The following is a 114,838-nucleotide window of genomic DNA, read 5'->3' as shown; positions in this document are numbered from 1 at the left end:
GTGCAGTGACCTGGCATTAAACGTTTGACTGCAAATCACAGACTGAGGCAGGTGTCATGGTGTCAGCATTTGCTCGCTGTCAGGAATTTTTTACCTGCCACACCCACAGTGTGCCCGCATTCACAGCTCATGCGCAGATAAAAAATGGTAGTGTTTAATCCATATTTATATGCAGTATTTGTCATCAGTATCATAGGTGGATTAACCTGCAAGAGTCCTTGGAATGGAAGCAGTGTGTCCCTAACACGCTGCTCCTGTGGTTCCATCCTGACTCCAGATGTGCTGTGTACAACTATAATTAAACACAAAAATTTATACACATGCAACTTTTAAATGTAGTACAGACAAAAACGGTGCTTCAGGACCGAAGTGTACAATTCTGAGGATTTCTTACCCACTTTGACATACCTCAGCCTTTTCTCCCCGTTTCCCTTACTTAAGAATAACTTATTGACAGCCACCCTTCCACTGAGACCAGCAAATATTTTAAAGACACACTGCACAGCATGCACAGACTGCCAAGTGTTGGGCTGATAGCTCTTTGGGAATCACCTTGTTGGTGCAAAAATCCAATTTTGTGTCTGTCAAACTGTGAATTTTTTGGACTATTTCATAAAATCAACAAAATAAATGGGACAAAATGATGTGTTTTTAGGACAGACTGCTAGTAAATGTGGGACTCATTGAATGTTGGGACACAGAAGAATGTATTTTCATAGATACTGGGCATCATTTTATTTTATTGGGTTACTTATTGTTAACGTTTATTTACATCTTCATTATTCTGGACATATGTTTGAGTAGGTGAAGTATGATTCCCATGAGTGAAGCTCGCACAGGGAAGGGTTGGGGCAGCTTGGGCGTCCTTAGAGTTGGTCATAGAGGCCCTGATTCGTTTAGTGCACTGACAGCCTGCAGAGCGCAGCTCCGCTGACCTGAAGTGCCTGTGTTTCTGTGCAGACAAGTAAAAGCAACTTACAGACTCATATCTTGAAGTTTTTTTTGTCCACCCAAGTGTGCATCATAAAATATCCAACAATACTTTAAAATAGGTTCTTTGTCTGTAGACAGCACTGGTTCACCCCTGACACTGAGTGACTCTACCCATACAGAAAAGAAATAGTAAAAACTTATATGTGATTACTCATGAAAGTGGCCACTTTCATGAGTAAATCATATAAGGCTTACATGATTTACTCATGAAAGTGGCCACTTTCGCATTACTTTCATACATTGTTTTAGTAAGTATCCAAAACATACAAGTTTCATTATATAATTTTTCAAGGGATCTTATATCTGTTTTCACACTTATATGCTTTTCATACAAGTTTCACACAAGACAGATACAAACTTTATAAGATTTATATATATCTTTTCCATATGGGTATGCTTAAAGAAACAAACCTATCTCTTAGAATGGCCAGGTACAAGGACTGAACTGAAAATGAGTAAAAAAGCAGCCACTGCATAAAAAAAAGACCTCCAAGAACCCTGAAGAACTATTGTTCAAAGGCACTCCAAAAAATGTAAAAAAGCAAAATATAAAGAAATGAGGGGTGGCTCAAGACATCTGCACAGCACTGTTTATGATATGTATATTTCTCTAACTCTCATACAACATTTTTCAGGGCACATTTTTTAGTCCACAGAACTCCATTTACTGACCAGTAAAAGTCATTTCAAATTACAAACACACACCAACATATATAGGAATCAGACTCCATGACTGGATCATGTTTAATAATTCCTTGGTAATTTTCCCATGCTGATGTGGGGATATGTATGTTGTAGTCTGTCATGTGGTGTCAAAATCTGGTTGTAGGCATTTTGGATGTTTTACATTTGCAGGATTAACACTGAAAACTGATTTGCACTTTAACAGTCAACACATGTAATTGAAAGATACTTTGACCCTGTGTCTCGTCAGGTGAATACTAAACCAAAACTTAGCAGGAGGATGGCTCTCTGTTTTCAATTTCATTTCCTGCTGCTGCTTTTAATTATAAGCGACATTTACAGCAAGATATGTCTTGAAAGGAGAGAGATAAAACCAAATAATTTACTTGATGTGAAAAAGAACGCACAGTAAACGAGCTGGATACTGTGTATAAACATATTTTTTTTTTTTCTTTTTACAAACTGATACAAATACACAAGATACAGATACAAAAACATTAACTGCTGAACACTGACTGAGGACCAGCATTAAACTGCACCTCATTTGGCCGAAGAAACACCAATAAATACCCACATGCAACAAATATCTATCAGCTGGAATGCAAAAACACAGAAGAGCTGCTCTGTGGTAACGGACGATGAAGAACTACACTTTTATATGAAAAAAAAAAAAGGTACATGAAAAGGAAAAGGGGAAAAAAGAAAAGTGACTCAGTTAAAAAGGTTTCACAATTTTTTTTCTTCTTAACCGTGACGAGCTCCTGAGACCCTGGCGGGGGAAGCAAATCAGTTCAAGTGAAAAATATCGCCAAAGACTGCGATCCAAAGGGTAGTCACGGATATTTCAGTTGTGGTCTGGGAGAGTGGGATGAGGTGTCTCAATAGGAAAGAGGTTTGCTGAGAGCTCTCACACAGCTTTGCGGTGGTACTCTGGGGGTGCGACCTCATAGTCGCTGGCACTGAAAAGGGTCGATGAATTCTTTACCAGGTACCTGAAGGAAACAAACAACTGACTGTCAGTGAGGAGGGAAGCAGGAACGCCTGGTGCAGAGTGTGTTGTTCAGCAGTCGTCAGGCTCATGCATTTACAAAATGACTGTTACAGTAAGATTAGATTGTGGCAGATGCTTTGCTGCCAAATTACAACTCTGAATAAAAGTCGAGTTTAGTTTGATTCTATATGTATGTAAACAAACTGGCAGAAAAAAAAACTTTATGGGAAAGTCATATTGAGAACTCAATGAGAATGTTTATGTTTTCTTATTCTTATAAAGAAAAAAAAACCTTTCCAAGCATCAAGGAAATGACTACGCTTTGGATCGGTGATGAAGGCTCAAACCTAAATCACCAGTGTTTTACTTCAATAAGTCTACAAGTTATATAGGAAATGACAGCAGTGTCTGCATTTTTGTCTACCCTTCGTCTTCTCTATGCAAAACAGTCAGGATAAGAAACTGCAGTAAGATGGTGCATTTAAGAAATTAAAACCTCCATATGTACTTGTGTAGGGGGGAGATTTGTGGCTCAGCAGCAGGGGAGGGGTGGAGCAGTGTGTGGTGTCAGGGTGGGGTTTCGGCTGGTTCACCACTGCTCCCACTGCCCCCTGTGGTTCCCTCCATTGCACTGGGCAAGGGAAATGACCCCTCAGTCACTTTAATTTTAAAACTGTGTAATTTTAAAATATACAGTATATTCTGTGTATTTACTATCTCACTCTTATTGCCTGTTTATGCCCTGTCCTTATCTTCAACGTCATGCTGCTCTGTTGTATCTTAATTGCTCCTTGGGGATAAATAAAGTCTTTCTGATTCTGATTAATGGAGATCTTTCAGGCCAAAACAAAGGCATTTCGCTGGCCCGAGGAAGAGTGGGCACTTGTAATAACCTGTTGAGGTAGTGTGTGGGGATGCATTCACGACCTGTAGGAGCATGTAGTATCTGTGGGTTGTCCGATGCTGCCGTCTGGCAGGGCCCTCACAAGAAGGCCTTGTAATTCACTCTATGAGAGATTTCCCATCAGAGCAGTGTGTTGATGACACCCTAAGCTATCCATTGACCAAGTGATAAGAACTGATGGTCACATGGTGCGCCCTGACACAGTGCTGACCTACACACACTTTGTATTGACTAAGTATAAGCATTATCGAGTGAGTCGCACAGAGGAGGAACACAACCAGGTGCTGGTGCCAAAAAGCTGCCGAGAAACGATTTTCCAAGCGCCTCATTATAACCCCATGGCAGGGCATTTGGGATATGACAAAACTCTGGAGCGAATAATGGCCAGATTTTATTGGCTGGGTGGATTTGCACCCAATTTTCAGATAAGCTTTGGCTGGAGTTGCCAAATTTCATCATTCTTGCTTCCCTCCATTGTGATAACCATGACACACAGGCCCAGAGAGTGAATGTTGCTGCACTACAACAGCGGTTTGCAAATGTGTTCTTCCCCTGCCTGGCTGTACTTCACTCATAGAGCACCATTCTGAAACACGCCTTGGTATGAAGTCATGGCCCTACAGGTTAGGTGTGCATGGGTGCTTTATCCTGTCACACTCCTGTCCTTCAGCTGAAAAGACTTCTATATATAAAAAAGGAGTGTCTCCGCCCTGCAGGTCTTTTTTTGTTCAAGAGGGGAGAGGTCAGAATTACTTTCTCTCTCAATCATGTCTCTCACACAGCCCGAGGCCAACCATATAGACCGTACCATATCTGCAAGTCATGTTATGTCACCACTGTATCAGTTGGTGTAGATGTATCCGCAGTGCTGTTCACACATCAAAACAACTAAACATCACGCACAAATGATCTAAGAGACCAATTTCAATTTGGATTCAGTCCCAAAGAACGGCACGGTACCTCAGTCTGTCATAACGCGCTGCAACGTGTACGGTTAGTCTCAAGAAAAATACTTTCCAGAGCAGAAAATCGATTTCATGGCTTATGTTTTGAGGAACTGCAACAAGCCTGGCTGCACTAATGTGAATGTGAATACAACATGACATTTGAGAATCGGCCAAACATGACATGGAGTGACTGGTGTTGTGCTGGGAGTTAAAAGCTTACTTGAGGAAATCTTGGAGGTAACTGAGCAACAGAGCCAGACTCTTCTCATCCAGGGGAGTGTAGGCCAGCATGGCTCCAATACGAACTGTTGGTGGAGGACAACATACAGCGTATGAGCAGCATTGCATACGGTAAATTTGGAGATTGAGGTAAGATTTCTATAACATCACCACAATCGAAAAATGTGACATAAAGAGGGGAGAAGCCTACTTTTCAAATAAACTGACTGGTGCTACAAACATCTAAATAAATAATACTTTAAATAAACTGCTTAAAAGAAAATCAGGGAATAAGGACCAAGTTGTAATGAGAGTATAGCATAAAGTCAGTTAAATGTGGGATTTTAATCTGGTTAGTTCAGTAGCAGAGGGGGTTGTCTGGTGCTTTGGTGTGAATGAAATTATCAACATGTGAGCTAGAGGGGCAACAATGAGACACCCCCCAAAACAGGAATGGTTTTACAGGTGGAGGCCTCTGACATTTTTCCAGACTGTTAGGAAAAAATAATAATAAAATGAAATTTCAGCTAATTTCAGTCACGTCTAACAATCCAGATGAGTCGTCATAGTTGAAGTAGCCATAAAGCTATTTTGTGTACAATAACTAATACTTCAATCCTTTTACATTGGGACTTCTCTTCTAGCCTATTTAGCACTTTCATCCACGAATTTACAAAACTGCTTAAAAGGTGAACCAGAAATATTGAATTAACTGAACTGAAAGGAGCAGATATAAATTCTGCTGCGACATGTAAAAAGAAGCATGATGATTAGGAACACATACTTTTAATGGGCCTTGTGCCCGTGAAAAGCAAAAAAATGTTTCCAGCTTCAAATTTTGCCACTTTGTACTGCATTCCTACTATTTTTCTGTCTTTGGAAGTAGGGCTGGGCCATATTATACCGTTCACGGTAATACCGGTATAATGTTAGGCTACGATAGGAAAATGAAATATCGCGATAGAATATGAGTAAAACGCGCATGCGCAGTGCCTTTGTTTTCATACGCACATGGCCGATTGTTGAGTGAAACAGATGAACCAGAATTGGTTTGTAAAAATGGTGCAACTTCAGTGATGTGGAACTGGTTTGGTGTTTGTCCGTCAGATACATGACAAAGCACATTTTTTTGCAGAACATGCAAGCGGCCGTCGGACTAAGATGCCCTTAAATCTGGGAGTAATCTGGGTCCTAAACTCCGTAAACTTCAGGTCAAACGAACACTGCAGCATCACTAAGAGTTAAAAACTGTCTAAATTCTTTCATCTTTAATAAAACGATCAGCATTGCTGCTTTACCAGGTGTAACTATGAAGTTTAACTTCCAGGCATCCATGAAAACAAAAGTTATTACATTTAACGGAGTTAGAAGCTAGCAGGAAGCTAGCGGAAGTTAGCTCGCTAGTTTCGCTAGTTACCTAAGCATGATATTGCATGTTCTGACTGAGAGATTTCTGAAAAAAATCAAACGTACAGCTCTGCTATCACTTCCAACATAAATGAAGACAGGAAACTAAACAGCAGTGACGTTTGTAGGGTTACTGAAGTTGGGCTAGCTGGTATATAATTATGTGCTACGTGATCGCTAGCGACACAGCTATGTTAGCATAATATAAACAGTGAAGCTGGAGGACAAACACTAACACTTTTCCACTTATAAAAGTTAACGTTAAGGTTCCTCATGGTTAGAGACAAATGCAATCGCATGGCAGGATGCTGTAAAAGGACCAATCTTCAGTCAGGAGAACAACTGAGATAATCCATCCACAATACAAGGTTAGTCATTAATATACTGCAACAACATGGGAATAGAGCAGCTGCCAGAGAATTCAACATTAATGAATCAATGGTACAGAAGTGGAGGAAGCAAGAAGAATGAGTTTAATAAAGTTTGATTTATCTGACTGCTTTGTTTCGCTTAATGTGCCTTATAATCCCGTGCACCTTATGGTCCGAAAAATACGTACTGCACACTGCAGTTTAATGTTGCAAAGCACCTCTTTTTAACTTCAGTGGATATTATACATGGTTATGCTCAGGATATGTCAGCCCATTTCTACTGGAAATGCCTTTTGGTTAAACTTTCAGCAAGGAATTTGCATTTGCACTGTTACATTTTTATAAAGCTTTAATGTACATAAAAACCAGCTTCTTGTTTAAGTGAAAATAAATGATAGGTTGTCTTTTTGCGCTAGTAATGTTGTGGAGTTGTATTTTGTCTCGCATCAATTATATCGTCAGTTATATCGTTATCGCAAATTTTCAAATATATATCGTGATAAATATTTTTGGCCATATCGCCCTGCTCTATTTGGAAGTTCTGATCTGACTGGCAACTGCAATTTAAACTTGCACTGAGAGCAAAATCAACTTCTTTGAAGCAACGTTCATGCGGAGGAGCATCACTGCTAATGAGATCTGGGTCTTCAGGTAGGACACTGAGACCAAACAGAGGTCTTCAGTAGAGTGAGACCACTTTTTTCTCTCCCTTTAGCTCAGCATTTATGGAGTTGTGCACCGTGTCCCCAGGTTTTTGTCCTCCCAGGTTAAAAGCCAACGAGGAGTTTAACCGTATCATCCTGTGGTTTTCAGTGTAAATGAAATTAACAGTGGGACGTGCCTTGTTACAGCAACACAATCTTGCTCTCACTTACTCTACCTAGCACATTCATTAGGCTCTCTGTGACTTTGTCTCCTTTTTCTAAAATGAAAATGAAGAGTTGTAAGGAAGAGGACTCCCTTACTGCATTTATTTATATTATATTATATGTATAGCACTTTGGAGCACACCTTTCACTTTATTAAAAGCACCTTATCAAGCACTTTATGAGCATTGCACTTTAAGCATGGATTTGCACACAAGCAGTTTAAATATTTATTGACTATTTATTGGGAATTTTAAAATCAGTTGGTAGCCTTATTTCAGATCCTGCGCAGCTGCTCCTCGTCAAGGAATGTGGTGGTTGTCTGTCAGGAGAGAAGAATGGTGATTGAGATTGTGATTAAGGTTTACCAGTAAGGAAAACTAAGGCAAATGTGTGTGTGAAATCTAGGGATAAAAGTGGTGCAAATAAGTGTTTGTAAGATAATGATTACCAGAGGTGGGACCAAGTCATTGTTTTGCAAGTCTCAAGTAAGTCTCAAGTCTTTATCCTCAAGTCTCAAGTCAAGTCTCAAGTAATGTCAGGCAAGTCAGAGTCGAGTCTCAAGTCACTGGTGTAAAAGTCCGAGTCAAGTCACAAGTCTGAAACTTTGAATTTCAAGTCCTTTCGAGTCTTTAAAAAAAAAAAACAACGAAAAAATAATGTTGCAGTTATATGCTAAATGTAAATATTAGACCATGTAATTTTAAAATCTGTGTTTTTCTCAACACATGACAAAATAGTGAACTTAGAAAATATACACAAATTGTAAAATTGCACCTCTTTAAAATGCAGCTCAATTAAACCTAGCTCCAAGAATAATTTTCACCAACAGTTCTGAGATAAGCTGCATGTTATTCTTGGATGCGGTTGTAGGACCAGCTTTAAAATCGCATGACAAAAATATCATACACATTAAAAAAACTGTATCACCAACGTAGCCTGGACAACATTTGCTAGTTAGATGAAGTCAGCTATCTCATCTTAGCATATTTATATGCATATTTATAATCATACGGTTCTTGGAGTGAGTGCATACACTCATGAAGTTTAGTAACTTCAGGTCACTGCAACAAGCCCAGGTACAGTTTACCGACGGATGGGTACAGGACCTTGAAATGCACCGTGTAGAACGAAAGACCATCGTACGTATCATAAGTTTACCAGTCTCACAAATTGTCGTCATAAATACACATTCCTTAACCGTTTATTAATAGGACCTTTGAGCTCAACGGTAATTAATTAGTAGTGGAAATAATTTCTGGTAGCATCACAGAAATGTAGCAGTGACAATAATACTGTATGCTGTAATCGTACTGGGCAATTAGTGATACAAAAAACCTGTTTTATCCTGTGAATAAAAGTATATGTTTTTGTCAATGTACCATAATAACAGAAGCGAAACGCAATATTGTGTCAGGACAATTGACTATTTATGCACAATAAATAAAGGAGCATAGCGCGACCATTTCTGTTCAGCGCCAGACTTGCTTGTAACCTATATCACCAATTATGTTAAGAAAAATGACGTATTAACTACAACAGCAGACTGACCTTTGTGTAAATGCTTGGAGCAGACTAACCTGTGAGCTGGAGTGTTCTGGGACGTTATATTTGATCTTTGAATGGCTGCAATCCAGGCCATCCGTCGCGTCTTTGTTACTTCGGAAACATGGCTCGAACAATTTCTCTTCAACGACGTAATCCGATAACAACCGATCTCTTTACCCGTCGGCTTCCCGTGGCTGTCATGCGACCGGCTATTGCAGTTAATAATACAACAGCTTCTTGACATTTTTGTGTTTCTTTTTATCGCTGTGTGACTGATTTTAATTGAAAGCCTGCGTGCGCTAGTACCGCTTGCCATGAGTTCCCAGAATCCTTTGCGGTTCTACCCGTGAATGACGTCACATTTTCAATCTCTATATAATATGCATGTTAAATTTTATATTTGGGGTGAAATATCAAGTCTTTTCAAGTAAACCGGTTCAAGTCCAATTCAAGTCCCAAGTCATTGGTGTAAAAGTCCAAGTCAAGTCACAAGTCTTAGAACATTTTTTCAAGTCAAGTCTAAAGTCATAAAATTAATGACTCGAGTCTGACTCGAGTCCAAGTCATGTGACTCGAGTCCACACCTCTGATGATTACTCACCTTTCTTGCCTGTGTCCTCTTCAAGGTGTTTGGGCAAATGTTTCCCTGGGGGTCCAGACACCATTTAAAGGTTCCGGGAGAGACCATGGGTAAAGAGTGTGGTGAATCTTTTTGTGCTTGGGTTTCTGGGTTTTTATAATATTGGGTTTGGTGTAACATTAAAGTGTGAAATATTTATTAATATGTAAATGTGAAAATGTATTTATGTATTTATTTATTCTTATTGATATATTGTATACTGTGGGGGAAGGTTGGGATTTAAGAATTTACCTGAGAGTGGAATAATGGTTAAGTCTGTGACAGCTGAACATATTTAAGGCTGCCAGTTGTCATTAGAGCGTGGATTTTTTTGTGCTGTGAAGAAGCTTGACAAGTTAATTGTTGTAAGGAGAGCTGTATAGGAAATAAATGCATTCTTGTTCCACTACTCTTGCCTTGGTCCATCTCACTGTGTTTCCAGCCGCTAAGGTCCGCCCTGTTACAAGAGTTATCATTTCATCATGGAGCAGGACTTTCGAACACAAACAGTCTGAGATGCCCAAACAAGCATCTGTGAAGCAAACAGCGACCAAATTTATTTAAGATTTTTTTCTGTTTTTTTCTTGTTACCAAGTGCGAACTTGATTACGCTTCATATAGTTTACAGTGCATCCAGAAAGTATTCACAGTCCTTCACTTGTTCCACACATTGTCATTTTACAACCTTGTTCCAAAATGATTACATTTTTTTTTCAATACTGAATAATGACAAAGTTAAAAAAAAAAACAGTCTGCAAACTTGCATGACATTCAAAACTGAGCTCAGCCGCATCCTGTTTCCACTGATCATCTGTTCAAATGTTTCTACAGCTTGAATGTCCACCTGTGGTAAGCTCAGTTCACTGGACATGATTTGGAAAGAAACATAGCTGTCGATATAAGGTCTCATAGTTGCAGGTCATGTCAGAGCACAAACTAAGCCATGAAGTCCAAGTAAGTGTCTGTAGACCTTGGAGACAGGATTGTACTGAGGCACAGGTCTGGGGAAGGGTACAGAAAAACTGAAGCAGCTGAAACTGAAGCTTCCACTGAGCACATTGGCCTTCCTCATCTCTAGAACTGGCCTCATGACGAACCTGAGCAATTGGGAAAGAAGAGCCTTAGTCATGGAGGTGACTGAGAACATTCATCTCCCAACAGGACAATGACTATAACCACACAGCCAAGATATCAAAAGAGTGGCTTTATTCTTGGATTTCCTTGAGTGGCCCAGCCAGAGCCCAGACTTTCACACCGCTGAACACCCCTAGAGATCTAAAAATGGCTGTGGAGTGATCCTCTCCATCCAACCAGATGGAGAGGTTCAGCAAAGAAAAGTGGGAGAAGCTCCTGCCAAAGGTGCTTCAAAAAAGTATTGAACAAATACGTAAAAACGTGTGCAAATGTTATATTTTCAATAAATTTGCAAGAATTTTAAAGCAAACTGTTTTCACTTTGTCAATATGGGATACTGTGTGTAGAATTGTGAGGTGAAAATGAATTTAATCCATTTAGGAAAAAGGCTGTAACATCACAAAATGTGGAACAATTGATGTGCTGTGAACACTTTCCGGATACACTGTCTATGTTTCACGTGTTCCTACCAAACAGACGCAGCAGGTGCGGTGCTCCATACACCTGAGACATTGGCACATCCGCGTGTTCGGCCAGGATCTCGGCGTACTGCGGCCTCTCAAACTTGTAAAGCAGCTGAGTGCCCAGCATGACGTTGAAGTACTCCCGGATCCCTGCCACCACTTCACTCACAGCATATTCCCTAAGCGAACGGAGAAGAGAAAAGTCACGTATTTGGAGAGATAACTGGAGACAGCAGAGGTCAGCTCTCTATAGAACAGTCAATAGTACAGTTTTGAACAGTTACATGAGAGAAATCACTGGGCTTACTTCTTCTCAAAGTTGTTTTTGTTGCGCTGTGATGCAGCAAATGTGAGAAAGCACACAAGTACTATTATAAGAAGACTGGTAACAGCAACTGCCACCCCAATAACTGGCTACAGACTATTAAAAAAAAGAAAAAAAGACTACAAAAACTTACTTATTCTGGTGTATTTTTATTTTGATGCAAAAAGGCAGCATGCTGTGATATTTAAAGAAGTACTCAGATAAAGGATGCCTAAAAAAAAGCTTTAAAAAAGAGCCTAAAAAATGAGTTAGCGCCCAGTTTCCACAATTCTGAGAGAGGGAAAAAATTGAGTCGTGTATCCAAAATAATTAAAAGAATTCCTGTGGTTTAAAAGCACTGTTTGACTTACTGTGAAGGCTATAATGCACAAAATGCACAACTTACAGTTTTAGTGAGATCAGTGGTGTTGTGCCCTTAAAAATATAGTTCAGCTAATGGTATATGTGTTAGTAAGTGTTTACAAGTATCTCTATTAAAAGCAAATTTGTAAAGTGGAAGGAATTTAAGTCTTATGTGGTTGACAGATGCTGTGCCGCTGAACATTTTCATCACAGGATATCAGTGCTTCCTCACGCCTCCATTATTCTGAGAACGTCAGGATGTTTACTCTTACTTATTGTCCGAGTTTCCTTTTGATTTCTTGTAGTTTGCATAGTCCTCCAAGATGGTCTCTACATTCTTCTTAGCTGGCAGATGAAATAACTAAGCAACAGAAATGTTACACAAGCATTTCCATCAATAAAAACATCCAGACATCAACTCATTTCAAACTCAACTGTAACATTTACTCTCAGTCCTACATTGCAGAGCATCCTGTGCATGTTCTGACTTTGAAATGAGAAGAACAAATGAGCATGCTCCAGATAGTGATTCTGGCTGAAGCGCTCTCTTCAGACCTGTCCATTAGAAACTGCAGTTTAGGATGTGAGCGGTAGCCAGAGGTCCAGCTGTCATTAGCAGTGTTGCTTCACTATATCACGTATTGGGTGGGTCAGTTTGACCCAAGATTTTGGGATCCATTGTGCAATCAGAGACAAACGAGCACAAGTGGTCCAGAACCTGACATTTCTAGCCATCGCATTTCCATAAATATATGGATAAATATGAAGGAAACAAGTGAAACCTGCTGTGATTTTATTTTCACCTGTTTCTGTCGGGTAATGAGGTCCCAGTCATCCACCAGCCAGGGTTTCAACTCCTCTGGGATCTTCACCTTCACTTCCACACGGTTGGTGAACATCTCCTCCTGGATACACACACACACTATATGACCTTGCTGCTTTTAAAAGTTTTTGTGTATTTGTGATAGCAAGTGTGGGTTTTACACCCACGGGGTAGACTGGTTCACTCATGCAGGAATAACTGACTCTTTGAACAATTTCACAAGCTTATTGAAGAAATGATACAGGACCAGGATGTTTTGTACTGCCTTGAGTGTGGACCTTCCCCCCCCCCCCCCCAACATCTCAGTATTTTCCTCATTCTGCTCACACCTCAAGAAAGAAGCTCAGTTGTTATTCTTATAAAAAGTCCAGTTCCAATACATGATGATACATACACTCTCCACTGTGGGATCAACCCGAGCCCTCTTCTTTCGTGGCCCCTGGGGCATCTCGCCGCTGCTGGTACCTTCACCTGGCCCTGGGGCTAAAAGAAAAGGACAGCTTAAATAATACACAGAAATAAAAGGTGAATATGTTTATTAATAAGTCTCAGATCGCATCAGACTCCACAAATACAACAGTACTTGAACCTCATGAAGCCACAACACCAAAGATCTTTACTATAAGAACAAAAAATATTCTGGAAGAAAGCTACAAAATTCAATAAACATTTTGTACAAATATTTGACTTACTCTTCTGTTTTGCCTTTTTCACTTTCCTACAATGCAAAAAAAGACATCATGATTGTTCTTATGATTTGACACATATACCTCAAGTTGTCTTAATGTAATTCATTGCTTTGACTACATGCGAGCATATAGCACTCTAATAAATAATATCATCAAGGTTGCATCACAAGAACTGAGTTATTAAATGAATTATTACAGGAGGGAAAAGAAGCTGGACACTCACAGATCAACATTTTTCTGCTGCACAGCAGCAATCTTCTTGCTTGGTGCTAAGCCCCTCATCTTTCCCTCAACATAATGATCCCTGCAGAAAAAAATCAAGAGAGAGCACAATTATAGAAATGTATCTAAATTACTTTTACTGACCACCGTTGAGTTGTAGTGATGTATCACACCGTGGTGATGCAGACACGGCCTTGCTGTTTGATTGGGGGTGGGGGGGTATTTTAGAAATACACTGTCTGCAGCACTGACTTAACTGTTTCCAAAGTGGCCTCACAGTGTAGCGGTTTACAAATAAGTTAAAGATCCCTGGGTCGATTCTGGGAGGAGACACAAATCACCAAGGGCATCTGGCATTGAAAAAACTGCTAACATGCATAGCTACCTGCTGTGTAGCCTGTTTACAAAACACTCTGTTCCATTTGAAGACAGTGGTGTGTGATGTGGAGTCAGACAGTGTTCTCGTGGCACGTTGCTCAATAAGTTGTACAATCTCTTCTGGAAAAGTAAAAACCACCCCGCCGTTTTCCCCTATCAACATAACTTTATGTGTTAAATATGTCTAATATTACGTATCATGTATATCATATGGCAGAACTGACAGTAAAGTTCATGTTAATCACAAAAACACATATCTAATGATATCTGAGATTTCTGAAAATATCTGAAAAACAGAATAAAGAACGTTCAGCCTTTACTTAAAGGACTTTTCTGCTGCTCTTGTGTACAGAGAACAATACTGGTGCTACCTACACATTCAGTCTCACACTGACGTTTCCTCATTTGCACCATAACATACACAGACTAGAATAATCCATATAAGCTTCATAAGAATCCATGTACACACTATATTTATATACACTGACAGTAACAACTATACAACTGTATGTAAGCTTTAATATAGCTTGTGTAATTCATATTTATACTTTGATATTTCATACTTATTTTAACATATGCATCTCATATTCTTATAGCTCTCCATTTTATCTTATTTTTGATTCATTCTTGTTCACGGGAAAACAAAAATGACCTGTAAATACTACGGAACTCGCAATAAAGCTGATTTTAACATTAAGATATCACAAAAACAGTATAGTGAAAATCTGATTATATACGTATGTATCCACACAAAAATACTGATCAATATATTGATATAGCATTTACTTATTTACTTTACCTCCCAAGAATCTGTAATTGGATGCGATTGGGCAGACCATATTGTGTAATGTCAACTCTAAAAGCTGCAAATTCTAAATTTATCCAGTCATGCCCAAAACAGAGCACAAACGGCCCCCTACTTTTCTTCTCGCTGCTTTTCTTTGACAGAAACTCTAAAAAGCTGACTGGACATTAGGAAGAACCGAAAACTCACAAAAACACTTCTTGGTCATGTCTGTGTGGGAAGAGGTTAACTCACTGATTGGCCTTTTGAAGCTCTTTTTGTTTGGCAAGGTTGCTGTCCACATATTTGAGAACTCTGCTTTCAGGAACCCATTCATCCCAGCTGCAAAGGAAGAAAAAACCCATCACAGATTCTCAAACGTCATCACAGTGTTATAATTCCTATCCAAATAGACGCACAGAGAGAAATGTCAGCCTATATTCAACTCAAGCTGCTCACTTTTTGTTCCATCCGCTGTAATGAATGAAGTATTTAATCTGCTTATCCTTTACGTTGATCTTGACACACTGTAAAAGCGAGAAAACACACAGGCCTTGGATCAGTTTATTTTTAACTGGGAATAAATGAGTAATAAGACCCTCATAAAGTATCGGGACAAACCTTTGCTTCATAGAGCAATGGCCCGTGAAAGCACAGGACTCTTTCACCTACGAGGAGGGGAAAACTAATGTCAAAAGCACGTTATGATGTTCATTACACCCACAACTAATGTAATCAAACGAGCCGCTAACGCAGAGCATGAACAGCAAAGCTAGCTAACAGTTAGCCTTCCGTTAGCGTCTGTAAAGCTTGAGCTAGCTTTATTGTATGCGCTTCATTGCGATGTTACGTCAACGTAAGCTATGTTTTCATTGATATCTGAGCTTTATAAAGCCTCTTTCGCCTTCCCTAGGGATCACTATCGTCGAGCTGCAGCTGCAAGAACAACAACAACAAACCCGCCCCCTTCCAGCCGCTAACTGGGCATCATCGGTGCTTTTTTCCCCCCTACCGACCTTCTTGAAATTTCGGTTTAGGGTCCTGTTTTGGCGCCATTCACGGAGTCAACTGTTCGGACCTCTGAATGATTAAATTCTTGCATTGCCAGAGTCCATTTCTTCCAGGCACAAACACCTCCGACATTGGAGCCAAAGCCAGGGGAAGCCGAGAATGGCCTGCCTGCTGCGGGTCACCTGACCACCGTCAAGCCCCTGGGGGCGTGCTGCGTTCAAATGCTCCTCGTCAAACTCGTACAGACAATGATTTTCTCTGACTTTCAGGCAGACTAAAGATTGTATATTCATAAATATGCAAATATCTACTACGCGCGCACACACACACACACACACACACACCACTAACATCCAAGAGGTGATTTGTCTGCAGGAAAAACCCAGCCCCTTCAGTATTAGTAGCGTTTAAATTTCTCAAGGTGTCATTAGGGGAGACTGCTCATTTCTTTCTATGGTGCTGCAGTTGAATAATTTCTAATGCTTACCAGTGTGGTATCCAGACTGTATGCCATGTAAGGAGTGGTAAAAACAGAGGGAAAGATTACTGGCTGCCAGTTGCTATCCCTGGAGGGCATTGCCACCTACCTCAAATGAGCACAAAACATCATCAGGGGCAGTGCTCACCCAGTCACATGCTGGCTTCAACCAGCTGTAGGTTTTCAAGTTTTAATTTTTTTGGTCTTATATAGCCACAAACCAACAGATTCTAAACATCGTAAATGTAGTTATATTTCTGTCAAGCAACAGACAGAAGAAGGATGAAATTTTTGTGCCCTCAGCGTGCCAGGAGTTTTTAGCCTTTTCTGGCTGGCAAACAATTTTTGGGCCACATATTTCTCATGAACTCTGAGTTGTCACACTGCAATCACAACATCATATGAGATATATGTATTTTTAATTGCAAGGATAAAATGTGCCAAATTCTAAGTGTTTTCATTTGCAGGTCAGGGAAGTTCATGCAATACAATACTGCGCCAAAGTCCTGAGTCACTCTCATTTCAGTGTACTAGTAAATTATCAAATAGGTGCTATTATTTGTTGAAACATGGACAAAGATACATGTAAATATAGTAAAGTCAATATTTGATAAGACCACCTGTATTCTTTATCAAATCCTGAACTTTCTTAATCAAGCTACATTAAAGTTTCTTTAAATAGTTTCTTCTATCAATGCTGGCTGCCTTTTGTTCTGTTCTCTGATGATTTAAGATCAGCCCACACTGCTTCAATAATGTTGAGGTCCGAGCTCTGGGGAGGCCAATCCATGACTGAACTGGATTGGCATACCTATCCAGGTATGCTTTGACTGCACTGGCAGTGTTTTGGGGATCATTATAATGGTGAACAAGCTGTTGCCAATCACACCATCTCCAAGTAGTAGATGGAAATCTCATGGTGTTCATTATGCCATCATTTTGGCAAGCTTCCTAAACACTGCTGGTTGAAATGCAGGCCTAAACCACTACACAGCCTCCGCCGTCCTTTGCAGATGGCTGTAGACACTCACTGTTGTACTTCTCTCCAGAACTCATCCGTACATATTGATGATGAGAAAAGTTTCAAATCTGGATTCATCACTCCATAATACCTGTCACTTGCCCCTCCCTTCCTTCCCTCTCCAGCTGCCTCCCTCTTCCCGCTCCACCACAACCACCCACACATGCAGGGCCTTGGGGTAAAGGTGTGTCACCAGGGTGCAGGGGAGGCATCCCCCCCTCTGTCCCCTTCTGGCTTCTTGTGCCCCAATTTTATCCCACAACTTAGACATTCACATTACTCACACTCTCATAACACATACATATAGGATCTTGGGGGTGGGCACGCTACACGGACTCCAAAAGACCATCAGGGTGTACACCTCACCTCTGGCGTCGTTGCCCACCTCTCAATTTTAAATACACGTAGACACTGAGGGCTATCAGGAGGGGCTGTGCGCTTACCTGCTGCTCTCTGGCAGGTAGCTCCATGCCCTCCTGGGTTTTAAATGCACCTTAGAACACACAGCAGGCTGCCACCTACAACAACACCACTGACCTCCAGGAGTACGCAGAGACTGTTACAGCCTACATCAACAAGTGCATTGAGGATGTAACAGTCACGAAAACCATAACTGTCCGGGCCAATCAAAAACCATGGATGACAGGAGAGGTCTACAGGCTGCTGAAAGCTCGGAATGTTGCCTTCAGAGATGGAGACGAGGCAAGCCTGAGGACAGCTAGGGCCAACCTTTCCCGTGGCATCAGAGAGGCTAAGAGACAGTACTCCAAGAAAATATCCCATCACTTCAAAGACAGCAGAGACTCACGGAGCCTGTGGCGGGGCATTCAGACCATCACAGATTACAAGCCCCCACCACAGACTTGTGACAGTACTATCCCCCTGCTGAACGAGCTGAACACTTTCTTTGCTCGCTTTGAAGTCCGAAACAGCACCACTGCACAGAAGACCCCACCCCCTCCTGGTGACCAGGTGATGACTCTGTCCCCGGACAGCGTGAGGAGATCCCTCAGCAGGATCAATGCACGTAAAGCTCCGGGTCCTGACAACATTCCTGGTCGTGCACTGAGAGACTGTGCAGTGGAACTCACTGATGTCTTCACTGACATCTTCAACATATCACTCATCCTGGCTGTCGTCCCCACATGTTTTAAAGCCACCACAATCATTCCGGTTCCAAAAAAGTCATCTCCCTCCTGCTTTAATGACTACCGTCCTGTTGCACTTACTCCCATCCTGATGAAGTGCTTCGAACGACTAGTCATGCAGCACATCAAGACTGTCCTGCCCCCCTCCCTGGACCCCTTCCAGTTTGCGTATCGGCCCAATCGCTCAACCGATGATGCCATCTCCACTGCACTCCACTCAGCACTCACACACCTGGACAAAAAAGATTCATATGTTCGAATGCTGTTCATAGACTTCAGTTCAGCATTCAACACTATAATCCCCCAACAGCTCACTCAAAAACTGGTCCAGCTGGGGCTCAACACCTCACTGTGCAACTGGCTGTTGGATTTCCTCACCGGAAGACCTCAAGCAGTACGGGTCGGCAGTAATACATCCAGCACCATCATTTTAAACACGGGGGCCCCGCAGGGATGTGTGCTGAGCCCCCTCCTCTTCACTCTGCTGACCCATGACTGCACTCCATCACACAGCTCCAACCTCTTCATCAAGTTTGCGGACGACACAACGGTGGTGGGTCTCATTAGCAACAGGGATGAGACCGACTACAGAAGTGAGGTGAGACGCCTGGCCACGTGGTGTGCTGACAACAATCTCTCTCTGAATGTGGAGAAGACGAAGGAGATTGTTGTGGACTTCAGGAGAATGCACACCCAACATGCTCCTCTGACCATTGACGGAGCGTCTGTGGAGAGAGTGAGCAGCACCAAGTTCTTGGGTGTGCACATCACAGAGGATCTCTCCTGGACGTACAACACCACAGCACTGGCCAAGAAATCACAGCAGCGTCTCTTCTTTCTCCGCAAACTAAGAGCAGGAGCTCCAGCCCCCATCATGTACACTTTCTAAAGAGGCACCATCGAGAGCATCCTGTCGAGCTGCATCACTGTGTGGTTTGGAGCCTGCAATGCGTCCTGCCATAGAACCCTCCAACGCATAGTGAGAGCTGCAGAGAGGATCATTGGTGTCTCTCTCCCCTCCCTCCAGGACATTTACAGCACCCGTCTCACTAAAAAAGCCCTTTGCATAGCGGCTGATCCCACGCACCCAATGCAAAGCTTCTTCAAGCTGCTGCCGTCAGGGAGGAGACTGCGGAGTCTCCAGGCCAGGACCAGCAGACTGAAGGACAGCTTCATCCATCAGGCTGTCAGGAAGCTAAACTCCCTCCCGATTCTGCCCCCCTCTCCCCTCTTCTCCACCACGGTCTCACTGAACTCTGTCACACACACACACACACTCACTCTCTGACGCACTCACTGGCCTGCTCCAGTCACTTTGTGGAGCATTGGACTGCTTAAGCATTGGACCTCATAAGCCTTTGTTGTTACACTATCTCTTACCGTACACTACTAAATCCCCATTTGCACTATTTGCCTATTTTGCACCACTATGCCTTCTTACTTGAATATTGTATATTGTATATTGCATAGCTTTTTTTTGTTATACGTAAAATTGTATTGTATTTATTTAAATTTATTTAAATTTTTACTTTTTAATTATTTTATTTGCATTTTTCTAATCACTAGGGTTTGAGAGTAACGCAATTTCTATTCTGTGTATGTCCTGTACATGTGGCAGAATTGACAAATAAAGTTGACTTGAGTTGACTTGACTTGACTTGACATGCATCAACACTACATATGAGCAGGCGGAGGGAGGTTTTGGAGTCTTCTCTCACCCCCGTTCTCTGCGACCTGCTGGAGCGGGGGGCCAGGAGGAGGAGTTGGCTGTCCGACTGGGGTCTGGAGTGTGGGGCCTCCCTGCTGCTGCGGAGTCGGGGCAGTATGCTTCTCCCCACCGCAGGGAAAAGGGTAACACCACCTGGGTCTGGGTGCACTTTCCCCCTCCAGGGGCAAAGGTACCTAGACCCGGTTCGTAGAGTACGCTTGGGGAGTGTGATTGTGTGTACAGCGTCTCTTTATGTCTGTCTCCACGTTGGTTGAGTGTGGAGTAATTGCATATGAGAGCATGAGGGTGGGAATGGATGTTTGTATCTGTGTGTGCCTGTATGTCTGCGTCTATATGTCAGGTTGGGTATCAGACGCCACCTCTCTCGGGATATCTCAGGCCCTCTAAGGTATGGAGGCCTATCTCCCCCCACCACTTCCCCTGCCAGTGGCAGATGCCCTCAGACATCGAGACAGAGAGTTACAGGACTCATTACAGTATTTTTACCCTTCCGAGACCAATAAATATCTTTGCAAACCTTTAATGGTGTTTATCCATTTGTGTGGTGGTAAAGTGAGTTCATATTTAAATTTTTATACTTGAGAGAAACAACAGAAAATTATAACACAGTGTTAAAAAAGACTCAAAGAAGACAGGTTTTTTTTTAATGTTTAAACCTATAAGCTTTTTCTGATCACTTATATATATTTTTAAAGCAAAATCTTGGAGCTAAATCTTACTGCATTAATTACTCATTCTCTGCCTCTTAAAAGTATTTAAAAAGCAACCTAACAAATAAATAAAGAATAAAAAAGTAATAAATTTCATTCCATTGCATCAAATTCACCAAGAGCAGGCATAAATGCAGCAAAGCCCACATAAATTACCAAAGGACTGGCCTTCACCTTTATGTTAAAGTGCTTCCAGTGTGAAAAGCTATTATAAAGGTCTAATTTGACAGTAATGGCATTTCTGAGTCTAAGCTGCAGTTAAGTGAAATCTGTTAATAGCAGCATTAAAAATTCTAACAAAAAAAAAAAAAAAAAGAGCCTCAACTGGACTGCATTCAGACAGTTCCTTCTACCCCTCAGTTTGCTGTTTGATTGTACACATTGGTGAACTGGAAAGCACTGATGAACAGCAACAATCAATTCTTGTGGGGTCTTTTATTTGCAGTTTGCACCAAGTCAAACATGGCAGTGTTGTGTGATGGTCTGGGGCTGCTTGCTTTTGTTGATGAAACCATGAATTCTGCTGTCTGCACGACAATGATCCACAAACGGCAAGTCCAACTCCGAATGGCTTAAAAAAGCCCCAAAAGAGGCCATTCATGATCAAAAACACTCCAGTGTGGATGAATTAAAATAATTCTGCAAAGATGAGTGGGTCAAATTCCTCCAAAAGACTAATTGCCAGTTATCTAAAATACTTAACTGCAGTTCTCGCGACCAAGGGTGGCACGCCCAGTTATTAGGTTTAGTGGGCAGTTACTTTTTCAAACAGGATTGAATTCATCATTTAATAAAGGCTGCATTTTGTATTTACTCAGGTTATCTTTGTCTATATCAGAATCTATGTCTGAATATCTGAATTTGCTTGATGATCTGAAATGTGTGGGACAAAAATGCAAAAGCAAAAAATTAAAAAAACAAATCAGGAGGAGGGCAAATACTTTTTAGTGCACCATATTATATTAAAATACGGTGCATATCTCTTGCTACATCTCATGTCGTTATATTTTGTTTCCATTCGTGCTGTCCCTCATTCCCCACTGTGTGTTCTGTCTGCCTGTTTAGTTTAGTTACTTTCCCTGTTTTGCCCACTGTCCAGCAATAAAGCTGAGTTGTTTAAGTTCACTTTTGCCTCTGCGAGTCCTGCTCTTGTGTTCACCATTCCTGCCTGCCTGCTCACAGTCATGACAGAAACAATATGTAATTTGTTCCAATTTCTTTAAAGGAATCTATGAAAAATGTTAAAGATGACACAGTTTGACAAGCATAAAGTAGAATTATTTTACCAACACCATGATTCCAAAAGAGCAGTTAGCTGAATGCTTGGCACATCTTAGCATGGTGTGCAATTTGAAAAAAATGGACAAGTGGAAGATAGAAGAGAGGAGGTCAGGAGGGGACATCAGTGAGTACAGCCATCTGTAAAACACGGTGGAGGCTCTGTCATGGACTGAGGCTGAATGTCAGCCAGTGAAAATGGAGTAAAAGCATAAATGGATAGAAAATCACATAATGTAACACTGCCAGTCGTGGATTGGTCTCCCCAGAGCCTGGACCTCAACATTACTGAAACAATGTGGGATCATCCTGACATAAAACAGAACAAAAGGCAGCCAACATCCAAAGAAAAGCTTTGAATGTCCTTCAAGAAGACTGGAGAACTATTCCTGAAGACAACCTAAAGAAATTAGAAGAAAGCTGAACAAGAGAGTTCAGGCTGTGTTGAAGAATAAAGGTGGTCATATCAAATATTGACCTTTAAGTTCATTACAATCATACATACTCTGTTTTACGTTCAAATATTTATATATCCATATACTTAAATACTGTATTTCCATGTACGCTTGCACGTTTCAATAAGACACAGTACTGCATATTTCATCTCTAATTGTTATCAACCAACTAACAGCACTTTGAATGGAAGGAATTGTTATCTGTGTCCTTACAGCATGTCAAATAAAAGAGAAGAGAACAAGACGAGAGCAACATTAAGGTGACATGTTCACTGTCTAAAATTCACAAAGAAACCGGTGGAAGGAATTTTAATACCGTTGTTATGGCTACCTTTTTTCACTCTACCTTGGTCCTCATCTGTTTCCCTGATTAAGGCCCATTATGGCAGGGACATTATTATTCAGCAAGAAGACATAATGGCAAGAAACATTTGCACATCTCTTTATGTGAAATGGTTGGAATTTATTAGCAGCCCTGGAGATTTTTCTCACTTTCATTCTCTCAGGTACACAGAAGACTGTTTCTGCAACACTGATTAGCGCTATAAAAAACTGTGTTTTCCTCCCAAATGTCAGTGCTGTGAAAAGCCATCCAATGGTAGGAGATGACCTTTGCAAGACCTGCAGAACCTCTTTGTGATTAAAGTACCAACAAAGACTGATGGGACTTTAGTGACTTATGAAAAAAGTGAAAAGATTTCTTGTTCCAAGGCTTGATGGACGAATGTAAGAAAGAGCTTTCTTTTCAGTCTCAGCATAATTACCTTGAGGTGTTCAGCCTTTAAGACTACCCCTTGCAACCCTGATAAGGACACGCTAAAGAGAATGGATGGATGTTCAGACTTCATAAAGAAACACTGTTCATTATTCAGTTGGGTTATGCACTTTACCCTCTTCACTCATTTGACACAATCTTCTATTGGAGGAGTCATCAAGTATTGGCAAATCAAACTGGCTGGGTGATTCTGTGTAGAGGGAATGCTTGTTTTAATATAATAGTGATATTTGGTGACAGCGTATTGATCATCATCAATCATCTTATCATAAGCTAAACACAATGGTTAGAAACCTTACTCATTTGAACATCCAGTAAAAGTTCTTTTTTACAGTAATCTCTGGTTTTTCACAGCTCTGCTTGCCTCATGTTTCCATCCCTGCCTACGACTTCCTGATATAATTCGGAGTACAACAAAGACATTTTTTAGTCGCCCAGCAGTCATTCATTTGACTAACAATGCCGCTGCTCTCCATGCTGCCACACTTTGTAACAGGTGGTGGGAAACTCAGTGATTTATGGCCATTAAATTCCCACTGAGCATATGTTGTGGTGACTCCAAGTTCACCACCATGCAAACTACATGTGTACATGAGAAGTGCATCTGTATGCCAGCTCAGGTGTCAGCTCGTGAACGACATCGAAATTACATTCATTTTCTGCTGACTTTACTTACTAAAATTACTTACTAAAACTTAAAAGGGGCGATCGTGGCTCAAGAGTTGGGAGTTCACCTTGTAATCGGAAGGTTGCCGGTTCGAGCCCCGGCTTGGACAGTCTCGGTCGTTGTGTCCTTGGGCAAGACACTTCACCCGTTGCCTACTGGTGGTGGTCAGAGGGCCCGGTGGCGCCAGTGTCCGGCAGCCTCGCCTCTGTCAGTGGCTCTGCCAGGGTGGCTGTGGCTACAATGTAGCTTGCCATCACCAGTGTGTGAATGGGTGAATGACCGGATATGTAAAGCGCTTTGGGGTCCTTAGGCAGGGCCGGCCCGTGGCATAGGCCGTATAGGCAAATGCTAAGGGCGCTGTCCATCAGGGGGCGCCACGCCAGTGCCACAAATGTTGAAAAAAAAAAGTTGGTACTATTATTTCTAAATACAAAAAATAATCCCACGTTAATTAAAATGCAAAGTAAAGCTTATTTAATAGAAATATTATTTGTTACAACATTACACTACACTGCTGATGTAGGGGGGCGCCACCTAAAATCTTGCCTAGGGCGCCAGATTGATTAGGGCCGTTTCTGTCCTTAGGGACTAGTAAAGCGCTATATAAATACAGGCCATTTACCATTTAAAATATGGTGACATATTTATGATAGGTCCTCACAATATGAGTAATGCCAATTAAGACACATCTGTTACCCGTTTGTATGATATCAGTGTACCTGTAATGGTGGTGAAGTGGGGGGAGTAAGGAAAACATGTAGAACTTCCTGTTTAAACTTTAGGAAAAAGATGCTTTGATTGATACATTTAAACTTTTTGCCATTTACATCATTGTGATAAATCTAAACGAGTTATTTTGTCTTTTTAAAAATACTTTGTTGAAGTTTATTGGATTTATGCATAGTCAAAGATCTTTGCTCATAAAAGCAAACGTCACCAAATGCAGAAAAGGGGCTCTTTCCCAATTTTATCTTTGTACCTGTAGCTATTTTATACAAGCAGTAATGTAGATAACTGTTTCATATGCTGTTGAGATTTGGGTTGTTTATTAAAACAATTATTTATTTGATCCCGTCCTGATTTTGTTGAAGTTTTCTCACTTACAAAGAAATGAACAGTTTCTAATTGTTATCGAAGTTTCATTTGCATGTATATATGCATATATTACTTAAAAAAAAACAGCTCGCTTTCTTGAAAGCACAGTGAGTGACAAATATTTCTGTTTACAGGATCACGTGTCGCATTTCTGGCTTTTTAATAGAACAGAAATATCTAGGAAAGCTTAGCTACTTAGCGACCGTGGCTCAGGGGGTTGGGAAGCGTATCTGTAACCGGAAGGTCGCCGGTTCGATCCCCGGGCTCTCCGTCCTGGTCGTTGTGTCCTTGGGCAAGACACTTTACCCTACCGCCTACTGGTGATGGCCAGAGGCGCCGATGGCGCGATATGACAGCCTCGCTTCTGTCAGTCTTCCCCAGGGCAGCTGTGGCTACAACTGTAGCTGCCTCCACCAGTGTGTGAATGTGAGAGTGAATGAATAGTGGCATTGCAAAGCGCTTTGGGTGCCTTGAAAAGCGCTATATAAATCCAATCCATTATTATTATTAAAAAAAGTATACACGCATTAGTAAATTAAAGAAAAACTTGTCTCCCTCTTTTTAATTCGGCATTTTACATTTAGTTCAATTCAGTCAGCAGCTGTCCAGTGCTCATCCAAAAATAGACCATAATCTCTGATATGAATGTGTAACTTGTATTTACCTGACACCTGCTCATTGAGAGGCTCTTCTTTTCATCTGATGAGTAAGTGAGGACGCAAAGCCATTACAAAGTCGCTTCATTTGAGATCACCAGCTTCCATGTTCTGTTCACCGTCACATCAGCTGCTCATGAGTCAAACCGGTAAACACCTGCTAATCAGATCACCCGTTTCATTAGTTGTGAGGATAACTGACCCACGTGACAACTGAAGAACAGTTTTATTATCACACACACAAAGAGTACATACATTTTTCTCGGTATTTCCAACAATCATATTTCAGTTTGTCTTTTGTGTCTCTTTGCACCTGTAAATGATTGATGTCTAAAAAAAGAAAATGAAACACGTGACCTGCAACTTTCACCTCTTTGCTTCAAGCCGGTGAAGACTTTAAGTGCGGTTGTGTGTACGCTGTTAACAGTATTTGCCAAGACATTCACCGAAGGATGTAAAAGGCGTTTAGCCACTCAACACCACCAGCACACCTAAGCATATTGTCATGCGCAATTACGTGCGGACTTTGAACTAGAGACACTCACAAACATCATAGATCATTTTGGTGAACAGCTGTTGTGCCATAATGTTCATATTTGGACTAGTTTTTACACAAAATAGGTGATTCTATAGAGCCCAGCCCTACAAGCTAAACGATTCAGCCACATTACGCTTTAAAAAAGTAGATGGAGTAGTAGACTTTAAAATCAAGAAACACTCATCAAAATTAAAAGTTTCTGAGTCTTGACACGATGTTGCTCGGCCTGATTGCTTATTCTGGTTGTTTTGGCTCGTTTTCTGCGTGCGCATTAAGCGCGTCATTGTCTGCCAACACCTTTCGCCCTGCGTAAAATCATCGGCAGGACTCGACAAAACACCCACTATCCTCTGTGTATCAGACCTCTCAGTTTGGTCCTAAACTCCTTTCTCATTAGGCAGTAAATGATTGGGTTGAGGCAGCTGTTGGTATGCGCCAGACACACTGTCAGTGGGAACACATACGTATGAACCGTGTAGTACGCATTATCCCAGTTTGCAGCGTTCAGTTTGACCAGTACGCTCCACAAGGTCATGGCATGATTTGGCATCCAGCAAAAAAAGAAGCACAGCACGACGATGGTGATAGATTTTGTAACTTGGGATCTGCGTTTGGGGTTGCTGGTTTTCATACTCCGTTTGCGGATGAAGCGCAGCAGCATGATGTAGCTGATGGACACGATTGACATGGGCAAAACAAAGCCTACGACGATTTTCTGTATGTGGTAGAGTGCTAACCAGTACTGTCCACCTGGAAACCTCAGCAGACACAGTTTTTCTCCAGTTACGCTGGTGACTGTTGAGAAAATCGACGTGGGCGCAGTCGCCAGAGTCGCCAGTGTCCAAATAATTGCGCAGACCCATTTGGCGGAGCACGATCTCCGCGCGGTTCTGTTCTTCAGGGCAGAAGCGACCGACCAGTAGCGGGTCACGCTCATGGCGGTGAGGAAAAACACGCTGGCGTACATGTTCATCACGGTGACGGACAGGATGATTTTGCACATTGCATATCCAAACGGCCAGCTGAAGTCCAGCGCGGTGTCCACGGCCCAGAAAGGCAGGGTGAGAACAAACTGCAGGTCCGTAACGGCCAAATTGAACACGAAAAAGTTCACTCTGGACTTCTTCCTTTCTTGTTTGACCCTGATAAAGAAGAGGACCAGCAGGTTGCCGACCAGACCCGCAGCGCAAACGACCGAATACACCAGACAAATGAAGAATCTCAGAAGCGGGGTCCGGTCTGCGGTCACGTCTATGTCCACGAGGTTTTGGAAGAGCTCCATCTCGGTCACTGACTTGTTCAAATAAAAGCTTTCATTTTCTTCACTCATAATGCCAGCCAGCAGCTCACAGACACTTCGGGATGAACTAGATGCAGGTGTACACTTTTTTTCTTAAGCTAGATCCAAACGGCTGCATCTCAAGAGTGCCACAAACTCATCTGTCTCTATCACCTCCCCTCGCTCGCTCCTTTCTCCAAGGTGCATCATCATCCCGCATCTCCGCTCTCCTTAGCACGACAGGACCACTCACCCCACCAGTGGCGGTCCTAGCCTGTTTGGCGCCCTGGGCGAACACTCCCTCTGCCCCCCCCCCCACACACAGATAAAACATATTAAGGATTGTACATTAACATAAAGCTGTTGTACACACACACACACACACACACACACACACACACATATGAAGAGAGAGAGAGAGAGTATGCATAGTATGCAAACGCTACCAAACAGCCATCATAATTCGTCATACAATGAGAACAGGACAAATCAACAATTGACAATGACTAATTAATATTAAAATCTGTAACATAATGTATTGTTTGGAGTTTAGTCCGTTACTGTTACTATTTTTACCATTTCTTCTTGGAGCAACTGTAATGCACATAATTTCCTTAGGGATTAATAAAGTATTCTGATTGTTTCAGGGTGACCTGCCATTATCCAATGACACATCTGCTTACCTGTATCTTTTGCTCGTTTCTCCTCCTCTTCTTTTCTCTTTTTTCTAAACTGAGGACCTGATGGCTTTGAACTTTTCTTGTCCATCTTCCATTGGTTTTAATTTTGCACTGCAGTATGAACACCCATCCCTCAACCCAAGGATCACCACAACATGATCTAACACACCTACACCTTAGTTCACAGATTCACTTTGTCTAGGGTGCATTTCTGAGATTTCACACAACCCAGGATTCAAATCATGAATACATAATGGGCTTGGATTTACATCATTATGAATGAAATGCGCTCTATTTGGAAGCAGCCGCCCCCTCCTCCCCTTTCGACGGGTTGTGTGTGAGACTTTAAATCATCAAACTGTAAATTTTAAATTGTTATTGATCCCTTTATCCCTAGTCCTAAAGTGTATATTTATTTTCTTACTCTTCTTATATATATTGTTTGTTTACTTGCACTGCTGTAACTGGAGCCTCGTTGTCTCGTCTCTCTATATACTGGACTGTAGCGGAGATGACAAAGTTTACTTTGACTTCAGCAGCAAGCAGGTGCACCGAGGGCTCTCGCGCTCACTTTTCGTGTATAGAATTTCGAAAAAACATCAGTGCAAATTATAAGTCTGTATTATAATGTCTGGTGTTTTCGTGTTTGTTGGTTTGTTTTTATTTTGTTTTATTTTGCGAGTTGGTTATTGGATGCTGCTCCAGCCAGCCAGAGAATCCCCCGCCGCCCCGCCCTCTCCTCTCTGCGCCGCAAGCAGCAGGCGCACCTCGCAAACGGAGGGCGCCCTTACTCCCAGCAAATGGGCGATAGAAAACCGATCGGTGCCTATGCCATTCCCAATAGGGGAGAGCGGGGTAAGTTGTCACACTCTTCACACTGACTAACTTTTACTGAGCACCATACATCACAACGTAATAAATGTTTCACCAAATGAAAGACGGAAGTCTCGGGCACATATGATGTATTGATTACATTTTCATATCTTATCTCATTACGGAGTTGTAGACTGTTGAAAGGAGAATGTGCACTTGTGACAATTTGCCCCATCGGCAGGTAAGTTGTCACACTAGATTATCTTAAAATATGAACACAAATACTTAATTATGATTATTGATTTTAATTGTTAAATTCAAACCAAAACTGGAAATTTGAACAATTATGCCAAGAGAATTTGGAAAAAAACAATTATTTCAATCCAATACACATTTTAATCAAAACATTAAGTAGAAAGAAAACTTTAGTTTGAACTTTAAACTCAAATGTTCTCTGGCTTGCACATAAATCCATCATAACTGAATGGAATGCTGCAAATAACTTGCTTTACTTAACATGTTTATCCTCTGAACAAAACAGATGCCTTATTTCTGATTAATCAGACTCAACTTGATAGTCACAATTCTGGCACACATAAATTGCCTGGCCTGAGGTGCAAGCATCATGGGCCCATTTGTTGCATTTTACGCATTTTACCCAGGTCTCTTTTGGACGACTGTTTGAAAATGGCTCCACACAGACAAGGCAGAAGCACTCTTCATCATCTGATGATGACTCTTGAATTATTTTTCTTCTTTTAGCTGCGTTGTTCTTCATAGGTCCAGATGTTTTCCCCCCTCGCGTCCCTCTCTTTTGAAACAGCTTTTTGCTAGATTCAGCCTTATTCTTTTCTTTTTCTAGTTGCTGCTTCACTGGTGTGTCGGTTAGAATTGCAGATTTGCGTCGTTTTCTTCCTTTGCTGGATGGTTTTCGGCGGCCAGCTTTTGGATATGGCTGGATGTCCTCTGGAGTTGGTAGTCCGCTGTCAGTAATTGCAGTGCGGTAATTTATGTCAAAATCCTTTGCTGTACTTGTGATTGATTTGTTCTGCATCTTTACCTGCCTGACTGCCTTTAACATAATGTCAGGTGGTGTTCTGCCACGCTCTGTCTTTCGTTGATAATTTCGAACCATCTTACTTTCTTCCTTCCTTCCTTAATTCCTGCCTCTCCTTCCTTTCTTCAAAAACCTTATTACAAATACAAATGAATTACAATATCACAATTTTTTGGAGCATTTATTTGTACTGGGGCAAGTTGTCACATGTGACGACTTGCCCCAAAGTTAATGAGACAACTTGCCCCAAACTGACATTTATGCTAATTTTGGCTAAATGTCAGGGTTAGCTCAACATAGCACATCAGCTGAAGTATCAAAAGACACGTTAATGTCTCCTCTATTTTGTGTAAAATAATAATCTGTAACATCTATACCTAACAAAGTTGTACTGAAGAAAATTTAAAGTGATTTATTTTTCATTTTAGGTCAAAAAAATAAAAAAGATGTGCTCACCTCAGATTAGAGCAGTCTTGACCACATGTGAACAGGAGGTTGACTATAGAAGAAGAAGTCACACAAAGTGGCTATTTCATTTTTGAGATAGAGCCTCTAGTGTTGGAGTTATGAACAGTGTGACAACTTACCCGTGTGACAACTTACCCCGCTCTCCCCTATGCGCTGGCTGACGTCGGGGCAGCATGAGTACGAGCAATTTTTTTTAAATTTTTTTTAACCGATACCCGTAATGTCGCCCCCCACCACGATGCCGCCCCCGGGCAACCACCCGTGTCGCCCGTATCTAAAACCGCTACTGCACCCCACCCCTCTCCACCCTCCGCCTCTCGACCGGAAGGTGGAGTCGAAGTGTTTGGCGAGCTCAAGGTTCGACCATCAGAGCGCGCTCCTTCATCAAACCCCGGAAGGCGCGTGCAGTTAATCATTTCATAATTATGTTAATTAATCAAATGTTCCTGTCAGGTTGCGCTTTTGTCACCGGCGGAACCGAGCGAGTCTGTCCAAGCTCTGACCGTCATTTACAAGCAAGCGAAAAGTTCAAGACGACTCTCCACCGCCACCCAGTGTTCAGATAAAATAATGCACCATGATCCAGCAGAGAAAACAAGAGCTCCCTTCGTGCGGAGGAGTATTAGGGCCACATTAAGAAAACATATATATTATTGATCATTTTTGAATAAAGTCGAAATGTGCAGATTACAGTTGTTATTTCAAGACAATCTGTCACGGCTGCTCTACTTTACATACAGCTTATACTTTACAAAATGCTTTGTGTACACGAGTTTGTGAAACAAGTTGATCAGCAGTCTTGCGATACAACATACATGCTCTTTATTACACGAGGGTGGAACCATCAATAAACTCGCATCTGTCCATGACAGAGCATTTCATTTTGTACAAATTCGGCCAACTCTTCCAAGTTTGTGTTTTTTCCTTCTTTTCCGCGTCCTTAATGATCACCACAATGTGCTTATTAGCTAAAAGAGAAATCATGTCCTTCCTTGTTACTACACCGATTCTGAAGTGTGATTTCAGAATCGATTCACGAACTCACACGATACAGCAACCGTGGCAGCTTGTCTTGAAACAACTGTAATCATATATATATATATATATATATATATATATATATATATATATAAAAAAATGTGGCACCTAATACTCCACCCCACCGATAGGGCAGAAGCTATACTACAACTTTGATGTTTTATGCTGACGTCAGCAGTGTTAATACGGAAATGGTCATGTCATAAAATGCTGTATTTTAAAAAGTGAGCCAAAGACAGTGTTTATGTCTCCCAGTGACTACTATACTGCTTTAAAGTTTCAGATCATCCAATGGATCTAAAGCTTTTTCCTAATTGTGTGACCCTGACCTTTGACCTTAAATTGTTTTATTATCTTTGCCCATATGACTGGAGCAGAACTGACTGAAATCTTTGTCTTCTATAAGCTGTAAAAACATAAGACTTTCAGATATATTCGTGCAGTGTGTGATTTTGTAAAACTTTATGGCGTCATTGTGACGTATTGAAAAAAAAAGCGTTGCACAGCTCTCTGTGCCCTTTCATATATTACTCAATATGATTTGTTGAAATTTTTTTTAAGATGAACTTTGACCTTAGGTGCTAACAGTGAAGGTCAAACACTAAGCCAACTTAGGTATTCATGTACCCCAGGCCTAGCATATTATTGTAAAGTTTGAAGATGATCAAACTGTAAGTAATCTAAATCTTTTAACTTATTATTTGTTGTGATCTTGAGCTTTTACTGGTATCTACCGTCAGTCTACCGCCTACACTACTTCCAAACAAACAGTAGCGATTACATATGCCCTCCGTTCGGGAGGAGAACTAAAAGGATTAAAAGAAGAAAGACGAAACTCACCAAGAGAAATAGCAGAATGCATTTTATTACATCTAAACTTTTCTACATAAACAAGTAACATTCAATAAGTAAACAATTTCGTCCAATGCAGGTAATAAATATTTTTTTTTTCCCACTTGGTATATTTGTACAAACTGACACGGGTCTAACTGTACACCGTCTTCTCCTTTCCCTCCTTTCAGGTTTGTTTTCCAGATTGGAGCCACGAAACAGAACCTGTGAATGTTTTAAGGCAGTGAGTGCAGATGTCGTCTCAAGTCTGACTTTGATATCGTTTTCATAGCGTGGAACTCGTTATTGGCCACGGTCGTATTTTTTTTCTTTTCCCTGTTTTTTTTGGTTCGTTTTTGTTTTTTAAATAATAGTACAGCTTCCATTTTCTAAAAAATATATAAATTATTTTATTCTCTCGCTCTGAATCGACGCACAAAAGCATACAAACGGACACCAAACACCCATGTCTGGATCTGAATCTTTCAGTTTTCAGTGTTCCACACGAACATAATATACACGTCGCTGATTTTTCCCTTTTGTTTAAGGTCATGACAACCAAAGAGTTGAGTTGCTTGTCGAGGCTGACTGTGGAGTACTTTTGAAAACACACTTAGGAGTAACTACTGTTTTAAAAAAACAAAAGTGGCCTTATTTCACATGTTCTGTGTGTGTGTGTGTGTGTGTTGCTGAGGAGGGACTGAGAAAGCCACGACCTTGTGCTTATCCATCCTGTTTGTTAGAGTGAAATAAACCCAGCTCAATAAAGACTGCTTCGCCCTAAACACTTGCTGCGAATGAAACCACAGGAGGAGGGAGCAGCGGACACCTAAACGAGGTGGAGTTGGATCGGACCTTTCCCCGCCTTCACCACAAACACATTCAACACGGTCTCTTCTCCCACTTCATGTTGCCATCGTGACCTGCTGCCCAACGAGCGCCACGACAGACGTTTCAATAAATTAAGACGGTGATGGGATTCATTCAGTTACTGTGACCACCTCATCAAGTATCCAAACACTGCTGCTTAGTTATAAAACTGACGTGAGAGAACGTGAAGGACCGAAGGTTTCACCAGCAAAGCAAGCCAGGGGAGCTGAGATAAAGGCACAAACGCACAGGCTCACGTAGTTCCTGCTGCCCAGAAACGATCAACTCACCAAGCCTGAGCCGCAAGCGAACAGCAACAGTTCACTTTGGGAGTGAAATCCACACGATTTCCACAACGAATGCTCTCGCATGCAGCTTCCTGCCTACGTGACATGGTTCTCATGGGTGACAACCATCAAAAGAACAAAACAAAACAACCCACCAAAGTTAAATATTGACATAATGGTAATAATATCATAAATAATGTGGTTCCTCTTTGCCTACGGTTATGGTTGGAGACTCTCTGCAATCTGAAAATCCTGCCACAAAACACACAAACAGATCGACAGATTAATCTGATCGGCAGTAGCTTTTCACCTCGTTTTCTCCGAATATAACAATAAAATCACCGTCAATCGTGAAGTGGAAATCTGGTTTAATGACAGGCCTGTATGCACATGACCAGGTGTTTTTAGGCTGGTTCCAGGAATCAGAGAAGTGCATCGATTGGAACATTTAGAAAATCCATCAAACTGCCTGCGGAAGATCCCATGTATCAAAGGATTAAATTAGCACTTGGAGCAAAACACTATGCAGATCCCCACCCAAACAGTTTAAAGATGGAGGAGCTGTTTTTGTTTTTTAATTTGTACTCATTAAAAACACAAGGAGAATAACAAATAATCCCGTTTGAATACACGTTTTCTTTGAACAGAGAAAACGTGTACGCACTTTTATTTTCTGAAACAAGATTAGCAACTCTGACAGAATACAAGGTGGTTAAACTTAAACAGCTGTTAAAGAGAGGATCACTAAATCCAAAATATAATTTTAAATTTTTATTCCTGCAATCATTTATCTTTGCTGCTGTGGCTCTGTGTTGAGACCTTCCTTGCTTACACATAGATGGAGAACTGGAGATGTGATATTACGTCAGGCGCTGTGTTAAAGATGGAGCTGAGATTAAGGTGGGTTGCAAAGCGGCTTGCAGATGCTTCAGGTGACTGGGCCTGGCTTTGAAATCAGCTGATCTGCTGGGGTTGGGGTGATCTTACCTCTGTTGTCAATTTGAACCTTTTTCTTCTTTTTTTTAAATTATAGGTTCTTGTTGTTATTGAAGGGGGATTAACCCTTTACAGCCGATCGGAGCGGGCACGCTCTGTTTTGCGTAACTATTTTTAAATCCCGGTAGCTCTGCAACCAAGTAAGCTAGCGCAATAATTTTTTTTGCATATGAAACTGGAGGAGTTGTACTTACATCTTATGCCATCAGCTTGTCCTAGGTCACAGTTTCCTTCCACATATAGCTTTGCAAAAACTGCATAAAAATCACTTGCAGCAACAAAAACATGATATTCCAGAAACACGCTTCGCCGATCCATCAGCTGTTTGTAACACTTCCTACGTCCATCAGCGCGAACTATCACATGACCGCATGACCTGCCCGAAACCGGAAGTGACGTCATTTTGCGGAAATGTAGTTTTTTACGATCGGGGCCTTATGAGCTTGTGTTTTACTTGTTATGTGTTTTAAAAAGTTATGTTTGACTTTATGACTTTGTGTCGTTTCTGGGATGCTTAAGACTCATATTGCACTGCTGGAAATAGTTTATTTTGATGCATATGCTGTTATTTTGCAAATTTGCACTATAATATTTATTTTCGTTTTTCCTGCAGTATATAAAAATTGGTGTATTTCAAAAATAAAACTATGAAGACACTCAAAATAAATTTCCTGTGGTGGGAAACTAGTTTGTGTAACTTTTTTGTATTTACAGTTTTGAGGGATAAGCCTCTTAAATTTCTCTAACTAGAAATATATGTTAAAAAAACAAAAACGATTTTCAATTTTTTTGTAGTTTATTGCACTTTTTTGCAATTTATGTAATTACTATGCACCTAATGCAGACATATTATTAAAGTTTGGGCTATAATGGTTGTATTGATGTATAGCAACTTGAAATGCTCCCAAAAATGGCTCCACAGCATGTAAAAATATAATATAAGCTCTGGCGAACTTGGTTCTATGGTAGGTCTTAAAGGGTTAATGTTTCACTGAGATGAGCTAAAGCTTAGCTGTGGGAACACGGCAAAAAGCTTTAAATCTTTTGACACTAAAGGCTCTGAACGGTTTTTCTTCCGCCTGGCCAAAGCAGCAAAAATGCCCAAACCTGCACGTGACCGCCACTTGAATAGAAAAACCTTTAAATTCCTGACAGAATCAAACAATATTTCAACGAATATCTACAGCAACTCTTCATTAAACTGTTTACTGACAACCCATCGGGTGCTCACTCACACCGACTCGGTCATTTCTTAACGGTAAGCAGCAGGAACTCGAAGCGCATTAAATCAAGCGCGTAATAATAACGCATGTGTTTTGTGCCCTTATCGTAAATATTACCCAAGTCAGCTCCAGAGAAAACACACACGCACGCACACACGCGTCATTTCCATTTATGAGTGACTACACAACACCTTTCTGAGAAGTTGTGCTGCTGGCAGGGAAAAAACAAAGAAGTAAAATGCACATTAAATAAAGTCATATAACATCAGTTCCCAGAGACTCACACACTCTCAGTCATGGAATTCAAACATTATGTAAAAATATAATGTACAGAAATATGAATACAAAATAAATAAAATACTGTACGACATACACGACACAGACGAGACTTGTTCTGGCAAATGACTGAGTCAGTCTGAGAGGTGGGGGGCGGGTTCCCATGAGAAGACCTGGGAAAAGATTTACAAATGCCAAGAGAGAGACACAGAGGGCGAGACAGGGAAGGGTGTATCTGGTTTGTCGAGAGTGGAGGGACAGGGCAGAGGATCTAATGTGATGGGTTGTGCTGTCAGAAGCGATTATCTCACGGTGGCGGGGATAATTAGGCTCTGACGGGAACTGCCCGTGTCCGACCTCTGGAAGAAGAGCGTCTAAGAGAGACGGATAACAGGGGACTCTGAGAAAGTTTCAAGGACACAGAGAAAGGGGGAGGTGGGGTGTGCTGAACGGGCACCGGGATTAACGGTGTCACCAGTAATGTGACCAGATTACAGAGGATCTCTGCAACATGGATCTGTTAATAACCTGAGGGGAGCAGAAAGCGCAAGCGTGTCCAGTCTTAAAACTGCAAACCTTTCACTTTTTTAAGCTGAACGTTAACGCCGTCCTAAAACCGCTGCGCTGTTCTGACACTTCCACATCACGCTCTGAACATTGCAGAGATTTTTTTTCATTTAAGAAGCAGACAGGCAATGTATTTTTAAACCATCTGACTCGGTGCCCGGTCTAAAAAGGGACAAGCTGAGATTGCCTTCTTCAACTGTGTCCCACTATTATCTGCTTTTCCCAAATAAAACTCCTGAGATGATATCAGTCACAGGTCTGATCTTCAGAAGATGCATTAAAAGGAAAGTGGGCCAGGGGTTGTGGGTAAGCTTTTAAGACATTAATCTGAGCAAAAAACAAGAACAAAAAACCCCCAAAAACAAAAGAACAGGCACAACTTTAAGCTTAGTCACGTGCTATGGACGCCTGTATCTTTAAAAAGGCCTAGCGCTGCTACAACACCAATTTGACCTTCATCATCAACAGAGAAGACGAGACACGGTGGGCAGAGGATTAAGTGGCTTAAAGGAAGGACAGCAGACTGAAAAGACTGTGACGCACAGATCAAACTACCCTCTTGATTATTTTGATCATATTCAGGTACCGTGTGTGGTTTTTTTGTCGTTTTTTTGGGGGGGGGGCATTGTGCAAATGAAATAAACAACTGTAACTGTTCCATCGAAAACCTCTAAACTGGCAGGTATAAATAGTTTCACTTCTAAATGCTGTCTGCAGGTAGAGTCTCTAAAAGGAGGCGGGAATTGAGGAGAGGAAATGAAAAACATTAAAATAAAATGGAAATGGCTAATTCCACACTCCCCACAGCATCAACCTGAAGGTCAAAGGGAATGCATATATATTCATATATATATATATATTTCTAAAGGCTTAAATATCATACATAACTTAAAAGCATAATAAAATTATTAGCACATGAATAAACTGTATATTCAGCGTCTGAAAAGCTCCCGTCGTCGGAGAGAGACACAAAATGCCATGAATTTGAACGTGAGAAAAAGAGAACAGCACGCAGAGAGAAGTGAAGTTTAGATCGGAGAAATGCAAATCTGACATCTGGAAACGGGGTATAGCTAAAAGAGAGCAAACCACATGGCAACAGGCATATGAATGAGCTCGTGTTTGTGTGAGAACACACAAAAAAATTTAATCCGACTCAGTCCTCCACTTACAAACAACGACTGAAGCAGCTCTCTAGACTGAAATTGTCCCGATTTAACATACAAAAGTAAAAGAGGAAAATAGATTCTGTTCTCTGTACACGGTGCCGCTCCTTTGTTTTTATTTAAAAAAAAAAAAAAAAAAAAAAAAAAAAAAGGAGAAAAGAGCCCCCCCTCCTTTGTGTTTTTGCTCAGGTAGCATCTTTGCTCGTTGTGCCGGGTTGGTACCAGTATAGCAGTAACGTGGGTTCACATGCTGGACAGGTTTCTGATCTAAAGTCAGCACACCAACACAATGTCCACACCTTTAAGTGATGACTCGGGACTGGACTAGGATCAGTTGTCCGCTCATATTATTAGTGCTCTTCTTGAGACCGACTCGTCGTCACGGCTCCTCGAATGTTCAGGGTTTGATGACTCGCGGGGGGTGGGGTGGGGGGGCAGTCTAGTTTCTTAAAAGTCACCCCTCGCGGTTGAGTTTGTTACTGGATTCCAGCTGTGCCCGCGCCGTCATCTCCACTCATCCAGGGTCAGTCCAACGATATAACATCGGGTATCCCGCCGTAAATAGCCGCCACCGCAGCTTCAGTGCTGCTCCGGCTGGCCACCACCCCGGGATGCGTGTGTGAGGAGTGTGAGCTCGAATGTGAGGACGAGTGTGTCGAATGAGTGTCACGGAGGCTGCTGGACGAGACCAGGCTGCTGGTGCTGCCCGAATTGCTCACCCCGTTGGTCGGCGCTGTCAGCGAAGGCGCAGAGGAGACTGCCGATTGGTCGAGGAACAGGTGGGAGGCGGAGGAGGAGGTGGTGTAGGGCATGAAGCGGTTGAGAAGCAGCTCGTGGTCTTCTGAGGCCGAGGCAGCCGCCGCTGCTGCCATAACCATGTTGTAATGCTGAAAGGAGGCAGAAACAGAAGCAGGGAGGGGGTGTTAGTGAGGCACAAAGTCCTGAAAGACCCAGATGTGGGTCAGTTTAAGTCTGAGAGTAGTTCAAATATCATTCACCCATCTGCATATCCTGCTTTTATGTTTCTCATTTACTAACAACACATTCAAACAGCGAGAACATAAGAGAAGAATAAGAGAAACATAAGAGATTACTAAACTATCCCAGACAAACAGACAGAACTCTAACAGGCAATCATTGTGCATTTCACGCAGGTGAGCTGTTCTGCATAAGATACAGTTTAATAACAGACAATGTAGTGCTCTGTCATGGTGAAGAGAGAGGTGAGTGTAAAAGCAAAGATGTGCCTACGCTCAAATATGGTCACAAGCTCTGGGTAGCGACCGAAAGAATGAGATCATGGATACACGTGGTGGAAAAGAGATTTCTCAGAAGACCTCCCTTAGAGATAGGGTGAGGAGTTTAGCCATTTGGGCAGGGCTCACAGTAGAGCCACTGTTCATCCACATCAAAAGCAGCCAGCTGAGGTGGCTTAGGTGTCTGACAAGGATGCCTCCTTGGCATGGTGTTCCAGGCATGTCCCATTGGGAGGAGGCCTCAGGGTTGCCCCAAGACACGTCAGAGAGATTCCATCTCTTGGCAGGCCTCCGCTGGCCTTGCTGTTTCCTCAGATAAGCTGGAGGAGGTTTAGAGGGAGGCTGCTGGCTCCGTGACCCAGCCCCGGATCAGCAGAAGACAATAGATGGATGGCGTTCCATTTTACTAAAGTGTGTATAGTGTGATCTTGTTAGTTTCACTTCACAACAACAGTCATCTATCTCAAGGTTCTTTGTAAGGTAAGGTAATACCTAGGTATGGTAAGATAAGACTTAGGTATACCTAAGGGGGGGCACATACGGCGAGCTCTCCAAAAACTCTTTAACTCAAATCTCACGTATTATACTGCATGTACAGTCGCTGTCACAGGTATGGATACATGCAGTTGTGAAGAATGTGTAAAACTGACCTACGCCTGTAAGTCATTACAGGTGACCACTGGAGCACAGGTGTATTTAAAACTTTCAGGAAGCAACGAAACCGCTCTCCAACAAAAACTCCTCACTGTGAAGTCTGTGGATTCATGCAAAGCAATACTGACTCTTGATGTGCAGTTGCTGTTGAATTTTAATACTATTTTAGACACATATGGCATCCCATTCATCCTCACTGGCAGAAGAAATCCCAGATGCAGATAACAGCTGGATATTGCACTACTGAAGCTATGCAAGACACTCTCATTTGGCAAACCTTCATCTCTCCTTAAATAACCAGTACAGACTACAGCCCAGAGGCAGAAGAAATAAGAACACTCGGTAACAGACACATTTTATGAGAAATAACACAAAGAGGGCAGCTTGTTTCTGAGGAGGGCTAAAAACAAAGCTTGTGCTTTCTTTTTTTTTCCATAAGCACGTTTTGAACATTTTGTTCTCACAGGCTTCCAGGATTTTACTGAAAACAACAAAGTGTTTCAGCTGCTAAATTCAGCCACGTTTACACAATATCAAACACTGCTGTACGTACCGGATGATTGTCCCCTTGAAGAAAAGAGAAAAAATTCAACTCTGGAAATAAAGTAGAGAAAAAGTCAGTGATGAATATCACAAATGCAAATACATATTGTATGGTTTGTTTGTTTTTTAAGTTAAGAGAAGTCAGAAGCACAGAGAGGCACAAATCTGTGAAATAGGCAAGGTCGATTCATTAAAAGTTAAAGAGTTAAGTTCAGTTGCAATTTTAAGCTTTTTGCCTTTTCCATTGTGTTTTCTTTCAGAATTTACTGTGCAAAAGTCTTGAGCCACCTCCTTGTCAGAAAAATGGGAAATAGGCACAACAATATATTGAAACACCTGCAATCATACATGGAAATACAGTGCTGTTATTGTTAGAGTTTATGACCATAGCAACCTGAGCATGCCCAGTCTCAGCTGAAGTCAGAAGCTAAGCAGGGTAGGGGATGGTTAGCACTTGGATGAAAGACCGTCTGGGAATACCAGCTGCTGTAAGCTTTGGGGTGGCTGTAGCTCAGGAAGTAGAGCAGGGGCCCGTTCTTCGTACGTCGCTTACTACATCCAAGATCAAATGACACATCCAAGATCAAATCATCGCGCTAACCGTGAGCTCGCTAATCCGGTTCCCCGAACACACCTGCTGTTGATGATTACTACAGCTGGACGCAGGAATGTGACATCACTGGGTGTCGTAAAAGGGGCTACGCATCGATAGTAGAAACATTGATCGGCAACCCGCTGATTGGTCGGCGAAAATGTCGAAGGGGCGTGCTCGGTATTTTCCGGCAGCAGAGCAAGAACTCATGAGTGAGGGATTTCAGGAGTTTCAGAGTTTAATTAAAACGCAAGAGAACACTGCAAAGGCTGCAAAAGCAAGGAGAGAGGGCTGGCAGAAAGTTGCTGACAAATCAAACTCGTAGGTAATTTAATAATAATAATAATAATAATAATGGATTGGATTTATATAGCGCTTTCCAAGGCACCCAAAGCGCTTTACGATACCACTATTCATTCACTCCCACATTCACACACTGGTGGAGGCAGCTACGGTTGTAGCCAGGCTGCCATATCGCGCCATCGGCCCCTCTGGCCAACACCAGTAGGCGGTAGGGTAGATCTATCATATGACACTATATTGTCCAATATCATATGGCATTATATTATATTATAATATGTTATATTATATCCCCTTTCACATTAGAGCCACAACAGGACCCACAAGAAAATGGGAACAAGTAAAAGTGGAATACAGGAGTATTCTACAGAATGGTAATATTTATCTCTTAGATTGCTTTGCGTCTCTTGGCAAGGTAATACTGGCCTGTAATACTCTGTTAGTTTGTTCATAACAGCAACCAAGAAAAGGGCAGAGCAAAAAAAGACAGGTGGTGGTCCTGCACCCCCTCGTCAACAAGTTGGTTAAGTAAATAATACCCTCACGGGAATATCGATATCTCTCTATGAGCACACTGTCGCGCTGAGCTAAAGGATCCTGTCTGTCCCGCAATATACGCTGAATTCTGAGGACTCTCCTTATCAATCTTGCACCTTCCGCAATGGGTTGGTCGCGTATACGGACAGGACATGGCTGCGACAGGCTTCCCAAATCCACCTTCACTTTTATAGCCGTGGTCTCTCATCTTGATTACACGAAGTAATTTACAATTACTACTCTGAAATATGAATTACATCTGTAATAATCACATACATGTAATAGAATGTTAATAGTTCATTTCCCTTTTTTAGGAAATGACCTGTATGTATCTGTGTGACATCAATAAAAGGATCAAGTGCTGCATTACCTTTAGTTACATTGATAATATTTATTTATGGTGAAACAGTGGAAAAATATCGCTGTTGCTTTCGTATAAATGAAGCGGACATACCTGCGTGGCCGCGATCTAATCCTGTTTACATAAAGTAAACCTGCTCCCGAGCAGGTTTACGCTTACGGCTCTGTTGCTATGACAGCAAGTCCCGGATGAGCTTCGGGGAACCGACTGATCCAGGATCACGCGAAATCGTCAACAATCTAATCCAGCTAACTTACTTAGCGAGGTACGAAGAACGGGCCCCAGGTTATCTACTATTCTGTTGGTGGTTTGATCCCTGGCTGCTCCAGTCTGCATGCCAAATATCACTGGGCAAGACAGGTTGACCCAAGTTACTCTCCGAACATCCATCGCAGTATGAAAGTTTGTCCTTTTAATGCATTTGTAATGTTTGGGATCATTTTCAGCATGAAGTTGTTGTAAATGAGACGCTTTCCACATGTTATTGCATAATGAATCAATGTCTTTTCTGCATTAATCAAAGCGAGGCTACAGTTTGTTTGTTTTTTTTTAAGCCTGACATTTTTTGGTCTTATCACTTCTTTTGTCCTCCACTTATGCAGTTTCTTCAGTGTTTTTAAGGACACATTGCACACTACACTGAGATCAGTTAACTAATAGCTCTTTAGGAATCACTGTGTTAGAGCAAAAATACTATTTATATCTGTCAAACTGTGTTAGCTCTGGCATTTTTCATCTGATTCAACTAAAGAAAGTATGAAAATGGCAAACTTTTGTGTCAGGCTACTACTAACAAAGTGCTAAAGATAGAATTTAAAATGCGTTGCTAAATTGTCTGTTATGTGTAAACACAACACTGCTTCTTCTCTTGAGTTAGGAGCATTTATTATTAATTATTACTTCTACTGAATGAGCCACGATGAGCCAAAGACCTTCAGAAAGCCTGGAGAACTGCTGCACTTTGAAAAATGACAACAAAGCGTGGCTCACTGGAAGATAAACAGGAAGAAATGAGAGGTGACTCAAGACTTTTGCACAATACTTTTGTTATGTTAGAACAGTGTGGCTCTTTGGCAGAATTTTACATAAAGTTAGCACAATTTTAACAAAATTTGGCTACACACTGTGAATGATATAGGTTATAGTTAGGTTTACATAAATGCACTGTACACAACAGTATCTTTACTAATGCACATGTATTCATGAATACTTGCAAAGCATCCGGTATGTGTGTCATTACCTGAAAGGTCATTGGGGGTGTGGTAGTAGGGCCTGTAGTCCTGGATGAGAGGGGGGACAGGAGGGATGTAGCTGGTGTCTATCCCGGGCATGCTGGGGGTACGGCTCACAGGAGAGGCCTGATGGTGCAGGTTCAACACGCTAAAGGCAAACACAGAGGAAGAAGACGAAGAGATAAAGAACTAAAGAAGCCACGTAACTTCTAATAAGGCTTTTATGATGTGTCACGTGTACTGGGATAAACCACAGGGCCGTCCTGTCACCTTCAATTAGAAAAGTAACACTCACAGGATTCATTAAAGAGAAATGGGAGCAGCAGATGCACCTAATGAATTTTGGATTGGTAGAAAAGGCAGCTGTTTAAATTTCATAGCCATACTAAAGCTGGATTCAAGACTTCAGTCGGGTCTGTTTGTCGGCAGTTTTGAAATTTTGCGACAAACTATGATTGGCTGAACTTTGATTCCTGTTTGCAAAAAAGGCAAGCGAGGCGAGTTATGGAAAGTCAATCGGGTCATCAGACACAAATGTTTCGTCGACACGCTCGGGCACCGACTGCGAGCGCCGATGTGAAATGTCAAGAAGATGCTGTGCTCATGAATCATTTAAGCAGAGAGACAAAACTGCCCACGCGAGCGGCTAAAACGAGCATCAATTTCACATTTAATCAAATTCAACCTGCCTGCGGAGATTAAATCAGCATCTAGGGTGTGTGCTCGCCTCACCCTTTGTTGATGACGGGTGGCGAGGTCGGGGACATCGAAGGGCACGCTCTTTTGATAGGAGGCGGCAGCGTTGGGGGCGGCGGCGGCGGCGAATCCGGTCCTTCATCGTCTGAGGAGCTGTCCAGTGTCAAGTCGATCACTTCCACTTTCTTGCCGTTGCTGCTGTCGCTGCCTCCGTGGCTGGATGCCGAGGAGCTCCGCTGATCTGAGCCTGCGGCGGTCCGGCATGAGCCTGTAGAGCGGCGGTGATGTATCAGTTTGTGCAAATGTTTTTGCTTTTCAGAGACTGAACAGTTAAAAAAAACAAAACACAACTTCTCCCAACAGATGCCTCGCCTAATTAAAGCTGGGATCACTAAAGGCAGGCTTTCAGGCTAGCATTCCCCTTCTCTCCCTCCTTGTTTATCCCTCATCTCACCATCCAGCCCATTGTTATAGGAAGCAGAGGACACCTCCTGCACTTCCTTCTTAGACCTCATGGGGGCCCAGCTGCCATCCTCCTTAAACTGGATCTCATCACAGTCCGTGCAGCTATTGAGGATCTCTACAAAAAGCCTGAGAACAAACACACATGTCATACAGCAACCAAGAGAAAAAGACTTCACATCCACTTTACAGTTTCTCTCTAAAAATCATTCCACAAACGGTTCTTTTATATTGAGCAAGTGTTTGGAAGATAAACCCCCCCCCCACTACATTTATTAGAGTAAATCCCTTATGCTGTATCATTTTATTTGTATCCCATCATATATATATATATATATATATATATATATATATATATATATATATGTGTGTGTGAAGAAGAACCACATAGCAAGCATTGAGTAACAGAGTAAATAAAGAAAACAATACAACGCTCCACAGAGCAACAACAAACAAACAACAACAAGAAAAGGAGAGACGAGGTAAATTGTTACAGTGTTCTGGGACTTTAAACATAAAGGCTGTTTTTTGCTGCAAAAAATATAGTGTGGCACATACACTGACCAGCCACTTTATTAGGTACACCTGTTCAACTGATTGTTAACACACATATCTAATTGGCCAATCACATGGGACCAACTCAGTGGATTTTTGGAATGTAGACAGGGACAAGACGACCTGCTGAATTTCAAAACGACGCATCAGAATGAGGAAGAAAAGTGATTTAAGTGACTTTGAACGTGGCATTGCTGTTAGTGTCAGACGGGCTGGTCTGAGCGTTTCACAAACTGCTGGTCTGCTGGGATTTTCCTCTATAATCATCTCTAAAGTTAACAGAAAATTGCCTGAAAAAAACCAAAGAGAGAAAAAAATCCAATATCCAGTTCTCTCTGCAAAAACAACCCATTGATGTCAGCGATCAGAGGAGAACGGCCGGGCTGCTTTGAGCTGATAGAAAGGCAACAATAACTGAAATAAGCATTTGTTACAACCACGGTATTTAGAAGAGGACCACTCTTGGCACTATTTGATCAAAGGTCACCGGCAGGCCACAGCGACCTACCCATCAATGATGAGATGCTCGTACGGCGCCTTCTTGTCGCAGACGGGACACACCCAGGTGGGCTTCTTCTCATTCATTTGGATGTAAAGTGTGGCGTCGAAGCACTGCAGGTGGGAACATGTCAGCGCCCGGCACGGGATCATCAGCCGCATCTTCCCCAGCTGCGCGGTGAGCACATACGTAGTCAGGCCACGAAGGAAGTATAAGTGACACACAAATGTCACAAACACAACAAACCCATATAGCAAAACAGGATAGGGGCCAGAAGACAATAAGACAGGTGGTTCATGTTCACATACATAAGTTATGTGCGAGGGCATGTCGAGTCACATACAAAGTAAAATGAGAGGAAAAAGAAAAGTAAAAAGTGGAGCAACGTGTTTGGGCATGACTGAACCTCGAAGAAGGGCCTTAAATTCATGAGGAGCAGGGAGCATGTTTACCGGGCAGAGGAGCGACACTCGAAGGCTGGTTGTGGCTATTTCGCTGTCTGGGTCGGCTGTTAGCTTCTCTTTTACTGCAGGGTAGAGGAGAAGGACAAACACGTGTCAGTGTCAGAACCAAAGTCCTGACTTCTCCTACCAGATGAGCCTCCTGAATCACTGCCTGACTGCACCTAAATCTTTTTATGCAACTTGCAAAACAGCATGCAAGAAATATACAGACAGCTCCCATCTGACTGGATGAAAACATTTCAAAACAAGAGTTCAGTCTTAAGCCTTTTGCCCTGTCCCACACCACAAATTCAGCCTTTGATACATTAAATTACAGTGGAAACAGAAGAACAGCATTAGCTGATACACTGGATAGGTGCTTCTTTTAACAAGAGGTCCTTACTGAGTGCTCTGGAGTGGTCTGGGTTTCTGATGCCTTTAGCTCGCAGTCTCTGTAACAGCACTGTGGACGACTGCTGCTTCACCAAGTACACCGCCATCGAGTAACTCTGAACACACGGGAAGACACGACAGAGAGTGACAGCACGTCCTTGAACATGTTACTCAGTATAACTTTCAATGTTCTCAGTGAAATCGATCCATCTGCTGTGACACTAATGTAAGTTGTGCAACAGTCAGCAAGCTCTTCTGTTCTCAGACCTTTCCTTTACCGCCCTCTACTGTCCGTCTGTGGAACGTCACGCTCCACCCACCTCGATAAAAGCCAGCAAATATAAAGACAGAATTTTCTTAATCACATTTATGACGCGTTTATCCTGAAATCCTTCATCAAACGCCTCTGAATCCATGTATTTTAAAGGGAAATCTTCCCCTGAAGTTGTAGTTTTTATCCAATTTTGGTTTTCTTTTACAACGTTTGGCTGTAAAAAGGGAACACTGTGCCCCTTCCTGCGCTTCGCACCAATTTGAAAGCCTCTTTATATAATCAAAGTATTCTTTAAGTCTTTTTTTAAATAGGCTCTTCTCTGCTTCTTCTTTTTTTGTCTGTCATCTATGTGAACACAGTAAGTTAAGAACACCGGGTGATGTGATCATACACTGAGGAATGCGCCAGCACCTCGTTGCATAAATGGGGACATACATTAATCAAGATTAATGCAGATTTTCAGGACCTCTATTTAAGACAGAAAATTCACATTAATAACACCTGCGGATCAGCTCCAACACCAGATTAATTAACCGTGTTGTATCTGGATAGAGCACACAATAGAATTTATTTAATTTTTTTAATGATCATGATGCCATTAAAAAAAAAGTCAAACCGTAACTTGTCTCTAGTCCCTTATGTTGTGTTACTAAAAATAAAAAAAGACTATATTGTGATTCAAGTGCTTGGAAGTATAAGGAGTGAAAAAGTCTGCAGAGGAAGTAAAGGAGCAAGAGTGCAATGAGTTGAACACAAGACATTCACACATAATATTTCTATGTCATTTCTTTGTAAAGCCAGAATTAGCTTCGTCTTATTTGTATTAAGCTTGTTTACGTGTTTGTCTGATGGAAGAGGCTTAGACGAGGGTGGGGGAGCTGCAGGAAGTCAGATATCTGCTTTCAACTTCAGAACGACACCAAAGCTGAGAAAAGCAAAAAGTAAGCCTTCGTATTTGAGCAGCTGCAAACCAGCAAATGTTTAAATTCATTCATTACGCATCTAAAGTGTCAGTTATTCACACACACTGCAAAAAGCTTTGGCTCCTACCCTTCCGATCTCAGCGGTCCACGACACCACGATGGTATTGGGGACTGTGGTGGACAATCTGACCAGTGAGGTAATGTTGATTGGGCGGCTGGGCCGCTTGGGCTCGACACCGTTTTTGGTTGGAGGAAGATAACCCTAGAAATGAGAAGCGAATATCATTAATGTCATTTTCCAGGTGGCATTCTAACATTCTTTATTAAACGGCTGAGCGCTTCTCACCGGCAGGTTGCACGGCTTCCCGTTTACTTTCACACACAGATTGGGGGGGAAATGGTCTTCCTGAGGACAGCTGGTCTCCGACAGGCAAAACCGCAACTGAACCTGAACTGAGAAGTCACATTTGGTCCCCGAGATGTCCCTTTGAGAGCAGAAACACATTTATCAATGCGCAGCCGCGCAAACCCTGTACATTTCTGAATTATTCATGAACAATTCAGCATCCTGCGTTGACGGAGCGGCGTTAAATTTTACATTGAGCTGCTGATCTGCTGAACTTGCTGCGGCGTTAAAGCGAAGGCGAAACATGTCTCCTGAAACCGCTGGCTGTTGTCTGACGCTGCAGAGAGACAGAGAGAAAGCGGGAAAGGACATGTTTAATAGTTGAGGACATTACATATAAACCTGAATTAATCGTGCCTGCTTTCTCACATTACATGCATCTACTTTTAAACCCTCAGACATAAATATAATAAAAAACAACGTCTGAACAAATAACACGCCCCATACATGAAGCAGGTGAGGAAATATGTGCACAGCTGTGTAGCAGAGGGGCTCTCCTTCATAAACATCTGCATTATCAGGCAGGGCTCGCACGCATGAAATGACTAACTGAGAAACACCTGGACGCCAAAACCAAACCTCACACTAAGGTGAAAACGAAGGAGAAAATGTGTGCGTGCTATTTATAGGCCCACCCACAGGTGCGAGCTCGAGAAAAGTTTGAGCTGGATTTGTGTAGGAGGTCAACATGAAACTACGAGTCACGAGGGTTCAAACCGAGCCCCGTTTTGCATTTGGACTTTAACGATGTTTCAGCTTCTTAGGAAACTTGCTTAAATATCTTCTGTCATAAAGTGAAAGACAGACACCGACAGTTAGTTTCTCTTGGCACAGATGGGTATCCCATCGAACCAGTGGCAGTTCAGGGGTTTAAAAAAGAGTTTATATATTCTATCATCCCTGTGAAAAATTCATTAATATGTTTGAACATGTTCGTTTGATGATTTCAGATGGAAATGTAAAAATAGCAAATTATCATTTTAGGGTTATTACATTTTAAACTGCAACTACACAAAAAATAGCAGCCACAGAGGTCGTAGTGAAACTCCAAACGTGACAGTTTCTCAGGTCCTTCTGTTTGCACTAATATTTATACTCTCACATCTTTGGGAGCTCACCTTTGACACTACCTTCAAGTCTTTCGTTTGGCAAGATAAAAGCCCCGTGGGTCATAAAAAATGTGGTATGGGAGTTACAGACGTTTAAGTATTATATTCAGTACTGTGCAAAAGTCTCGTTTCTTTATGTTGTGCTTCTGAGGATGGCATCTCTCAGTGCAGTACGTTCTATATATTTGAGAAAACTGATCTGAATGTTGTTGTTAAGAAATACAAACATTCAACAACGACCTGACAAGGGACATGTGGGATACATCTGCACTTGGTTTAAAGAACGATCATGGATTGGCCTCCCCAGAGTCTGGGCCTCGACTTTATTGAAGATCATCTGAACTGAGAACAGGAAAAAAAAGGCAGCCAACATCCAAAGAAGAGCTTTGAATGTCCTTCAAGAAGCCTAGAGAACTATTCCTGAAGACTACAAGACAGCTTCCTAAGGCTGTGTTGAACCATAAAGTTAGAATAATAATGGATTGCATTTTATATAGCGCTTTTTGAGACCCTCAAAACACTTTACAATTAAACTATTCATTCACTCTCACATTCACACACTGGCAAGTTACAGTTGTAGCCACAGCTGGGGCAGACTGACAGAAGCCCCTCTGGCCATCACCAGTAGGTGAAGTGTCTTGTCCAAGGACACAACGACCAAGACAGAGAGAGCAGGGGATCGAACCGGCAACCTTCCGGTTACAAGATGAGCTTCCCAACCCCCTGAACCACGGTCGTCCCCTGACTGACTGTGCAAAGTCAGTTTTTATCTATATGTTGCATTCCCGTGTCACGCCTACATGTTTCAGTAAATCACTGAACCTACTACACCTGTATTCATGTGTTCTGTACACACATGAAATCAAACTACACTTTAAATTGGGTTGAGATGAACAAACAGGTAAAAAAAAACAAAAAAAAAAAAACAACAACAACCAAAAAAACAAAAAAACAAAAAACATATTTAAAAAGAAATTCCAGCTGAGATGTAGAACAGGTGATGAACTTCTTAGTTGGAATGAAACTGAAAAATGAAAGCAACTAAAATCTCCACTGAAAAAGATTTTCTTAAAAAAATCTTCATTACAAGTTTTCCTTACGCAGACCACTATAATCAGTGTTAAAACACTGTTGATGTTTTACTCCCTCTGCGTGGATGTTGTGAAACAGATAAATCTCAGTGGGAATGTTTTGGTCTGCAGGTTGTGTAAGTGAGGAGCGAGGAGGAGTTGTTGCTTTAGCTACATAAAATAATGCTGAACTGTGAGTGTGTGAGTTAAAATGTGTCTCTGTACACACACACACACACACACACACACACACACCAGCTTTAAGAACACAAAAATGCTTTCCATATATGGCGCGTGCGTGTGTGATAGGGGGGTGGGGGGCAGTACAGTTCCTATGGATGATTACTGGACCAATCATGTACCTCCTCTCGGCATACCAAACAGCCATTAAATTTCCCAGTGATGACCCGTCTCATCACCAGCGTGGTATATAATTTGTTTGACATGTGCAGTGTTTGCTGTATGTTCCTGTGTGTTTTAAGCAGCAGCCTGTGCACTGCGGAACAAAATCATGCGCGAGTGTGCTTTCGAACAACCATCTCCCTCCTCTCCGGGCACACAGGTTATAAATAGAAAAAGCTCTCTCACTCCCTCACTCTTGCTCTGCCTATCTCCTATCACTCTATAACTCCCTCTCTCTCTCTCTCTCTCTGGTGCTGGATTTGTTTCTGGTGTTTCAAAGTGAGTGGTTGGGAGAGATATGAAAGAGGTTGAAATGGCCTTTGATTGATGTCTTCCTCACTCTCACTAACACAAGGCTGTATTTTTACCCAAGCACAGTGTTGGACATCAACTTTAACATATTTTCTTTGTTTTTCTCACTAACTGGTCTAAAGTAGCAAAATATATATCTGCTTATATCTGAAAGCAGATGCAAGCTCCTCATTAGCCCTTTACCATTAATCTTCCTTGGGATTTCTGTCCTGCTTATACACAAAATTAAAAGTAGCAGTTTGAAACTAAACTTAGTCTTCTCACCTCAGATCATATTTCTCATTCAAATCTACAATAGTCAACTTTTGGTATTATAGCGGGCACTGCTGCCAAGACACGTGTTGTGCCATATCTCATCACTCTCCTGTTTCCTTGGTAACCAAGCAACTACCATTAACACAGCACATGGAGCCCAGAGTCGATGAATGGAAGAGTCGCGTCATCTCCGTTCACTCCAATGATCCTGATAATGCAGATCTTTAGCAACATATGCTAGCTGCACCATAGAGATATAGCACAGCGTGGAAGTTTGAGATGCATTTTTACAAGGTAATAAATTAAAAAAAAAACAACAAGTCTGTAATGTTATCAGCACACAATCCAACTGCCCACTAAGCACTTGTCAGAACTATTCCAAACTCCCGCTGATAGGACTCTGATTTAGTCAAGGGCTCTGATGAGCCTAGCCTAGCGCTAGCCACAACCGGGTTTCTTTACTTTGTTTTTACTGAAAATCAAAAGCAACACATCTATGGATGTTACACAGAACAAATACAGTTGATTTATTAACAAAAAATAAAGGAAAATCTAAAATCTCACTGGAAACAGGGGAAACGGTTAGCCTGAGTTTCACCAAAAGTACAAAATGCTACCTCAGGAGGCGCTAAATCCCACGAAACTATGCAGACTTCCATTGTTTACAGAAGAACAAGAATAAGAAGCATAACAGCTGCTTAAAACAAACTCAGAGATTTGTTACTGTGGTGATGCAGCAGTTTGGCCCACTGATATCTGCTGTTGCGATCACTCATGTAAGGAAGGCAAAAGATATAAATAAATAAATCTTTTTTTAAATCATATTTTTACTTCTGATTGCAGCCCAGTTATTGGCAGATATTCTAATAATATACATGTAAGTGGGAAAAATCTTTTCACAGAAGTCTGTTTAGTACTTGGGACAAACTAAATATAACCAATGATTCAATAGCTTCCAAAACCAGCTTCAGCAGCAATATTTCAATGAAATTATTTTCTGTGTGACTTTATCAGTCTCTAACATCACTGGGGAGGAATTTTGGCTTACTATTCAGTTCAGTGAGGTATGTAAACATTTGTTTATGCACAGCTTTCGGTCCCACCTCGACATTTCAGCACTAGGTTGAGGATCTGGACTTGGACACCTTGATTCTTTTCTTTTTCAGCCATTCTGTTCTCTGCTGTACTTGAGATCACTGGCCTGTTACATGACCCAATTTCAGCCAAGCTTTAGCTGTCAAACAGATGGCTTCAGATTTGACTAGAATACTAGAGTGGCACAGTCTTCTGTGGTTAGCGCTTTTGCAAGCAAGAAGGTCCTGAGTTTGCATTTTGTGCAGAGTCTGCATTTTCTGCTGTGTTTCTGTGGGTTATGGCTTCCTCCCACAGTCCAAAGAGAACCAATGGGCAATGTTAACTGGTGATTCTAAATGGGCCGTAGGTGTGAATGCGAGTGTGAATGGTTGTCTTAATGTGTTAGCCCTGCGACGGATTCCCCTATGACAGCTGGGACAGTGGACAAACAGTTTGGCATACAGAGGACTTGACTCAATGACTGTAAGGTGCTCAGGTGGTCCTGTAGCTTTAAAATGAACCCAAACCATCACCCTCCACTACCATGCTTTGAAATTGCTTTTGACGTACTGTACTGCTCAGTGTCTGACCTTGAGATGAAGTTCCTGGGATGTACACTCGTAATAAACTGTAAAATGCCAAAATAGCTGCTTTCATAGAGGTGCTCACACTTGCTGATGATCAGTTACTGACCCTCTTAATTCCGATGGAGTGAGTAAGGGTGGACTTGGGTTTTCAAAGGACTGCAGTGAAAAGTCTCCTTTTCACATGACTGCAAGTCGCTGGCATGGTGGGTCTGTCAATATGTAACTTGGTGATTAATCAAAACCCTCAACCTTTATTTGTAACTCAGCAGGTCAAAGTTACATGCAATAATGCTAGACTGAGTGAGATTTTCCACTTCAGCAGAGTGAAGACTCTTACTTTATTGCCAGTCAGCCGGCTCCTGTTGGTTCAGATGCTTTTGGTCTTGATAGCAAGATTAGGTGTATGCTGGCTTGACATGGGTGGACAGTACAACTGCTGGTTTATATTTAAGAGGAGATTTTATATTTGTTTGCAGAGTGGACTCAGATCCTAACAGAATTTAATGCAACAGCATCCTCTAATTACCCCTTAAAGCGACAGATTCTGCTGTTTAGCAAAAGTTATAAGCTCATAAAATTGACTACATCATATGCAGCAGAATTTCTATAAACTGAGCTTCTACTTATTCTCACTGAAAGAAGCAACAGAGAGCAATGATCAAGAGCTGGAATTACAGTTCCCGGCATAGCATGAAATCTTATTTCTGACTAATGGTGCTTAATAAACATAAATAAATCACCGGGACATTAATTTTGAGGCGCAAGCATAATCACAATAAATAAATAAAAGCTTCTATTAATACAAATCTCCAACCATGTGTCTCAGAGTACCAGGAGATTATTCTGAGTAAATGCAGAAGAAGAGAGGAGGACAGCTGAGGTGAAATTTCTAAAGGTCTAACATGGGTATTACAGATAGCACAGGCTAAAGGATTTTTTGCAGTTTGTGATAGACTGTGTGCTTAATATCGAGCTTTTGAAATCAGTTCAGCACTTCTGAAGGCAAAAACCTGCAGACTTTCTGTCCTTCATGGTACGCGGTTTGAGACCCTTGCTGTACCTGGCACTGCGCTGCATTTTAAACTGTTTCTAAACTGTAAACTGTATCTAAGGCAGATGGTGGGAGGAGTGACAGATGGGAGAATGACCTCCAATAGGTTGATGTTTACAGTACAGAGGAAATAAACCAAGCGGGAACCAAAATATACAGTCAGCTGCAGTTTTTCTGAGTATATAGAATCACTCAGAGATGTATTTCTATTTTTTCCCCGTGCATGCCTAATAACAGAAGAGGCTGAAATGACACTAACCTAGCTGTAGACCTAGTTTCTACTGAGCCTGAACTGCAGCGGCTATATTAAGAATTTGCTCTAATATTTTGTTGTGCACTTATTAATATAAATGTGGTGGACAAAAACAGCAAAGGTTCAAGGAGATCCAAAATAACTAACAACTACTTAGCCACTGTGGGAGTGTGCACAGTGCCCACAACAATGAATATGCACATACACACTGGTCTCTAAAAATACATAGGTTATCTGATTAATGAGCTCTAAAGGGAGGTGAAAAAGGGATGTGACTGGGTTGGGATTCCCACACGCCAACGAGCCAGCCTTCCCAAAAAGGAAACGTCTGTAAACCTTTCGACAAGCACACAACTGTGAAGAAAGAAAAAAAGTTTTGCGGCTGACATATTTATGTTTGAACTAAATTTATGTTCCAGTGTGACCACATCTGTTTTAAACCATGCGATTTAGCTGTTATCGGCCCATTTAATGGCTGTTATCAGTTGTTATCAGTACAACACATATTGCCAGTAGGCGCACTCCCCTCTACCTTCGAGCTGGCTCGGTAAGCCTCTACCATCCATTGTAATGAGAGATAAACAGAGAGCAACACAGACGTCTACTGTCCGTGTATAATCTCTGCTCCTAAGTGCTGTGCTAAGCTAGCAAATGTACACTCTTTACATGGTAAAAAGTGGGTTAAATAAAGGAAGTGCCAACGTCTAACCTTTTGTTCCAAAACAAAGCTAAAGACTGAGTAAAAACAAGAGTTTGCTCGCTTTTGGTGGCAAATTCATCTGTTGTGGTTGAGAGCTGACTTGATTATACGTCAGCCACTTTTAATGCCGTTTTAACCTGTGAACCTCCACTCAGAAGGGCAGAATGAGGTATAACTACCCACTAGTTGAAAGCGGAGGCCACCTACTTGGGATTGATACCAAGAGATAACTGCCATTCAGCAGGCTCATAACAACTGAAATCAACGTCTAAAAAGGTGTTAAAATTGGCAGCTGATAAAATAGAGTGAAATAATAAATTATATTTCACATTAAAAATAGGGGTGTAACTATTACCAGGCTCTTTACAGCAAGAAAACGTAAAATCTGGGTTCGGCTCTGCTTTGAAAAGAAGAAATGTGAGCTAAACATCAGAGAATGTGCTCGAGCTTCATAGCCACTCTTCAGCACAACAAAGCCCAGCTGGAGTTTATTAACTTGTTAGTGGCCTTGCTACTTTTTCTCTGGTGCACCGCATGCACGGGCGCACCGCGCACACAGAATCAAAGGCAGTGCCACATGTGCGTGCACAAACACAACATGCAGCAGCGTTCACAGACAGAACAAAGACAAAAATCCTTCCAGCGTCACTCAAACTACAACGCCAGAATGATCGGCGACAAAAAGGTCGGCTCTAAATGTCACACTCACATTCATGCACAATGACAACTTTCCAGAAGTGTTTCTTGCCCCCCCTGCAGTTATTACCTTTTATTATCCACATGTTGTAAAGTTACATACTGACAGAGCTCATTTAAGCATTCCAGCGTGCACACAGCACTGCTCAGGCTGGCATTAAAGTTTCTTTCTGGTCCTGCAATCCTTGTCAGCGTGCACACTGGAGCACGCGTGTTGCTGTGTTTTCAGAGCTTGGCCTCTTGCCATCACCCACCACGCCCATGTTAGTATACAATCAAAGACACCCAAAGATACGACACTGTTCCTCCTCTCTGAGACCAGCTTAAAAAAAACAAAGAGGAGGAGAGGAGGAAGCTACAGATGTTTAGGTTTCTTATGAGTTGGGTCTGTCTAATCAGGCAGTTTGTCGAGATGATGATGCACCAACTCAGACAGAAGAGGAAAATAATGCTGCTTTAATAGGCTCTGAGAGATGGAAGCCATTTTCTGCTGCGTGTTTATAGCCGAGTGCAGCCAAGGCTCCTTTTGTTGATGTTCGTTCGCTGTGAGAAGTCTGAGTTGTTTACAGAGAAATAAAGATTTCGCACGGGATCACACGGAGGTCAGAGTACGAGCTGGCAAATCTCTGGTTGTGTTTTGATGCTGGGCGACGAGGTCGGCTCGCGCTTGTTGGATGTTTTGGAACATTGCCGCCATATTCTTCCACGTATAGCTGATAGTGTGTGCGTGATACAGTATCTTTACTGATTCTTAGAGTTCTTGATTTGCTCAGCAGAAACAAGACGTACGGAACATTTGATTTGTGGCGATTAAATGTGCTTGCTCGAGGACACTCCAGTAGGGCGGATAACTGTGACAAGAACCTGAACGCACTGATTTGCAGACATCAAGTGTTTCATTCCGATTTTATTAAATTCAAGTTGTACAACTCTTTGTGCTTTCAAACTTTCTTTCGTAGGGACTAAACTCAGCACTTTCTACTGATGTTTCAAAATTAAATCTTTTAACAGACATGAACGCATCTGATTTGAAGGAAGTTTTTCACTTTAAAACAGTACCATCAGTTAATTAAGACATTAAAAAGGAGCCAATCAAGGAACATACAAATCCTGTGTGAAACACAAAAACATGAAGCCAACAAGCTAACAAGAGCCTTCTATTGGATAATCACTGCAGAGAATAATATGTTTGACCTGGCTACAGGTTATTTCCCCCAAACTGATGCAGTGAGCAGCTTTTCATTTCTTGAACTGTGTTAGAAGAAACATCCTATGGTTTTGGAAAAGATGTCATTCCCTTCTGAAGGGACAAATTATTGACCAGCATCAAGCAAAGAAATCAACTCAGGAGATTGCTGATAGCAATAAAACTGGATTAAGGTTAACGGATTATTAAAATCCATAAGGATAGTGGTGAACCATTATCGTGGAGAAGAAATGTGTGAGAGAATGATCGTAATCAGCAATCACTTAGACATTTGGTGAAGTCACATCATATCAGAAGACCCCCTGTGAGCAAGCACTAGGCGACAGTGGGAAAAAGAAACCCTCCCTTTTAACAGGAAGAAACCTCCCCCAGAACAAGGCTCATGGAGAGGCGGTCATTTGCAACAACTGGTTGGTGTTGAGGGGAGGAAGACAGGACAAAAAAAAAAAAAAAAAAAAAACACATTGTGGAAAAGATGCCCAGATTAATATTAACAATAATAAATAGCATAAATCACAGCCATGGTTAATATTGAAAGTAAGAGCATTTTCTCATGCACAATGCAAAGAGAACTCAAGGGACTGGGATTAAACAGCGGTGACGTGAAATCCACTTATCAGTGAAGCTAATCAGAAAACAAAGATTCAGTTTGCAAGGGAGCAGAAAGCTTGGACTCCAGTGCAAGGGAAAAGGTCACGTGGTCTGACGAGCACAAACTTCCCCTGTTGCAGAGTGATGGACGCATCAGGGTAAGAAGAGACAAGCGGATGAAGTGATGCACCCATCATGCCTAGTGCCTTCTATACAGGCCTGTGAGGGCAATGCTAAGGTCTGGGGTTGCTTCCAATGGTCACGTCTAGCTTCAGCAAAGTTATGTGTCCAAAAATGAGGTCAGCTGACTACCTGAATATACTGAATGACCAGGTTCTTTCCATCAGTAAATGTTGATGGCACAGACAGGTTTCAAGATGACAATGCCAGGATTCATCAGGATCAAATTGCGAAAGTGTTGTTCAGGAAGCATGACATCATTTTCACACATGGATAGAGTCCAAACCTTAACATCACTCAGAACCTTTGGGACGTGCGGGAGAAGGCTTTACGCAGAACTACAACAACACAAGATCTTGGTGAAAAATTCATGCATCTGTGGATGAAAATAAACGTTGTGACATTTGAGTCTCTAATGACGTACACTACCCAGCTGTTTTCTTTTCATTTTTTGGTTAGTGACTAAATTATAAAATACCACACATCAAACAGCCGCTGTGATAGAGTACTTGTCTTCCCTTGGGGCTTCCCACCAGCTCTTATCAAAATTAAAACTGGGATTTCATAAAACTGCTTTATTCGCAAGGGGTCGCCAAAGCAGATGGATCCATATACTTGGAACACATATGGCATTGGAAAAAAAAGGAAAGGACTAAAAGGACTTTAGCACTGGAAAAATATTAGTGTCTCAAGGCTACAGTCACAATGTAGTGCTAAATACTGCTTAACAGCACACTAAACAAAGGAAAAAACACTTAATGTGTCAGGCTAACACAGAAATATTTTTGGGAGAATCTTATCACAAAAAAGCAGAAATTCAACATTTCGATAGAAGTTTCTAAAGAAACAAGCACTGTGTGAACAATGTGCTGTGCATTACTGGGTGATTGTTGCAGGGATTGCTCAAATATTGTTGCTACCACCTAAGGTAAAAGGTATGACTGCAGTCCCAGAGGTTTGGAGGAGTAAGTCTAGGAGCATTGCGAGTAAGTCTAGAAATACCAGCAATGCTGCTATGACATACCTATCCATATGCTTCAAAACCTCCAATATATAAAATGCCTTTCTCTTATTTTATACAAATGCATTCTCATATACATCACAGTCCATTTACTGACAAACTGAGACTCAATATAAAAAGGAAAAAAGCAATAAAACAATGAGCAGCCCTTACTTGCGCACTGCAACCTGAATGCAGAAACAAATCAACTCAGCAGGTGAGTAAGTGAGGGAGCAGGTGAGTAAGTGACGGAAGTGAGGACAAGGTAAGCGACTCATGTTGTAACTGACGTCAGACGCCGGAGATTTTGGCGGAAAATTAAAGCAAATGGTAGTTTAGATTTGAACAAATTCATTTAAGCTTCAGCATTACCAAATACACTTATCAATTGTCTTATAACTAACACTATTTGTCTAAATAATCTCCAACACCCTGGAGAACAACGAGGAGAGTTTAGAGACTCTCCAAGATTACATCGATCAGTGCTTTCAGGATCTCGTGATGAAGAAGACCCCGTGTGCAGCTTCCCCGGCCAAAGCTGAGACGCCGTCGTCGAAAAGACAACGCCCGGCAGATTCCCCCGGCTCAACATCGCCAGCCGGCAAAGATATTGCCGACATATTGGAGTCAATCGACAAGCGATTGTCCAGTTTCGACGCAAGGCTGTCCTTGGTGGAGATTCTTCACCGAGAATTTAAATGCTTGCGAGAATCCCTGGAGTACAGCCAGCAGCAGGTGGAAACGCTTGCTGCTGAAAATGCCACGCTAAGGGAGTCGGTGAAATGTCTCACAGATAATGTTACCCAGCTCAATAGAGAAAATAAAAAAATAAAAGAAACAGTTATCGATCTACAAGCTCGTAGCATGCGTGATAATCTGGTATTTTCTGGTATTCCAGAAGCCGCTGGAGAGGACGCGGAGACCACGGTAAAAAGCTTCATCAAAACCCACCTGAAGCTGCCGGAGGACACTGTGAAGAACATCGTCTTCGATCGGGTACATCGCCTCGGCCCCATTCGGGCTACGGCCGGGAGACCACGTCCTATCGTGGCCAAATTCGGCCACTTCAAACAAAAGCAACATTTGAAAAGCCGCGGCAGGGAATTAAAAGGAACGGACTTCAGCGTGAACGACCAGTTCCCCAAAGAGATCTTGGAACAACGCAGGGTCCTCTTCCCAATCCGACGCGGCTTCATCCAGAAGGGCTCCCGCGCTGTCATCGCTGTGGACCGGCTGTACGTGGACGGACAGCTCCACCGCGACCCCAACATCACTCCGTGGCTGTATTAACCTCACACCAGATAAGAATCAGCTACACCATTTCCCTATCCACTCACACTAACTTGCATTAACATCTGTTTAACTTACCAGTATCAAATCGCATCTTAAAGTGTGATTTCATAGCAGAATTAACACCGTCACTCTCCGTCAGTGATTTAATTGGAATGTTTACGTTTTGTTTTTGTTTTGTTTTTTCTTCTCGTTTTTTTTTTTTCCTCCTCTCTTTTCCCCCTCTTGGTTTTATGCTGCTCACCCCTGTCCTTGGTTTCTTTCTTTATTCCTTTCACTGCCTCGATCACCTGCTTCGACACTCATCCACAAACATCCTTTATTTCGACACATACGCACCATGCGCTCAACGGCAGCACATTTACATCAGTCAGACAGCGCACACAGTCATATAAGATACACACACACTTAAGCCAAGCCTACTCATATTAGTAACTATGCATACACAAAGTCAGACTCAGAGAGCATCTCGCCACACATTTTTTCTCTCTCTCCTTCTCTTTATTTATGAACAAGTGACGTATTCTCTCCACCTGTCTAAGCGACGCACACAGCATACATCCCTAGTTATACACAAACATCTATGGGTACACTGAGGTTCATTACATGGAATATAAATGGAGCTGGCTCCAGAGAAAAGAGGTTAAAAATATTTAACCAACTCAAAAAACTACAGGCAGATGTTGTCCTTTTACAAGAGACCCACAGACCTCTTAGAGGTTCGAATGAACTTAAAACACCTGAGTTTCCTAATGTGTTCTCAGCTTGTTATAATTCTAGACAAAGGGGAGCAGCAATTTTAATACATAAAAATATTAATTTCACAGTACTCGATACAGTTATAGATCCAGAGGGCAGATTCTTAATCATTAAACTATCTATACGTGATAAAAAGCTATGTATTGCAAGTGTATATGGTCCAAATGTTGATGATCCCTCATTCTTTCACGGTTTTTTCAGTGCACTCTCTGAACACTTAGATGGCACACTTGTTCTTGGAGGCGACCTCAACCTTGGACTAAATGAAGACATGGATAGGCTCAATACAGCGGGAACTCAGCGTAATTGGCAGTCCACAAATATAATCAAACAGTATATGAGCGACTTTGGTCTTTGCGATACATGGCGCTCCCTTCACCCCACCAGTAAGGAATATACTTTTTTCTCACATGTCCATCACTCCTACTCTCGTCTGGATTATTTTTTGGTCAGCAGCTCACTGCTGAACGACATTTCAGACACTGAGATTCACCCTATAGCTGTCAGCGATCATGGTCCTGTATCTTTAACACTAATGCACAAGAATAATACTATGCCAAGAAAAAACTGGAGATTTAATATATCACTACTTAAAGATGAAGACTTTATTAAATATTTTAAAAAAGAGTGGACTTCATATTTGAACTATAATGACACTCCCGAAACATCAGCTTCTGTTCTATGGGAAGCAGGGAAAGCTGTGATGAGAGGTAAAATAATTTCTTTCTCATCACATAAAAAGAAAAAAGAAAACAAAAATATTCAGGAATTAGAAAAAAACATCAAATCACTAGAAGAAGCCTACGCGTCCCACCAAGATCAGGAAACATTGAACAAAATACGCAAAACAAAACTAGAATTAAATGAGATAATTGATAAAAAAAACAAAATTCTTAGTACAAAGACTACGCCTACAAAATTATGAACATGGTAATAAATCCGGTCAATTTCTAGCAAACCAGCTAAAAATAAATAAAGAAAAAACAACTATATGTGCTGTTCAAGATTCATCTGGGAACACAATATATGATCCGATACAAATAAACAACATTTTCAGGGATTTCTATAAAACGTTGTATTCACCACAAATAAACCCATCTAAAAAAAAAAAGAAATTGATCAGTTTTTGGACAACATAACTCTTCCAAAATTATTGGACACTCAAGCAATGGCACTGGATTCACCACTGACACCAGGTGAACTCCAGGAAGCCCTGATAAGTATGCACAATAATAAGGCTCCAGGTCCAGACGGCTTTCCTGCAGAATTCTACAAAGAATTCTGGTCGATTCTAGCACCAGTTTTCTACAGAACGTTGTTGGAAATTAAAGAAAAGGGCAGACTTCCATCAAATATGAATTCTGCAAACATTAATCTCCTGATAAAACCAGGCAAAGACCCTGTATATCCCTCAAGCTATCGTCCAATATCCCTTATAAATATAGACCTTAAAATAATCTGCAAAGCTCTCTCAAAGAGACTGGAGAAAATAACCCCCCTCTTAATTCATCCTGACCAAACTGGTTTCATAAAAGGTAGGCACTCATCAACAAATACACGTAGATTACTTAATTTGATAGACTACTCATACAGTAAAAACCTAGAAACTACAATATTCTCTTTAGACGCAGAAAAAGCATTTGACAGAGTTAACTGGAAATTTCTATTTGCAACTTTACACAAATTTGGTTTTGGATCCTCTTTCATAAACTGGTTAAAAATATTATATAATTCCCCAACAGCTTGTGTCAGAACAAATGACCAGACATCCTCCAGCTTCTGTCTCCTGAGGGGCACCAGGCAGGGATGCCCACTCTCCCCTTCACTATTTGCAATTTTTATTGAACCACTAGCAGCAGCAATTAGACAGAATTCAGTAATTAAGGGCATAAAATGCAAGAACGTGGAGCATAAAATCAGCCTTTATGCGGATGATGTGTTACTCTTTCTCCAAAATTCACAAACCAATATCTCTGGGGTGATTGAATTGATAAACTCTTTTGCAAGAATATCAGATTACTCAATTAACTGGTCAAAATCTACAGTCCTACCGATTAATTGCTCCTTCCATAATTCCTCTTCTACACCACTGCAATCGGGAAATATAAAATATTTAGGTATTAATGTTTCTCCCAAGCTTGCAGATCTAACTAAATTAAACCATATCCCACTTTTAAAGAAGGTAGAAGATGATCTGGCTAGATGGAAATGTCTACCCATATCACTCATGGTAAGGGTTGCCGCTATAAAAATGATGGTCTTACCAAAAATAAATTATTTATTCTCAATGATCCCAACTAAACCGCCACAAGATTGGTTCAGATCTCTAGATTCATGTATGTCCAAATTCCTTTGGAAAAATAAACCCCCACGTATAAGCTTAAAAACACTACAAAAGACCAAGGATAAAGGAGGACTAGAACTACCTAACTTTCAGCACTACTTCTTAGCCAACAGGCTTCAGTTTATCTCAGGATGGCTAAAACACACCCTCTTAGATGAACCTTGGCTAGATGTAGAACAAGCACTCTGCAATAATCTAGAGATCTCAGACCTACTGTTATCAGCTCAAACATCCAACGACATGAATGCTTTAAAAGCATCAACATCAGCTCTTCTCTGACAGCATGGTGGGAGTTTCTAAAATTCACGGAGTCTTCATTAATCCCATGCAAACGTACACCTATCTGGAACAACCCTGACATATTACAAAACAATAATATGATAAACTTTTCAGATTGGAGTGATAAAGGAATCAAATATTTAGAACGTATACTAGAAGGAACAGAATTTATTTCATTTGACGGACTAGTTACACAATATGGGATCAACAAGAAAAGATTTTTAGAATATCAACAAATTAAATCCATAGTAATAAAAGGAAATTTAAACCGGGTCAAGTTGAACTACAAACACCACCAAGTGTGGTTCAATTTCTTACTCTTAAACCCCCCAAATTACTATCCAAAATATACAGAATGCTTTCTAAAACAGATGAATCAATATCACTTCCTATTGCAAAATGGGAAGCGGATTTATCAGTTAACTTAGACCTAAACTTCTGGTCTCAGATTTGCTTAAAAACCTTTCATCTAATTAGAAATCCCAGTCTTCAATTAATTCAATACAAAATACTACACAGAGTGCACTATACAGGTCATCGGATGTTCAAGATGGGCTTTACGTCTACCAACAACTGCTCACACTGCCAAACCAATTCACCGGACAATTATATCCACGCTCTTTGGTTCTGTCCACCAGTTCAGAAGTTTTGGCGCGAGATATGTGAAGACTTATCGAAGTGTCTGAAATGTAACATTCCAACTTCCCCCTTAGTGTGTTTGTTGGGCAGCTTAGATAATGTCACTTCAGAAAGGAATATCGCCCATATGGTTTTCACTGCCCTATGCATAGCCAAGAAAACAGTCCTCATGAACTAGAAAAATAAAAATAATCTTAATTCTAACCAATATAGAAATTATCTATTAGATTACATTAGTCTTGATACAGCCTCTGCCACCACATCAGATCAATTGCTCTGGGCTCCTTTGATCAGCTCCATCACCTAGTGGGGGTGGGGGGTCATAGTTTGGTCCCGCCTTCACTGTTGTGATTGGTGTTGGGGTAGGGACAGGCTTAGGGCGTCGGGGGGTTCCCCGGAGGCATCTTCCTTGGGGGGCTCAACCCGGGGTAGCGGTCATGTCCGGTTAGGGGCTCTGTTGGCTCTTAGGTGACTGTTTCCTCGCGGCTGCGTGCAGCGGGGCTAGGGGAGGGTCTGTGCTGACGGACGTGGGTTACTGACCTGGTAGCCTGGCTGCCCCTGGGTGGGTCCGGGATGGGCGTGAGGTTCTGGGGGCGCTCCGTCTCTGGGCTGGGACCCGGACCGGGCCTCGGGGGCTTGGGTCCTGGTTGGTGTGTTGCCGGGGTTGTGGGCGGGTGGGTGCATGGGGGCCCAGCCCTGGAGCAGGGTGCCGCCGGTGCGTCGAGCCACCTGGGGGGCTCTTCAACTGGTGGAGGAGATTGTCACATCTTGCAGGAGCTTTCCTCTCCTCAGGAGCTCCCTCTGCAGGAGGGGGAGATACAGGAGAGGTGGAGGAAGATCTCAGCCTGGGTGTTTATTGTCTTATGTAGTCTGGAAGATGAGTGGATGATGGGGTGGGTGCAGTTTTCTCTGTGGTGGGGTTGGGTGGACTGTCCCGGGCTCTGTGGGGCCGGGCGGCGCTGCTGCACTGGGCCCGGTCTGGATGGGCCTGGGCCCCCTTTCCCTGGCGGGTCGCGGAGTATGGGGGTGCCTACTGGGGTCAGCGGGGGAGCTGGCCCCAGGGAGGGGTCACTTGCCCCTCCCTTCCTTCCCTCCCCATCTCCAGCTGCCTCCCTCTTCCCGCTCCACCACAACCACCCACACATGCAGGGCCTTGGAGTAGGGGTATGTCACCAGGGTGCAGAGGAGGCTACCCCCCCCTCTGTCCCCTTCTGGCTGCCTCTGCCTCAATTTTATCCCACAACTTAGACATTCACATTACTCACACTCTCATTACACATACATATAGGATCTTGGGGGTGGGCACGATACACGGAGTCCAAAGTACCATCAGGGTGTACACCCCACCCCTGGCATCGTTGCCCACCTCTCAATTTTAAATACACGTAGACATTGAGGGCTAGCAGGAGGGACCATGCGCTTACCTGCTGCTCTCTGGCAGGTAGCTCCAAGCCCTCCTGGGTTTTAAATGCACCTTAGAACACACATGCATCAACATTACAATGAGCGGGTGGAGGGAGGTTTGGAGTCTTCTCTCACCCCCGTTCTCTGCGACCTGCTGGAGCAGGGGGGCTAGGACTAGGAGGAGGAGTTGGCCGTCCGACTGCAGTCTGGAGTGTGGAGCCTTCCTGCTGCTGCGGAGTCGGGGCGGTCTGCCTCCCCCCACCGCAGGGAAAAGGGAAACACCACCTGGGTCTGGGTGCAGTCCCCCCCTCCAGGGGCGGGGGCACCTAGACCCGGTTTGTAGAGTACGCTTGGGGAGTGTGATCGTGTGTACAACGTCTCTTTATGTCTGTCTCCACGTTGGTTGAGTGTGGAGTAAGTGTATATGAGAGCATGAGGGTGGGAATGGATGTTTGTATCTGTGTGTGCCTGTATGTCTGTGTCTATATGTCAGGTTGGGTGTCAGGCGCCACCTCTCTGGGGACATCTCAGGCCCTCCAAGGTTTGGAGGCCTATCTCCCCCTACCACCACTTCCCCTGCCAGTGGCGGACCCCCTCAGACATCGGTGCGTTGGTGGTTCTTTGTGTCCGGGGATGGGCGTCCAGGTACACACCGGCTCACTCCTTGGCGGCCGCTTATCGGGGCCTGGAGCCTGGGGCTCGCTCGGGCCACTTCGGAGGTGGGGTGCCCCCGGCCTCTCGGCCTGGGGCTCGGTCACTCAGGCGCAGCTGGCTGCCGGCGGAGCTCACGGGCGCGTCACTGCAACTCCCCCTGGCTTCTGCTCCGCGGCTGCTGAGTGAGCCCTCATCTGGGACTCTCCTCAGCTCTTTCCGGGACAGTGGCACGGCTGCCCCTCTGTTGGTCTTCCTTGGTCTCTTGTGTTCTGGGGGCCTCTGGATGTCTGGAGTTTTGATCTCCTCCACACCTGCTTCACGCCCTGGAGGACGGGGCTGTGGCCCCCCCACACCCTCTAGCAGATTATTACATGAAGGAACCTTTTAAAAAAACAAAAAACAAGCGCGTCCATGCTCACAGGTGTACACACGGGTGATCACACCCACAAACTACACCCTTTTTGGCTCCTACCTCAAAGCACACTGTGTTCTGTTGATCTTATGTGCTGCACAATAATGTTTAACATTTAGTATTTACTGTCATATTCCCATATATCATTGTGATGCTGTTTATTCTATTACTCTTGTTCTCTTCTGCTTGCTTTCTTTTTTCTTTCTCAGCAGGTGATCCAGGTGATTGATATATGCATTTTTTTTTCTCTGCCCGTTCTGTTGGTTTTTGTCTTTTGCCCTTCTCCCCCGTCCCTCTTCTCAGCTGTTTCTCTTTCCCTCTTTCTTTCTCCCCTTCTTTCCCCCAGTCAAGTCTGTCCCGTATTCAGTAAGTGAAAATAAAATAAACAATAAAAGGTGAATCAAATAGACCATTACGGCAAGGCTGGGATGGTCAGTTTGGTAAAGTAAATCCGTTGGGCATCTTTCTTTGCCTTTAGACAACAATTCTGATGGCAAAAGAGCCAAACGGGACAGGCCAAAAAAAAAAAAAAAAAAAAGAGGTTATACACACACAATAAAAAAAAAAGAAAAAAAAAAAAAGAAACAAATCAACTTTTCTGTGGCTGTATTTATGCCACACTACTTTGCGTTATATGTGAAGATTATGATAATCTAAATACAGAAGAAGGAACAAAAATGAATGTAGGTACTGGAATGTAGGAAATGTTTAAAAACTCTGTAAACATGCGCAGTCACTTCATTCAATCATTTTGTGGCTTTTAAAAAGCCTCCAAAGCTGCATAATATCAACTATCACCATAAACATGACATACTGAGCAATGCTAGTTATCTAAATGCCATTACCGTTACTAAAGAAGATACTGATAAACAACTTTAAAGCAAAGAAACTGTTTTTTCCATTTCCACTATAAATACTGTAGGTGGATCTTTGCATCTAAAAGCTCCTCTCTAACAGAAAGTTAGAGGATAAGGCATTTTACAGGATGAGTCAGATAAAACCAAGGAAACTACAGTACTGTGCAAAAGCAGTTGCCAATCTAACACTTTCCAGATGGTACTGCATGGTGGATTCAAATCTGACAGACAGCCCTAAACCAGGACAGAGCCTCCACTATGTTTTACAGATGGCTATAGACCAGGGGTGTCCAACTCCAGGCCTCAAGGGCCGGTGTCATGCAGGTTTTAGATATCACCCTGAGTGAACACTCCTGAATCAAATGATTAGTTCATTACCAGGCCTCTGGAGAACTTCAAGACATGTTGAGGAGGTAATTTAGCCATTTAAATCAGCTGTGTTGGCTACCTCTCTCCAGACCTCTTCCTTGCATAGAAGAGGTCAGGTAGGCTGATGGATTCATCACTTCATAAGACCGGCTGCCACCGATTTTCAGTTCACTTCTTGTGTAATTTGACAATTTGGCATACTTACATACTGTACACCATGCTGAGATATACCAAGTAAAAATGAGTGAAGAAGCAGCCAATGTCTAAAGAAACACCTCTAGAAAGCCTGAAGCGCTATTACTCAACAGCACTTAAAAAAATTACATCTGGTTGCTTAGAAGCAAAAGGGGTGACTCAAGACTTTTGCACAGCATTGTACACGCAGATGAATAAACTGCGTAAACATGTATTAGACCCTTCCATCCTTCAAAATGTGCTGAATCGTTTTTGGTAAAGAAGTAACTGTTTAAGTATAGAGTTCATCAGCCATCATTATCCACGGTTTAAATTGGTCTCATCAGTATGATGATAGGCGTGATGGGTTGCAGGAAATGTTGAATGCACAATGCAGTGGCTGCAGAATAATGATCAGTTTCACTTTACTGTGCAACCCTGACTGCCGCTGGGCACAAAAATCTTGCCGGAAAATGGGGGCTCAATTGCACAATCAAACCAGGAAGAGAACAGTGATTTAATTTTCCTTAGAATTTGTAGCTTTCCGTAGGTAGCTGAAATGGTTGATTCGGGAAACTCTCTCCGCCAGTAGAGTTATAAGAAAAACGAAAAAAGTCCTGTTGCTGGAGGAAGCAAAGAAGATGATGAGGAGGAGAAAAAGAGGGAATGTTGGACGGGCATTCACTCGAAGGAGAGAGCTCTGGGGAGTTGTCTATTGCCACTTTAATTGACAGGCAGATGGCACCATGCAGACGTGATTCATGTCCTGGCACCTGGAGTCCTGCTGAACTGTGTGCAATGCTGAAGGTTGACTTCTTTTCCCCCTTCCCCTCGTGACCTTAGGAAATGTACTGAAGGTAAGTATGACAGCGACCTCCTAACAGATAATAAAAAAATAATCTTAACAATAAAATAAGTTTTCCAAAGGGGGTTTCAGGATTCAGTATGCAAAGATATAATCATGGGCTGACTCATTTCTAAAGGAAGCCATCCAAAAGAAAAAAACAAAAAAAACCTTATTAGATATTTTTTTCCACATGCTTTTCCTCTACTGCAATCTTCTCATGTAACAAACCATTATGCACAAAGTCCTCATCAAACGCGGAATAGGTTTGCATCCCTTTTTTCCCCCAAAGATATGGTAATTAAATCATGTATAATGCATGTGCTATGATATCCATAATGAGCTGTGATGTATAGTTCTCCGCGCAGCACGGTCAATGATGGAGCACAACCAGTGGGGTAAGATGGGAGATGCTGGTGCAAGCCTCAGTGTTGACCAGTAGGCTCTCAGGCCTACACTGTGGGCCAACCAACCTTTATTCTCCATGCTGACAAAAGTCAGCAGAGAGCACAAGGCTCCACAGGAGGGAGGGTGGGGGCTCCGGGTGAAACGATAAGGAGTGAGGCCGAAGGAGGGGAGAGGATGGCGAGAGCGTGATAATAACTACATTTACATGCGCACAAGAAACCCGGTTACTGAAAGAAATCAGGTTAAGGCCGGAAATCGGAGAAGACGTCGACACGCACCGCAGTTCCTCGGATACTGTAGAGACGAACATAATTATGCAGCTGATCGGCTGCCATATTCCTCACCAGTCTCTCTCCCGTATGCGTGAACCACGGATGTCATATTTTAATCTTATTAGGGATACATATTCGACTGCAGCAGAGTTTTTAGCATTTGGACTGATTTTGCAAAGAGAGATTTGGTTATGGAGCGTAAGGCAGCACCGTCTCCATCTCGCTACGCATACAAACTGTTTCTGAAATCAAGCTTCATCAGAAACGTGACGTTTATGGTGTTATATACTTCCATATAGGATGAGATGAGTGCTGCAAATGCGTAATTCCTTAAATCCAGTTCAACTTCAAAAGAAAGCCAGAAGAATTCGAAATGAACCCCACTGCCTGCTAAAACTTAAGACTTAAATTTGAAAATAGCACACATCCCATGGAAAGTCAAAAATAAATTGCTGCCTTAAAGCGTCCAAAAGTTGTTAAAAATGAAAGGAAGCCAACAAGTTTAATTAATTCTAGTGGAAGAGGTGACTTTGTTGGAGCAGTCGCAGATGGAGACAGAGAAAGAGCAGCATCGATTTTTTAAATTAATTTTTTTTAAAGAAATGCTTAAAAAGAATCGAGATCTGCAAGTTATTTAATCAGTCTGCTGCATATTAACACAAAAAAACAGCTGCTACATGGTCTGGAGGCAGTTTGAAGAAAAACATAATCGGGGAAATTTATCGAGGCACTTTGATAAATAGTGACAATATTTTTATCAGTTATTTTTGTACATGGACATGATTTGTGGTGCTTCCAGCACATCAGTTAGGACATTTTTAGACATTTGTTTTGCTTTTCCTTCCCCGTTTACTCTTCTATTTGCCTGTTTGGTTTCCCCATAAGAACTAGCTCATCATTTTCTGTATTTTTTAGTACATTATTGCAATTTTGTGCAATTTAATCTTGGTTTCACTCGTGGTTATTATGTACAGGTAAAATATATATATATATAAACTGTGTCTGAACTTCCTAAAAACCTCAACCCTGGCTATGACAATAGACTCATTCGAACTTTAGAAACAAGTACATAGCAAATGAGTAAAAATCCTGCCTTTCACTCTACTGTCTTAAGTCTGTCTGCACATGTGCTCTTGTAAAAAACAAAAACAAAAAAACAAAAACTGTCAGAATCCTGGTTGAGCACATAAATGGCCAAAAAAAAAAAAAAAATCTGGCAAAGCAGAAGAAGCAAGCAAACAAGTGGGGGAAGGGAGGGAAAAAATGAGAGGGGAACGGGAGGCGAGGCGAGAGGAGACGCAGCAACAATAGGAAGGAGAGAGGGAGAGAGGGAGCGAGCAGTAATCAGCAGATCAGAGAGGAGTACACAAGCGGAGAGGAGGGAGATTATGTGGAAGAGTGTGATCAGTGAGTGAAGAGGGAAAGGCTGTCTCAAGGCACGAGGGGGAAAAAAATTAAAGAAATTCTCCCAGTAAGAATCAGAGATCCTCCAGTGAGAGGGCAATTAAAATGAATCGATTGCTTTCCTTTCTGCCTCCGATTATTACAAAGAGGGTCGTCACCTCAAAGCTGCAGCTTAGTTTCACTTTCGGAGGCAAATTCAAATCTTCAGCTTCACCTAACGATGCCAGACACCCTCCTCCGGGTTTCTGCTCCTATCACTCAGGCTTTTGGCTCTCTCAGTTTCCCCAGAACAATGAGGGACTGAGCATTTATTATTTATTGGAAAAGATGTTTGTGTTCTTTCGAAAGCAGTCTGTGCGCGAGAGCAATGTGAACGTACGATTCGGAGTCGAATGGAGGGAGGGTGTGTGGCACAGGTGTAGGCCTGTGCGATTTCATCACTCTGCATGCAAATTTTGACCGAGGACGGCAGCGGCGACAGAAGACGGAGAGGGACACAGAGCGGGAGGAGAGGGATGAGGCGTGTGCAGGAAATGGATCGAGTGAGGAAGCGAGAGGGAAGAAGAGGGAGAGTGGGATGATAGAGCTGTAGGCTCGCTGTTTGTGCATGCATCTGCAGGCAAATTAATCACGAGATGGTCTTCTACTCCATTAAAATGCTAATGTAGGAAAATCTAGACATTTCCATATATTTGCAATATATCCCAGAGCCCAAAGAGTCTTATTATGCTAAGTGCAGACTGGGTGCTGGAGGTAGATGTAATGCAACGACAAATCTAAGCGAGATAAAGGCGAGATTAAAAGTTGGGTATGTAGAGAATTAAAGGGACGACAGGGCACATAACACTGGGCATTATGAATGTTGGAGAACATTCTGGATATTTGAACCTGAAGGGCTTAAAAAAGCTGTTTTGTTTTCTGTCACAGTTGAAATAAATATTATTTTATATAAGTGACTAATGAACTTGTACTTTACTTACTAATCTAAGAGAGCCATTATCTTATAATGTCACACAGACACACAAACGCATATCACAATTTAGCCAAATCTGATTCAAATTCTGACAGTTGGCGGGTTTGTTATCGCAGCCAGTGTCAACAAAGAAGTGATCAAGCCACACCAGCACAGCCCGATGAAGCCGAACGGGGATGTTGCTGTCCGCTACATCTGTAAATAATCCTTCAGAATGATTCATTTCCAAGCTTGCATACTTATTCCACCTCTGTGATCTCCTCTGTGCACAGAATTAGCTGCTATGCAAACTAAGAACAAAAAGATTTGATTCGAAGCTCTCTTACACGTTAACGATCCTCAACGCTCGAGAGCTGCGTGTCGTCACATGGCAAACAAGCTGAGTTTTGTTAGGAAGCCCGAGATGTGACGGTGTGAAGCGCGCCGTGTGCAGGACCGTTTTCACAGCAGTGCAACAGAGCGACGGCTCGGCTGAGCAAACACGGTGCGGCCGACATACAGCGCTGCGGTGTTGATTGTTTATATCCACATTAGTGCTACAGTTAGAAATATAAATGTACAAAATGAATAAAAGTGCAATTCATAATGTGGCAGCATCGCTCGAGCCACCTGACACAAATTCCAACAGAGTGGCCTATGTGACAATATAATAGTAATAAAGAGAACTGGACTGACATTTATACAGCCGCACACATTCAACACATATTTTATCATCAGGTATGCCCATTTAAATGCTTGTAAACTCAAATATCCCACCAGCCGATCACATGGCAGTAATTCTATGCATTGAGGCAGTTCTGAAGGCAAAAGGAGCTCCAACCCTGTACTGGGCAGGTGGCCAGTGAATGTGTGTGCATCTATTCTTTTTTTATCTCGTGTTAGTCACCAGTCACAGTGTTTTCAACTATATAGTATCATCAACATTTAAGACTCCATGGCAAACCTCTCAGCAAATAGGTGCTTTACTTGTGGTCTCGATTATGGACTGTATATCAAAGATGGGTGTGGCCTCCAGGTCTAAAAAGGTATGTGAGGAAGTGCATTAAACCTGTGGTCTTTGTTTGCTCCACATGGTTTACAGTGTCTTATTTTCCTTGACATCAAGTGTGATTGGATCATTTCTAAACTGGTCCTGCCTTTCCAAACAACTTCCCCCCGGAGGAGAAGTTGTTTTTCTTTGTTGACAAAGACATCATTACATTTCATCGTATGTTTTTATCTTCGTGCTTAGTTTTATCTAGTTGTTATCTTGTTTTTGTCACAAAAAGGAAAGTTGTCCATGAAACCTATGATTAAAAGCTATTGATCAATGAAATTAACACTGCTAAATAATGCTGTACACCATGGATGAACTCTGGAGCCTGATGAGTTCATCGTCAGTCGCTGGTTTTTAAGTCTTAATTCAGCAGCAGCTTAATTCAAGCTCACTTTGTAAATTTAATAAAGCAGGGTATGATTTTCACTATTGTATGGCCGTGCTTTGACCGTGATTTACAATACAACTTTATTTGTATACCACATTTGATTTGTCAGCTGGATCCACCCACAAAGGAGGATTTCAGCCAAAATGCTCAACCCATGACCCCATAAACTAATGACGTAAATAGTGGCTATGGTCATCTTCCATAAGCTTTCTGTGGTCTCTACCAGCTACTGAGAGTAGTAACTGGTTCACTGGGCTGCTGAATGCTTTACCATCTCCCCAGCTAGTTACCAGTTTGGTTTGCCTGTTATTTAGAGCTGAGCCGCCTGTGTACAGTGGATTTATATGGCTTTGTTTGTTGAAAACAGATGCCTAAGTGTTTGAGCCAAAACAGTAAAGCGGAGGGCCAGAAAGATAAACTGCTCCTGTAGATTCTAAAAGGTTTGCTTTCATATTGTCAGCTGATACAAAAATAAAAACATATAGAAAATTAACACAAAACGTATTATTTGATTCATGTTGCAGTCACGTGTCACACAAAAGCCACACGTACACATGTCCTCACCTAGACTCGTGGGCTTGATGAGTTCGTCCAGCATGTCGTAGAAGGGCAGCCTCTGGAGCTTAACATCTGGATGCACCGGATGCAGTGTCGCTGAGGAGGCCAGGTGGTGCGTCAGCCCGGTCAGCTCGTGTTTCCCAGGACCGAGTAGCGAGAGCGGCAGTAACGCAGCGGGCGATGGGGCTCCACCGTGACCGGCGTGACCCTCGTAAGCCAGCTGCGTCAGGCCAGCAGGCAGCGCCGCGCCCCCTCCCCCGACCACTCCAGCTGTGGCCGGGTGGTGCGGCCCAGGCAAGGCCAGCTCTGAGTGAGAGACCATTTTGGCCGGGAAACGTCTTCGGTAGAGCTCTTTGATCTTCATGTGCACGGCGGGGCTGCAGCCGGCTTTCAGCAGATGCAGTGCCTTGGTCAGCAGCTCGTGCTTGCGTCCGTGCTTGTTGCGCCCGGCGTAGCCCAGCAGCACCTGGAGCTCCGACACCCGCAGGCTCATCACCATTTGCTGTGGTGGAGGAAGGGGTGAGAAAGACGATGAGCAATCAACTTTCAAGTTTCAATACCAAATATCTAAAGTAAGTAGTTAAAGCATGTTGTCATTTTTTGCCTGTGGCTTTACAAAAAGTAACAAAAACTGAGCTGCTGTGCAGCATTTAGCGTCAAACGCTCCATCGACCCTTTGAATTCAGCTTAACTGACTGGACTCTCGCTAACACGGTTGCCTTACATAAAAAAGATCCCGGTTTGAGGCTGTGAGGAGACACAAACCCAGCCTTAGAGGGTTACAAGCCGGTCTAATCCTTGTGCTCGACCCAAGCCAGGATAAATGGATGGATTCTGTCGGGAAAGGCAACTGCCAAATCAAATATCTGGATCTATCCGCTGAGGCGACCCCTTGGGAAATAAGGGAGAAGCCTAACCTTAAATTGAATTGCCTAGATCACAGTTTGTTGTCTCATGATTACTTAACTTAAAAACAAAACAAAAAAATCTCCACAGAGAAGAGGATATCTAAATAAACCCTCTGCCAGTTTAACACTGACGCATTCCCACAGCAGCAGAGTTGTTACTGTGTCCGGTGCTGGAGTTGGGGGATCGCTTCCAGCTGAGAAACAGGACCACAGTCTGGCCGACTTTTTGGTTCAAGAAAGGTTTATCAACGCATATACTATTGTATAACAGAAAATAAAAGCTATTTTGTTTCAAAGATTAAAAAAAACAAACAAAAAAAAAATCACTGCAAAGTTCCTTGTGTTGAACGGTGGTTTGGTCGAAAGACAAGTATCCACTTGGAGCAGAGTGTGTAAATTACACGCTCGATGCAACGCACCTGACAGAGCTACAGATTTATGAGAGGCCCGGGACTGTTTTTAACATGAGAGCAGTGTTACTCTCATTTTGCCTTGGATCGCTCGGGACTGCCCACGGAGAGAGGCGGACGAGGAAGCTGCTGCGGACGAAGACTTCTGACTGATTTATATTTCTACGTGTTTACATTTTTTTTAATACAGATCCAAATTTGAGCTGAGTCTGCACGCTGATGTACTGTAGCTTAGCACAGCTAACACTTTGCCTCACAGATGTTTAGAAAGAACACACACACACACACACCATACAGTTTCCCTCCTGGCACTGAGGTGCATACAATAAGTCAGAGCAGCTTAATTTCTAACCTGTGCATGAGAACAGCACCTGTCCAAGCGCTGCAGAAAACACTCACCCTGGGAAGCAGTGCACTGTACTGTCCATTTTTTTAATAAAAGAGAAATATAAGCATTAACCAACAAAGGAGTCTTTTACTAGCTCACAATGTGAGACTGAGGCTGTACCTCCCAGGGGGTAGTGGGATGGAGTAGGTGCAGGAAAGCATGGGGGAAAAAGTGCCATTCAGTTTAGCTTCAGAGCCAGCAGCACTAGCAGTTCGTCATCTAGCAAAACCGACTGTACAAATACTGAATAAGATTCTCACTGCCTTATAAATCCACGGGCTTTAACTTAAACTCTCAGCAAGTGTAACGAGTACATCCATAACCTGAGATAAATCCATCTTAAGTATCTGCAACTAGCAACAACTTCCTCGATGTGACAACCAGTAAGCTTTGGAGGAACCTCAGTCACTTCAGTCTTTGTGTGTTTGAGGCTTCGGCTCCTTCACACGAAACTCGAAGACACAAAGCAAGACTTTGTCAGATTGTTAAGAGCAAACACTGATGGGGGCAAAAGAGCTGAGCGCGTGCTCTTTAATCTAAAGATAAGGAGTGGGCGGATGAAGACGTTTAAATGAAACATCAGCTCATTAAGCAGCATCCATTATACATGAGGAAACCATATAGCACAATCGTAGCACAATCCTTAAAGACACGCACACCTACAGGGTACACTAAGAGTGCCTTGGATAAACTTCCTCCCTTCATCTCCTTTAATGACAGAGGAGCTAAAAATGCACAAACACACACCCCTTAAATGACAAAGCGCACAGATCTGCTGGTGCCCAGTCTGTCAGCTTTGATTAAAGTAATCCACACACACACGCACACAGAGTCATTTTTAGTTTTATGTACAGAATCTGCATGCGTCTGCAAAGGTTTTGACACTTCAATATACAAGATTTAAATGAGCTTTTTATACTGATGCATATATATCGATGCAAACTTACCCCATGGTTCCACATTTAATAGACATTTAAAATGTCATACATGATCACTTTAGGCTACTTTTAAAACCTAACCACAGAGGGGACTTTTTACATATGAAAAACAAACAACAAACCTCAATTTGTACTGCGGAAATAGATTTTCTGTCCTTCCACCTAACCCACACAATCTAATTTATCTCCTCCACAGTAGTCCATCAGGAGGATTCGGAGACATGTTTCAACAACAAAGTAAATTCCATTAATAAAATCTGCTAATTGCATTTCGCAATCATCAGGAGGGGAACTGCCCCGTACCTAGAAAATTTTTGTTTCGCTTCCTCCGTGCAATCCTTCCCGACTTGACCAGAACGCTGCCAAAGTCGTGGCGTGAATGTTGAAGGTGAAAGAAGTGAAATCGGATTGCTCTTGAATATTATGTACATGTTAATCTCACTTCGTTTTTAGCACGGGGTGGCCCAGGTGTGAAAGCAACCTCTGGCTCTCATTCGACCACAGGACTGTAGTGCGTAATTAAAACAGACGCGCTATATTAACGGGAGTTTTGAACGGAACTGAAACCCCTGAAGTGTGACAGTTTACAGTAAATCTTCTTCCACTATTGCACACGAAGGTTTCAGAGCCTGCAAAAGGCAGCAAATCTAATTTCTACTTCAAACAGCAGGATGACACTATTTGAAACCAAACAAACATTTTCTGATAAAATGAGAGGCAAAACAAGTCAGGAGTTGTGTTGTGCAAAATCTTCGTCTAAATCAAATCCTTTCTAGTATAAAAGCAGCAGCAGCTAATGAGAGCTGGACTTCAACCTATGACCCACTAACTCAAAGCCCTCAAGGTAGACATCAGTTCAGATCCTTTGTTAATTTGTCCCTCAGTGTCAGGAATTCAAGGCTGCAGTTCTGCTGTAACGTCCATAGATGTCTGAGGGACAGCATCTACTTGAGGTGACTGCTGTTGTCATCTGGCACTATATGAATAAAAGTGAATTGAATCTGCTGCAAATGATCTCAGTGGTGGCACAGTTTTGTTGCCCAAAACAATGCAATCGCTGCTCACCATCTGCCCTGCTCGCCAGGTTTGCTTTTTGCTTTTGTCCTCTTTCCGAAAGTAAAAATTGAACTTGATTTCCACGAAACTGGGCAGCAGCACTTCCAGGAAGCTAAAAATCTAAAAATAGCAAAAGAACTAGAAGTGGAGCAGAGACTAATGACAAATCGGATATGGTTTGCCTTTTTTTCCCCCTTTCAGGTGTGCAGAAACTTTTTGAATAAGCACTATGCCGGATATCTATGAACAACGACATCAATATTTATACTACTCGATAATGTATTTGGCCTGTAATATGTCAGTTAGTATATTAAAAAAATGCACCAGTATGTCTTTTAATGTTGTTTGTAATTTAAACAAACACATATCCAGCCACTTTATTAGGTATACCTGCTCAACTGCTCTTTAATCTCAATGTCTAATCAGCGAGTCACATGGAAGCATTTGGAAGCTGGCAAATCTGCAGCAACTGTGTGATGCTGTCATCTCAATATGCAGCCAAATCTCTGTTTCCAGCACCTTGTTGATTCTGGTACAAGGAAGGTGTACTTAATGAAGTGGTTGGTTAGTGCATTTCACGTAGTGCCAGAAGTTACCAAATATTTAGATTTAAAACTACTGAATTAGAACTTTGAGCGAATCCTGATTAAGAATTTACTGAAACAACAAACTGATTATCAATTTTGTTACAAGTGAATTGAAGTTGACTGTCACAAGGTTCTTAAAAGTTAGTGTTTTGCGATGACCCAGTTTATGGGGGTTGTTTAGTGCCTGCAGGAAAAGGAAACCATTTTACACAACCTGGGCTCCAAAGTGACAGAGCACAGGCTGCTGTTTACAGACCAAACACTGCATCTTGTGTACAGCTGCCACATATGCATAACCATGCACATCCGCGTTCATTTGTGTTTCGCGAGCACTGATTTACATTCGTTTCTTTCTTCCCTTAACTCTAACCACTGCTTGCCTAACGCTAACCACACAGCAGGTCTGCACCCTAAATCGGATGATTTACGTTACGGGGACTTTCTTTTTGTTCCCCAAAATAAAAGGTGAGTCCCCACCGTGTAAATAAGGCGTGCAAACAAATTTTACCAGTCAGAATATAGATCTGTCCTTTGTTGCTGCACAGAGTCAAGGCAGAAAACAGAAGGCAGACGACCATATGTGAATGTAATTCTGATGCCTCTGGTCTGAAGTGCACTGCAGTTATAAAAACACATCAGTCAAAGACAGACAGCTACTACAGCAGAAAGCTCAATCACAGGTGCAGCACACAGCCAGCAGCTGTCTCTTGATGGATTTTTCAAAAACACACAAAAAAAATCCAGGAACAACCATTTGGATTTTAATCCAGTATCATTTCTTTCAGTATCCTGAGACAGACAGATATCGGGAGACCCACAGTTTATTGGTTCGATCCAGCAGCTCTCCTGCTGGCGACACAAACGACCACTTCAATGAAATATGCATGTGCACGACAAGTGGGGGGAGGGGGGAGGTGGAAAAAAAGGACACCGGCCTCCCACTATTTCATACCCACATGCTAAGCCCCCTACCGCCACTAAGCCCCGCCTCCACCCTCTCTCACTTCAACGCAAACACACACAAAAGACAGGCAAATACGGACAAGAACAAACATCACCTAACATAAACTGACACACACACACAAACTTCCAACACACTGCGGATGTGTAGCATTCCTCTAGCTCCCAAAAGAGAGTGAGAGGGAAAGAGAGAGAGACAGAGAGAAAGAGAACAAACAGAGGAGAGAAAACACTGGCTGTGGAGGTGTTGGAGGAGCGACAGATGAACAGATCACAGCCCTCACTCTCTTCCCTCTGTCAATCACTCTTCTTCCAGGACAGGTGGCCTCCATCGGGCTCCATCTCTTTGGGTCAACAACAGATGATCGGCATTTGCGAGTGATTTATAAGACGTTTTTTTTTCTTTTTTACCTGCAAATCTACTAAATTAAAAAAAAAAAAAAATCTACTGCATCAGCTTATGGCTCTAATCTGAAGGAGCCTTGTGTTCTTCTCACACAAGCAAAGCTAAACCAAGCGGAGTTTCAAGCAGAAGGAGAACAGCTCAAAGAGTAACATCAAAAAAATCTGTGTGTCTGTGTGTTTTTTCTTCAGGTGAAACTCTAATTTTGTGACTCTTACAGATAGTGCCGTACAATACTGCAAAATTTGGTGCTGAATTGATACCAATAAATACAGGGCCAGTACTGCCGATACCAATACTTTTAACATTTAATGAGCACTAAATCACTCAGATTTTCAACAATAATTCGTTAATACGATAAAACACACCGTTCAGCTTTTCGTGTATTTTAGAACATTTTCTTTTTTTTTTTTTGGAGATGTTGAATATAAACGCGCCTGTCTCTAAAGCAGTTGAGGTTCGGGTGTGAAATTCATGGTTTTCAGGGTCTTTATCGTTAACTCGGTTTTCCTGGGTCTTTTCCCGTGTTGCAGTTGTGTGTCTTATTTTGAAAGAAATGTTTACGCGTTACCATAGCGACCAGAGAGCATAAAAGGGAAGAGAGGAGGATGTTACTCTCAGCATTGTTGGCGCATTTCAGGAGGACGCTGCTAATAGAGATACACAGTTACACAGTGAATTTGCGTTTATTAATATAATTACAAAATACCACAGTTTTTGTCTTGGTCGTATCACTTTATTTTGTTGTATTTATCCACGACACCTTGACAGCCGGTCCGTGAAAATATTGGTTAAACCAGTTTGTGGCGCAAAAAAGGTTGGGGACTACTGCACTAAAGAAGTTTGGGTCAACTTATGTTGTTTAAATGTGATGTATCTGGAACCTAGAATAGGTTCATAGTGCTGAACTGGACTTTTAAAATATTTCAAAGGGTGGAATCGTCGAATGTTGGGTGCTTTTGCTGGAAAAACGCCTTTAAATAGTTGAAGATAAGGTTTGTATTCGACAGCTGATGAATGAAAATAGATTAATCCTTCGAGGACTACCCTGTTAGGATATTACAGACAGCTATAAACAAAGCATTATTTGCCTGTTAATTTGTGAAAAACTCTAATGCACACACACACACACACACACACACACACACTTCACAGAGAAGCAGTGGCCTGACGAAACAGCTAACCTGTGCCTGCTTTATTCATGACCCAGATCAAAGCCTCAGAAAAACAATGTACTGCTTTAAAGTGATATCAAAGAGGTATTTTGACATTTAGTGTCACAACATTAACAACCAGTGTGACATATGTTGCTTGCTGCTCTCCTGACGACATGAAAGCAGAAAAACATTCTCACTTTATTAGTCAGAATAAGTCTGAAATGCGGCGTTCAGCCGTGTGTCGTCGCTGCTTCGGCTGCGGCGAAAAGCCGCCGGTTAAACAAAGCTCGTTTGTGGGAGAATGTGCTCCATTGTCTTATTTCGGTGAAACAACTTGACATGTAGGTGCGAAAGGAAGCTGCAACAAAGAAAGGAGAGCAAAGAGAGTAGCTAGTGGTGACAGGGGAGTTCTTACACACACAAAAACACACAAACACACGCACACACACACACACACACACAGGTGACCAGAGCAGAGACGTTTCATTTACCAGTCTGTGGCATTTTCAGCAAAGCATGCTGGAATTGAAGTGCACAGTTTTGAACTGAAGTAAAGAAATAAGATTTTGATTGTTTTATTAAATTTGCTAATCTTGAGCTCGCTCATAATTGGTTACATAATCAGACTCCCCGGGTCCTCTGTGAACTCATGTTTCCACTTTGCACTGAACAACATGCAGCATCCAGTGGGAGCTGTAAGATGTGTATACTTAAGTTATTAAATTTGGAAAACCAGATTTTACCTATGTAGATGATCTTTTTACCTGCAGAGCTCGAACCGGATCTTGATCGGGGTCCTTTAAATGTAAACCATGCCGTGTAGTCATAAATGGTCTGCTGCTTCTCGTCTAAGGCTCCAGCAACACAAGTCCAGTTTTCCTCAACCATTTAGCAACCAGCTGTGAGTTAGTGGGGGAAATTGGCCGCGTTGGTGGTGCACTGAAAACCTTTGTGAGATTGCTCAGGTCACAAGCAGACTGGCAGTCTGGTAGTTTGCACGGAAGACACCAACGTGAATGCAAATACTGGCTGAAGGGTAGAGAACCTGCAAGAAATCTGACGTAGAGCGGAAACAAATACAGTTGCCTTCAAAAAAAGATGTGCCTTTTAAAACATGCTGATTTACTTTGAAGGCAAACACTCTTCCGGTTTGTGAAGCCCTTTTCAGATTTTACTCCGTGAGATGTAGCAAGTGTTTGCAAAGAAGTCAACATCTTCCAAGCAAGCCACAGACGACTGTGGCAGTCTGCTGGTGACTGAAGCAAATCTCATAGAGGGCTGTGGTCCAGCCCCCTCTTTGGGACTTTTGGTTAGCAATAGCCAGCAACCTCATGCAACCACTTGCCAAATGGTTGGGAAACACAAGGAGGTCGCCAGGAGGTTGTTAACCAGTCAACCTTGTACTGCTTTGTGATTTTAGTCTATGTATTTATTGTGACCAACTCATGTTGCTGGGTTTTATGTATTTTAATATCTATTTATGGATGGACCTTGCAGATGAACTCGGGTTTAGCGTACTGTGGTGTGTTGTTATTGCAACAACCTCTTGCTTATATAAACAAACAATACAATAAAAATCAAACAGAAAAGCCTCTAAATCTGTCTGCTCAAAACATGGTGTTAAAACTGAATCTCACAATAACCTAGGATGATGAAATTCCTTCAGGTGAGTTAGCAAGAAACAGCATTAAAAATCTTTTCAGAGTCCGCTGACCTAGGGCTGTTCGATATAACAATATATATCGGATGATGATATAAAAACATCTATCGTTTCATTTTACGCTATCGTTTGTTTTGTGATGTCACAAAATAAACTGTTCGCGGCAATATTTTTTCATCGTTTTGATGGTCACTGTAGTGGCTATATTAATTTCTTAAAGTTCTCTCTTTCTCTTATATTTAATATAACCACACTAGCGACTGTTTTTATGCGTTGTCGTTAGCAACAACGACGGTAAAACCATCGCGTGTCCGCTTGTTTATGTTCCACATAAACCTTTCACAATAAAGCTCAAGATCCTGTTGAGACTTTTCAAAATAAACTGTGAAAAAGTGAAAGAGTATGCAGCGTATTTACGGATCAGAAGCAAAAAAAAAAAGAGCCATCAGGTCCTAAAAAATAAACCTTAGACTCAAACGTTAGAACAGGCTTTTCCCCGCAGCACGCTGCATAATAAATACTCACAAAGAAAACGGCGTCCGTTACAACTTATGTCTAAAAATATATCGTTTTATGCGTCGGTTAAAACACTCGACTCCAGGTACACGACGCCGAGCTGGAAACACTTCACTCAAGTTGAGCTGCAAGAGATTCACAGAATTTACAGAAAATATAACATTTTTGTGATTTATATCGTTATCGGGACAATAGATGTCTTATATCGGGATATGAGATTTTAGTCATATCACACAGCCCTACACTGACCATCACTCGTACAATTCAACTCATAATCTTTCAAAGAGAATCAATAGAGACATGGTGCAAACCACTGAAGAACCCACAGAAGGCAGCTAAGATTAAATTTGCAGCTTTTGGATAAGCGTTATTTTTGGATACATCTGACTTGAGCCTCCCTGGATCTGTCAGTTCATGTGCAAAAATCAAACCAAACTGGACTGATGCAAAGTGAAGCATGACGGTAGGAAAACAAAGTCAGGCTCTTTTTCTTACAATTGTGCACGAGTACTATAAACCTTTAAATGTACAGAATGAATTTCTAAGTTAGTATGATTACAGCAGTTTCTAAACGAGCTATTATCAAGAGATAATGGAGCAGCTTTTATATGGACAATGATCCAAAGCATAAATGGTAAATCAACTGGTTCTTACATAGTGGTTTTCTACTTGACCAATCAAAGCACTCACTTCATTCACCCTGTTCATACAAGCACTTCTTTCTACAGCTGAGTGCCATCCAACATTCACGTGTTCATACTCTGATAAAGGCACTGGAGACCAACTTGGGGTTTAGTATGTTGCCCAAGAAGACTTAGCCATGCACACTGCAGAACCTCCAACTTTCTGATAAGTAGATGACCCGCTCTACCTCCTAAGGTACAGCCACCAGTATCTGTTATGATTAAAGTCTTAGAATCCTGACCTCAGTGCCATGGAGTCCCTTACTTAAATTCAAAGTCTGCAGCTCCAGAGGACATTAAGAGGTTCTGCCAGTGAAAACATTGTGAACATGATCCTCACTGCTTGGTCTCCACACACTTCTTTGCCTTCATTAGAGCTGTCTATCTATTGTTTTACCTACAGAAGAAACAACGTCACAGTCAGCAAAGGAGCCTCAAAAATGTTGCTTTTCCACCAAAAGTCAACACGGTCGAAGATTCCACGAATTTTAAGAACAGATGGAACCATGCGAAAATTAATCTGCCTGTTTAACTCCACTGGCAGAGAACAAACACTGAAACATCAAGGTTCAGCTCGCAGATTTATTTTTCAGGTGCAGAACAGAGGCGTGCTGAGCAACAGGTCTCACAGACCAGCGTGAGATCTGCTCCCAGGACTTGAGAAAACAACTGGACAAAGAGTTCAATTAGATCTACACCTCCTTTCAACCTCTTTTATCACAGAACACACAGATGAAGGCATACTTTCCGACTCACCAATGACCAACTAATCTCTATAAACCACGTATATAAACATGCGGATTCGAGGCCAAATAAAGGACAAAATTTTAAGTAGACTTTTCTGTCAGTGGTCTGCTTCCAATCTGACTGCTCTTGGCCAATCAATCAAGGTTTTTTTGTTGTTGCTTTGTTTTTTTTCTTAGATTTCCACAATCATAACCAATGACAAGCAAAGCACGGTAAGGTTTGTCCCGGATATCCACTGGCTTTACAGAGAGCCCTGAAAGATGGAGGCCAGTATTGCAAAAGGCTGACAGGATCCTGATGAATAGTTAAATCAAATGCCAATCATCAGACTAGCCAGGCTTCCCGCATTAAATAGAAAAATATATATATAACGCATAACCTAACAACCGAAAAAAACAACAAAAAAAGAGATAAGAATAAATTGAGAGTCTCTGTGTTTTTGGAGACAGTACCAGTGATCACAGAGAATAGGAGGTAGGTTTAATGAGCTGAGACTCAGCAGAATAACTGAGCTGATGTTCCCTGTGATGTACAGTTTTGTTTTTGTTGACCAAAGGGGAGCAAGATGGCATTCAGCCATACCCCACTGTTTCATCATTTCAGTGTGGATGATGAGCTGTGCAAATTGGGCACCGATAAATGGCTTTTAAAAGGATTTGTTTTTGCGTACACCTCTTTAGTGTTCACTCGGAGCTTGACTTAAAACATAAAAAAGAGAACGCACTGACATCATCTCTCCCAATAGGTCTTCAGGGCTGGGGGAACAAGAACTTCATGACCTTTTCAGGGTTTACACACAATGAAATTTAATTCCTGTATTGCTTTCTTAGCTGCGATGTAACAATTATTTATCATTATATCATATTTAAGTATTTTTCTATCATTCTGCAGTCCCAAATTCTGCGCTATTTAATTAAAGCGACATGAAATGGATGTTCTTACAAATTAAAAATGCTTCGTTTCATTTTGATTAAACTGGTCTATTATGAGCCAGTGAACTTATTTGATTTAGTAGCAACACTTCTAAAAGATCTAATGCGCAGACTAATACTCTGCAAAAAGGATTTAACCGCCTCCTGCAGCACAGTCCCACATTTAATTTATCTAATGTCTCTTGACAGCCAGCAATCACATACAAAAACACTTTACAAATAACGTTACTGCCAATGCCTGTGAGAGAAAATACTCACGACTTTTGCTAATTTAATTGCAGACTTTTTTATACCATCAGAGGCCTTTCTGAGGACACTGCGTTCAAAGCTTTTTTAGACTTTTCATACCTGCAGACACCCAGCAGATTCCTGTCAGACTGGAAAGCAGTTTGTGCGGGGGTAATAATTTGCTGTGTCCAGAGCTGTGGAGAATGATGGATAGAGGGATGATGGGGGATGGGGAAGAGAAAGCAGCTGAGCCTCCAAACCGAATGAAATTCTCCACAGCTCCAGTAAAAACACAGCGGGGAGGGGCGGGAGGGAGGAGGGTGGCCATGCTGGAGGTACATGGACGCATTAGCTGAACAGATTCACATTTACTGGTCACCACGCTGATATTGCACTGCTGAAACCCCAGCTAAGCTCTTTTGTTGGGGACATGGAAACATGTTCAAATGTTGTTGTTCTTTTGTGATTTTTAGAATATGGGTTTATTTTGCAATATTTGTAACAGATTTCAGGATGCAGCTTCTCCCTTTTGGTATGGATAGTAACATTCTTTGGGTGCAATAAGTAAAATAAAACTCATTTTATTTCTTCTCATTAATCATCATCTTCTTCTGCCTTTGGAGCCGATCCACCTAAACCTCTACGGTGAAAAATGTTAAAATTGAGCCCCTGACTGGAGACTGCCTCCTGATTCTTTTCATCATGCCTGTCCCTCAAGAACTCTAGGTGATCAAGGTTGGAGGTGTGGTCATGCACATGACTTATGAACCATACGCCTAATTTTTTAAAGCAAGTAATTTATCGAATTAAGCCAATTTCAAAGCGCCTCATCATGCAACTTCCTGCCATATTAGGTTATTTTAAAACCTTTTCACAGGAAAGAAATTTCCTCCACACAAAATTGCTCTACATGGCCTCCAGAACACACTTCACAAAAACGACCAACTGGATTCACGACTTCCAAAAGTATTTGTTGAAATCTTGCAGACATGAGAAAAATGAGTTAATGGTTTTACAATGATCATGAAATAATTTGTTCAAATACTCACACTGAAAAAAGATTTTTCTCTTCGCACTATTCAATCATTTCATGTAACCATTGTTAACTGTTGCAGTTTTGGAGTAGTTTAGTCATTTTTTTCACTAATATGCACCTGGGAGGTTGTAGTTACCATCCCTCAAGCTTTATGTGCACACAGCGCTCCCCACAGATATACTCAAGGTTACTCAGATTATGAAGTGATGATTCAACTATGAAAACGTCATGCCTTTCAAGCCTTGAAATAGATCCAAATGCCAGTCATCTTACACTTAAAACCACCAGGACTTTAACATCCAGGACACCTGAAATAACACTTCCTGCTTTTTAACTCCACTGCAGCATCAGTTTAAAAACACAGCTCTAAACTGAAAATAGCATATTCTAATGCCTGCATGCAGCATACATGGTACACGCTTTGCTCACACACCTGTTGGTGCTGCTGAGCTGCAGTAAATGCAGCGGAGCTATTATGAAAGGAAACAGGCAGCACGGGGGTCTGTCTGATGAGGTGTTGGAAAGTGGTCAGTGCCCGAGCTGCCCTAAATAGGCTGTTCTGTCAGGAGAGCCACCGGCCTCGAAAACTGCCGACTTTGACAGGCAGTGAGTTCTGGTTACTGAGAAACTCCTAATCGGTACTAGTTATCAGCTCCACGTATGTTTGAATTTGCTATTTTGGTGATAGTACTGACGTCAACTGCGTTTTCACATCATCTTGATAAAAGCTCGCTTGCCTTTTGTCTTGCTCTGTCGTCTGCGCTTTTATTTTTCTACCCAAGGTGAGAGCAAAGCAGAGGTTCTGAGTCAGAATGATTACTCAAAAACTACCGATTGAAGGAAGCATGATGGTGAAGTAGAGTGCTGGCAATCAATAAATAAGATTTTTAAAGAAACAATATATTCAACTGTTTCTAGATTCGCTCTTACTTCAGACTGCTAAAAAGTGGGCAAGCAGGGCTGTCAGACTTTCCCTAAAACAAAGAAATAACAGAATAAAGACACAAAACTCATTAAAATCACCGTTTTCTTTTATACAAAAAGGTACACCTAATGAGACCTGAGCTAGGATGCAATTTTAATTTTGCCCAGCTATCTGGGATTATTTAGACCTGAAAAGGATGCAAACTAAGCATCAAAGTAATTTTTTAAATGAAGTGCTGTATTTCAAAGTGGAGGCGTTTATTTTACAGGACAGTACAATAAAATCACCATTGCCCACTAAAGTATAGAACACAATGACAAAAATCCACAATGTAATGTCTCCATATGATTATGCAAGAGGAGACGCGCCATTCTTACTGGAAGCGTTGACATCATCGAGGCTTGTCTCGACCAGTGTGTAACATTTGTTCTGTGAGGGATTTTAAATAATGTTAATATCTTTTTGGCACTTAAAAGCCTAAAGCTCATTAATGTCTCTTCACGTTATTTGAACTATAATAATCTTCTTTTGGATTTAAACCAAACAGAACCAGCTTTGGGACTAGCTGAAGTCAACTTTTCCCCAAATTTTTCAATCATTCGGCACTGCTACATACATTTTTAGCACTCATATTTATGGCTGCCATTAGGTATAAATTGCATCACAGTAAAGCTCAGCATTTAAATGTACAGTTACACATTTTCATCCTATTCAGATGTCCCAGGTGTCATGACAGTGTAACAATGAGCACGCATATGCAACACCAGAACAAAGTGTAATTCAGCCATCATAACTTTTCACCTGCAGCTGTGGTTTTCCTCCTGTGAAACGTCTACGTGTAATTGTCTTTTTTTTCTCAGCGTGCTTTTATCTTAATTTTAATCACACAATGCTAAAAGAGAAAGTAAGAACAGGTGCAAACAGGAAATTAGAAAACAAACACACACACACTCATTTCAGTTGTCATGCAAAGTACTTCAGTTCAATTGAGCACACACGCAAAGGGCAACCACAAAGACGGGAAAAGCACACCGCAGAACTGGCACACAAAGAGTTAGCATGTGGTGTGATGAGAAATGATGCATGGGAACTCAAACACACACTCACACACACACACACACACACACACAACATCAGGAGCTATGCACAGCATGCTGATGCAAACCTCAAATGCACTCTTCAGCCGCATGACCGTCATATGACATGCACACACCGACACTTTGCTCATGTGTACTAGACCAAACCTACACAGCAGCTGAAAAGCCACAACCGGCTCAAAAACCAACATTTCCCAGGAGCTGATCAAAGACTCAGAGATTTTTGATACCACTGATTAACTCCACTTGGGCTTAAGAAAAGATTGGGTGCGAGATTGAAATAGCCTGCTACAAATTTAGCCTGCACAGGAGGACAAATTTAGGCTCGCTTTTTTTCCATTGCCTGAGGTGACACAGAACACCATAAATATTTTCCTTCCCGCATGACGACACCGAGACTCAAGTCGCCAGACCACACCTTGATACTGAGTTAAACTTGAAGCTTGCAGCATTGGCATTAATCACTTCACACTTTGAAGCTTCGGATTAAATGTTTTATGGAAAAACTGCCTCCCAACTGAAGACGAGCTGATGTACAAGAAAAAATCTTAAATCTGCCAAATTAATATTCAAATCAGACACATTTGATGCAAGCTTGCACATTTTGATAAGCAGCAAAAATCCCAAGCGCTACTCATAGGTTTCCTCAGGCTCTGCATTACACACAGGTGAGTTCCCCATGAAAGCACCAAATAAAATCATTGAGAAGAATAAACTGTAACGCCCACACGTCCCCTTCTTTCTCTCTTCCCCTCTCATTGCTGTGCGTTTGGTTAAATAACATTTAAATGTCAATATGATCAAATGAAATTTCCATCCCCCAACAAAGATGCCGTGTTCACCGAAGACGAGCGATGCCCGACAAAAATTCAACCCAGAGTCACGACCAAAGGTCAGCTGACAGCCACAGACCCATTCATGCTGCCTTAAACCTCTCCGTGCAGGGTTGACTGGGGATAACAGCTTTTATTTAAAGAAAATTGAACATAGAAACAAACAGAAACAGTACAGTGAAACAGCAAAGTGCATAAGGTGGGTTGTATGTACCACTCGTGATCGGCAGTCTTAGCATGTGATTTTTTCTAATTGCATGTTGGGTATGATAAGAGGAACTGACTCTCTCTTTTCTTAAAAAAAAAAAAACTGTCACTTTGTTGTTTAATATTGAAGTTAATTTCTCTAAATCTGCATGATCTGTTAGCAAACTGAGTCATTTATTTATTGATGACTCATTTTGTTCTGTCTTTCCAGTTAGGTCACATTGGGGTTTTTTCGTGGGGTTTTTGGGCAGTGGCTATTAAGGACATTAAGTTTGGGTCAATGCCTTGTTTTTACATCCAAATCTTAATTATCAATGAAAAAGTGCGTGAAGTAATTTCGATAAATGTCGAGAAAAACAAAGAATATGCAGACAATCAATCACTGATTTATGAGGTCTGCAGTACAGTGGTTTGTACATTTGCCTCTCAAGTGAAAGATCCCTGGTTCGATCTCAGGAGGAGATGCAAAAATCTCTATAGGGTTGCTTCAAGAAGGGCATCTGGTGTTAAAAGAACAAAGAAAAATCAAACATGTGGATCGACCTGCTGTGGTTGCCCCATGTGAATAAGGAGGCAGCCAAAACTAGATGCTTCTTCTTCACTATCGCAGCATATAATCGCCCACAACACAGACTGCATTCATATGTGGCTTTCAAAATAAAAGACACCACCAGATTAAGCCGAAGCTGCTAATGATCAAACTGACCACTTTAAGCTTTTCTCATTCAGATCTTGGTAAGAATGATTTCAGCGTGTGTATCACTGTACGCCGTTTCATCTCTAGCCTTTATACGACACCAGACCGGCGTTAGAAGCCTTGAGCAGCCAAAATTGTTTCCCTTTGAGCTCTGTTTGCTGGCAGAGCTAAAAAATTCACTGCAATATACTTGGTTTTGAGGAGGTGAACAGTAATGCAGTGCTTTGGAGTCCCTGGAGACTGGGAGAAGGTGAGGCTAATAATGTTGTGCCAAGCAGTTTCTGCAAAGGTTTCTGCAGGATGTGTGTGTTTGCGAGTGGTTGTGTGGAGGCTGTGTAGGTGGATTTGGTGGTGGTGGGGTGGGGAGCGAAGGATTTTTTTTTTTTTTGGGGGGGGGGGAGAGAGAACTTGCACACTACCTGGCCATTATATAAAGCTCCCACTCTCGGCATGAGGGCTCTATACTGAGTGCCAGCTCCCTCCCCATCCTCCACGCCTCTTTGTCCTCCCATCCCCCCACCTCTTAGCCTTCCAGCTTCTCTGACTCAGGCTTTAACTCTGAAATACCTCCGCCCTTTGTTTTCTCTCCCTCCTGCCTCTGTAGTATCAAAACCACTGTGTGCTATATGGATCAAACAAAAGATGGTATTTGGGTCAAAAATATGGATGAGGCTATTCCTTTACCCCCGTAGCAGGATCAGATGAAGCCGCCCAGCTGGACCGACTTCAGTAATACTTCTCTTCTAATCATTAGCGCATTAAACGCTGTGCCACCATACCTGAGGCTACTGAGGTCTAGTCCCAGCATGCCATGGGCAGATAGCGGATCTAAATACCAGTCCCCTTCCACGCTCAATGGCACAAGTTGTAATGGGAGGCCGTTTGTGATCTGCTGCCAGAACGTTGCAGGTACATGGTGCTGGTAGCAACCAAAGCACACAGTTAAACTGTAGCTGTAGGTGGACGCAGACAGCTGGCACGAAAAAACTGACAAAGCCGAGGGACGGCAAAGCAATCCAAACAGCTGAGCGGGAGGGAAACGCCTGTTGATTTTATTGCTGGCCTCACTTCTGTGTTAAAGAAATAAGGACGCAACTAACACTGTAAGGCTGAGAACGACAGCACCGAGTCCCGATGTGTTGCTCTGGTGAGAAAATGAAGAGCGGAGCTACGAGGAGTTTCCTCTGGCCCTCTAGTTCACCGTTTTAATCCTGTGGAGTTGGCAGAAGTCGGCGCGCATCGAGATGAAGGGGAATAGTAGAAACGGTAGCAGGAGACAGCAGGCCGTGCAGAAAACATGTTGCTGGCAAAGAGCACAGATGTCTTTTTCTTATTACGGTGGCTTCTCCAGTGTTGGGAATCCAATCCCGAGATTCATTCAGAGAAACCCAGCAGCTTTAACGGGTGCAAGGGCCACGTCTGCACCGAATGAAGCCTCCCGATTCAATTTCTCCACGGCCTTACATCTCAAAAGATACATCGCACCGATGATTTTAAACGAGCTGTCAGTTCAAAATGAGAAAGACAACACACATCAAACCTGAGCTCGCTTTAATCCCTACACGTGCGCTCCTATTGTTCCAGCCTGTCGTCTAATTGAATTTGCTTATTCACACTTGATAGTACGGGGCGTCCCAAAAGCCCAATTCCTAAGTAACATGTTTTTGAAATTACGGCTGTGGTGTCATCAGTAACAACCTGTTTGACAAATGAAGCCGCTGCAGAGCTCGCAACAGTCCCGCCAGCCTCACTGAAAACTGTAAAAGCAATTTCTGTAAATACTTTGCCTCTGAGGTAATACTGAGCCACACTTTTACCATCATGATACAAGAATGCGACGCGAGACAACTGAAGGAGCACCGGACATTGAGTGCCCGTGAGTATGTGCCATTTTTCTATCTTTAGGTGACTGCATGATGAAGTACTGTGGAACTCCCTTGTGGAACTTTCCAAAATAACCATTTGGCAACCAAATAACTGCCACTACATCCTCACATTTTCAATCTTTCAGAAGAGAAGGGGTGTTTATTCTAAGTCTAAGTGCATCACCTAGAAAAAAGAAAATCATCTTTCACTCTGTTCATTGCACCTTCACGATGGACGCGAGTTAAACTCTCAGCTAGCTACTCGTCAGCTGTGAGATCCCTCTCTGTTGCCCCCGGGCCATTTTGCATAAAGTGCACGCTTTGCCGTTTTAAAAATAACTGTGCGAGAGAATAGCATATCTTTTGTCCAGTACGTTCCCATGATTTTGTTCTCACCGTCTTTAGTGGACACACAAATGCGTTGGCGATTCCAAGACGTGACCGTGAGCTGCTAAGCTAGGCCTGGCAGTTAGAAATGACAGCTGAGCAACTCAGGTGAGATGGAAAAGTGAGAAGCAGAGACAGAAATGTTAGTATACGCACAACTCAGCATGCATCCTCTCATTGCCCTGAAGCTAGTTAGAAAAGATGCTAACGAAGGAAAACGTCAAAGTACCAACTGCTTTTCTCGACCAACAACTGCATCCGTCTCTCCGTCTCTAGCATTAAACATCAGAGTTAGAGTAAAGAAGAAGAAGAGTGTAAGCGTATCACACCAGCTGATATAGAGTTACAACTTCACTTCAACATTAGAGGCCGTTTGTGTATTCTAGCAGGAGTTTCTGAGCACAGGGAGCCTGAAGTCATGTAGAGAGAGGGGGAGGGAGTGCACCAGGTGCTATCCAGGTTGGGTGTATGTTTACCTTCCAGCGCAGAGCTTCTAGACAGCTGTTCTGCACTGGGCCAAATCATTAAATCGTTGTGCCGCATGTGAGAATTTGCAGAAATCTATTCCTTTATGGGCAATAACTGTAATCCCAACCCAGAAATCCCAGCCCTCATTCTAGAGGTAAGAGGTGATCCACTGGATCATCACTGCAAGTTCACTGATTCAGTCCTTCAAGCAAAGAATGCAGATGTCTTTTCATTAATAAATAAATAAATAAATAAATAAAAAATGGAAAAGGGCATTTTTTCCCCACTCGCAGCAGGCTACTGTCTAAAGAACCATAAGGAATATTTGGTGAATCTGTGCCATAAGCTGCCGTCAATCAGGTTGAAGGTCACTCAAGAGGCTAAACCCTGCACTAACTTCTATTATTAATCTTTATCGCTTTGAGCTACAACCGACTGTTTAGGACTCAGAGACATCGTCTGCAGTCGGTTTCATTCTCCCAGTGATCACACAGGTGTCATTATATAAACATAAACATACATGAAGGGAAACGTGCAGGATCTCTTTCTAGCTGATGACACAATAATATTAAATGTTCTCTTTCTAAAACTTAACTGTGCATACAGGTATATAGCATGAAAACCTAATTATCTGGCCAATTATGGACAAAATACAATTGCAAAGAAAACGTTAAACAACTCTTTAGTTACGCTGCCATGAGCCACATGAGCAGAATAGTATCTAGCCACGCTCACCCATGATGTCATGTGTAATTAAGCACCGATCGAAATACAGTCCCATACATTGTGCGTTTACAGCAACTACAAATATGAATTCCCATGTGTTGCCTTTGGAGTAATTTTCAGGAAGGTTTTTTTTCTTTCAGTAACTGTTTGTGTAATCTGTGTTGGAGCCTAACAAACTGCACCAAGACCCATGATTGATTGGGAGAATGACAGCGAAACCCTGATGAATATTATAAAAACCCAGAATTATTACCGCCTGGAGGTTATGCGCCTCTGGCAATGAAAGGATTTAATAGGAAGGCACCACAGATTAATGTTATCAATTCTGAATATCTGGAATATCTGAAATATGTCAGCAATAAAGGCCCCAAAACAACCAAAAAAACAACAACAACAACAAAAAAAACATGCATTAATTAAACAAAAAACTTGTTTTTAAGGTCACAGTGTCCTTAGACCAAGAACAAATCTCAAACATTATGCCTCTAGCCATGTTGAGCGCTGGCACAGATGAATTAAAAACTTGTGCCACACTGCAGCAAATCATGGGTGAATTATGAATCACAAATTGCAAAGTGACAGCATAACAAACTCGGCGCACAAGTTGCACAAAGCTGCGGCTGGAGAGATTTATTAACTCCAAGGCGAGGGTCTAAAAAGCACACATGACTCCAAAAAGCCTGCAGCGGGATAACAAATAAATTCTCGCTGGAGACAAAATTCATTCATCCTCTTGATTCACACCAAAACATCTCTAATACTCAAAGATATTTAAAAAAAAGAGAGCGATATCTGCCTCTGTCTCTCTTCCAGTTGGAAACACACAATCGAGCTCCAAACTGCTGCCTACCCATGTCCATCTCAAATGTGACATGTTTCCACGGCAACAGGACTATGTAACAGATCACCACAGGAGTAATGAAAAGCTCAGTCTCGGCAGAGCAGCACAAAAAATAAAAAATATTAAGAAAACAAAACGGGGGACAAAAACAAAATCGATAACCGCATGACGGCGTGTTCTCATTGGTGGCAACATATCAGACAATAATTGAGCTTAAACGCAGGTTTTATTGGACTGAACGATCAGTCCGCGCCTCACGACAAAGTACGCTTGTTATCTGGGAGTAAAAACACCTAAACTTCACCGAATTCAGAGAAGCAGCAAAAAAATAAATAAATAAATAAATAAAATAATTGTCCTTCTGCAGCCGTCTGTTCCTGCTGGTTCACTGCAAAGCACCTCTGACATCTCTGTAAAAGATGAGACGTGCAACATCTGGCGCACGTTTCACACTGTGAGATTTACGCCATCTGCTCTGAGCTGTCGTGCGTCTTCACCTATCACAGCTTTTGTTCTTTTTTACATTTTTGCATCTGGGATGATGCTATGAAAAGTTTTCTGGCGTAAGAACGCAACTGCGAATACCCGAACACGCGAGAGCAGTCATCACTCACACTTAGCCCCTTCCACGTTTACGTCTGCTCCTCTTTAAACTGGAAATCAGCTGCAGTGATAATGACAGTGACAATGAGAGAAATAGGCAGGTGCTGAAAGGATGTAAGGGAGCAGAGAAGAGTGCCTGTATCATTAGGGATTAACCTAGCCACAGGCTCTACAAATAGACTGTCTCCACCTATAAGCCGCCAGCGCACAGACAGTTATTTGTATTGCCAGGTTGCTGCTGCTGCTGCAGCTCCTGAGAAGAGAGAAGACAGTTCAAAGAAGCCGAGGAGGATCGGGACTCCTGTGAAACAAAATGCAACGCAACAGGACACGTTTCTTTTTTCCTTTTTGTGTGTGTGAGTGTGTGTGTGTGTGTGTGTGTGGGGGGGGGGGGGTCTGGCAACATCAGAGGCTTTCACAAGCATGGATTGCGTCTGAGAGTAGATGCGTTGCAGATTCGTGCGGCAGTTCGCCACACAAAGTATGATAATAAACAGCCTGAGGCCTCCTGAAGGTAACGCGCAGCAGTGCAAACCAATATACAGTGACGTGCCAGAACAGCATGTCCCACCTCTAATGCTGTTGGTCTTTTGCCAAGGCTTGGACAAGACCTCTGAAGGTGGCTGTGATATCTGGCACTCAGACGTCAGCTGCGGATCCTTTCAGGTCCAAAACAATCGCACGGCAATAACGAGCTGGCCCTCAGGTCTTTGCACCTGCCCATTTCTCCCATACACTACACGTCCACTCGAAGATGTTCGCTGCATGTGCATGATAACTATAACATGCACTTCATACTGTGGCTCACGGGTGTGTAGCAGAACTAAAAATGACAGTTCTGGGGGGGTTTCTTAGAGCAACCCAAAACAAATGCATTTCTTCAGCACACTGTATCGGAGACTGGGTTTTCATCTGAAGAAGTCACCTTGACATTTAGAAACACTGCAATAGATATTTCTCATTATTTGGTGACATTCAAAACAATCCAGCAGACACGTCCAAACTGTGGCTGCCGTTACAGCTCGATCCACTAACTCATTAAGGAGCAAAAATAACCAGCGACTCATTTGGAAATAAATTTAAAACTTTTAATCTCTTTTTTTGGTCATTTTTTTTCCACAGGAAAAAAGCCAATTACTTTCTTTTTCAAGTTCCCTCATAAAAGAATCTGATTATTTCCCTTCTTTTTTGAACCAGCTCAATTTGTCCTCATTCAAAGACACTGTGACAGTTATTCATTAATAATGAATATTTGTCTCCCCGGCATAAAAATAAAAGACAATAAATATTCACAAACACTGTTAGAGCACTGGCTATCAACCAGATTCTTATTTTAAACATCAGAAAGTTCACATTTGTTGCTCGACTGCGACGATGGAAAACCATTTGCTGCAGCGGTACGTCTCGTACAGCAGAGAGCTGTGCTTAAAGATTGCCAGAGCGCCAATTTTAACACGCTTTCCTTTTCATTAATGCCGTTCGCTTCTTTCACACACTGTGACAGTTCCACACTTGCACAAAAAGCTCAGAAGTAGAACCAGCCAACCCAGTGCACAACATCTCAGCTATCTGATGCCACCCAAAGTGACAAAACCACAACGTGGTGTATAAGAACAGAAGAGACCCTCAATTCGTTAAAATAACACTTAAAAAGAAAATCTCAGGTGTGAAGGAGCTGCTGGAATTAAAATGGTGATGTCCTGGAGCTCATCTGATCTGCTCACATCCCCGTGAGCGACTGGAACTTTCTGACATAAACACTAAAAATCACTCAATGAAACATAAAACAAATCACAGCACATCATCCTGCAAAAATGAGTTTAAGTGAAGCCTTAAAGTGCTGAAAAGCGTATAAGCTTAATTAAAAAAACAACAACTTCAAATCCAGAAAATGAAACATAGACGCCTGTCTGTTAGAAAAGCAGCCGTTTTGTGCTTTGCCACTTTTCAATTAAAGATTTGAAACATCATCAAATCTGAATTGCAGCTTGGCCTAAACAGAAAAATAAATAAACAAATAAATAAATAAAGATAAAATTAGTTTGGTTTTATTTTTAGCTGTGTTAAAATTATCATGGGTACACTGTGAATCATCCCCAACTGTGAGCTGACTCTATTTTCACACCCGTCTTATAAAGTGTTTTTCAGTGTCTATGTCACTTGTTTAAGGCAGGGGTAGGGTATGATTTTGGCTCTGTAACCTTTCAGCAAACTGTAATTCCTGAAAAGGAGCTGAACCTGCACCTCCTCTGGGCTTTGTTGGCCAATTACAGGTCTATGATGCATGCCCACACTCTGCAGAGAGCTGTGTGGGAGCTCCAGGAGCAGAGATGCCTGCTTTATTATTGTTTTTGTTTTCCCTTTGCCCAATTTCTGCCTAATTGCATTCATTTTTGATGGGTGCTGAAATCTTACAGCGTTAAAGCAGCTGTTAAAAAGTTGCCACAGGTCTGAGATGTGATATTAAGAATAATAATAATGGATTGCATTTATATAGCGCTTTTTTAGGCACCCAAAGCACTTTACAATTCCACTATTCATTCACTCTCACATTCACACACTCGTGGAGGCAAGCTACAGCTGTAGCCACAGCTGCCCTGGGGCAGACTGACAGAAGCGAGGCTGTCATATCGAGCCATCGGCCCCTCTGTCCAACACCAGTAGGCAACGGGTGAAGTGTCTTGCCCAAGGACACAACGACCGAGACTGTCCGAGCCGGGGCTCGAACCGGCAACCTTCCGGTTACAAGACGAACTGCCAACTCTTGAGCCACAATCGCTCCGGGCTTCACTTTTTTTTTTAAAATTGTTTTTCATTTTTTGGACATACTTTGGATTAATAGCAAATTCCAAAACTGCAGAATCTGCGCTGCTCAGCAAGAAAGTGCATCTTTCGGAAAACTCTTTGTTCACGAGCCATTTGATTAAAATGCTTCAGGAATGGAAGGAATGCACTCTGAAATTTGCACTAGAATGATTCACTCTTACCTCGGCATCTTCTAAGAAAGACGCAATTAAAGCCCCTCAAAGTGATCAAACGCTTCCTTTCACGCAGGAGGTTTGGCAAGCAACTACTCGTTTAACAGGTGAAGTGCACCTTTTTTTAGGTTTACCAAGTGTAACAGCATACTGGGCTGTTACACTGAGCTCAGGTCGAGCATTTCAAACAAGTTCACTGCCTTACTTGTTTGAGCAGAGCTCTAGAAACACACACTTAGGACAAAAAGCAACCATACAGTTCAAGAAGTAGGGGGCAAAAAAAAAAGTGTTGTTTCTTTTTGTTTTTTTAATGCCATTGCTGCATAAACCCTTTTTCCAATTTTATTTGAATTTCTGAATACCACAGATCAGCTGAGTTGTCACTGATCTGACACTGTCCACGGGAAATCGTAAGTGCATGACCACTGTAAGTTTAACACTTTCAAAGACCTGAAACTGTAACCAATAAATCACTTTCTCAGATTCTCCTCAGCACCTTTTATGGCTCCTGTATGATGCTGCAAATCTATAAATACTCGGTGTGAAGTTTCATCAGCATTTCATCATTACTGAACAGTCAGCAGCGATCAATGCAAGAAATCCTCACCATTCTTTTCGTGCATATCAGCAGGTGCAGCATTGCACAAATCTGTTACCCCGTTCCAAACATGATGCTAAACACGCTCATCACATCGTGCTAGAGCTCAAATTTTATTTGAAGTACAATCCAAAAAAATCCACAAGGAGGGCTAGAGCCATGTTTGTGGGCTGACAGGTAATCATAAAGGCAAATCTAAAGAAAAAAGCTGATCATCAGTTCACTGTCTGGGTCTCTATGTTTTAGACAGTCTGTTTGCAGGTGATTTCTTAGATTAGGCTTTCGCACTCTTTCCCACTGGGAGATCTAGAAAACTATTTGCTGATTAAATGACAATGAAAATAAACAGCAGCTGCTGCCCTACTGCAAGCACTTAAGAAAATAAAAATGTGGAGAAAACACGTGTCTCAAAAAAAAAGAGCTGCACACACACATTCATACATATCTGAAATATGAACTGCAAAGCTTTATATTAAGACCACACGTGTGTTTTCAATATAGGCAGAGGATGTATCTACAAACCTGTTCATTATAGTGAGTGCAGCTGAGCAGCAGCTGGCACAAAGGAGCATGTATAGATCCACAGATCCCGGACAGGCAGTGGAAACACACCGGAGGGGGGAGGGATCTAAAAATAGCCCAAGACTCTGATCAATAACTGTTAGATATGTTCAAACTGGGCTCTGCCACGCTGCCAAGGCAATACAGCGCATAAGGTGCGCGTCGGATGCCCTGGCGAGGAAGCCGCACCTGGTGCTGATATAACGGCAACCAGCTGCAGGAGCACCGTTAGGCGAAGCGGTGCGTCTTATTGTGCGTGTATCAACAGGTACGGAGGAGTCGCTGGTATTACTGAGCAGGCGGGATAGTGTTACTCCGCCCGCGGCCACACTCGGCCTCTGCCCGGACACCACGCACGACAGTTTCTAATTATTAATAAGTGCTCATTAATCCGGAGGGGACTTATTTCTAACGTAAACCAACAGGCGTGCAGCCGCTGTCATGTCCACACACACACTGACAGTCTGGAGGCTGTCGGCACGTCAAAGCCTGCAAACCGACATTATATTCTCCGAATTTACGAGCCGAGCGTCGGCACGGAGACAACTGCCACTGCCGCGAGGAGAAGAACCGTCTCTTTCGGGGTTAAAGAGGAGGCAGAGACTGGTTGTGAAGTGAATACCGCCCTGCCAGCATCTGGTGTGCCGAAGAAAACAGTCAGTTCAGCCAAACCAGCGCGTCTCAATATCAACATAAACATGCTCGTGCGAGCTTTGGCGCTCGCGGGTTCAATAAAGTTCCGGCAGTTTTTGCCCAATAAACACAAAATCTGACAGGATCTCTGCCCCATGAGACTTAAACCCCTGAAGAACTGTGTGACCCAACAATCGATCGCTTCGCAACCGAGTAAATTTATAATGATTTCAGGCTGCGCCTTACCTTCAGTTCCGCACTCTCCGCCATCTTGTATTTCTTTGCGCAGGCGTGGTGAGGTGTTGTCACATGACTGGGACGCGCAGAGAATCCGCAGGAGCGCGCACAGCGGTGCGTTTAGGTGCACAAATTTAAAAAAAGGAAAAACAGGAGCAAAATGAGTCTATAGAATAGACTAGAATAGTCTACAAAAGAATCGAATAGGGCAGAAATCAAGTTAGCAAATTTAAAAACAACACAGGATGACCAAAGTGCTGTACAAACTGAGAAAAAAAGAAAAGAAAAATAATAAGATAAGACACAAAATCAAAAATAACTCAATCATAAGCTAGGGAGTAAGATGTGCCTTCAGATGGGTTTTAAAAATGTTGAGTGTTGCAGAGGTAATAGTGTAAAAAGGCAGACTGTTTCAAAGTTTAGGTAACCGCAAAGGCCTGGTCTCCTCTGTGTTTTAGTCTGCTTCTAGGAACAACCACAAGCAACTGATCAGCTGACCTTAGACTGGAGTATGTTAAACTCAAGTTGAAGATAGTAGAGCAGAATGTCTGTTTCAAAACATTGCAATCAGTAATAAAACTGCTTTAATCTTTTTAAGTTAAAGATTTCAACAAAACTCACTGCAAACCTCCTTTGTGCATGTAACAGCTCGTGTCAGTCAAGTAAAAACAAAAAAACACTGCTCTAAAATGTTCAACATTTTAAAAAAAAAGTTTGGACCTTTTTCAAATTTAAATGTTGAAACAAATGAGGATTCTTTTTCTTTTCCTTTCTTTCTTTTTTTGAATATATACTAATTTCATATACAATACATAATTTCATGCCAGCAAGAGAAGGGGTCTGATTATTGAAAGACCCGAAACCCCAATGACCCCAGGTTACATCACTGATGATTTGTCCAGGGGCACCAGATGATGTATCATCAGCTGTTTTCTGGAATTACCAGTGACCACCAGGTTGACCACCAAGAATAGATTGGTGACAGTTGGAAAGACAGCAGACAGCTCGGAAAGACGGCACAGGGGCAGCAAGGGGTGGCATCCCAAGTTGCATCTTGCAAGAGGAAGATCCCACTAAAGCTACAAGTCAACCTACCGGGGGGTGGAAGAGAATCCTACCAGATGGATCAAAGAAATACGACTCTTGGCAATGGAAATATGAGCAAAATCTTGGTCTGTGTCAAGCCCTGATTAACCCATCTGCACCAGAGCAGGAATTTGATTGGGAGGAGTACCTTGCAAAGTTTATAAGAACTGTCCAAAGCTACTGAGTAGTGATTTGGAGGAGGGGCAAGGTAGCAAAACAGTGGAGACAAGCGGAGGGGGGTGTGGATCCCAAAGGAGGATAAGTCCAAATACACTGATCAGTGCACGAACTCGCCCATCCTTTTTGCTCTTGCCATGAACATAACGATAACCTTTATTAGTCCAACGCGTGGGAAATTTGTTGGGTTAAGGCTGCCGACCTTTGCCAACCCTTCCGACCATTCATACATTACAACATCACATGGGGAAGACAGGTTAGAGAGGTATAACAATGGAAAATGCACAACATGAGGAAAGACGGAGAAAATAGAACTCCCCCAGACTGAGCTCCAACAGGGAGATCAGTTTGAGGACAGAAAAAAAACCCACCTCAGCACATAGCACTTGAATCAGCACATCTCACTACATCTCTACAATCAAGAATTTTTTTGTCAGGTGAATAAAACAGAACAGCTTCTATTTATCTTTATACACTACATAGAAGACATAAGCTTCGAAGGCGTTTGGAGGGGGTGAGTGTAGGTCTGTGTCAGTGTACGTGCGTATATGCGCGTGTGAGTGTGTTCCATGTTCAGCCGAGAGAAAGGTCATGTCCAACTTCATGGGCTGCATCCTCCTGAGGACCCGGCCTTCACGGTCTACATGGGCCGGGTCCTCAGAAGGTCGGGTAGGCCGGAAGTAAACGGCTGGGGAAATTGGACTAGCCTTCTGATTAGCGTCACCGCTGCACAGTTCAGAATAAATGTTTTTCAAAAACCATTGCGTCTTTTTAGTAAATGTTTTTTTCCAAAAGAAATTTCTAGAAGTTCAGAACAGTAAAATTCCCGCTTTTTAGAATGAATTAGAAGATAACTCTTACGTAGTTAAACTAAAATACTCTTTGAGAGTTAATATATAAACTCTTAACACCAAGTGTTAAATTATCAACTCCAGACAGATTTGGTGTTTAACACTAAATCAGAGTTAACGTACCAACTCTCCAAAAAGAGTTAAATTAACACTCTCTGGTGTGGACCCATATAGACACTTTAATAGTGTTGAAATCAAATCCGACAGTGTTAATTTGGACATGCTGGATTTGCTGTGTAGCTGAAGTCCGGGACAAACTGTGTTCCTTTTCACCTCAATACAAAACGCGTAATATTTTCTCTGAATACGAGACGATTCCGTTTTTTACGGGATGGTTCGCAACTCTACTAACTAACCTTATGAATAAAATAAAGTTCAACATCAGTAACATAGCACCCACCCAGCTGTATAAAACCCCGTCATGCTAGCTAGCACGCAGTACGAAAAAGTCAGCATAAAGAAAACAAACTACACCTAAACTTGGTTTATATCTGATCCAGATAGACTGCAGGTCATAACTTCTTACCTGAAGTTCAGTTCTCCTGACACTCAGACTGGCGACCCGCCTCGGGTCTCTGCTCCTCCTGCGTCCCCTTTCCCTCGTCCACCTGCTGGCCTCCACCACTTGCTAATAGAGCTGGGCGATATATCGAGTTTTTAAAAAATATCGATATATTTTTATACGAGATATAAGATCTGAAAATATCCTTTATATCGATATAGTCTATGTTACGTTATAATTATACTTGTGGAGCCGCAAGTTTGCCTCTCTTTCGTCCACTTCCGTCTCTACGCAACGTTACTCGGCCTCGCCTCTCCTTCACTGAACACAACTCCCCCTCCTCCCCCATCGCTTCACCTGCAGGAAGCGACAAGATGGACACGGCAAATCTCCGTTAACGAGTTACTGCGCATCGCCCCGTGCGTGGGGCTGGACGGCGTCAATGTGTTAGCTAGCTAACCACGCTAACGAGCTAACCACGCTAACGCCATGCAGCCCAGAGGTGCTGCACGGACTAAAATCCTTTCATTTTCTCAAAAGTTGACAGCGCGCCTTATGTATGAATTCTGGTTGTGCTTGATGGCCGCGAACCGATTTTATGTGGAACACGGCGCTCAGCAATCTGTCAAAAATGTTTTAGTACGACTTTGGTAAGCTACGGAGCTGCACCGCTTGATGGATTGTCGGAGCATTACGGCTGAGCCTCGCGGAGTGATACGTACTGTGCTTCAACGTAATATTACCCTACTGTGTATAAGGACTATAAATGGCACCTGTTAAGAGACGTGGTTGCGAAGCGGATTTCAAACTCCAGGCTGTCAGTCACGCAGTACAAGTTGGGAACAGAGCAGCTGTGAAATCTGTCTTTGTTACTATGCTCAGCGTCTTTTAGTTTACATTTTGACTGCACAATTGTGAGCTTTTTGTTATGCACAAAAACAACATTGTTTTCTTTTATTTATGGAGCATTATTATTTAATAAATGCTCATAATTTATTTTTGAGTAAATTTTATGTACATCTGCTCTATGTTAATAAAAGTGCCTGTGTGACATCTGGGACACAGCTTTGACTAAGAACTCTCTTCTTGTTCTTACTTTATGGCTTTAAAAAAATATATCGAGATATATCTTATATCGCCATCCAGCTAAAAAATATCGAGATATGAATTTTGGGTCATATCGCCCAGCCCTACTTGCTAATGTTACTGAATCTGTGGAAGCTCCACGATAGCCACCGCACGGAGTAACGAATAACGACCCTATCTAAATCCCAGTAATGGTTAACGCATTCCTGATTTTGGCATAATAACTAGTTACTGTGCTCGTTACTACAATAATAATGTAGTTACTGTAACCCGTTACTTAATAACGCGTTAGTCCCAACACTGCCTGAATCAGCCTTCTGGGATTTCACCTGGATTATTGATCTTGAATCAAGACATGTGACACCAGTGTTGCTAATTAATTCAGTTAATAGGTAAATGCTCCACCTGGAACCAGAACCAGCACTGGTGTGTTTTCCTGTTCCAGTGTTTTTGAAACATCCTGCCAGCATCAAATTCAAAATGAAGATATAGTTTTCCAGATTCTGTTTTTTTTTTTGTTTTGTTTTTTTGTATTTGTTTGTATTTAAAATTTTACACAGCATCCTGACTGTGTTGGAAACAAATGTCAAAGAGATTGACTTTAAATTCAACCTAAATTCAACAGAGTTTATCCATATGTGCTTCGTATTCAAGTCAAATCACGTGTAAATCAAATTAGTATAAAGAATGAGAAATGTAGCTTGAGTAATGAGAATAACCCTAATGTCTGGATTTGTGTGCGTTGGTGTGAGTCACCTTCGACTTTGGCAGATTAGCGTCTGTGTGTGTGAGACTGGCTGCAGGAATGTGGAAGATAAGAAATGTGTCTCCAGTCCATCATTCATACGATGCATGGTGCAACTGATAAACACAGAATCATAATTTACATGTGATTTTGCTGATAGTTATAAATCAGACTCATATGTCATACTCTATACTAATCAGAATATAGCCACGTATGAGTTTAACCGATATAAAGAATAAGATCAGAGTAATGAAGTGATTCTAATAACAGGCCTCTCACTGAGATTAGGTATGGAGTGGCTTGCTTGTGCTAAAGATGACCTCGGCTCTTTGCGAGAAGGATGGGAGGGGGGAGTGAGTGACACACTAAGGAGACGCTCATCTCAGAGAATCTCAGACTTTGACGTTTATAATTAAAAAAATAAAATGATATTGAATATATTGTGATTGACAAACAGAGTCATGAAGAGAACAAGTGAGAAAAAGTATTCTTATGTTACTGAGTTAAAAAGAAATTATGTCTGAATCATAAAGAGTCATGATATTCATTTGAGACTGGGCTATTGATAAATCATGAATGGAAGTAAAACAACATGTAAACTGAATCAGACATAAAGGAAACTATATTCATGTGATGGAGTTAATGACAGATCATGTTGAGTACAACACAGAAAATAAAAAAAATGTAACCACTGTAATGAAGTGATTTTAATGTTTGAACTTTAGTTTAAATCATGTTTGTGAAAGGAGAGAGAGAGAGAGAGAGAGAAGCAACAGGGTGTGATTTAAAATAGGGCGATGTAGATGTCAAAATCTTATGATCATGGACATCAAGGAGGGGATGAGAGAGAGGAGGAGGTCTATATGGGAAAATCAGTACAAAATGTGGCTCCTATGAACACTCAGGGTTGATCTTCCTCCAGATCTTTGCATAAGTAAGAGGTCATCATCCAAAGATCCGGCCCTGGGAGTTCACAGTTGGAAAATACAGCAAGATTGGCTTTTTTGCTGCCGCGTTGGAATACAACTTCCAAGTATTAGGCTCCCTTTCTATGGGAGTACATCAACACAAACAGAGACAAGTGCAACTTCAGGCCTGGATGTGCCCATTCTCTCCTCTAAATTCTCTCTTCTCAAGATCAGAAGAGGAAGATTAGAAACCAGCATTAGTTCAGAGTACATTAATTAGATAAGTATAATTCAAGTGATTTGATTATGTGATTATTATTATTTGATTTGGCTTTTGCTTTGCTCTAAAATGCTTTAATAAAATATCCTGCATTCGAAAAGTCTAAATTCACCTTTTGACCCTTTGTGAAACAGTAAAGGTAAAAAACGGTGTATTATTATAACATCACCCAGAGGGTTCTTCCAGGTTACTCTAGCCTTAAAAATGAATGAATTTTAACCCAGTTAGTTACTAAAGGCACAAATTTAGAGGTGAGCTGCTGATAACGGGTGTGACTGATTCATGTTTAACCACAAGGCCACCCTGGCAAACACACGTCAGAGGGAGCAGGATGAGGATGAGGACCAGAAAGCAGTTAGAGCTGGGTGAATCTCCTCCCCAGCTCTATCCAAGCACCATTTGTCTACTGCGTAATGCTCATAGGATGAGAGACTCTGACTTTTTAAACAAAGAGCCGGTTCCACCCCTCTGTGTATCAGGGGTGCCCTGGTTGTGATTTATCAGACTGTTACCAATTCCCAAAACTGGTCACATTAAAAATGTAAAGATTTTACACTTAAAAAGCTTGTAAAACGTGATAGAAATATAGATGATGTAGAACCACACATTGCAGAGTACATTATTGAAAAACTGTTTCTTCTCTGGGAATAACATGCTTCTAATCATCCAGAGTATCTTTTAGATTTTTTGCACACTGTTACAAAAGTCATTACTGGCAGCTCATTTTGAGGAAATTATATCCGTGTCATCATTTGGAAGGTAATTCTTAAAATTTTGATTCATACAGACTCAGATGGTACAGTGATGAGGAACAAGTGAGTTTGCTGCATGTATAAAACTATAAAACTCCATGCAGTGAAAAAGCTTTGTTTTACTGGTAAAGCATGGGTTTTCTACTGGGGCTTTAATGTCAGCATTAGTTCTCAAAACAGGTTATCTCTTGCTAGAAAAGGTGGTCCAAACAATCAGATCTCATCTCATATGTAGAAACTTGTATCTTGTTACCATCTGTAAAACTGTGCTATCAGTGCCAGTGAACTAGAGCTGATTAAATTCCAGCAGAAGCAACTTGATTACAGATCTGGTCTAAACTGGTCTGCTATGTGGGTATATATATATATATATATATATATATATATTATATATATATATATATATATATATATATATATATATATATATATATATATATATATATATATATATATACCTACCGCAGACATGAGCGAGACAGATAAATATGAAGGCATGCCGGCTCGGACGTCGCCCGGATCAACAAGGTCCGCGTCAGGTGTTGAGGAACCAGGGCACCCTGACGAAAAGTGGGCTACTGGAACAAGAAGGCATCGGTGGGCAAGAGACGAAAACAGGGCGTTGTTGGAATGCTACTACGCAAGTAACCCTGGCAGAAGGGGCTACATGAATAGGATGAGGGACCTATGGATTCTTCGATACCCAACATCCACAATGACGGCGAAACAATTAGTAGCTCAGTGTTCCAACATTCGAAAGAAGGGACTGCTCTCACAGCTAGAGATTGACGAGGTACAACACAAATGCTACGGCAAGGAGGAGTCAGGACGCCAGGTCAGGGGGGCGATATCATCACCCCCACCCGAGATTGGGTACATAGCCCCAAGTGCGATAGAAGAAGGATCGTTGAGTGCGAGAGGAACTGACCTGAAAAATAGGATCATGGCCAAGCTTGAAACCTGGATCCCCCGTAGCCGGTTACCAAGATTACGTGAAGTACCCTCAGAAGGTCTGCTAGATGATGTTAATGCAGCACTACGGACAATACCTACAACCACGATTACCGACACTAACAAGCTGATCTACAATACGGCAGCAGTGATCAGTGAGATGCTTGGCTACAAGTTGAACAGCCACAAGGGGCAGTACCCTCCATGGAGAAGGAGGCTAGAGGGCAAGATCAAAGTAGCACGGAGGGAGGTTAGCCAACTAACGGAGTTGCAGAAAGGTGCGACAAATAAGGTGCCTAAGAAATACAGCAAGCTGTCCATACCTGAGGCCTCGGAAACTGCCAAGCAAAGACTCACAGCCTTGGCCAGCCGCTTGAGGAGGTACACCAGAGAGATAGAAGGCAGGAGAATAAACCAGCTGTTCTCCACAGAACCAGCAAAGGTGTACTCTCAGTGGCAAGGGAACAATAAGAGAACAGCACCACCAAGGCTGGAGACGGAGCAATACTGGAAGAGCATATGGGAGAAGGATGCAACCCATAACGGCAATGCTCAGTGGCTAGAGGATCTGAGGGCAGACCACAGCGACCTCCCTGAACAGGGTCCAGTAACCATCACAGTGGCAGATATCCAAGAAAGGGTCTCCAGTATGAAGAGTTGGACAGCACCAGGGCCCGACATGGTTCACGCCTACTGGCTGAAGAAGCTGACTGCACTCCACGAGCGTCTGGCAGCACAAATGAACCAGCTGCTAGTTAACGAGAGACACCCGGAATGGCTAACTGAAGGCCGGACGGTCCTGATCCCCAAGGACCCCAAGAAGGGACCGGTCCCCTCCAACTACCGACCAATAACCTGCCTCAGTACTACATGGAAGCTCCTGTCAGGCATCATATCGGCTAAGATGAACAGGCACATGGGTCAATACATGAGCGGGACACAGAAAGGAATTGGCAAGAATACCAGAGGCGCAAAACACCAGCTACTGGTAGACAGAACAATCAGCCGAGACTGCAAGACCAGACTGACCAACCTGTGCACTGCCTGGATTGATTACAAGAAGGCCTATGACTCAATGCCCCACAGCTGGATACTGGAATGCCTAGAATTGTACAAGATCAATGGGACCCTAAGAGCCTTCATCAGGAACTCAATGGGGATGTGGCGTACAACACTAGAGGCCAACTCCAAGCCCATAGCACAAGTCACCATCAAGTGCGGGATCTACCAAGGAGATGCTCTGTCCCCACTGCTGTTCTGCATAGGCCTGAACCCCCTCAGTGAGATCATTAACAAGACTGGCTACGGATACCGACTACGGAACGGAGCAGTTGTCAGCCACCTCCTGTACATGGATGACATCAAGCTGTATGCCAAGAGTGAACGAGACATCGATTCACTGATCCACACTACCAGGCTATACAGCAATGACATTGGAATGTCGTTCGGACTGGAGAAGTGTAGTCGGATGGTAACAAAGAGAGGGAAGGTAGTCAGAACTGAGGGGATTGAACTACCAGAAGGCAACATTGCAGACATAGAGGACAGTTACAAGTACCTGGGGATCCCGCAGGCGAATGGGAACCATGAAGAGGCCGCTAGAAAGGCTGCAACCACCAAGTACCTGCAGAGGGTCAGGCAAGTCCTGAGGAGTCAGCTGAATGGTAAGAACAAGATCCGGGCCATCAACACGTACGCCCTGCCCGTGATCAGGTACCCTGCTGGGGTAATAGGCTGGCCAAAGGAGGAGATAGAAGCCACTGACATAAAGACAAGAAAGCTCCTTACCATGCATGGAGGGTTTCACCCCAAGTCCAGCACCCTGAGGCTGTACGCTAAGCGGAAGGAAGGGGGCTGGGGACTGGTGAGTGTCAGCACCACAGTCCAGGATGAGACAAGGAACATCCAAGAATACATTGGGAAGATGGCCCCAACTGACCGAGTGCTCAGTGAATACCTCAGGCAGCAGAAACCCAAGAAAGAGGAGGGAGACGAGGAACCATCATGGAAGGACAGGCCCCTGCACGGTATGTACCACCGGCAGATAGAGGAGGTGGCTGATATCCAGAAATCCTACCAGTGGCTGGACAAAGCTGGACTGAAAGACAGCACAGAGGCACTAATCATGGCAGCACAGGAACAAGCTCTGAGCACAAGATCCATAGAGGCTGGGGTCTATCACACCAGGCAAGACCCCAGGTGCAGGCTGTGTAAAGATGCCCCAGAGACAATCCAGCACATAACAGCAGGGTGCAAGATGCTAGCAGGCAAGGCATACATGGAACGCCATAACCAAGTGGTCGGCATAGTGTACAGGAACATCTGTGCCGAGTACAACCTGGAAGTCCCGAGGTCAAAATGGGAGATGCCCCCAAGGGTGGTGGAGAATGACCGAGCTAAGATCCTGTGGGACTTCCAGATACAGACGGACAAAATGGTGGTGGCTAACCAACCGGACATAGTGGTGGTAGACAAACAGAAGAAGACGGCCGTAGTGATCGATGTAGCGGTTCCGAATGACAGCAATATCAGGAAGAAGGAACACGAGAAGCTGGAGAAATACCAAGGGCTCAGAGAAGAGCTCGAGAGGATGTGGAGGGTGAAGGTAAAGGTGGTCCCCGTGGTAATCGGAGCACTAGGTGCGGTGACTCCCAAGCTAGGCGAGTGGCTCCAGCAGATCCCAGGAACAACATCGGAGATCTCTGTCCAGAAGAGCGCAGTCCTCGGAACAGCTAAGATACTGCGCAGGACCCTCAAGCTCCCAGGCCTCTGGTAGAGGACCCGAGCTTGAAGGATAAACCGCCCGCAGGGGCGTGCTGGGTGTTTTTATATATATATATATATATATATATATATATATATATATATATATATATATATATATATATATATATATATGAGACCCGGATGTCACCTGCCCGAAACCGGAAGTGATGTCATTTTCGCAGAAAATGTAGTTTTTGTAGGCCTTAAAAGCCTATACTGATCATGTTTGACTTTTCTGAATAGTTTCTGGGATGCTTAGAACTCGAATTGCACTGCTGGAAATAGTTTATTTTGATGCACCTGCTGTTTTCTTTGCAAATCTGCATCATAGGATTGTTTTTGTTTTTCCTGCAGTATATAAAAATTGCTGTATCTCCAAAATAAAACTATGAAGACACTCAAAATAAATTTCCTGTTGTTGTAAACTATTTTTTGCAACTTTTTTGTATTTAACGTTTTGAGGGATAAACCTCTTAAATTTCTCCAAGTAGAAATATATGTTAAAAAACAAAAACAATTTTCAATTTTTTTGTAGTTTATTGCACTTTTTTGCAATTAATGTAGTTACTATGGACTTAATGCATACATATTATTAAAATATGGGCTATAACAGTTGTATAGCAACTTGAAATGCTCCCACAAATGGCACTACAACATGTAAAAAAATAATATAAGCTCTGGCGGACTTGGTTCTATAGTAGGTCTGAAAGGGTTAAATAAATATCGTCAAATAATCGAGATCTCAATTTCAGTGAAAATAATCGTGATTATCATTTTTGCCATAATCGAGCAGCCCTACATTAACACACCGAAAACAAGTTTAAAACACACTGAAAGACGTATTATCTAAATACATGAACTACAAAAGAAGACCAGGCGACCAGAAGACAAGTTATAATAGGACAGTTTGCTTGTCTCATTGAGTGACACACACACAAACATTTTAACGACACAGGACAAATATGCCGCTGGTAAACTATTTATAAGGCTGATTCTTAATTTCCTCCTGTGAACATTTTAGTGTCACATGTAAAGTAATAAAAAACCCACACAGAATAAAAAGGCAGATCACAGTTAATAGAAATATTTTTACAAATATCTTTAACAAATGTACATAACAAATCGCAAAGGTGTCTTTTATGGCAGCAACTTTTTTTTAAACATACATTTTTGTTTATGTTTTGTTTATTTTTGTGCACACTTCTTCTGTATGCCACCACATAAAAACACTGCTTAGTTAAGTAATACAGGGAGTGCAGAATTATTAGGCAAGTTGTATTTTTGAGGAATAATTTTATTATTGAACAACAACCATGTTCTCAATGAACCCAAAAAACTCATTGATATCAAAGCTGAATGTTTTTGGAAGTAGTTTTTAGTTTGTTTTTAGTTTTAGCTATTTTAGGGGGATATCTGTGTGCAGGTGACTATTACTGTGCATAATTATTAGGCAACTTAACAAAAAAACAAATATATACCCATTTCAATTATTTATTTTTACCAGTGAAACCAATATAACATCTCCACATTCACAAATATACATTTCTGACATTCAAAAACAAAACAAAAACAAATCAGCGACCAATATAGCCACCTTTCTTTGCAAGGACACTCAAAAGCCTGCCATCCATGGATTCTGTCAGTGTTTTGATCTGTTCACCATCAACATTGCGTGCAGCAGCAACCACAGCCTCCCAGACACTGTTCAGAGAGGTGTACTGTTTTCCCTCCTTGTAAATCTCACATTTGATGATGGACCACAGGTTCTCAATGGGGTTCAGATCAGGTGAACAAGGAGGCCATGTCATTAGTTTTTCTTCTTTTATACCCTTTCTTGCCAGCCACGCTGTGGAGTACTTGGACGCGTGTGATGGAGCATTGTCCTGCATGAAAATCATGTTTTTCTTGAAGGATGCAGACTTCTTCCTGTACCACTGCTTGAAGAAGGTGTCTTCCAGAAACTGGCAGTAGGACTGGGAGTTGAGCTTGACTCCATCCTCAACCCAAAAAGGCTCCACAAGCTCATCTTTGATGATACCAGCCCAAACCAGTACTCCACCTCCACCTTGCTGGCGTCTGAGTCGGACTGGAGCTCTCTGCCCTTTACCAATCCAGCCACGGGCCCATCCATCTGGCCCATCAAGACTCACTGTCATTTCATCAGTCCATAAAACCTTAGAAAAATCAGTCTTGAGATATTTCTTGGCCCAGTCTTGACGTTTCAGCTTGTGTGCACACCTTGTGCTTTTGGGCACTCCAGTGATGTTGCAGCTCTGAAATATGGCCAAACTGGTGGCAAGTGGCATCTTGGCAGCTGCACGCTTGACTTTTCTCAGTTCATGGCAGTTATTTTGCGCCTTGGTTTTTCCACACGCTTCTTGCGACCCTGTTGACTATTTTGAATGAAACGCTTGATTGTTCGATGATCACGCTTCAGAAGCTTTGCAATTTTGAGACTGCTGCATCCCTCTGCAAGATATCTCACTATTTTTGACTTTTCTGAGCCTGTCAAGTCCTTCTTTTGACCCATTTTGCCAAAGGAAAGGACGTTGCCTAATAATTATACACACCTGATATAGGGTGTTGATGTCATTAGACCACACCCCTTCTCATCATTACAGAGATGCACATCACCTAATATGCTTAATTGGTAGTAGGCTTTCGAGCCTATACAGCTTGGAGTAAGACAACATGCATGAAGAGGATGATGTGGACAAAATACTCATTTGCCTAATAATTCTGCACTCCCTGTAAATGTAATATATAATATGAAATATATAATATAAAATGTGTACACACATTCACGATTTAGACTATTCTTACTTAATTCGATCACGTTTACCAAGAGCATTATATCTTAATCACAGTTTTTGTTCCTTTCTTCTCTAATTTCATAGTTTAAGGAAGTCCAGGATCCAGTCTGAGCACATGTGGACATGTGATACCATATTTTGTCTAGCTTTTTCTTTTGCTTCCATAACTTCCAATGACCTGCATGCAACGCTACAAAATAACTTGGATTACAGTGTTCCTGAATGGGATCTGTGTTTTATATGATTCAGTTTAAGAACAAACCCAAATGCACACCAGGACAAGGAGGGGGTAAGTAAACTCACAGCAAGGCCCGAGAGTCAACTCACTTTCAAAGTAAAACAGGAAATGAGAAAATGATAAAAAATAAAAAAATAAAAAAAAACTGAAGGGAGGAAGTATGAAACCACTGAGAGAACTCCATAAAACACTAAACAGCTACTAAAACTCAAATATGACAAGAGTCAGAGCTCAAGATGGAAATGAAACAGGTATTAAAGCCTCAGTTAATGTTCACTGTGCTGGTCGCATCTCCATCACAATCAGCTCTGTGATTTATTGCCCATGTTAGGTGAAGACTGCACAGCAACAAAGACCTGTGAGAAGGGCTAAAATGAAGAAAGGCCAGTTTCATGAACCTGAAATGAATTTAGTCTGCATTTATTGCAGTGCTGTCATGTTTAAAAAGACTCACTGTGATTTCAAATATTTTGTCACCGTTTCAAATACAGATGGCTCCAGCTCGTGTCTGTCACAGACCTTCCTCCTGAACTGAGTTCTCCTTTTTTAATGGAAACTCTCAGCAGACCAGAATTTTCTTGAAGAAACATCAGACAGTACTGGATTGCTCCATGGAGTCTAAAAATTGCCCTGCAAAATAGTCGAGTTCAAGGGACATGACTCACAGCCCTTCAAGGTGAGCAGTCAAATGTTACCATTTATAGACTTTTATGTACAGATCTGCCGGATTATGAGAAGTGTGCTATCATATGAGCAGCAGCATTATGAGGGTAAGTTGAGGGAAGGATGTTGGTAAAAGCAATGGAGGAAAAAAAACAAGGATCAAGGATCAGGAAGAGGCCAAGGAAACAGCGTGTTATACCCAAAGGGTGCTGTTTTTCTGGAAATGTAAGAAATGTAAGAGGTCTGTGGATAAAAAATTGCAATACCAAGGCAAGATTTTTTTCTAAATGTGTAGAGGTTTTTGGGATCAGGAAAGTGGCACAGGACAAAAGTCTGAAATTAGTTTCTATTTACTGACTGTGTGTAACAAATATATAAGATATTGTACTTAAAATACCTAAAGTACAAGTACCAGATGATAAATATTAATTACCATAAACTCATATGTGTCTCCAATGATGCATGCAGCCATCGTGCAACAGAGACAACTCATCTCACAAAGTTTCACTCAGGAATGCCATGCTTCTTGTTAGACTTTTGGAGGATGCACTGTGTGTGTTTATTTATCACTGTGTTTTAGCTGATTGGAGATTTTCAGACTCTGTGTGGTTGTTGTGTGGAGTAACTGTGCATTACGTCCTGCTTCCATGGCCCAAAGGGTCTATACCTGAGAGACGGAGCATACTACATGAACCAGCGCCTCTGAGGATTCGTGGTTTAAAGAGAGAAACCGCTACTGCAAAGAGGAAAGAAATGGAGGAAAGGTATAAAAAATGGCTGAGAGGTATGAAAAAAAAACAAAGTGAAAAGGAAGGGGAGAAAAAGTATAACGAACTGGGAAAAATAAGGACTCTGATGAGGTAAAGGAATGAATCTGGAAAGAAAATAAAACAAAGTTTCAAGAGCTCTGTCTGAAAAAGAAACAAAGATGAAAGCTGTTCCAGACAAAAGAGAAAAAAGAGAAGAAAAAATAGTATAGTAATAGAGTTTCTGTAGCTCGGTGCGCCGGTGGAATAGGAAGTGTGCTGGTTACATGAGGGTGGGGGCGGCTGCTGGGTGCTCAGCTACACTTTTCCGCTCACCCCTTTCACTCTGTTCCCTGTAATATTGCTCTGCCTTTCATCTTTCTCCCAGACCCTCTCCCGATTCCCTCTCATCCCTCTCTATATCATGTTCCTCCTTCCTTCACCCTTACCTTCTTTCTTGCCACTCCCCTCAGACATTGCTCTACTTTTCCTCTTTCCTCTTCCTCAGAT

General features: G+C 42.1%; 3 protein-coding genes across 5 annotated transcripts; all 3 read right to left on the bottom strand.

Moving 5' to 3' along the window:
• Window positions 1-1,707: 1,707 nt before the first annotated feature.
• On the bottom strand, window positions 1,708-15,921 carry LOC146583601 (mortality factor 4-like protein 1). 2 transcript variants are annotated; one of them, XM_085274288.1, is made up of 12 exons: window positions 15,727-15,919; window positions 15,332-15,378; window positions 15,170-15,237; window positions 14,966-15,052; window positions 13,550-13,630; window positions 13,330-13,355; window positions 13,032-13,120; window positions 12,618-12,719; window positions 12,087-12,175; window positions 11,154-11,326; window positions 4,740-4,824; window positions 1,708-2,669 (listed from the first exon to the last, which is right to left on the bottom strand). In XM_085274288.1, the coding sequence occupies exons 1-12, from the start codon at window positions 15,764-15,766 to the stop codon at window positions 2,585-2,587; spliced, it is 972 nt and encodes a 323-aa protein (XP_085130414.1). In that variant the 5' UTR covers window positions 15,767-15,919; the 3' UTR covers window positions 1,708-2,584. The 2 variants fall into 2 exon arrangements, with proteins under 2 accessions (XP_085130414.1, XP_085130423.1); XM_085274297.1 differs by lacking the exons at window positions 1,708-2,669; window positions 4,740-4,824 and adding an exon at window positions 9,920-10,646 and having other exon boundaries at window positions 15,727-15,921.
• Window positions 15,922-26,039: 10,118 nt separating this feature from the next.
• Window positions 26,040-27,711, bottom strand: rxfp3.3a1 (relaxin family peptide receptor 3.3a1). The gene has a single exon (XM_085281046.1). It carries the CDS (start codon window positions 27,599-27,601, stop codon window positions 26,615-26,617), a length of 987 nt encoding a protein of 328 aa, XP_085137172.1. The 5' UTR covers window positions 27,602-27,711; the 3' UTR covers window positions 26,040-26,614.
• Window positions 27,712-32,453: 4,742 nt separating this feature from the next.
• LOC146583599 (E3 SUMO-protein ligase PIAS1-like) lies at window positions 32,454-103,162 on the bottom strand. 2 transcript variants are annotated; one of them, XM_085274264.1, is made up of 14 exons: window positions 102,405-102,446; window positions 99,774-99,840; window positions 73,506-74,001; window positions 48,141-48,225; window positions 47,889-48,027; window positions 47,670-47,804; window positions 46,356-46,461; window positions 45,962-46,035; window positions 45,519-45,679; window positions 44,448-44,584; window positions 44,030-44,261; window positions 43,306-43,445; window positions 40,286-40,326; window positions 32,454-38,709 (listed from the first exon to the last, which is right to left on the bottom strand). In XM_085274264.1, the coding sequence occupies exons 2-14, from the start codon at window positions 99,795-99,797 to the stop codon at window positions 38,347-38,349; spliced, it is 2,133 nt and encodes a 710-aa protein (XP_085130390.1). In that variant the 5' UTR covers window positions 99,798-99,840; window positions 102,405-102,446; the 3' UTR covers window positions 32,454-38,346. The 2 variants fall into 2 exon arrangements, with proteins under 2 accessions (XP_085130390.1, XP_085130401.1); XM_085274275.1 differs by lacking the exons at window positions 32,454-38,709; window positions 40,286-40,326 and adding an exon at window positions 42,531-43,054 and having other exon boundaries at window positions 102,405-103,162.
• Window positions 103,163-114,838: the final 11,676 nt, after the last annotated feature.

The sequence above is a fragment of the Mchenga conophoros genome, linkage group LG1 (genome assembly GCF_057382185.1).
Source record: "Mchenga conophoros isolate Kocher_MC1m ecotype Shallow Benthic linkage group LG1, M_conophoros_male_GT1.1, whole genome shotgun sequence".
Lineage (NCBI taxonomy): Eukaryota > Metazoa > Chordata > Actinopteri > Cichliformes > Cichlidae > Mchenga > Mchenga conophoros.
The sequence above is the reverse complement of the archived record's forward strand: the minus strand, read 5'-3'. Positions and strand labels throughout refer to the sequence as shown.

Coding starts and splice junctions, on each gene's coding strand:
- LOC146583601 (XM_085274288.1), bottom strand. CDS start 15,766: ATGGCGCCAAAACAGGACCCTAAACCGAAATTTCAAGAAG. Junction 13,356..13,549: donor CAGCAGAAAAATGTTGATCT/GTGAGTGTCCAG, acceptor TTTGCATTGTAG/GAAAGTGAAAAAGGCAAAAC. Junction 13,121..13,329: donor GAAAAAGGCAAAACAGAAGA/GTAAGTCAAATA, acceptor CTTTTCTTTTAG/CCCCAGGGCCAGGTGAAGGT.
- LOC146583599 (XM_085274264.1), bottom strand. CDS start 99,797: ATGGCGGAGAGTGCGGAACTGAAG. Junction 46,036..46,355: donor AGACCACTCCAGAGCACTCA/GTAAGGACCTCT, acceptor TCTACCCTGCAG/TAAAAGAGAAGCTAACAGCC. Junction 44,262..44,447: donor CTATAACAATGGGCTGGATG/GTGAGATGAGGG, acceptor GCCGCTCTACAG/GCTCATGCCGGACCGCCGCA.
- rxfp3.3a1 (XM_085281046.1), bottom strand. CDS start 27,601: ATGAGTGAAGAAAATGAAAGCTTTTATTTGAACAAGTCAGTGACCGAG.